Genomic DNA, 144179 nt, shown 5'->3' with positions numbered 1-144179 from the left:
ATATGATTTGTCTTTTGAGCAGCTTGCAAGACCATTTCCATGCAGTTAAAGTCAGCCGCAGTGGTTTGATCAGGTTTAGACAGATGATGGAATTCATTCCCTGAAGGACCTTGGAGAACCAGGGGAATATTTAAGGATGTTAGTCGTTTCATGATCAAATTGCAGAGGTGGGATTTGAACTCGCGTCTGCAATCAATGAGCCAAGTCTCTGGACACGGGTTCAGTGAGTGAAGCAACATCGCAGTAATCCACTCGCTCTGACCCACTCAGCATCTGAGGGGCTGTCAGGTGAGTGGGGTTAACGTTGATCGACTTGTATCTGTCGTGCTGCACAGCTATCGGTAATGGTTCACCCACACAGGGAAAAGCAGAACCTATCTTTCTACCTCATCCTTCATAGAAGACACACCATACAATAGCACAGCACAGCACAGGGAGGGGCCCTTTGGCCCACAACGTCCCTGCTGAATGTGATGCCGTTAAACCGATCTGCTCTACCTGCACGTGATCCATATCCCTCCACTCCCTGCATATCCACGCGCCTGTCTAAAAGCCTCGTAAACGCCACTATCGTATCTGCCTCCACCCCCACCCCTGGCAGCACGTTCCAGCCCCCAATATATGTAAAAAAACTTACTCCCTACGTCTCCATTAAGCCGTCCCGCCATCATAGTTAGTGTCATGCAGAATGGAAACAGGCCCCTCAGCCCAACTTGCCCACCAGGAAGGACATCCTTGCTATTGAGGGCGTGCAGCGTAGGTTTACTAGGTTAATTCCCGGAATGGCGGGACTGTCTTATGTTGAAAGACTGGAGTGACTAGGCTTGTATACACTGGAATTTAGAAGGATGAGAGGGGATCTTATCGAAACATATAAGATTATTAAGGGATTGGACACGTTAGAGGCAGGAAACATGTTCCCAATGTTGGGGGAGTCCAGAACAAGGGGCCACAGTTTAAGAATAAGGGGTAGGCCATTTAGAACGGAGATGAGGAAAAACTTTTTCACTCAGAGAGTTGTGAATCTGTGGAATTCTCTGCCTCAGAAGGCAGTGGAGGCCAATTCTCTGGATGCTTTCAAGCGAGAGCTAGATAGAGCTCTTAAGGATAGCGGAGTCAGGGGGTATGGGCAGAAGGCAGGAACGGGGTACTGATTGAGAATGATCAGCCATGATCCCATTGAATGGCGGTGCTGGCTTGAAGGGCCGAATGGCCTATTCATGCACCTATTGTCTATTGATGACCAACATGCCCCATCTACACTAGTCCCACCTGCCTGCGTTTGGCCCATATCCAGCTAAACCTGTCATGTCCATGTACCTGTCCAAATGTTTCATTAATGGTGTGTAGCACCTGCATCAACTACCTCCCCTGGCAGCTCGTCCCAAATGCCCAGCACCTGTGTGATGAAGATCCCATCTGACCTTAAACCTATGGTTCTTGATTCCCCAGTTCTGGCTGAGACTGTGCATTTACTCTGTATTTTCCTTTCATGTCTATGTCTATGTAATGGAAAGGAAAGTTGTTGCAGTTTACCAACATTAACTCAAAAATCACCTGGAAAATGATTTAACAGTATTTGGCATAGAATGATGAAAGGATATTGTAATGAATGGCTGGTGTCTACACCACACAAACCCTTGTGCAGGAAGGAACTGCAGATGCTGGTTTATATCAAAGATAGACACAAATTGCATGAGTAACTCAGCGGGACAGGCAGCCTCTCTGGAGAACATGGTGATGTTTTCGTCAGGATCCTTCTACAGACAATAGGTGTCGTTTCTTTTTCTCCACAGATGCTGCCTGACCCGCTGAGTTACTCCAGCACTCTGTGAAACGTCACCTATCCATGTTCTCCACAGATGCTGCCTGACCCGCTGAGTTACTCCAGCACTCTGTGAAACGTCACCTATCCATGTTCTCCACAGATGCTGCCTGACCCGCTGAGTTTCTCCAGCACTCTGTGAAACGTCACCTATCCATGTTCTCCACAGATGCTGCCTGACCCGCTGAGTTACTCCAGCATTTTGTGTGTGTCCTCCACACAAATTGCTGGTTTCATCCTCTCTCTAATTCTTCCACAACGGGTTTATTAGGTATCTTGAAACGATACTCTGAAAGAATCCAAGTGCAGAAATAACTTTGTGATGGTAAAAAGTCACCCTTGTGGTTTTTCACCCACTGTCCTTGTATGATTAATTTATCTAAACGATTAATTTTGCTGGGTAGTCTGTGCTGAAGGAGATGAATTATTCCACTCTCATCTATCATCATTTGTCTTGCACATGGATCAGTGATTGCAACCACCCATTCATCCTACACAGAGATGATGAAACAATGTTCAACCAAATGCAAGGCAACAGTGCATCGCTGGTGGCACCTGTTCACATCCTTGTCACTCACAAAGAACTCATTTCCCTCACAGGAATAATTTGTTCCAAAATGTGGAAAGAATTACAAAAATTGAAGAAATTATGCTGTGTCATTAGATTTTGATTCCACCATTTCGCAAAGACAGTAGTATGGCCTTCTGTAGTAAGGCAGGCAAACACAATTTATTTGAAGAGGGCTAGAATTACAAAAACAGGGATGTAATGCTGTGTGGCGGGCGGCACGGTGGCGCAGCAGTAGAGTTGCTGCCTTACAGCGAATGCAGCGCCGGAGACTCAAGTTCGATCCCGACTACGGGCGCCGTCTGTACGGAGTTTGTACGTTCTCCCCATGACCTGCGTGGGTTTTCTCTGAGATCTTCGGTTTCCTCCCACACTCCAAAGACGTACAGGTTTGTAGGTTAATTGACTGGGCAAATGTAAAAATTGTCCCTAGTGGGTGTAGGATAGTGTTAATGCGCGGGGATCGCTGGGCAGCGCGGACCCGGTGGGCCGAAGGGCCTGTTTCTGCGCTGTATCTCTAAATCTAAAATCGAAATCGAAATCTAAAATGCTGAGGCTATGGCGAGTCCGAAACTTGTTGGTTGTAGACGAAGTTTATTGCAGCCGCAATACACGAATACAGAGTTAAACAACAAGGTAAAGGACAACCAATACAAACTTACTGTCTTCCTTGAAGACTTCGCCGAACTGACTAAAACGGGCGCCAAACGCGCACCTGACATCGCTGGCCAATCAGCGATGTCGTTCCCTGGACCAATCCCCATGGTCGCGTTCCCACGTGACCTCGCTGGCCAATCCGAGGGTTCGACGACCTGGACCATTCTCTATGGTCGCTACATGACCCCCCCCAGAACCCGAGGTGCGGAACCTAGCTGGGAGCCGGATTTCGCGACCATAACGAGTACGGAGAGGGACAGCCTGAACCACAGGAGCCGGAGGTTCCGGACTTGGAGGAACAGCCGGAACGAGAGGTTCTGGAGGAACTACCGGCACGGGGGGTTCTGGAGGAACTGCCGAAACGGGGGGTCCTGGAGGAACTGTCGGAACGGGGGTTTCTGGACTGGGCGGAACTAACGGAGGTCAGCCTCTCCTAGGGGTTTGACCGACCAGGACTGGTTGATCCGGGTCCAAATGGGCAGGTTTGAGCCGGGACACCGAGACGAGTTCACTCTTGCCGCCCATGTCTAAGGTGAAAGTAGCCGTTCCCTTACGTAAAACCCGGAACGGCCCTTGATAGACCTTCTGCAACGGGGCGCGATGGGCATCTTTATGCAGAAAAACAAACTCACAGTCCTTCAGGGAAGACGGTTCATGTACCATGGGACACCCATGACGTGAAGTCGGCACTGGAGCCAGGGAGCCCACCCGTTCCCGGAGAGCTGCTAACGCTGATGGGACTGTAGGGAGCAGGGCTGAAGGGTCCGGAAACAGATCTCCGGGTACTCGAAGTGTCGAGCCATATACTAGCTCCGCGGACGACGCACCGAGATCTGGCTTAGGAGCAGTCCGGATGCCCAAAAGAACCCAAGGGAGTTGGTCTACCTAGTCCGGGCCTTCAAGCCTTGCACTGAGGGACGCCTTAAGTTGGCGGTGGAACCTTTCTACGAGTCCATTTGCCTGGGGGTGATATGCAGTTGTGGGTTGTAACTTGGACCCGTACAGTTCCGCCAGCGCGGCCCAGAGGGACGAAGTGAACTGTGGCCCTCTGTCAGTTGTAATAACTGCCGGGACCCCGAAACGAGCTACCCAATGAAGGGCCAAAGTCCTAGCACAAGACGCTGACGAGATATCAAACAATGGGAAAGCCTCTGGCCACCGGGTGAACCGATCCACCACCGTGAGGAGGTGGGTGTAGCCCCGGGAGGAAGGCAAAGGCCCGACCAAATCCACGTGGATGTGGAAAAAACGACAAGCCGGGACCTCGAAATCCTGTACGGGGGGCTGGACGTGGCGCTGGACTTTAGCGGTCTGACAGGGCACGCAGGAACGTGCCCACCCCGCTACCTGTTTCCGCAGGCCATGCCAGACAAACCTCGCTGCTACCAAGGCAGAGGTGGAGCGGATGGACGGGTGCGCCAGCCCATGAATGGCATCGAAAACCCGGCGCTGAAGGGAGGGCGGTACTACCGGCCTGGGACGAGGAAGAGAAACATCGCACCAGACTTTCGTGCCCTCCGACCCACAAGCCAACTTCAATCCCGAAGTGGTGGACCGGTATGCCGAAATGGTATCCGCTAGGAGCTGTGCCTCCGCGAGCTCCTGGGGATCCACTTCGCAGTCCACCGCCGAAATAGGGGGAAAAGCAGGTCTAGACAGGGCGTCAGCAACGGCATTGAGCTTACCCGCGATATGACGGACATCTGTGGTAAATTCGGAGATAGCAGTCAGGTGCCTCTGCTGGCGGGCCGACCATGGGTCAGACAATTTCAAAAAAGCAAATGTTAATGGCTTGTGGTCCGTAAATGCCACAAATGGGCGGCCCTCGAGGAAATACCTGAAATGACGGACAGCTAAATAGAGAGCCAGAAGCTCTCGGTCAAATGCGCTATATTTCAGCTCGGCCGAATTTAGTTGCCGGCTGAAAAACGCTAAAGGCTGCCAACGGCCACCGACCTGCTGCTCCAGAACCCCGCCCACCGCCACGTCAGAGGCGTCAACCGTCAGGACCGTGGGGGCGGAGGGGCTCGGATGGACCAACATGGTGGCGTCTGCCAAGGCTGCCTTAGCTGCCGTAAAAGCCGACTCTGCGGCCGGGGACCACAACAACTCTACCGGATTCCCTGCAAGGCATTGGAAAAGCGGGCGCAGGACTCGCGCCGCTGCCGGGACGAATCTATGGTAGAAATTAACCATGCCTACGAACTCCTGCAGCCCTTTTACTGTGGTGGGCCTGGGAAAAGCCCGGATAACTTCCACCTTCTCGGGCAAAGGGGCGGCGCCGGCAGGAGTAATTCTGTGCCCTAGAAAATCGAGGGCAGGCAGGCCGAATTGACATTTGGAGGGTTGGATAATGAGCCCGTGGTCTTGGAGCCGCTGGAACACGGTCCGCAAATGGGCCTGGTGTTCCTGCACTGAGGGGCTGGCTACCAGAATGTCGTCTAAATAAATAAACAAAAAGGGTAAACCCCTGCCCACGCGGTCCATCAGTCGCTGGAAAGCCTGTGCCGCGTTCTTTAAACCGAAAGGCATACGCAACCATTCAAACAACCCGAACGGAGTAATTGTTGCAGTTTTCTGTATGTCCTCCGGTCGCACCGGAATCTGATGGTATCCTCGCACCAAATCGATTTTGGAAAACACCACCGCTCCTTCCAGCCCAGATGAAAAGTCCTGTAGGTGCGGTATGGGGTAGCGATCAGCCGTGGTGACAGCATTGAGACGCCGATAATCGCCACATGGCCTCCACCCCCCAGATGCCTTGGAGACCATGTGTAACGGCGAGGCCCACGGGCTGTCAGACTGACGGACAATTCCCATTTCCTCCATTTTCCTGAACTCCGCCCTTGCCACCACCAGTTTGTCTGGCGGTAGTCTCCTGGCCCGAGCGAAAACGGGAGGGCCTTCGGTGCGGATGTGATGGACCACACCGTGCTTAGCCGAAGGTGCGTCAAAACGTTGGACGAGCAGCTCTGGGAACTCTGCCAGAATCGCAGCATACGAGTCGGGGGCCGCGACGATGGCCTGGACAGTAGGGCTGGGCGAGGAGGCGATTGTCGGAGCGACGTGCTCATCTTCGGCAGAGGGTCGGAGGTCGTTACCGCGGACATCAGGAACCAGTGAAAAAGCCCAGAGAAAATCTGCGCCCAGGATCGCTTGTTTGACGTCGGCTATGATGAATGGCCATTCGTACGTGCGGAGGCCTAACACAAGGGACATCTTCGTGTACCGAAAGTGCGAATTGGGCTGCCATTAACCGCGATGAGGGTGGGACCTGTCTTACCCGATCTGGTTTCGAGGTCGGTCGGCGGCACTATGCTGACGATGGCTCCCGTGTCTACCAAAAATTCTGTGTCCGTGAATCGATCATGGACATAGAGGCGCCGGTTCTGGCCAATCGTAACTGCCCCTATGTACGATCGGCCGAGGCATTTCCCGCGAAGGTACAAGGCAAACGACAGTTGCGGGATTCGTTACCCCATCGTAGGTGATAATAGCACCAGCCTCGCTTGTGCGGATCTTTTTGGCGGGCTTTCGGAGAATTGGCGGGAGACGTGGCGCCATCTTGCCGTCGCTGTGGCGTGGCCACCGATGTCGAGACTTTGTTGATTGAACCACTTGCCTTGTTTTTTGCCGCTATGAGCGCGTCCGCTTTCGCTGCATATGCTTCGGGGTCCTTAAAAGAACAATCCGTAAGCAGCAGTCGGACATCCTCGGGAAGTTTCTCGCGGAATGCCTGTTCAAACATCGGGCAATCCGTATGCTCACCGGCTAGCATCATCATTTCGGCCATGAGGACGGAAGGCAGTTGGTCTCCAAGATCCGGTAGGTGCAGAAGTTTTGCCGCACCACCATGCTTATTCAACCCGAAGGTTCGTAGTAATACCTTCTTCATGGCCTCGTATTTGTCTTCCGCAGGTGAATTTACGATGAACCGCATCACGCGCTTGGTTGTGTCCGGCGATAGCGCGCTGACGAGGTAGAAGTACTTCGTGGACTCGTCCGACACCTTCTTTATATGGAATTGAGCCTCGGCGTGGATAAACCAAGCTTGCGGTGCGTACGTCCAAAATAACGGAAGATGAACGCCTGCCGCGCTTGACTCCGGTGTGCCCTGCTCAGCCATCGTCAACGAGGCGTCGGGTTCCTGCTCAGTTGGTGATCATCCAGATCACGTCGGGGTCACCAATATGGCGAGTCCGAAACTTGTTGGTTGTAGACGAAGTTTATTGCAGCCGCAATACACGAATACAGAGTTAAACAACAAGGTAAAGGACAACCAATATAAACTTACTGTCTTCCTTGAAGACTTCGCCGAACTGACTAAAACGGGCGCCAAACGCGCACCTGACATCGCTGGCCAATCAGCAATGTCGTTCCCTGGACCAATCCCCATGGTCGCGTTCCCACGTGACCTCGCTGGCCAATCCGAGGGTTCGACGACCTGGACCATTCTCTATGGTCGCTACAAGGCTCTATAAGGCGCTGGTCAGGCCGCATTTGGAGTACTGTGAGCAATTTTAGGCACCCTACATTAGGAAGGATGTGCTGCCTCTGGAGAGGGTCCAAAGGAGGTTTACAAGCATGATCCCAGGGATGGGTGGGTTAACATATGATGAGTGTTTGTCGGCACTGGGCCTGTACTCGCTGGAGTTTAGTAGGATGTTTCCACTGGTGGGAGAGTCCAGGACCAAAGGTCATAGCCTCAGAATTAAAGGGCACTCTTTTAGAAAGGAGGTTAGGAGGAACTTCTTTAGTCAGAGGGTAGTTAATCTGGTGAACTCATTGCCACAGAGGGCTGTGGAGGTCAAGTCAGTGGATATTTTTAAGGCAGAGACAAGTTCTTGATTACAACAGGTGCCAATGGTTATGGGGAGAAGGCAGGAGAATGGGATTAGGAGGCAGAGATCAGCCATGATTGAATGGCAGAGTCGACTCGATGGGCCAAATGGCCTGATTCTACTCCTAGAACTTATGAACCATGATGCTAAATTAAATTAAACCCGTCCATTTGCACACGATCCATCTCCCTCACATCACACTGTCACACAAACCTACCTGCCTTCCATTGACTCCATCTACACCTCACACTGCCACAGCAGCAACATCAAGGACCGGCACAAATGGTAAACTGTCCCTCGTGTGTGGGATAGTGCTAGTGTACGGGAATCGCTGGTCAGCGTGGGCTCGGTGGGCCGAAGGGCCTATTTCCACGCTGTATCTCTAAAGTCTAAAGTCGAAAGTAAACAAAATCACTTTGCCTTTGATTATACAAAGAGTGTGCTTTAGAATAAGTTAAAGCCGAACTGAATTGATTTTAAGTCTGGTCATTGGCATTGTGTTTGTGAAGGTGTAAAATCACTTCATAAAATAATTGCTTTACTGAAGTCACGTGAATGTTATGCTTCGCATCAAAATCTGGTATTTGGTGAACTGGGACATGATAGTTTCTACGGGGAATGCTTGATGTTCTTGCTTACTGAAGTACAAGACTAATAGTCATTCAAAACACTTACTGCGATGCATGACAGACAAGACTATTGATTTTCCACTAGTGGGAGTGTCTAGGACTAGAGATGACAGCCTCAGAATTAAAGGACGTTCCTTTAAGAAGATGTGGAGGAATTTCTTCAGTCAGAGGGTGGTGAACCTGTGGAATTCATTGCCACAGAAGGCTGTGGAGGCCAAGTCAGTGGATATATTTAAGGCAGAGATAGATAGATTCTTGATTAGTGTGGGTGTCAGTGGGTTTGGCGAGAAGGCAGGAGATTGGGGTTAGGAGGGAGAGATAGATCAGCCATGATTGATTGGTGGAGTAGACTTGATGGGGTACTGATTGAGAATGATCAGCCATGATCACATTGAATGGCGGTGCTGGCTCGAAGGGCCAAATAGCCTCCTCCTGCACCTATTGTCTATTGTCTATAAATGGCCTAATTTTGCTACTATCATGACATGAATAGTTATACATCTTCCAAATTAAAATGAAGATGAAACAAGTGATCGTGGGTCATGTAGTCATAGGTCATATGGCACAGACACATGCCCTTCAGCCCAAAACATTCCTGCTGCCCCATCTGAGCTCCACCTGTTTGCCCCCAGTTGGCTCATATCCCTCTAAACCTTGCGTAGAAATTAGAGAATTGTGGACGCAGCCCAGACCATCACACAAACCAACCTCCCTTCTATTGACTCCCTCTACACCGAACAACCAAAACATTATGACCTGATGAGCCAAAACATTATGCCCACCTGCCTAATATGCTGTTGGTCCTCCGTGTGCAGCCCCATACGCAGCAGGGTGCGATGCACTGTGTATTGTGACTTATTCCTCCCGTGACCACCATTAACATTTTCTGTGACTTGTGCCACAGTCGACCTTCTGTCGGTTCGGACCAGACAGGATAGCCTTCGTTGCCCTCGCGCATCGATGAGCCTTGGGCGCCCAACACCTTGTCTGTCGCCGGTTTGTGGTTTGTCCCTCCTCGGACCACTGTTGGTCGGTACTCACCACTGCTGACCGGGAGCACCCCACAAGCCTTGCCGTTTCAGAGATGCTCTGACCCAGTCGTCTGGCCATAACAATTTGGCCCTTGTCAAAGTCGCTCAGGTCTTTACTCCTGCCCATTTCTCCTGCATCCAACACATCAACCGACTGTTCACTTGCTGCCTAATATATCCCGCCCCTTGACAGGTGCCATTGTAACAAGATAATCAATGTTATTCCCTTCACCTGTCCGTGGTCATAATGTTTTGGCTGATTGGTGTATACCTCACGCAGCCTCAGCAAGGCCACCAGTGTAATCAAGGACCAGTCCCACTCCCTCTTCTCCCCTCTCCCATCGGGCAAGAGGTACAGAAGTGTGAAAACGCACACCTCCAGTTCCAGGGACAGTTTCTTCCCGGCTGTTATCAGGCAACTGAACCATCCTACCACAACCAGAGAGCGGTCTAGTAACATTCAACTCCTCAGAGGCTGTGACCTTTGTTGTTTCAGCAAGACGGATAACCCAGAAACGTTCTGGAACCAAGGGTACCAGAAAATCAGTGGTGGACCTATATAGTGTCATAGAGTGACACAGGCCCTTCGGCCCACACTGGCCAACATGTCCCAGCTACACTAGTACCACCTGCCCACATCTGGCCCATGTCCCTCCAAACATGTCCTATCCATGTACCTGTCTAACTGTTTCTTAAACGTTGCGATTGTCCCAGCCTCAACTACCTCCTCTGGCAGCTCGTTCCATACACCTCTGTGTGAAAAAGGTACCTCTCAGGTTCCTATTAAATCTTTTCCCCTTCACCTTAAACCCATGACATTTGCAATAACAGTATTCTTCCAAAAGTACTTTGCACACAGAATTAACAGAGAATGATCAACATGCACAGAATATCAGGAGTGTGGGAACAGGGAGTGTTGTTGGGTATAAAGGAGATGAATGGTGCTCCACAGCGATCAGTAAAGGTGCCTCTTTTTAATGAGGGGCATAAAGTTACACATATTGTATAATTGAGGGAATAATTTGATAATTTGCCACTGACACCAAATTGGCAGGGAACACAGAACACTGAAGGCAAATGTGAGATAATACATGAAGCGATTTAAAAGGCAAACTTGTCTTAACTGCGTTAAATGGAAGATTACAATCTTGGCTTTGAACCATTTGAGTCGCTAATGGTGCCAGTAGATGAGTGTACTAAAGAATAACAGTACTCTTGATGTTAAATCCCATAAAAAAGTAATATATACCACGTCAGTGAATAGTCACAGAGTCACACAGCGTGGGGCAGTGGTAGAGCTGCAGCCTCACAGCGCCAGAGACCTGGGTTCCATCCTGACTACGGGTGTTATAGACAATAGGTGCAGGAGGAGGCCATTCGGCCCTTCGAGCCAGCACCACCGTTCAATGTGATCATGGCTGATCATTCTCAATCAGTACCCCGTTCCTGCCTTCTCCCCATACCCCCTGACTCCACTATCCTTAAGAGCTCTATCTAGCTCTCTCGTGAATGCATTCAGAGAACTGGCCTCCACTGCCTTCTGAGGCAGAGAATTCCACAGATTGTTGTCTGTACGGAGTTTGTACGTTCTCCCCGTGACCTGCGTGGGGTTTTCTCTGAGATCTTCGGTTTCCTCCCACACTCCAAAGACGTGCAGGTTTGTAGGTTAATTGGCTTGGTGTAAATGTAAGATTGTCCCTCGTGTGTGTAGGATAGTGTGGATGTGGGGGAATCGCCGGTTGGCCAGGAGTCGGTGGGCCGGGAGGGGGCTGTTTGAGCGCTGTATCACTACACTAAACCAAACAGCATGGAAACAATACAGTGGACCCAACTGATCCATCATCTGAATAACCTCCTTGGACCACAACCTCACAGTGAACATCCATGCGATCTTCCCAACTAATTACAGCAGATCCTTGCCTTATTTGCCAACATGTCCTCAACGTCGCATCAGAGGTCATACACGCACCGTGTGAACGGAGAAATGGGTTGATCAACTTTGATGGACATGAGGAACACACAATGTTTTGGGTAATACTCATAGAAGGCAGGCACAGGTTACTGATTGTGCATGATCAGCCATGATCACGGTGAATGGCGGTGCTGGCTCGAAGGGCTGAATGGCCTCCTCCTGCACCTATTGCCTTTTGTCTAATACTCGTAGAATCAGTCATTCAACAACGGAGGGGGACCTCATTGAAAATTACAGAATAGTGAGCGGCCTGGATAGAGTGGATGTTTCCACTGGTGGGAGAGTTTAGGACCAGAGGGCACAGCCTAAGAATTAAAAGATATACCTTTAGGAAGGAGATGAGGAGGGATTTCTTTAGTCTGATGATGGTGAATTTGTGGAATTCATTGCCACAGAAGGCTGTGGAGGCCAAGTCAATGGATATTTTTAAGGCAGAGATAGATAGATTCTTGATTAGTGCGGGTGTCAGGGGTTACTGGGGAGAAGGCAGGAGATTGGGGTTGAGAGGGACAGATTGAATAGCCATGATTGAATGGCGGAGTGGACTCGATAGGACAAATGGCCTAATTCAGCTCCAATGATTTATGAACACAAGATGTAGAAACAGGAACTGCAGATACTAGCTTATGGAAGGGCCGTTCAGAAGTTTGATAAGAGGGGAAGAAGCTGTCCCTGAGTCTGGTGGTGCGCGCTTTCAAGCTTCTGTACCTTCCGCCGGATGGGAGCGGGGAGAAGAAGGAATGACCGGGGTGGGACAAGTCTTTGATTATGTCGGCTGCTTTCCCGAGGCAGCGTGAAGTGTAGATGGAGTCGGTGGTGGGGAGTGTGGTGTGTGTGTGATGGGCTGGGCTACATCTACAATGGTGGGGAGTGTGGTGTGTGTGATGGGCTGGGCTACATCTACAATGGTGGGGAGTGTGGTGTGTGTGATGGACTGGGCTACAACGACAATGGTGGGGAGTGTGGTGTGTGTGATGGGCAGGGCTACATCTACAACTCTGTAATTTCTTGTGGTCTTGGGCAGAGCTGTTCCCAAACCAAGCTGTGATGCAACCTGACAGTGTGCTTTCTAAGGAGTATCAGTAACGTCTGTACGGGTCACTGGAGACATGCTGAATTCCCTCCTGAGGAAGTATGCCTTCTTGGCTGTCACAGTTTTGTTTAGCATTTATATCAAGAGGACTGGAATACAAAAACAGAGATGTAATGCTGAGGCTCTATAAGGCGCTGGTCAGGCCGCATTTGAAATACTGTGAGCAAATTTGGGCCCCATATCTGAGGAAGGATGTATTGGTTCTGGAGAGGGTCCAGAGGAGGTTTACAAGAACGATCCCAGGAATGAATGGGTTAACCTATGATGAGCGTTTGTCGGTACTGGGCCTGTACTCGCTGGAGTTTAGAAAGTTGAGGGGGGACCTCATTAAAACTTACAGAATAATGAAAGGCATGGAGTGGATGTGGAGAGGATGTTTCCACTAGTGGGAGAGTCTAGGACCAGAGGGCACAGCCTCAGAATTAAAGAACGCTCTTTTAAAAAGAGGTGAAGAGGAACTTCTTTAGTCAGAGGGTGGTTAATCTGTGGAACTCATTGCCACAGAGGGCTGTGGAGGCCAATTCAGTGGATATTTTTAAGGCAGAGATAGACAAATTCTTGATTAGAACGGGTGTCAGGGGTTATGGGGAGAAGGCAGGAAAATAGGATTAGGAGGCAGAGATCAGCCATGATTGAATGGCAGAGTAGCCTCGATGGGCTGAATGGCCTAATTCTGCTACTAGAACTTGTGAACTTGTTTACAAAAAAGACACAAAATGCTGGAGTAACTCAGCAGGTCAGGCAGCATCTGTGGAGAACATGGATAGGTGACGTTTCACAGAGTGCTGGAGTAACTCAGCGGGTCAGGCAGCATCTGTGGAGAACATGGATAGGTGACGCTTCAGGTTGAGACCCTTCTTTAGACCGATTCAGAAAAACAATCAGGTTTGCTGCAAATTGCAGAATTAACTCTTTGCATCCCAATTTGTCATTTGCTCAGAATGACAGATCAGTACGGAGTAAATGTTAAGCTTGCATAAGTTAATTAGTTTGCAGGCGAGTTTCTGGATTATCCATTAACGATGGAAAGCAGTGGAACTTGTGCAGTAGATTGATTACACTGTTAGCTGCTATACAATTATCATCTTGAAGAGAGATGCGATGAGACAGAATCTTTAGTCACAAAGAAAACTGAAAGATTAAGCAATGATCTGATGAATGCCTTCAAAATTATGAAGGGTTCTAATGAGATAGTGATGGATTTGTTCCACCGAGAGAGATGGTAATGAATAGGCAAGGACTATCATTCTCGTATGATGATTTTAAATTAAAACATGCCTTCTTACTGATTTCCCCAACAATAGAAAGAGACATCACCTTCAATAGAATATAGTATTTCCTAATTTTCTTTTTCAAAACCTTTCACCATTTAAAATGAATGCATTTTCTCTTTCACTTGCCACGGACTCTGACACAATCACTTTGCTCTCCTTGGAGCTATTTTTGACTTCCTAATAGTTACCTGATTTTAGTTGGATCCTTTCAGTTTCGTTCATTGTCACGTGTACCGAGGAACCGTGAAAAGCTTTTGTTCCGTGCTAACCAGTCAGCGGAAAGACCATACATGTTTACATTCGAACCATTTGTAGTGCAGTGTATTAAGCTCCTGCCCCTGTTACAGAGTGATACAGTGTGGAAACTGGCCCTTCGACCCAACTTGCCCAACATAGAAACATGGAAAATAGGTGCAGGAGGAGGCCATTTGGCCCTTCGAGCCAGCACCACCATTCATTGCGAACATGGCTGATCATCCACAATCAACACCAACTCCACAACCAACATGTTCCATCTACCCTAGTCCCACCTGCCAGCATTTGCCCCACATCCCACTAAACATATCCTATCCATGTACCTGTCTAACTGTTTCTCAAACAGTGCAAAAGTACCCGCCACAACTACATTGTACCTCCTCTGGCAGCTTATCCCATACACCCACCACCCTTTGCGTGAAAAAGATCCTGATAAAATCTTTCCCCCCTCACCTTAAAATCATGGCATCTATTTATCAATTCCCTTACTCTGGGCAAGAGACTCTGCATCTACCCAATCTATTCCCCTCATGATCTCATACGCCTATACAAGATGACCCATCATCCTCCTGCAATCCAAGGAATAGAGTCCCAGCCTCTCCCTATAGCTCAGACCCTCTAGTCCTGGCAACATGCTTGTAAAGGATAACATGCTGTTATCAGGCATCTGAACAGCCCTTCCATAAACTGGGCATGGCGTCAGTCATGACACTGGATCAGTAATGAACACACTGGCGCACACAGTGGTGTCAACTCACCTAATGGGCCTTATTTCTAGCAACAAACAAGAGAGTCGAGTCCCCTCCCCTCCCCCTCGGTTTATAAGGGGTGGGTGTGGAGGATCGGGTTAAATGCTGCAATGAACCTTAATTGAACATGGCTGTGGCTCATGGGCCTGTGGGTGGGCGGGAGCGGAGCGGATCTTAAAGGGGACGTCTCATCATACAGGTTACTGACTTCTTCCCTTCTGTTGTCAGGCTTCTGAATGGTTCTTCCATCGATAGCAGCGTTAAGGTGAGAGGGGCAAGGTTTAATGGCGAGGACGTGCAGGGCAAGTGTTTTACACAGAGAGGGGTTGGGGGGTGGACTATCCACGTAACTGGAGGAACTCAGAGTGCCTTAGCTTCAAAGAGCTGTACAGTACGGAAACAGGCCATTCGGCCCACCTTGTCCATGTGGTGGAAGTTGGCACACAGGGCTAGTGCCACTTGCTTGCATTTACTCCATATCCCTCTAAACCCTTCTGGTCCACCTAGATATAGTGAATGCAGCGAATGCAGCGCCGGAGACCCGGGTTCCATCCCGACTACGGATGCCGTCTGTACGGAGTTTGTACGTTCTCCCCGTGACCTGCGTGGGTTTTCTCCGAGATCTTCGGTTTCCTCCCACACTCCAAACACGTGCAGGTTTGTAGGTTAATTGGCTTGGTAAATGTCCCCAGTGGGTGTAGGATAGTGTTAGTGTGCGGGGATCGCTGGTCGGCGCGGACCCGATGGGCCGAAAAGGCCTGTTTCCGCGCTGTATCTCTAAACTAAACTACAAGGAGAGTTTGGACAGACTTGGGATTGTTTTTTGTGTAATCTCATAGGTGCCTTAAACCTATGTCCTCTGGTTCTCGATTCCCCTACACTGGGCAAGAGACTCTGTGCATCTATTCCTCTCATGATTTTGTACACCTCTATAAGATCACCCCTCACATCCATGTGCCTATCAAAAAGCCCCTTAAACACCACTCAGCACATCCCCGATTAGCCAGTGTACAGAAATAGTCCACTAGTCCCGCATGCAAGAGGCGCCATTTTTTGGCACCCATTTTCAGAGTCCAGTCTACGCAACCTCCGTTAGGTGGCGCCCGGGCCTCCGGGCCTACAATGTCCTGCCCTACAGTGTCCTGGCCTACAATGGCCTGGCCTACAATGTCCTGGCCTACAGTGTCCTGACCGAGAGTGTCCTGGCAAAGAGTGTCCTGGCCTACAGTGTCCGGGCCTACAGTGTCCGGGCCTACAGTGCCCGGGCCTACAGTGTCCGGGCCTAGTGTCCGGGCCTACAGTGTCCGGGCCTACAGTGTCCTGGCCTACAGTGTCCTGGCCTACGTTCTGGCCTACAATGGCCTGGCCTACGTTCTGGCCTACAATGTCCTGGCCTACAGTGTCCTGGCCTAGAGTGTCCTGGCCTAGAGTGTCCTGGCCCAGAGTGTCCTGGCCCAGAGTGTCCTGGCCCAGAGTGTCCTGGCCCAGAGTGTCCGGGCCCAGAGTGTCCGGGCCCACAGTGTCCGGGCCCACAGTGTCCTGGCCCACAGTGTCCTGGTCCACAGTGTCCGGGCCCAGTGTCCGGGCCTACAGCACCCCCGAGCCTAATACGGGACAAGGGTGGTCCCGTACGGGACAACCCAATTTAGCCCAATATCCGGGATGTCCCGGCTAATACAGGACAGTTGGCAACCCTAACTGTCCCCCAGTGCCTGTAACCTACTGCTTGCTAACAATAAAACATGAGTGGTTTTCTGCCTGTTCAGGGATTATTGGCACGTGGGTCTTGGTTCTTTCATGGCGGATACTCCTTGCTGGAGTAAGATGTCAGCCTGACCCAGTGCAGCTCTCAATCCTGTCTCCGATTCCACAGCTCAACAACCTCCGCGACTTGCCAATTAAATCTGGGCCACTGCTCCTGCTTCACACATCATTAAATCAACACTCTGCCACCTCGGGCAAGCAGGCACTTTAAGTTTAATGGAGCAACTCAGACAAGTGCAGAGGAGTCTTTACTACTGAAGCAGCCAATATACTCCCCATTAGAGCCATGGAGCCATCCAGCGTGGAAACAGGCCCTTCGGCCCAACCTGCCCATGCCGGCCAACATGTCCCACCTGCTTGCATCTGCCCCATATTCCTCTAAACCTGTCCTATCCCTGTACCTGTCCAAATGTCTTTCAAAAATGTACAGTACCTGCCTCAATTACCTCCTCTGGCGGATGGAGTTACTCTAGCTTTTTGTGTCCATCTTAAGTATCACATCTGGAGTATTGTGTGCAGTTTTGGTCTCCTAATTTGAGGAAGGACGTCCATGCTATTGAGGCAGTGCAGCGTAGGTTCATGAGGTTAATCCCCGGGATGGCGGGACTGACGTATGAGGAAAGATTGGAAAGACTGGGCTTGTATTCACTGGAGTTTAGAAGGATGAGAGGGGATCTTATAGAAACATATAAAATTATAAAAGGACTGGACAAGCTAAATGCAGGAAAAATGTTCCCAATGTTGGGGGAGTCCAGAACCAGGGGCCACACAGTTTAAGAATAAAGGGGAGGCCATTTAAAACTGAGGTGAGAAGAAACTTTTTCACCCAGAAAGTTGTGAATTTGTGGAATTCTCTGCCACAGAGGGCAGTGGAGGCCAATTCACTAGATGAATTTAAAAGAGTAAGATAGAGCTCTAGGGGCTAGTGGGATCAAGGGATATGGGGAGAAGGCAGGCACAGGTTACTGATTGTGGATGATCAGCCATGATCACAATGAATGGCGGTGCTGGCTCGAAGGGCTGAATGGCCTCCTCCTGCACCTATTTTCTATGTTTCTGTTTCTATATTTCTACCTGTCTCAATGACACCCTCTGGCAGATGGAGTTACTCCAGCTTTTTGTGTCCATCTTTAGTATAAAGACAGGTTCTGCTTTACCCTGTGTGTGTGAACCATTACCGATAGCTGTGCAGCACGACAGATACAAGTCGATCAACGTTAACCCCACTCACTGACAGCCCCTCAGATGCTGAGTGGGTCAGAGCGAGTGGATTAATGCGATGTTGCTTCACTCACTGAACCCGTGTCCAGAGACTTGGCTCATTGATTGCAGACGCGAGTTCAAATCCCACCTCTGCAATTTGAAAATAGATCTGGATTTAAATGAGAATATATTATCAGTGATCATGAAACGACCAACATCCTTAAATATTCCCCTGGTTCGCCAAGGTCCTTCAGGGAATGAATTCCATCATCTGTCTAAACCTGATCAAACCACAGCGGCTGACTTTAACTGCATCGGAAATGGTCTTGCAAGCTGCTCAACAGGGAATTAACGGAAGGGTCTAACTGAGGGTCGGAAGTTCATAATGATAGGAGCAAGTCCACTCCGCCATTCAATCATGGCTGATCTATCTCTCCCTCCTAACCCCATTCTCCTGCCCTCTCCCCATAACCCCTGACACCGGTACTAATCATATCTGTTAATCTCCACCTTAAAAATATCCTTTGACTTGGCCTCCACAGCCGTCTGTGGCAAGGAATTCCACAGTAACGACCCGAAACATCACCCATCCTTTTTTTCCGGAGATGCTGCCTGACCCGCTGAGTTAATCCAGCACTCTCTGTCTATCTTTGGTATAATCTGCAGTTCTTTATTCCTACATCTCGGCTAGCTACTGGCCAAGCTAGCTGCAAGCACATGGTGGGAACACATACACCAAAGACGCCCATTCTCAGGTTCAGAACGAGTTTGTACGTTCTCCCCGTGACCTGCGTGGGTTTTCTCCGAGATCTTCGGTTTCCTCCCACACTCCAAAGACGTGCAGGTATGTAGGTAGGTTAATTGGCTTGGTAAATGTAAGAAATATCCCTAGTGTGTGTGGGATAGTGTTAGTGTGCGGGGATCGCTGGGCGGCACGGACCCGGTGGGCCGAAGGGCCTGTTTCCATGCTGTATCTCTAAACTAAACTAAACTAAACTAAAACATTTCCAGAATGTCTTGGTGACAATCTAGGATTTTAAGGTGAGAGGGGCAAAGTGTAATGGAGATTTGCGGGGTGGGTCATTTTACACAGAGGGGGGTGGGGGCCTGGAACGTGCTGCCAGGGGTGGTGGTGGAGGCAGATACCATAGTGGATATGCAGGGAATGGAGGGATATGGATCACATGCACACAGATAAGGGATGGTCAGCACAGACATTGTGGGCTGAAGGGCCTGTTCCTGTACTGTACTTCATGTTCATAAGTGATATGAACAGAATTAGGCCATTCGGCCCATGAAGTCTACTCTGCCATTCAATCATGGCTGATCTATCACTCTCTCTCTCAACGCCATTCTCTTGCCTTCTCCCCGTAACACGTGACACCTGTACTAATCATGTCTGTCAATCTCCATCTTAAAATTACCCACCGACTTGCCCTCCACAGCCATCTGTGGCGATGATTTCCACAGATTCACCACCCTCTAACTAGAGAATTCCTCCTCAACTCCTTACCACAGAAACGTCCTTTAATTCTGAGGCTGTGACCTCTGGTCCTAAACTCTCCCACTAGTGGAAACATCCTCTCCACTCCAAAGACGTACAGGTATGTAGGTTAATTGGCTTGGTAAATGTAAAAATTGTCCCTAGTGGGTATAGGATAGTGTTAATGTGCGGGGATCGCTGGTCGGCGCGGACCCGGTGGGCCGAAAGGGCTGTATCTCTAAACTAAACTAAACTAAACATCCACTCTATCCAGGCCTTTTACTTTTCGGTAAGTTTCAATGAGGTCCCCCCTCATCCTTGTAAACTCCAGCGAGTGCAGGCCCAGTGCCGACAAACGCTCATCATATGTTAATATCATCATAGGTCAGTCTGAACAAAGGTCTCGGCCCGAAACGTCACCCATTCCTTCTCTACTGAGATGTTACCTGACCCACTGAGTTACTCCAGCATTGTGTGTCTGCCTTCGATTTGAACCAGCATCTGCAGTTATTTTCCTACACTCATCCCCGGGGTCATTCTTATAAACCTCCTCTGGACCAAAATCTTTCAATCTGTGAACTAAAAACTACATTTGGCATTGTGTCCATTGCTGTTTACAAACTGCACACAGTAGTGCCAGTGATGGGGAAATCCTCTGGTCAGCTGCCCTCTGCTGCCATCTGATGGCAGCACGCTACATTTCTGCAGCTGTGCACAAGAGAGTGATAAACAGTAGTTTAGAGATACAGCGCGGAAACAGGCCCTTCGGCCCACCGGCTCCATGCCGACCAGCGATCCCCGCACACTAGCACTATTCTACACCCACTAGGGATATTTGTTTTTACATTTACCAAGCCAATTAACCCACAAACCTGCACGTGTTTGGAGTGTGGGAGGAAACCGAATATCTCGGAGAAAACCCATGCAGGTCACGGGGAGAACGTACAAACTCCGTACAGACGGCGCCCGTAGTCGGGATCGAACCTAATATGGGACAAGGGCAGTCCCGTGCGGGACAATTTAGCCCAAAATACGGGATGTCCCGGGTCAGTTGGGCAAAGGGCCTGTTTACAAGCTGCATCTCCCTAAAAACAATTAGAGGTTGGACTTTGTCCATTGTAGCACAGGAGACTGATGGGGGATCTTATAGAGATGGATGAGATCATGAGGGGAATAGAAGAAAATGCTTTTACACTTCTCTGAATTAAACTGCATTTGGTATTTCTTGGCCCACTTGCTCAGCAGAGAACTCCAGCTGGAAATACACCCTGGCCTTTTGTCTTATTTACCAGCCGTGCAACTTCACTCGAGAGAAATAAGCGAGCAAACAGATTTTATTGATTGTGTAGCCTGACTTAATTTATAAACGGCTTTCCTACTTAATGTGATCCAGCTATCAATTTTACAGTCTGTGACTCAGGATGGTATTAAATAAGTTTGATATTTAATCACTAGCAGTCTCGGTAAGTACGCTTTATAACAGTCCTAGGTATATGTTTTATTTGCAGTGGTGCTGATTACGATGTCTTTAATTCACCACTCCATCTCCAATAGAGGTTGAAAGATTCATTCCTCGTCATTTAAACACTGCTTGTGTTAAGTCACTGAGACTGTGCTGATTATCATTTAAATCTGGGCTCTATATTTCATTGCAGCATTTAATGGAAGAGCCATGATAGATACCCCCTGACAGAAAGTAGACAAGCTTCACAATACTTCAATAATTCAATGAGGCTTTATCTGTTACACATGCAACTGTGCAGTGGAGTCCTTTTAGTTTAGTTTAGTTTAGTTTAGAGATACAGTGCACCGCCCAGCGATCCCCGCACACTAACACTATCCTACACAGACCATATTTTTCCTGCATCTACCCTGTCCAATCCTCTAAGAATTTTATATTTTTCTATAAGATTCCCTCTCATCCTAAATTCCAGCAAATACAAGTGAAGTCGATATACATCAGTCCCGCCATCCCGGGAATTAACCTAATGAACCTACGCTGCACTCCCTCAATAGCAATAATGTCCTTCTTCAAATTAGGAGACCAAAATTGCACACAATACTCCAGGTGCGGTCTCACCAGGGCCCTGTACAACTCCTTGTTCCTAAACTCAAATTCTCTCGCAATGAAGGCCAACATGCCATTAGCTTTCTTCACTGCCTGCTGTACCTGCATGCTTCCTTTCAGTGACTGATGCACTAGGACACCCAGGTCTCGTTGCACCTCCCCTTCTCCTAATCTGACACCATTCAGATAATAATCTGCCTTCCTGTTCTTGCCACAAAAGTGGATAACCTCACATTTATCCACATTATACTGCATCTGCCATGCATCTGCCCACTCACACAACCTGTCCAAGTCACCCTGCAGCCTCTTAGCATCCTCCTCGCAGCTCACACTGCCACCCAGCTTTGTGTCATCCGCAAACTTGGAGATGTTACATTTAATTCCCTTGTCTAAATCGTTAATATATATTGTAAATAACTGGAGTCCCAGCACCGAGCCTTGTGGCACCCCACTAGTCACTGCCTGCCATTCTGAAAAGGACCCGTTAATTCCTACTCTTTGCTTCCTGTCTGCCAACCAGTTCTCTATCCATGTCAATACCCGACCCCCAATACCATGTGCTCTAATTTTGTACACTAATCTCTTGTGTGGGACCCTGTCAGAGGCATTTTGAAAGTCCAGATACATCACATCCACTGGCCCTCCCTTATCCATTCTACTTGTTACATCCTCAAAAAATTCCAAAAGGCCCCTGACCCTTCCATACATCTGTGCCTTCCTCACCCCTGACTCTCAGTCTGAAGAAGGGTCTCATAGAAACATAGAAAATAGGTGCAGGAGTAGGCCATTCGGCCCTTCGATCCTGCACCGCCATTCAATATGATCATGGCTGATCATCCAGCTCAGTAACCTGTACCTGCCTTCTCTCCATACCCCCTTTAGCCACAAGGGCCACATCTAACTCCCTCTTAAATATAGCCAATGAACTGGCCTCAACTACCTTCTGTGGCAGAGAATTCCACAGACTCACCACTCTCTGTGTGAAGAAATGTTTTCTCATCTCGGTCCTAAAAGACTTCCCCCTTATCCTTAAGCTGTGACCCCTGGTTCTGGACTTCCCCAACATCGGGAACAATCTTCCCGCATCTAGCCTGTCCAACCCCTTAAGATTTTTATGTGTTTCTATAAGATCCCCCCTCAGTCTTCTAAATTCCAGCGAGTATAAGCCTAGTCTATCCAGTCTTTCTTCATATGAAAGTCCTGCCATCCCAGGGATCAATCTGGTGAACCTTCTCTGTACTCCCTCTAAGGCAAGAATGTCTTTCCTCAGATTAGGAGACCAAAACTGTACACAACTGTCTCGACCCTCTCGTCTGTCTCGAAACATCACCCATTCTTTCTCTCCAGAGATGCTGCCTGACCCGTTGAGTTACTCTGACATTTTGTGTCTATCTTTGGAGAACACTGAAGCAAGAAAGAAGGATAAAAGGAAAATAATCATCAGAAGATGTTCCATTTACAAAGCATTAATGTTGCAAAAGTAGTTCAAGGTCTGACAATGAAGAGAAGTAGAGGAACAGTAGCACTGGGCTAAAGTTACCGCACTGCTAAAAGGACACAGAGTGCTGGAGTAACTCAGCGGGTCAGGCAGCATCTCTGGAAAACATGGAAAGATGATGTTTCTAGTCGGGACCCTTCTGTGGCTGGATAGAGTGGAGAGGATGTTTCCACTAGTGGCAGAGTCTCTGAATAGGGGCCATATCTTCAGATTAAAAGGATGTATCTTTAGAAAGGTGATGAGGTGGAATTTCTTTAGTCAGAAGGTGGTGAATCTGTGGAATTCATTGCCATAGACGGCTGTGGAGGCCAAGTCAGTGGATATTATTAAGGTGGATATTGACCGATTCTTGATTAGTGCGGGTGTCAGGGGTTATGGGGAGAAGGCAGGAGAATGGGGTTGAGAGGGAGAGATAGACCAGCCATGATTGAATGGCGGAGTAGACCTGATGGGCCGAATGGCCTAATTCCGCTCCTAGAACGTATGAATGTGAACGTCAGACTGATCAAAGGAGGGTGAAAAGTTGGAGGGGAGAGGTAGGGGCAGGACTGGGGAGTTGTGATTTGTGTTCCCTTGTGCCCATGTCCCTGGGCTTTGTGATCTCACACGGCACTCTGGGGCTTTGTGGGTCTACATGGACATGATGGATCATCACTACCCCTCCACAAGCACGTGATGGATCATCACTAGCCCTCCACAAGCACCGCTACAGAAAATTAGCAGAGATGTGCCCTGCCACCCCTGACCCTGCAGCCACTTACAACTCAAACGCCCAGACTCATATGGGACTGGGATGAATAAGTTTGAATGAATGAATGAATGAATGAATGAATCAATAAGTTTATTGGCCAAGTATATGCACGTACAAGGAATGTGCCTTGGTGCTCCGTTCACAAATGACAACACAAACACACAGTTAACAATTAAGAATAAAGCATAACCACATCAAAACAATAAGGATACAACATTACGGTCTAAACATGTGGGTGAAATAAACCAGAGCACAACGAGACGACAGACTTTGGTTGTTGAGTAGAGCTGTCACTCGTGGAACAAAGCTGTGTTGATGTCTGGCTGTAGCTGCTTTGACAGTCCGGAGTCGCCTTCCAGAGGGAAGTGCTTCGAAGAGTCTGTGGCCAGGGTGAGAGGGGTCAGAGATGATCTTGCCCGCTCGCTTCCTGGCCCTTGCAGTGTACAGCTTGTCAATGGGGGGAAGGTTACAGTGTGTGGGGAAAGTTATCAACATACTAAAACTCTCGTTTGTTTGTTTGTTTGTTCCTGAACTACAGCCAGAGTGGTACACGATAACACAACAATTTTAGGCCCACCTTATATCACCGTTGTCCCTTTGGTGCTAATGGAAGAAATATCATTGAAATCGGTGTTATATTTTTAAAGTTATTCACAATTTTAAGTTTGAATCTATCTCCTAGGGAGAGAGGGGGGAGGGAGGGAGGGGGGATTGAGGGGGATGGAGTGGGGGGGATGGGGGAGGGAGAGGGGAAGGAGGGAGGGGATGGTGGAGTGGAGAGGATGGGGGGAGGGAGAGGGGATGGGGGGAGGAGAGGGTGCTGCACCTATGCAGGAGAGGTTTGTGCCCAAAGGGTCCACTTGGTCTAGTATCTGTATAACATCAGGAGAGGAATAGATCAGGTGAGTAGTAAGGGTTTCAATTTAGTTTAGTGTATTGTCACGTGTACCGAAAAGCTTTTGTTGCGTGCTAACCAGTCATCAGAAAGACAATACATGATTACAATCGGGCCGTCCACAGTGTACTGATACATTATAATGGAATAACGTTTAGTGCAAGGTAAAGTTAACAAAGTCCGATCAAGGATAGTCCGAGGGTCACCAATGAGGTAGATAGTAGTTCAGCACTGCTCTCTGGTTGTGGTAGGATGGTTCAGTTGCCTGATAACAGCTGGGAAGAAACTGTCACTGACAGTTCAGCTTTGGGCACCATGTTATAGGAAAGATGTTGTCAAGCTGGAAAGGGTACAGAGAAGATTTACGAGGATGTTGCCAAGACTCGAGCACCTGAACTATACAGAGAGGTAAGGTAGGCTAAGACTCTATTCCTTGGAGCACAGGAGGATGAGGGGTGATCTTATAGAGGTGTATTAAATCATGAGAGGAATAGATTGGGTAGATGTGGGGTCCCTTGCCCAGAGTAAGGGAATTAAGGACCAGAGGATATAGAATAGAATAGTTCCTTTATTGTCATTGTAACATGAGCCATGTACAACGAAATTGTAAAATGTCAGCCAGTCAGTGCACCATTCAAACATTTCTAAAAGCTAACGATACATACAAGGTAAAATATTTTAAAAAAGATAAACAACTAAAATAAATATCATGAAAATAGCACGCATAAACACCCAACCCTACATCCTTCTGTCGATTTCACAGTCTCTTATTATGTATCGCCCCTGCGTTCCTTGGCGGCTACATTTAGTGCCTTTATAGCAGTGGGGTAAAAACTATTTTTAAGTCTGTTTGTCCTTGTCCTTGTAGATCTGTACCGTCTGCCTGACGGTAACAGTTCAAACAGGGAGTGTCCGGGGTGGGAAATGTCCTTTATAATACTCTGGGATTTTTTGATGCAGCGGGAACTGTGTAAGTCCTCCAAGGTAAGTAGAGGGCAGCCGACAATCCTCTGGGCGTTGTCAATGGCCCTCTGGAGCGCTTTCCTCTGAGCCGCTGTGCAGCTGGTGTACCATACGCATACACAGTATGTTAGGATGCTCTCAATGTAGCACCGATAAAAGGACAACAGCAGTCTCTGAGTGATGTTATTCTTCCTGAGCACCCTCAGGAAGTGCAGTCTCTGCTGGACCTTTTTCAGCAGCGCAGAGGTGTTCACGCTCCACGTCAGGTCCTCCTCAATATGGATTCCCAGGAAGCGGAAATCCGCCACCCTCTCCACACAGTCCCCTCTGATAGTTAATGGTAACATGTCCGTTTTATTCTTTCTGAAGTCTATTATTATTTCCTTTGTCTTTAAGGTGTTGAGGAGCAGGTTATTTTCTCCACACCACACTGTCAGCTGCTCCACCTCATCCCGGTAGGCGTACTCGTCCCCCCCGGTGATGAGTCCCACCACCGTAGTGTCATCCGCAAATTTGACAATGGTGTTGCTGTGGTGGGCGGGGGTGCAGTCATGTGTATAGATGGTGTAGAGCAGGGGGCTCAGCACGCAGCCCTGTGGAGAGCCGGTACTGAGGCTGAGGGCCGTGGATGTGTGATGGCCCACTCTGACTCTCTGGCTGCGAGCTGACAGGAAGCTATTTATCCACATGCAGGTGGAGTGTGGAAGTCCCAAGTCCCCCAGTTTGTCCACCAGTTTATGGGGAAGGATGGTATTAAAGGCAGAGCTGTAGTCCACAAAGAGCATCCGCACGTAGCTCCCCGGCTGCTCCAGGTGGAACAGTGCAGCATGGAGGGCTGTGGCTATAGCGTCCTCTGTGGATCTATTCGCTCTGTACGCAAACTGGTGGGTGTCAAAGCTTCGGGGCAGGAGTGATGTGATATGACCCCGGACCAGTTTTTCAAAACACTTCATCACCACTGGTGTGAGTGCGACTGGCCGGTAGTCGTTGAGGCTGGAAATGTGGGGTTTTTTGGGCAAGGGGACTATGATTGCGGACTTCAGACAGGATGGAACAGTGGACTGGGCCAGAGACTGGTTGAAAATCCTCGTACAGACTCCAGCCAGCTGGTCAGCGCAGTCCTTCAGCACGCGTCCAGAGACGCCGTCGGGTCCAGTAGCCTTCCTTGGATTGATGGCCCGCAGCGTGCGCCTCACCTCATGCTCCTCTATCTTGAGGGTTAGGCTGCTGTGGACCATGTGGTGTGATATGGCTGTCTCGGGTGGCTCCACTTCAAAGCGAGCAAAGAAGAGGTTCAGCTCCTCTGCCAACGAGGCGTCACCTTCAGCAGCTCCAAGGTTGGTCTTATAGTTGGTTAGATACTGGATCCCCTGCCACACCTGCCTGCTGTTGTTACTGTCCAGGTGGTCCTCTATCTTCCTCCTGTAGTCTAATTTGGCCTCTCTGATGCCTCTCTTCAGGTTAGCTCGGGCCATGCTGTATAAAGCCCTATCGCCAGACCTAAAAGCAGTGTTCCTCTCTTTTAACAGCCGCTGGACCTCCCGGGTCATCCAGGGCTTCTGGTTGGGGTAGACCCGGATGCGTTTGTCCACTGTGACAGTGTCCATGCAGTTTTTAATGTAACATAGTACACTGTCTGTGAACACCTCCAGGTCCCGGTGTTCAAACACATCCCAGTTGGTCCTGTCGAAGCAGTCCTGCAGCTGCTGAGATGCACCATCAGGCCAAGTTGTGATGGTCTTTGTGATGGTAGGAGCGGTTTTCCTGAGGGGGGCATATGCAGGAATTAAAAACAGGGACATATGGTCCGACTGACCCAGGTGTGGTAGTTGTCTAGCCCTGTAGCCCAGCTTGATGTTGGAGTAGACCTTGTCCAGTGTATTAGCTCCTCTTGTAGCACATTTAACATGCTGATAGAATTTGGGGAGCATTTTCTTCAAGTCCGCGTGGTTAAAGTCCCCTGCTATGATGTGAACACCGTCAGGATATATGCTCTGTTGACTGCTAGTGCTACCATACAAATATCCGATAGCCGAGTTAGCATTAGCATCCGGTGGTATGTACACAGCAGTTATCATGACAACAGTAAACTCTCTAGGGAGATAAATGGGCCTGCATTTAACAGTCACATACTCCAGGTCCGGGGAGCAGTGACTGTCTACAGTCACTGTGTTTGTACACCAGGTGTTGTTCACGTACACACAGAGCCCTCCACCTCTGCTCTTACCAGAGTCTCTTGTCCTGTCATGACGCTGTGCTGTGTAGCCTGCTAGCTCGATAGCAGAGTCCGGAATGAAAGAATGAAGCCAGGTCTCCGTGATCAACAGGATACAGCTGTCCTTCACGGCGTTGTTAGCTGCAGTCTGCAGCCTAAGTTCATCCATCTTGTTAGCGAGGGATCTGGCGTTCGTTAGAAACAGGCTGGGAAGCGGTGGTTTCAGTGGCTGCCTCCGTAGCCTGACCAGAGCGCCGGCCCTGCCGCCTCGCTTTTGCCTTCTCTCTCTGCGCCGCCTTCGCCTCCTCCCCGCGGGGATGGTGATCCACGGAGAGTCGGGGCTCCTCGCTATGTCCGCCGGGATCTTGTATGAGCGGACAAACTCGGCGGTAACCCCCCATTCGCGACCGGCTCCAATCCTAAGAAGATCCTGCCGGCCGTAGACGTTGTTCGCCCGACAGTAAGTACACAGGGCACAAAACAACACGCACACATACACATACACATACACAAAAAAACACGAGCACTGACCGGGAGGACATCGAGCCGCTGCAACTGTGTGCGCCGCCATTTTAACATCAAGGTGATGGGGGGAAAAGATTTAATAAGAATGTGAGGTAACTTTTTCACACAGAGGGTGGTGGGTGTGTGGAATGAGCTGCCAGAGGAGGTAGTTGAGGCAGGTACTATCACAACATTTAAGAAAGAGTTGGACAGGTCCATGGTTAGGACAGGTTTAGAGGGATATGGGCTAAATGCGGGCAGGTGGGACTAGTGTAGCTGGGACATGTTGGTCGGTGTGGGCAAGTTGGGCCTGTTTCCAAGCTGTATCTCTATGACTCTATCTGGGCTTTCACCAACATTCTCTGGAGTTTAGGAATAGAATTAATAAATGTAGAAGCTGTTATTTTTGTTTTATGCAATCACTGCAGCACAATCATTACCGTTGGAACAATCTCGCTCAAATAACCATTTAAAACTGCAATGTATTTTCCTTTCCTGAATTAGTCCCAGTGAAACAATAGCTCACTGCAGGCAGTGAAATGAAGGCATTAAATTGAAACACATACAGTCCCACAAAATTGCTCTCAATTTTATTTCATGGGGCTTACATTAACATATTTAGACAGAACTCTGGAGAGGAAGGGTTTAGCGGGATATGAGCCAGATGTAGGCAAATGGGACTAGCCCAGTATGCCAACTTGGTCGACTCAATGAGCTAAAGAATAACTAATGGAGTTAAATGCAACTTTGAGGTAACTTTTTCACACAAAGGGTGGTGGGTGAATGGAAAGAGTTACCATAGGAGGTCGTTGAGGCAGGGACTATTGCAGCACTTAAAAAGCACTTGGACAGGTACATGGGAAGGAACAGTTTTAGACAGTCAGAACCTTTCTCCCAGGTGGAATGGCCAGCTAGAGGGCACAGCTATAAGGTGAGCCGCGGAGAGTTTAATGAGGATGTGTGGGGCAAGTGTTTTACACAGAGGGTGGTGGGGGCCTAAAAGATGCTGCTTGGGATGGTGGTGGAGGCAGATACGATAGTGGTGTTTATGAGCCTTTTGGATAGGCACATGGATGTGCAGGGAATGAAGGGTCGTGTACAGGCAGATGTACAGGCACCGACCAGCGATCCCCGCTTATTTACACCATCCTGCACACACGAGGAACAATTTACAATTATACCAAGACAAATAACCTACAAACCTTTACGTGTTTGGAGTGTGGGAGGAAACCGGAAAGCAAAGATCTCTGAGAAAACCCACGCTGATCACAGGGAGAAGGTATTATTTGTGCACAGGCCAGCACCCGTAGTCAGGATGGAACCCGGGTCCCTGGCGCCGTGAGGCAGCAACTCTACCGCTGCGCCACCGTGTCGCTCCGGTTTCCTCCCACACTCCAAAGACGTGTGGGTTTGTAGGTTAATTGGCCCTTTGTAAATTGGCCCTATTGTTTCGGGAGTGGATGAGAAAGTGGGATAACTGAACTAATGTGAACAGGTGATCGCTGGTCGGTGTGGACTCAGTGGGCCGAAGGGCCTGTTCCCATGCTGCACCTCTGAACTAATGACCCTGAACTAAACCCTCTGAAATAGTGGTGTTTCAAGACTTTTGGATAGCACATGGATATACAGGGTATGGAGTGTTGTGATATTGCCTGGGACTACTTTGTGTATCCCAAGGACTACTTTGTTTGCATGTGCAGGAATGCGTATATAAGAGGTTGGTGTGATTGGGTGGTCACTCTGGATCCAGAATAAACAGCCTGGAGTTGAGCTCCAGCATTGTAACCTTTTATACACGTGTACTTGTGGTCCGTCCAGAGTCACTAAAGGTACAACAGGTACCGGACCACGAAGTACAACATGGTGGCAGCGGTTTGGTGATTTGCCTAGAAAGGTAAAGAGAAACCCAAGCGGAAAAGGTTCACAAGTCATAAAAAAAAATTAAAAATTGGTGGAAATTATACTACGTAAATAATTAAACTAGTGCCCTAGGGGAAAGAAACAGAAATAAAGAGCAGTTTCCAGCTCGTACGGGACGCTGGATTGCCTCTCGACAGGGCCACCGTGTATGTGCACTTACCTGATCTGTAGTCAGCGAGCGCTGAGCTGCCGACGGGACGTTGCAAGCTGCTGAGGGAGGTGTGTGAAGGTCCACACCGACAACGACACCGTCACCGACAGGGACCGGTGAGACCCGACATTGTGGGGGAGTGCAGACACCGGTGAGACCCGACATCGCGGGGGAGTTCGGCGACCGGAGGGACCGACCACCCACGGAGGCGCGACGACCGGTAAGGTCGAGGCACTGCATCCTTACCCAGGCGCGGCGACCGGTGAGTCGGGAAGGCCCTGGGCCCGAGGCAGCGGCAGCACGCGTCGACTGAGCAGCAGCGGCCGGGAGCACCTGTGGGCGGGGCCAACGCGCACCGCAGCCGAGGCCCGATCGCACCGCGGTTACAGCAGCTGGGAGCTGCATCGTTGCGAGCCCATCGTTGCGGGCCCATCGTTGCGGGCCCATTGTTGCGAGCCCATCGTTGCGAGCCCATCGTTGCGGGCCCATCGTTGCGAGGCAGATCATCGCAGTGGAGCAGCGACCTTCACCCATCTAGAGCCTACGCTACGCTGATCTACACGGCCAGTCTGCTTCTTGAAGGGAAGATTTGGACATTGCTTTGTGTGCTTATCTGTGTGTAATACTGCAAGATTACTGTTTGCATTTGATACTATGGTATATGTATGTTTATTTCTGTGAATGCATATAGTGCTATAGATTTGCTGATAGCAAGGGTTGGGGTCCTGTGATACGGTTGCTTTGGTTTTGTTTATGATTGTTCAAGTTACCGTGTTTCCGCCATATAGTACAAATAATATGTCTCGGTTACCTGAAATGAACTGGCAAGTGCTGGACATCCCCACTGAGTTCTCCCTGTTCAAGGAAAGGTTGCAACTGTGCCTGGAAGACTTAGAAGTTGCATCGGAATCTAAGCAGGCCACGAAGATAAAAATCGCTTTGGGAGTGGAAGGACTTCGTCGTTTGAATGCGTCAGGTCTGAGTGTGGAGGATCGGAGCAAACCGGAGTGCATATGGGCATTTTTTGAGGACCAGCTGAGGACGAAGGTAAATTTCAGGGTCCACAGGTTGGAGTTGATGCGGTATCGCCAGAAGCCGGGGGAGTTGCTTGCTCAGTTTGTGACCCGGTGTCGCGAAAAAAGTCTCCAGTGTGACTTCACTGAGCAGGAGCTCACTGACAGAGTCATGGAGTTGGTAATCACGTCCACGCCCCATGAAGGTCTACAGCGAGAGCTTATACAGAAGCCTAAAGGTCACACCATTCCAGAGGTGCTTACGTTAGGCAGGCAGTATGAGGCCATTGCAGCGGGCAGACAGTGCATTGCAAATTTAGAGCCCGGGTCTAGCCATATTGATGCTGTCAAGACACGAGGGTCGACGAAACAGAAGTCGCAGGATGAGAGACAAAACCCTTGTGGCTACTGTGATTTGTTTCATAAGCCCAGGCAATGCCCGGCGTATCGCGACACATGCAAGAAGTGTGGCAAGAAAGGGCATTGGGCAAAATGCTGTAGGAATAAAGTGGATCCTGTGCGCCCATCTAAATGGTCCAGGGGCAAATACAAGCGAGTTGACGAGGTGCAGCAGCAGTCCCATGACGGTGATGCATCGTGCTGTGACAGTCAAGAGGAAGGATCGGATATGTATTTCCATAATATCACCATTTCAGGTATGGACAGGATGCCTCCAATGGGTGATGAGGCATTTGCGGTGTTGAACATCAAATGCCCGTTAATGAAGGGGCAACATCGACTGAAGGTGAAGATAGACACCGGGGCTGGAGGAAATACTCTTCCCCTTCGGATCATACGAGACATGTATCCCAATGACAAATACAAGCAGCACCTACGACCATGCAAAGTCCGTCTGACAGCATATAATGGGACGGAAATCATGTGTGTTGGAACTATATCCGTTTCGTGCCGATACCAAGGGTCGATGTGGTGTCCTCAGGAATTTTTCGTGGTAGACGTGGCAGGATCCGCTGTCATAGGCCTCCCAGGTATTAAGCAACTTCAGGTTGTCACGATACATGCTATGGGAACAGAGGAGCACCCATCAGATGCTCGGAAGGAGCAAGACAGTTTCAACTCGGTGGGGGACCTAATGAAGAGGTGGCCTAATCAGTTTGATCGGATTGGCAACTTCAAGGGGCCAGCCACCCTTCATCTCAAGGAGGAGGCCACACCACACATTGATGCGCCAAGGAAATGTAGTATCCATCTCAAAGACAAGTTGCGGGCTGAGTTGGACAAGATGGAAGATGATGGAGTCATCCGAAAGGTGACTCACCATACGGACTGGTGCAGTTCAATAACCACCTCCGTTAAGAAGGATGGGTCAATCAGGGTATGCCTAGACCCGAAGCGTTTGAATGCAAGTCTCAAACGTTGCCCGCACAAGATCCAGACACTTGAGGAGATCAATCCGGCTTTTGCCAATGGGAAATTGTTCTCCAAACTCGATGCTAAAGCGGGTTATTGGTCTGTCCGACTTGATGAGGCTAGCCAGGAACTTACCACGTTCCGCACGCCTTTTGGCAGGTATTGCTACAGGAGGTTGCCTTTCGGTTTGTCGGTGAGTCAGGATATATTCCAGCAGCGTATGGACACGATCATAGAACAGGTTCCTGGATGCGTCTGCATTGCGGATGATATTGTCATAGTGGGATCCACAGCGCAAGAACATGATTATAATCTACAGAAGCTGTTAGAGGCAGCGTCCCGGGAAGGACTAGCTTTCAACAGTGCTAAGTGCGTAGTGAAGGCTAACTCCATCAACTTCTTCGGGACAATGTATTCAGACACAGGCATTCGGCCAGATCTTGGTAAGGTGCAGGACATTCATAAGATGCCAACACCACAAGATAAGGAAGATTTACAACGGTTCCTGGGGATGATGAATTTTTTATCGCCCTACATCCCAAAGTATGCTAACATGGTCGCCATTTTGAGGGATTTGCTGAAGAAAGATGTTCCATTCTTGTGGCAAGAAGACCACCAAACGGCGTTCTGTAACCTGAAGAGCTGCATACAGGGGGAATCTGTCCTCCAGTACTATCGCCCTGATGCTCCTATCACCCTTGAGGTAGATGCGTCAATGAAAGGAGTGGGAGCATGCCTTTCGCAGGAAGGACGGCCTTGTTGCGTACGCTTCAAAGGCACTGTCTTCATGCCAGTCCAACTACTCCAATATTGAACGCGAGACCCTTGCATTGGTTTTTGGCATCACAAGGTTTCATACGTACCTATTTGGGCGGGATTTTAAGGTGCTGACTGATCACAAGCCTCTTGTCACTATCTGTGGCAAACCACTCACAAGTGCCCCACCCCGACTGCAGCGGTTGCTCATCAAGGTGCAAGGATACAACTTCACCATAGAGCACAGACCTGGGGCTGAGATGATCATTGCTGACACTCTCAGCAGGCTGCCCAATCCGGAGAAGACAGAGAGCATAGATCTCGATGTACATGTAGAGAGCATCTTCTTCGACAACATCGAGGACACGCTAGGTGTCGACTTGATACACTTCGGCAAACTCAAAAGGGTGGAGCTGCAGACAGAAACTTGTCGTGACCCTATACTGCATAGGGTTATGCAGTATGTCCATTCCGGATGGCCGGCGACCCTACAGGAGATACCTACCGACCTGCGGCCCTACTGGTCTTTTCGAGATGAGTTGGGCATGTCAAATGGGGCCATTTTCAAAGGACGGCAAGTAGTCATTCCTGAGTCGATGAGACAGGATGTATTGCAGCAACTTCATGTTGGCCACCAAGGCATTGAGAAGACGAGACTTCTAGCGAGACAAATGGTCTATTGGCCCAACATGAACCAACACATTGATGACCTTGTCCGAAGGTGTAGTCTGTGCCAGATGCACATGCCAGAGCAAATGAGGGAAACACTCATGCCACATAAGATATCAGTCACACCTTGGACCAAAATAGCAATGGACATGTTTGAAATTGACAGCGTTCAATATCTTGTCATGGTGGATTACCATTCCAAGTTTCCGGTGGTGAACCGACTGACTAGCACCACGAGTGCCATGGTTGCTAATATGGTGACTGCAATGTTTGGTCTGCTAGGAGCACCGACGGAGATCATCTCCGACAATGGTCCACAATTTGTGGGTGAAGCTTTCCAGTCCATGTGCAAGCAATGGGGAATCACCCATACAACGTCGTCGCCTAGGTACCCTCAGTCGAATGGGCTGGCTGAGCGCATGGTACGAACGGTGAAGTCTGTTATCAAGAAGTCCTTGGCAACGAGACAGAGTGTAGCAGCAGCTTTACTCAACTTGCGTACTACACCGATTGATTCCAAGTTACCGTCACCGGCGGAGATGATATTTGGAAGACAGATTCGGACGCCTCTCCCCACGAACCTTGACATGAACAAGGCATACGAAGGGCAGAGGACCTTTGAGCGACTTGAGGAGCGTAAGCAGAATATGAAGGCACAGTTTGACAGTTCGGTCAAGAGACATGACTTGTTGCCATTGCACGCTGGACAGAAGGTCCGGGTTCTGGATAAAGCGAATCAGGTCTGGGTTCCAGCAGAAGTGAGATCGGTCTGCGACGAACCCCAGTCAAGGTCTTACATTATTGAGACGCCGAATGGAAATCGGTTCAGGAGGAATCGAGTGCAGTTGAGAGATCTTCCACTGGAGAAGCCAGGGGTTGGTCCCCATTGTGTCCCCCCAGACAGCGATAGGGTTGAGACGCAATGTGAAGCGGAGGAACGACCAGCCCGTAATGATGATGGGGATTATGTGACACGCTCGGGACGTGCCAGTAAGAAACCTGCACGTTACTGTTGATATTTGTTAATGTTTTATGGTGTTTCAAAAAAACGTTTGTGTTTAGAGTTTGTTGTTACATATATATATATATATATATTTCTTTTATAAGACAAGGGGGATGTTGTGATATTGCCTGGGACTACTTTGTGTATCCCAAGGACTACTTTGTTTGCATGTGCAGGAATGCGTATATAAGAGGTTGGTGTGATTGGGTGGTCACTCTGGATCCAGATGACCACGGAATAAACAGCCTGGAGTTAAGCTCCAGCATTGTAACCTTTTATACACGTGTACTTGTGGTCCGTCCAGAGTCACTAAAGGTACAACAGGTACCGGACCACGAAGTACAACATGGAGGGATATGGATAATCGGCAGGCAAACATTAGCTGAACTTGGCATCATGTTGGGCACAGACGTTGTGGGCCGTAGGGCGTGTTCCTGTGCTGTACTGTTCTATGTTCTATAAACCACTCCTCAAACCAATCAGCTCATTGGGAAATTCATGGGTGGTCTTGTCAGCCGTAAAAAAGTTCCATAAATGACAATTAATAAACCATAATGGTATATCTATCAGGATGGATATGGATGCAATTAATCAATTAAAACATTTATATACATTGCCATTTTTCTCTGATTGATTGATTGATTGAAAGATAGGTCAGAAACAGGCCCTTCGGCCCACCGAGTCCATGCCGACCATTAATCACCCGTTCCATGTTATCCCACTTTCTCATCCACTCCCCCCTACACTTGGGGCAATTTACAAAGGGCCAATTAACCTACAAACGCACGTCTTTGTGGGATGTGGGAGGTAACTGGAAGCCCACGCAGTCACAGGGAGAAGGTACAAACTCCACACAAGGCAGCACCAGAGGTCTGGATGGAACCCGTGGCTCTGGCGCTGTGAGGCAGCAGCACTACCCACCGCACCACTGTGCCGCCCTGATGCATTGATAATCCCGCAATTCTCTGAATGCATTCAAGAGAGAGCTAGAAAGAGCTCTTAAGGATAGCGGAGTCAGGGGGTATGGGGAGAAGGCAGGAACGGGGTACTGAGAATGATCAGCCATGATCACATTGAATGGCGGTGCTGGCTCGAAGGGCCGAATGGCCTCCTCCGCACCTATTGTCTATTGTCTAACAGTGCCGTGATGGCAAATAGATTTCCTCCCAGCTCCTCTCTCCCGTGGGGTTGCATCTGTTTGGAAAGCAGAGATGTAATTGTTGCTTAGCATATGGTTCCCTCATTGGCTTTGTAAAACGGACAGATTAAAATAAATTAGATTAACTTGAAGCTCATTTAAGAAAGGTTCTGTACATTTAAAAATTGGCTGCCATGATATGTCTGAGCTGTAATTATTGTGTGTGTCAAAATGTCCGTAACTTAATCAAAATAATGTCGTTTTGACATTTTAATAATTGTGCATTCAATGTTAAATAGGAAATTTAATGTAATTGCAAAATGTCAAGTTTTTTTTTGGTCAGAATATTTAAGGTCTAATATGGATAGATTTCCATTATTCATTTCCAGTAATGAGGCAATTGGCTTTGTGTAAACCGAGCCTCAAAAGCTTTCAGTGGGTTATCGTTCTGGAACTGTTCGCGAGAGGATTCAGTGAGGTGTCAGTAGGGTTGCCAACTATCCCGTATTAGCTGGGACATCCCGTATTTTGGGCAAAATTGGTTTGTCCCGTACGGGACCGCCCTTGTCCCATATTAGGCCCGGGGGGCGCTGTAGGCCCAGACACTGTAGGCCCGGACGCTGCAGGCCCAGACATTGTAGGCCCGCACGCTGTAGGCCCGGACGCTGTAGGCCCGGACGCTGTAGGCCCGGACACAGTAGGCCCGGACGCTGTAGGCCCGGACGATGTACGTCCGGACACTGTAGGTCTGGACAGTATAGGTGCAGACAGTGGAGGCCCGGGCACCGCCTAACGGGGGTTGCATGGCAACCCACCTCCCGGCCCGGTTGGCCACCCTTGGTGGACTGGAGCACGTGGCCGCTGGCTGGGTGAGGTCACGTGTGGCGCGAAGCAGTGACAGGTTTGTAGGTTAATTGGCTTCGGTAAATAAATTGTAGACTGACCCAAGAGTGTAGGACAGTACCAGTGTATGGGGTGATCCCTGGACTGCGCCGACTCGATGGGCCTGTTTCCACACTGTATCTCTAACGTTAAAAGTCTAAAGCCTAACTTTTTTTCTCCTTCCGTCTGTGTTTGTAAACCTTTTCATCTCTGGCCTTTATCCACCCATCTGCCAATCAATCCCTGTCTCCCCTCACATGTATCCACCTATCACTCTCCGGGCTTTCTCCAGCACTCTGTGAAACGTCACCTATCCATGTTCTCCAGAGATGCTGCCTGACCCGCTGAGTTACTCCAGCACTCTGTGAAACGTCACCTATCCATGTTCTCCAGAGATGCTGCCTGACCCGCTGAGTTACTCCAGCACTCTGTGAAACGTCACCTATCCATGTTCTCCACAGATGCTGCCTGACCCGCTGAGTTACTCCAGCACTCTGTGAAACGTCACCTATCCATGTTCTCCACAGATGCTGCCTGACCCGCTGAGTTACTCCAGCACTCTGTGAAACGTCACCTATCCATGTTCTCCACAGATGCTGCCTGACCCGCTGAGTTACTCCAGCACTCTGTGAAACGTCACCTATCCATGTTCTCCACAGATGCTGCCTGACCCGCTGAGTTACTCCAGCACTCTGTGTCTTTCTTTTCTATCCAATTGGTATTTGTTTCCAACTGGAGCGAGAGTTCTCATTCTTTCCTAACCTAATGTCCCCAATACATATCCACATTAACTGGTGGGAAGATGAAATCATGGGAAGGATAGTTCACATTAACTTTTTTTACATTTCTATTTTATGCCAGGATCACAGCGAGAAGACTTCATTAATTTGATTTGCAAATAATCTTGAATGGAATTTCTGATATGGGTGAGGTGCCAGAAGATTGGAGTGTGGCTCATTTGTACGAACTGTTGACCAATTAATCTAATGTCTGTGGAAGGCAAATTACTGGCGAAGATTCTGAGGGATAAAGTGGCGCAGCGGTAGAGTTGCCGCCTTACAGCGAATACAGCACTGGAGACCCGGGTTCCATCCCAACTACGGGTGCTGTCTGTAAAAATTGTCCCTAGTGGGTATAGGATACTTCCAATATAGTCCCTGGTGGATTCTATAGAAGCGATGACCATAATATAAGATTTACATGCATTTGGATAGACAGGTTTGTAGTGTTGATTTTAGTTTTAGAGATATAAATGTGAGTTTATCCACTTTGGTGGTGAGAACAGGAAGGCAGATTATTATCTGAATGGTGTCAAGTTAGGAAAAGGGGACGTACAACGAGATCTGGGTGTCCTAGTGCATCAGTCACTGAAAGGAAGCATGCAGGTACAGCAGGCAGTGAAGAAAGCCAATGGAATGCTGGCCTTTATAACAAGAGGAGTTGAGTATAGGAGCAAAGAGGTCCTTCTGCAGTTGTACAGGGCCCTAGTGAGACCGCACCTGGAGTACTGTGTGCAGGTTTGGTCTCCAAAATTGAGGAAGGACATTCTTGCTATTGAGGGCGTGCAGCGTAGGTTTACTAGGTTAATTACCGGAATGGCGCGAGTGTCATATGTTGAAAGACTGGAGCGACTGGGCTTATATACACTGGAATTTAGGATGAGAGGGGATCTTATTGAAACATATAACATTATTAAGGGACTGGACACGTTAAAGGCAGGAAACATGTTCCCAATGTTGGGGGAGTCCAGAACCAGGGGCCACAGTTTAAGAATAAGGGGTAGGCCATTTAGAACCGAGATGAGGAAAAACCTTTTCAGTCAGAGAGTTGTAAATCTGTGGAATTCTCTGCCTCAGAAGGCAGTGGAGGCCAATTCTCTGGATGCCTTCAAGAGTTAGATAGAGCTCTTAATGATAGCGGAGTCAGGGGTATGGGGAGAAGGTAGGAACGGGGTACTGATTGTGGATGATCAGCCATGATCACATTGAATGGCGGTATTTATTTGACAAAATGCTGGAGTAACTCAGCAGGTCAGGCAGCATCTCAGGAGAGAATGAATGGGTGACTCATAGGGCCGAATGGCCTCCTCCTGCACCTATTGTCTATTGTCTTTTACACTGTGACAATAGTTCCTTCGCCTCACTCTGTCCCCTGTCCTCTGTCCCCTGTCCCCTGTCCTCTGTCACCTGTCCCCATGTGTCACCAGCAATCAACCCGTACTCTGGCACAATTCTACACACACTCGGGACAACTAACATTTATACCAAGCCAATTAGCCCAAAATGCTGGAGTAACTCAGCAGGTCAGGCAGCATCTCGGGAGAGAAGGAATGGGTGACGTTTCGGGCCGAGACCCTTCTTTAGCCTGAAGAAACGTCCCCCATTCCTTGTCTCCTGAGATGCTGCGTGACCTGCTGAGTTACTCCAGCATTTTGTGAATAAGAACGTGCAGAGTGTATGTGTGCATACAGTGCTTGAAGCTGCTGTCAGTGACCGCACCCCCCGGATACCGAGCAAGCAGAAAGTGGAAGTTGAATCGCAAAGTGATTGCATTGCAGACCAGCCGGAAACTAACGTGGCTCTGGGGAGGCAGGGAGAATTAAACTTTGGAAATAAAACATGTTGTGGTTTGACGGGATGGGGGCGGCGCTGGCTGGCTGGGAGGGAGGGAGGGAGGCTGGTGCAAATATAGCAGCACAGCAAGTAGGCGTCAGTGCAATGCACATTGCAGCTGGTGCAGCCACCGTAGACGGTGCAGGGTACAGCGGGTTGAGTGGTGCTGGTGCCATCATGAGCCCCCCGGACCATGTTGTTGTGCTGTTGCTGTTGCTGCTGTGCATTGATGGGGCGGCGGTGGCGGCGGCTGCACAGGTGCCGCTGGTGCTCAACACCTGGGCGTTTGCAGGCGCTGCCCGGCGAGGTGAGTGTTAGTGCTGTACACAGTGGTGCAACAGTGCCCGTGGTCGCTGGAGCCCGTGTGCCGGTGTGTAACATAGAAACATAGAAAATAGGTGCAGGAGTAGGCCATTCGGCCCTTCCAGCCTGCACCGCCATTCAATATGATCATGGCTGATCATCCAACTCAGTAGCCTGTACCTGCCTTCTCTCCATACCCCCTGATCCCTTTAGCCACAAGGGCCACATCTAACTCCCTCTTAAATATAGCCAATGAACTGGCCTCAACTACCTTCTGTGGCAGAGAATTCCACAGATTCACCACTCTCTGTGTGAAGAAATGTTTTCTCATCTCGGTCCTAAAAGACTTCCCCCTTATCCTTAAGCTGTGACCCCTGGTTCTGGACTTCCCCAACATCGGGAACAATCTTCCTGCATCTAGCCTCGCCAACCCCTTAAGAATTTTATATGTTTCTATAAGATCCCCCCTCAGTCTTCTAAATTCCAGCGAGTACAAGCCGAGTCTATCCAGTCTTTCCTCATACGAAAGTCCCGCCATCCCAGGGATCAATCTGGTGAACCTTCTCTGTACTCTCTCTAAGGCAAGAACGTCTTTCCTCAGGTTAGGAGACCAAAACATGCACAGCTCGTGTGTTAGTCGTGCACAGTGGTGCAACAGTGCCCGTGTACACAGTGTACATGTGTTGCTGCATGCACAGCACGTGTTAGTCGTGCACAGTGCCCGTGTCTTGGTGCGTGTGCAGTGGTGCATAGTGCTCCTGCATTGGTGCACACGCAGCCCTGCACGCAGGAAATGGTATTGGGTAGACTGATGGGACTGAAGGCTGATAAATCCCCAGGGCCTGATGGTCTGCATCCCAGGGTACTTAAGGAGGTGGCTCTAGAAATAGTGCAAGCATTGGAGATCATTTTTCAATGTTCTATAGATTCAGGATCAGTTCCTGTGGATTGGAGGATAGCAAATGTTATCCCACTTTTTAAGAAAGGAGGGAGAGAGAAAACGGGTAATTATAGACCAGTTAGTCTGACATCAGTGGTGGGGAAGATGCTGGAGTCAATTATAAAAGACGAAATTGCTGAGCATTTGGATAGCAGTAACAGGATCATTCCGAGTCAGCATGGATTTCATATCATGCTTGACAAATCTACGGGAATTTTTTGAGGATGTAACTAGGAAAATTGACAGGGGAGAGTCAGTGGATGTGGTGTACCTCGACTTTCAGAAAGCCTTCGACAAGGTCCCACATAGGAGATTAGTGGGCAAAATTAGAGCACATGGTATTGGGGGTAGGGTACTGACATGGATAGAAAATTGGTTGACAGACAGAAAGCAAAGAGTGGGGATAAATGGGTCCCTTTCGGAATAGCAGGCAGTGACCAGTGGGGTACCGCAAGGTTCGGTGCTGGGACCCCAGCTATTTACGATATACATTAATGACTTAGATGAAGGGATTAAAAGTACCATTAGCAAATTTGCAGATGATACTAAGCTGGGGGGTAGTGTGAATTGTGAGGAAGATGCAATAAGGCTGCAGGGTGACTTGGTCAGGTTGTGTGAGTGAGCGGATACATGGCAGATGCAGTTTAATGTAGATAAGTGTGAGGTTATTCACTTTGGAAGTAAGAATAGAAAGGCAGATTATTATCTGAATGGTGTCAAGTTAGGAAGAGGGGATGTTCAACGAGATCTGGGTGTCCTAGTGCATCAGTCACTGAAAGGAAGCATGCAGGTACAGCAGGCAGTGAAGAAAGCAAATGGAATGTTGGCCTTCATAACAAGAGGAGTTGAGTATAGGAGCAAAGAGGTCCTTCTACAGTTGTACCGGGCCCTGGTGAGACCGCACCTGGAGTACTGTGTGCAGTTTTGGTCTCCAAATTTGAGGAAGGATATTCTTGCTATTGAGGGCGTGCAGCGTAGGTTCACTAGGTTAATTCCCGGAATGGCGGGACTGTCGTATGTTGAAAGGCTGGAGCAATTAGGCTTGTATACACTGGAATTTAGAAGGATGAGGGGGGATCTTATTGAAACATATAAGATAATTAGGGGATTGGACACATTAGAGGCAGGAAACATGTTCCCAATGTTGGGGGAGTCCAGAACAAGAGGCCACAGTTTAAGAATAAGGGGTAGGCCATTTAGAATGGAGATGAGGAAGAACTTTTTCAGTCAGAGAGTGGTGAAGGTGTGGAATTCTCTGCCTCAGAAGGCAGTGGAGGCCAGTTCGTTGGATGCTTTCAAGAGAGAGCTGGATAGAGCTCTTAAGGATAGCGGAGTGAGGGGGTATGGGGAGAAGGCAGGAACGGGGTACTGATTGAGAGTGATCAGCCATGATCGCATTGAATGGCGGTGCTGGCTCAAAGGGCTGAATGGCCTCCTCCTGCACCTATTGTCTATTGTCTATTGTCTATTGTGCCTGTGTGCTGCTGTGTGCACAGTTCCTGTATGATGGTGCACGCACAGTGCCCCATTTGCTTGCACACCCATTGCACACTCCTGCACTGTTTACTGCAGAATCTCTTGCACTGTTTGCGATCCCCACTCACGCAGCTTTCTGAGGATGTTCAATGCGGGGAGTTCCGCTCCTGTACATCCCCACAATATGCAGGCAGCTGGTAGTTCATAAAATCATAAGTGATAGCAGCAGAATTAGGCCATTAGGCCCATCACGCCTACTCCGCCATTCAATCATGGCTGATCTATCTCTCCCTCCTAAACCCATTCTCCTGCCTTCTCCCCATAACCCCTGACACCTGTACAAATCAACAATCTATCTTCCTCTGTCTTAAAATTACCCACTGACTTGGCCTCCACAGCCTTCTGCGGCAAAGAATCCCACAGATTCACCACCCTGTAGGACTACATTGTAAGGGCGGGTTCTATATAAAGGCATTGCCTTCTTTGAAGAAGTTCTCTTCCTCTCTCCGAGTCTGAAGAAGATTCCTGACCCAAAACTTATCCGTGTTCTCCAGAGATGCTGCCCGACCCGCTGAGTTACTCCAGCACTCTGAAACGTCACCTATCCATGTTCTCCACAGATGCTGCCTGACCCGCTGAGTTACTCCAGCACTTTATGTACTTTTGTGGTAAACCAGCATCTGCAGTTCCTTGTTTTGGCTACAAGGGCATTTGCTGCCCTTCCTCCAATTAGCTTCCAGAAGGAAGTGGCATCTATTGAAATCAAAGTGCACACCCTCCATCTCCGCTCACACCTGATTTAGACTTTAGAAATACAGCACAGAAAGAGACCTGTTAGTCCCCTGAGTCTGTGCAGACCAGCGATCACCCCGTACACGAGCACTATCCTACACTACCAAAGCCAATTGACCCAGATACCTGCACGTCTTTGGAGTGTGGGAGGAAACCAGAGCACCCGGAGAAAACCCACGCAGGTCACGGGGAGAACGTACAAACTCCGTACAGACAGCGCCTGTAGTCAGGATGGAACCTGGGTCTGTGGCGCTGTGAGGCAGCAACTCTACCGCTGCACCACTGTCCAACCCTAGTGTTAGAGTGAGCAACCGTTATCAAACAATACATCTCGGAGATCATGGAGAAAGCCAGTTCATATCTTAGGTGTGGAATTTCATGATTTAGACTGCTTTAGGTTTAAGGATCCAGCTTTCTTTAGCCTCTTGTTCCTGATTCCCCTACTCTGCATTTGTTATGTGTAACATAGAAACATAGAAAATAAGTGCAGGAAGTCATTTGGCCCTTCGAGCCAGCACCGCCATTCATTGTGATCATGGCTGATCATCCACAATCAGTAACCCGTGCCTGCCTTCTCCCCATATCCCTTGATTCCACTAGCCCCTAGAGCTCTATCTAACTCTCTCTTAAATCCATCCAGTGAATTGTCCTCCACTGCCCTCTGTGGCAGAGAATCCCACAAATTCACAACTCTCTGGGTGAAAAAGATTTTTCTCACCTCAGTTCTAAATGGCCTCCCCTTTATTCTTAGACTGGGTGGCCCCTGGTTCTGGACTCCCCCAACATCGGGAACATTTTTCCATTGACTCCATCTACACCTCACGCTGCCTCGGCAAGGCCAGCAGCATCATCAAGGACCAGTCTCACCCCGGCCACTCCCTCTTCTCCCCTCTCCCATCGGGCAAGAGGTACAGAAGTGTGAAAACACACACCTCCAGATTCAGGGACAGTTTCTTCCCAGCTGTTATCAGGCAACTGAAACATCCCATCACCAACCATAGAGCAGTCCTCAGCTCCCATCAACCTCAATGGAAACCCTATTTTTCCCTCCTAACCCAATTCTCCTGCCGTCTCTTCATAACCCCTGATACTTGTACTGATCAAGAATCTGTCAATCTCAACCCTTAAAAATATCCATTGACTTGGCCTCCACATCCGTCTGTTGACATGGTTTTTAACTCGGGATTTGTTGAATTAACATTCAGCATATTGAAAGAATGATTGCTCCTTTTTGAGATAAATTTGGAACATGCCAGCATAAAAGATAGTGAAATGGTAGAATCAGAAACTACGGTGATGAATCTGAACAAAGAATACTGAAGGTATAAAGCGAGTTATCAGGCTTCTGAACAGTCCTTCCATAAGCCAGGGTACGGTCCGATCTTTATTTGGACTATATTGGACTTCAGTGTTATATCCTTGCAGTAAATGTTGTATCCTTTATCAGTGCACTATAGTCGGCCTGGTTGTAATCATGTATAGTCTTCTTAGAAACATAGAAAATAGGTGCAGGAGGAGGCCATTCGGCTCTTCGAGCCTGCACCGCCATTCATTGTGATCATGGCTGATCATCCAACTCAGTATCCCGTACCTGCCTTCTCTCCATACCCCCTGATCCCTTTAGCCACAAGGGCCACATCTAACTCCCTCTTAAATATAGCCAATGAACTGGCCTCAACTACCTTCTGTGGCAGAGAATTCCACAGATTCACCACTCTGTGTGAAAAAAATGTTCTCATCTCGGTCCTAAAAGACTTCCCCCTTATCCTTAAACTGTGACCCCTTGTTCTGGACTTCCCCAACATCGGGAACAATCTTCCCGCATCTAGTCTGTCCAACCCCTTAAGAATTTTGTAAGTTTCTATAAAATCCCCCCTCAATCTTCTAAATTCCAGCGAGTACAAGCCGAGTCTATCCAGTCTTTCTTCATATGAAAGTCCTGCCATCCCAGAAATCAATCTGGTGAACCTTCTCTGTACTCCCTCTATGGCAAGAATGTCTTTCCTCAGATTAGGAGACCAAAACTGTACGTAATACTCCAGGTGTGGTCTCACCAACTGCAGCAGACTGATCGCACGCACGCACAAGCTTTTCACTGTATCTCAGTGCACGTGGCAATAATAAATGAAGCTAACTACCCCATTGCGGACATTGGACTTTGTCTGTGGAACAATGATGAGAACTATATTCTGCACTCTGTATCTTCCCCTTGCTCTAATGGTCACTGGTACTTTTATTGTATTTATTATTCTATCGTTTAATTGTACTTTATGGTACTACCGATTGTACTTGAATTTGAACTGAGTGTATTTAGGTGTAGTATTACATAGAAACATATAAAACAGGTGCAGGATGAGGCCATTTGGCCCTTCGAGCCAGCACCGCCATTCATTGTGATCATGGCTGATCATCCACAATCAGTAACCCGTGCCTGCCTTCTCCCCATATCCCTTGATTCCACTAGCCCCTAGAGCTCTATCTAACTCTCTTTTAAATCCATCCAGTGAATTGGCCTCCACTGCCCTCTGTGGCAGAGAATTCCACAAATTCACAACTCTGGGTGAAAAAGTTTCTTCTCACCTTCGATTTAAACCAGCATCTGCAGTTTTTTTCCTACACATCTTGGCGCTCCACTGCGAATTCTCCTCAAGTAATGTCTACTTTGAAGAAGTTCTCCTCTCCGACGAGTTTGGCAACATGCTCTCTCACTGCTCCCTCTTCGTGATTCCTTCTGCCCTGAGTCTGAAGAAGGGTCTCAACCCGAGACGTCACCCATTCCTTCTCTCCTGAGGTGCTGCCTGACCCACTGAGTTACTCCAGCATTTTGTTTCTTCCTTCTTCTCACCTCAGTTTTAAATGGCCTCCCCTTTATTCTTAGACTGTGGCCCTTGGTTCTGGACTCCCCCAACATTGGGAACATTTTTCCTGCACCTAGCTAGTCCAGTCCTTTTACAATTGTATACGTCTCCATAAGATCCCCTCTCATCCTTCTAAACTCCAGTGAATACAAGCCCAGTCTTTCCAATCTTTCCTCATATGACAGTCCCGCCATCCCGGGGATTAATCTAGTGAACCTACACTGCACTGCCTCAATTACAAGGATTATCCAAACTAATTGGATAGCATGCAAAACAAATCTTTCATTATAGCTTGGTACACGTGACAATAATGAAGCTGAACCTGCTTTCTCCCTGTCTGTGTCTGTGTGTGTGTGTGTGGGGGGTCTAGCGTGGACCACCCTTGCATCGGGGGGCTCAGTGTTGGATGCGGTGGAGCAGGGATGCAGCTGGTGTGAGGTTGCACAGTGTGATGGCACCGTGGGGTACGGAGGAAGCCCAGACGAGCGCGGGGAGACAACACTGGATGCCATGATCATGAACGGGTAAGAAGCGAGCCTGACTACCGTTACATCTTGCCTAATCATTACACAAACTCTCTCACACTTCCTCTCTCACACATTGATGGGGTTACATTCAAATTATCTTGTAAACTCGTCACAAGCAGGCACAGTTTCTAGAGCCGCTGCCTCACAATGACAGAGACCCGGGTACGTTCTTGACCTCTAGTACAGTCTGTGTGGAGTTTGCACGTTCCCCTCTGTGACCGCGTGGGTCTTCTCTGGGTACTCCGATTTCCTCCCACATGCGGGTTTGTAGGTTAATCGGCCTCTGTAAAAGAACAAAAATACTCAATAGACAATAGGTGCAGGAGGAGGCCATTCGGCCCTTCGAGCCAGCACCGCCATTCAATGTGATCTAGCTCTTCTTAAACTGTTGTCCCTGGTTCTGGACTCCCCCAACATTGGGAACATGTTTCCTGCCTCCCTTAATAATCTTATATGTTTCGATAAGATCCCCTCTCATTCTTCTAAATTCCAGTGTATACTCCTAGTGTGTAGGGAGTGGATGAGAAAGTGGGATTAGATAGAACTAGTATGAATGGGTGATCGAAGGTCAGTGTGGACCCGGTGGGCCTAACGGCCTGTTTCCATGTTTTATCTCCAAAACTAATGCATTCAAGAGAGAGCTAGATAGAGCTCTTAAGGATAGCGGAGTCAGGGGGTATGGGGAGAAGGCAGGAACGGGGTACTGATTGAGAATGATCAGCCCTGATCACATTGAATGGCGGTGCTGGCTCGAAGGGCCGAATGGCCTCCTCCTGCACCTATTGTCTATTGTCTAAATATAATCTCAACAACTCGCCTTTGAATATTGATTTGCTTCTTGTTTTTGACATACTTCATACAACAGGGAGATCCAAACTCCAAATTCAGCATCACAAAAGTCTTGTACAGTTGTAACATAACGTTCCATCTTCTATACTCATTTCCCTGACTGATGAAGGCCAGTGTGCCAAAAGTCTTCTTTACCACCTTAACTACCTGTGATACCACTTTCAGGGAACTGTGTACCTGCACTCCTCGATCCCTCTGCTCTACAACACTCCCCAGAGCCCTGCCATTTACTGTGAAGATTTTGACCTGGTTTGACTTCCCAAAATGCAACACCTCACGTAAGCATAATCAGTCAGTATCAGGCAACTGAACCGTCTTACCACCAACAAGTGATATCAGTTGTCTCTGATATCAGCTGAGAAGAAACTGTCCCTAATTCTATCAACAGCTAATCTGAATCTAGTTCTTTCAACAACTAGAGAGCAGTCCTGTACCATCTACCTCGTTGGAGACCCTCGGACGATCTTTAATCGGACTTTACTTGAACTAAACATTATTCCCTTTATCATGTAACTGTGCACTGTGGACGGCTCGATTGTAATCATGTAGTCTTTCTGCTGACTGGTTAGCACACAAGAAAAGCTTTTCACTGTACCTCGGTACACGGAACAATAAACTAAACAAAACTAAATCTGTACTATCCGGGGGCTGGTGAATCTGCCTATATCACTGATATGAAGGAAAGAAAACTACAGATTCTGGATTAAATCGAAGGTAGACACAAAATGCTGGAGTAACTCAGCGGGTCAGGCAGCATCTCTGGAGAGAAGAAATGGGTGACATTTCGGGTCGAGACCTTTCTTCAGGCCCTTCTTTGAGACCCTTTGTCACCCATTCCTTCTCTCCAGAGATGCTGCTGACCCGCTGAGTTACTCCAGCATCTTGTGTCTACCTTCACTGTGACTTGATTTGTGTTGTATCTGCAGTGACACGATGGAGGTTGGGGGAGTTGGAGACCTGCGGAGGATTAAAGGTGCGATCAGCGTAGCGCGAGCGGTCATGGAGCACAGCACTCACACGCTGCTGGTGGGGCAGTCAGGTAATCTCACATCCTCATCCGCCGTACAACTCTCCCAGCTTCTGCCATGCATCAAAACTTTGGATGTTCTCAATGGTCCCTATTGTTGTCACGTGATAGGAGCAGAATTAGGATGTTTGGCCCATTAAGTCTACTCCGCCATTCAATCATGGCTGATCTATCTTTCCCACTCAACCCCATTCTCCTGCCTTCTCCCCATAACCCCAAACACCATATGGTACAGTGCAAAGCTTGTTCTGCATGCTATCTGGTCAGATCATGAACCATGGATAGGACAGTTTTCGATGGTAATGGACCAAACGATGGTAGGTGGGACTCGCGTAGCTGGGACGTGTTGGCCGGTGTGGGCAAGTTGGACCAAAGGACCGGAGCTCCCGCAGAAAGCCCAATGCAAGATATATGGGATGAAAGTTTACAACATATACACCAATGTTCATTAAATACTAGACATTCCTTAATACAATTTAAAATAATACATAGATTACATTATTCGAAGACGAAATTAAATAGGATTTTTCCTAGTATCTCTCCTATTTGTGATAAATGTCAATTTCAAGAAGCTAATTTAACTCATATTTTCGTAACTTGTATAAAAATGCAAAACTTCTGGTTGGAGATTTTTAAAATAGTTTCTAAAGTTATCAACAAGCAATTGGATATGGATCCAAAATTAATTATATTAGGATTATCAGAACATACTACAAACTTTACAACAAGTCAAGTACATTTTCTTGATTACAGTCTAATAACTGCGAAAAAAATAATACTTAAATTTTGGAAAAAACCAATAACCCCCACAATTAAAATGTGGACTACGGAAATGACAGAGACCCTGCATTTGGAAAAAATAAGATTTGCCTTAATTGACAAACCTGAGTTATTTTTTAAAATATGGTCTCCATTTATTGAATTTTTAGAAAAGTAAATGGGTTTGGCACAGGACTAAAATAAAAAATTTAAATTAAAAGTTGAAACTTGAGTTAAGGGTTGGATGTACAACTGTGGTTATTGTCTCCTGGATCTACCCCCTTTAATTTTTATAGTTATATCTTTTTTTTAATCCTCTTATTCTCTCTTCCCAATAGTTTATAGTTTTTTTTTCTTTTTTTTTTCCTTTCTTCTTTATTTTTTATTTTCTCTCTTTAATAATTTTAAAATTGAAGCTATGTAAGAACTCTGTAACAAATGTGTCTTTTATTTCTATTTGTACATATGCTTTTCAAAAATTTAAAAACAAACAAATAAATAAATAAATAAAAAAGAAAGCCCACGTGGTCACAGGGAGAATGTGCAAACTCCATACAGACAGCACCTGAGGGCAGGATTGAGCGCTGTAAGGCAGCAACACTACCTTAAAATTCATACTCGATCTGAAGTACATTAGATCCACTTCTGGAACAGTGCGCAGATAGTGGCCATCGTACAACTTCCAAGGTTCTGAAATGTCTCTGAAATTAAACCAGCATCTGCAGTTCACCGTATCCACAAGTCATTAGTGCTAAACGCACTTAGAAAAAAACAAGTCTGTGGTGGTACACGCACACAAAAACATGATTTATATATTATTAATTTTATTCCAGCTGTGATCCACATAGTTCCATTAAGATGACTATTCGTGAGCACTCTGATTCATCTCTCCCTCTATAATAAAAAGGGTCAAATCACCATTTTCTTTTTAATTTATTGGTGTAATATTTAATATGTATCCAGGTCCCTTTGTTTAGTTTAGAGTCCATGCCGACCAGCAATCCCCGTACACTAGCACTACCCCACACACGCACACTAGGGACTAGTTATAATCTTTACCAAAGCCAATTAACCTACAAACCTGCACGTCTTTGGAGTGTGGGAGGAAACCGGAGCACCCGGAGAAAACCCACGCGGTCACAGGGAGAACATGCAAGCTCCGCGCAGACAGCGTCCGTAGGTTGTTGAGGGCGTGCAGTGTAGGTTTACTAGGTTAATTCACGGGATGGCGGGACTGTCATATGTTGAAAGACTGGAGCAACTGGGCTTGTCTACACTGGAATTTAGAAGGATGAGAGGGGATCATATTGAAACATATAAGATTATTAAAAGATTGGACGCGTTAGAGGCAGGAAACATGTTCCCAATGTTTGGAGAGTCCAGAACCAGGGACCACAGTTTAAGAATATAGGTTAGGCCATTTAGAACAGAGATGAGGAAAAACTTTTTCATTCAGAGTTGTGAATCTGGAATTCTCTGCCTCAGAAGGCAGTGGAGGCCAATTCTCTGGATGTTTTCAAGAGAGAGTTAGATAGAGCTCTTAAAGTTAGCGGAGTCAATGGATATGGGGAGAAGACAGGAACGGGGTACTGATTGTGGATGATCAGCCTTGATCACAGTGAATGGCGATGCTGGTGCGAAGGGCCGAATGGCCTCCTCCTGCACCTATTGTCTATTGTAGTCAGGATCAACCCGGGTCTCTGGTGCTGTGAGGCAGCAACTCTACCGCTGCGCCACCATGCCGCACATATAATTCTGGGTTCTCATCATTTAAAAATATTCCATTTCATATTTCTTCTTGCGTTTGAGGCAGCTGAAGTTATGAAGCTGCTTCTGCTTCTGCTGTCTCTGTTTGTTGTCGTTCGCTTGACTGAGGTCAGTTGACAGGGTTCACCACGGGGAGGTCGACAATGTCAGCCCCCATTTCATATTTCTGTTTAATGAATAACCTCATTATTCTGCACATTGCATGCATGTCTTGTGTCCTTATCACTTACTCAATCCCTTGTCCACTTTAACAGTGCGTTTGACGATATTGTTCTTCCATCCAGCTGTTTTTAAAACACGGTTTTTCCCCTTAGCATCAATATTTGCTCAGAACATGGGATTCCCCAGTGAAGATTTGACGACCAACAGATCGCTGTCCTTGCATTCGGAATGGCTGCAGAACAAGTGCCAGCCCAATAGCTGGAAGGTGAGAGTCACACAGGTCCCAGTGCCTCCATGTGAAGATGGGTCTAAATTAAGGGGCTCTACTATTTTAGTTTGGAGATACAGCGCGGAAACAGGCCCTTACGGTCCACAGGGTACGCGCCGCCCAGCGATCCCCGCACATTAACACTATCCTACACCCACTAGGGACAATTTGTACATTTACCAAGCCAATTAACCTACAAACCTGTACATCTTTGGAGTGTGGGAGGAAACTGAAGATCTTGGAGAAAACCCACGCAGGTCACGGAGAGAACGTGCAAACTCCACACAGACAGCATCCATAGTCGGGATGGAATCTGGGTGTCTGGCGCTGTGAGGCTGCAACTCTGCCGCTGTGCCGCCCATTTCCGTTCAGTATAGTTTTGTTTATTGTCACATGTACCGAGGTACAGTGAAAAGCTTTTGTTGCGTGCTATCCAGTCAGCGGAAAGACAATACATGATTACAATCGAGCTGTCCATAGTGTACAGATACATGATAAGGGAATAACGTTTAGTGCAAGGTAAAGCCAGCAAAGTCCGATCAAGGATAGTCCGAGGGTCACCAATGAGGTAGATAGTAGTTCAGCACTGCTCTCTGGTTGTGGTAGGATGGTTCAGTTGCCTGATAACTGCTGTTGTTTAACTACTGGTTGAGAAATTGACTGATTTTTCACAGAATGTTTTCCCAAATCCTGAGACATCCTGTGGACCATATAAACCAATCAAAGTGCTTGGGCCAAAACAGCACCGAGTGTCGGCATACCGAGCTAACATACACAACCACGACACCATTGGTGAGTGCTTCTCTCAGTTTGAAAGCCACTTTATTATTTGGAGTGTCGGAGTCTGAGGGGTGACCTTATTGAGGTGTACAAGATCTAGAGGGGTTATGGAGAAGGTGAATGTTCAGTCTTTCCCCAGGGTAGAGGATTCCACACTGCCTTTATCTTGCACTCAAGGTTATTCCCTTATCACAGCGAATGACTCAATTATGGTTGTGTATTGTCTTTCCGCTGACTGGTTGGCACGCAACAAAAGCTTTTTACTGTACCTGCGACAATAGATTGAACTGAAACTGAGCTAAACTGAAATAAAGCTAGAGGGCACAGGTTAAATTGAGAGGGGAGAGATTTAAGAGGGGCAGGGGCAACATTTTCACTCAGAGGGCAATAAGCTGTATAGGGAGAAACTACAGATGTTAGTTCAAGGATCTCGACCCCAAACATCTCCTATTCCTTTTCTCCAGAGATGCTGCCCGACCCGCTGAGTTACCACAGCTTTATGCATCTGGAATAAGCTGCCAGAGGTAGTTATAGAAACGGGTACAAAGATGACTTTTAGAAGACATTTGGACAGATATATCGATAGGAAGAGTTCAGGAGGACATAGGCCAAATGCACGGGAATGCGACTCGTTCAGTTTAGTTTATTGTCACGTGTACCGAGGTACAGTATAAAGCTTCTGTTGCGTGCTAACCAGCCAGCGGAAAGACGATACATAATTACATTTGAGCCTTCCACAGTGTATAGATACATGATAAGGCAATGTTGATTTGTGCAAGGTAAAGCCAGTAAAGTCCGATCAAAGATAGTCCGAGGGTCATTGATGAGGTAAAGTAAGAAATGTAGGAGTAGAGATTTAAGGTGCCATCTAGGAACCCATTGTGCCAACTAAGGAGGTCAGTTTGCCAACTTGGTTGACATGGACAGGCTGGGCTGGAGGACCTGTTTCTGTGCTGCAGTTCGATGACTCTATATCTGTGTATTGTACATATTGAGAAGCAGTAACCCAGCATCTCCTGTATAATTTAATATATTTTCTGATTTTGAATCAGGTATAATTGCAATTGATAAGTTTGGGAAAATTGCAGCAGGAACATCTACCAATGGACAGATCCATAAAATCCCTGGGTATGTCTGATCTAAAGCTTCATAAAACAATATCTGTGTGTCTATATGTCTTTTCACTACCTCTCCTCACTTTGCCCCTGTTCCTCTCCATAACATAAGGATTTCCAAGGTGGCACAGTGGCACAGTGGCACGGTGGCACAGTGGCACACTGGTAGAGCTGCTGCCTCGCTGTGCCAGAGACCCGGCTTCCAACCTGACCCCGGATGCTACCTGTGTGCAGCTTGTACATTCTCCCTGTGACTGTGTGGGTTTCATAGAAACATAGAAAATAGGTGCAGGAGGAGGCCATTCGGCCCTTTGAGCCTGCACCGCCATTCAATATGATCATGGCTGATCATCCAACTCAGTATCCCGTACCTGCCTTCTCTCCATACCCCCTGATCCCTTTAGCCACAAGGGCCACATCTAACTCTCTCTTACATATAGCCAATGAACTGTCCTCAACTACCTTCTGTGGCAGAGAATTCCACAGATTCACCACTCTCTGTGTGAAAAAAAACGTTCTCATCTCGGTCCTAAAAGACTTCCCCCTTATCCTTCCCCCTACTCCCTAGCGTTTGAGGCTCATTGAGGAGGCGCTGTGAACTGTTTTGTATGTGCTGTTATGTTTGCGTGCTACTGTATGTTTCATTTTTTTCCTAATCAGATGTACAGCACTTTGGTCAACGTGGGTTGTTTTTAAATGTGCTATACAAATAAAATTGACTTGACTTGACTTAAACTGTGACCCCTTGTTCTGGACTTCCCCAACATCGGGAACAATCTTCCTGCATCTAGCCTGTCCAACCCCTTAAGAATTTTGTAAGTTGCTATAAGATCCCCCCTCAATCTTCTAAATTCCAGCGAGTACAAGCCGAGTCTATCCAGTCTTTCTTCATATGAAAGTCCTGCCATCCCAGGAATCAATCTGGTGAACCTTCTCTGTACTCCCTCTATGGCAAGAATGTCTTTCCTCAGATTAGGAGACCAAAACTGTTTCCTCCAGGTGCTCCAGTTTCCTCCCACATCCCAGAGTCTTTCACTTTATCACATCAATATTAGAAGACATGCGGGTTTGTAGGTTAATCGGCCCGCTGTAAATTAACCCTGGTGTGCAGGGAGTGGATGAGAAAGTGGGATAACATAGAACTAGTGTGAATGGGTGATTGATGGTGGGTGTGCACTCGGTGGGCCCAAAGGTCTGTTTCAACTTTGTATCTCTCAACTCAACTAAACTAAACGAGAATTTAACATTTGAGCTAAGATGATCTCCAGGTTACTCCTAGTATTGATATGATAAAGTTAAACTCAGGCATTATTTGTGATTAACTGCTAGTGTAGCAACATGCTGAATATCAGAGAGAGAGAGAGACAGACAGACACACACACACACACACACACACACACACACACACGAGGAACTTGGCTGGGTCAGGCAGCATCTGGGGAGGGAATGAACAGGTAACATTTCAGTTGGAGACCTTTCTGCAGACTGTTAAATATCATGCTTTATATGATGAGAGTAAAATGACTTGCAAGTTGACATTGAGTTATATGACTTGCAAGTTGACATTGAGTTTAGAGATGCAGCATGGAAACAGGCCATTCGGCCCACTGAGTTCATGCTGACTATTGATCACTCGTTCATAGTAGTTGTATGTTATCTCACTTTCTCATCCACTCGCTACACACTATGGGCAATTCACAGAGGCCAACTAACGTACAAACCTGCACACCTTTGGGATATGGGAAGAAACACAGATAGTACCTTCTCCCTGTGACCAGCGTGGGTTTTCTCCAAGATCTTTGGTTCACAGTATCCTCCCACACACCAAAGACGTAAAGGTTGATAGGTTAATTGGCTTGGTATAATTGTAATTGTAAATTGTCCCGTGTGTATGTCGGATGGTGTAAATGTGCGGGGATCGTTGGTTGAAGCAGACTCGGTGGGCCAAAGGGCCTGTTTCTGCGCTGTAACTCCAACTTAAACTGTATTAAATACCTGGAGGAAACTCATGCTGTCACAGGGAGAACTGCAGTCTCCACACAGACAGCACCTGAGGTCTAGATCGAATCTGGGTCTGTGGTGCTGTAGGCAGTGGCTCTACCCGCTGCAGGCAGTGGCTCTACCCGCTGTAGGCAGTGGCTCTACCCGCTGCAGGCAGTGGCTCTACCCGCTGTAGGCAGTGGCTCTACCCGCTGTAGGCAGTGGCTCTACCCGCTGTAGGCAGTGGCTCTACCCGCTGTAGGCAGTGGCTCTACCCGCTGCAGGCAGTGGCTCTACCCGCTGTAGACAGTGGCTCTACCCGCTGTAGGCAGTGGCTCTACCCGCTGTAGGCAGTGGCTCTACCCGCTGCAGGCAGTGGCTCTACCCGCTGCAGGCAGTGGCTCTACCCGCTGCAGGCAGTGGCTCTACCCGCTGCAGGCAGTGGCTCTACCCGCTGCAGGCAGTGGCTCTACCCGCTGGAGGCAGTGGCTCTACCCGCTGTAGACAGTGGCTCTACCCGCTGTAGATAGTGGCTCTACCCGCTGTAGACAGTGGCTCTACCCCATGTAGGCAGTGGCTCTACCTGCTGTAGACAGTGGCACTACCCGCTGTAGGCAGTGGCTCTACCCGCTGTAGACAGTGGCTCTACCCGCTGTAGACAGTGGCTCTACCCGCTGTAGGCAGTGGCACTACCCGCTGCGCCACTGTGCCGTCCCACGTTACATTTCTTATGTAACACACTTACTTCCATTATCATCCACGGGCTTAATACTACTGCTTGGTAGAAAATTGGTGTTAAATTGGCGGGACAAATGTATTATGGAATGAAAGTCGTCAGATCAATTTACTCTCTACAGTACCGCCCAGGCAGCAGAGGTGATAATTACTGCCATGTTGTAAATCTTATGCTGTTTAACATTCAGTGCTATAAGGTTATGGCTATTAATGCCAACCAATGCTCTTAAGTGTGTTGGAGAATGAACAAAATGGTACTCAAATCCTAAAATTAGCTTGAAAAGTACAAATTGCTCACTGTGCGACAATCAAACCTTCTGTAATAGTAGCTACCATTGGAATTAAAACTTTGTACATCGATAGCCAACTTGTTGAATTCCCACGTTGCCTTGACTGGGTAGGGGCGTCACAGTGGTGCGGCGGGTAGAGCTGCTGCCTCACAGCACCAGAGGCCCGGGTTCCATCCTGACTACGGGTGCTGTCTGTGTGAATTTTGTGCGTTCTCACAATTTATATTTTTACCAAGCCAATTTACAAACCTGTACACACGTCTTTGGAGTGTGGGAGGAAACTGGAGGGCCCAGCAAATACTCACACAGGTCACGGGGAGAACGTACAAAGTCCATACATACAGCACCCATAGTCGGGATCAAACCCGGGTCTCTGGTGCTTAGAGGCAGCACCTTTAACGCTGCACCACCGTGCTGCCCAATGATGTTCTACGTTCTTAATCCATATTTACAAATCAGATGGTAGCATGTTTATAGTAAAGACCATCATAGATGATGGCGTGGGCAGTGATGGGTGTGTGATGTGTCTCACAGCCGTGTAGGGGATTCCCCGATCGCTGGAGCGGGTGCCTACGCCGACAGCACAGCTGGAGCAGCAGCTGCTACTGGGAATGGAGACATCATGATGCGATTCCTCCCAAGGTACGTCAACTCTCACCGCACACAGCCTGAAACGGGCCCACCGAGTCCGCGATGACCATCGATAAGCTAGGGTACTGTCCGATTCACCTCTACCCCAATGTGGACATTGGACTCGGGAACTGTTCTACCCCAAAGAATGGTAGACGCAAAATGCTGGAGGAGCTCTATTCCATGGAGCGTAGGAGGATGAGGGGAGATCATATAGAGGTGTACAAAATCATGAGAGGAATAGATCGGGTAGATGCACAGAGTCATTTACCCAGAGTAGGGTAAACGAGGACCAGAGGACATAGGTTCAAGGTGAAGAGGAAAATATTTAATAGGAATCCGAGGGGTAACTTTTTCACACAGAGGGCGGTGGGTGTAGGGAACAAGCTGCCAGAGGAGGTAGACAATAGGTGCAGGAGGAGGCCATTCGGCCCTTCGAGCCAGCACCGCCATTCAATGTGATCATGGCGGTTGACAGACAGAAAGCAAAAAGTGGGGATAAATGGGTCCCTTTCAGAATGGCAGGCAGTAACTAGTGGGGTACCGCATGGCTCGGTGCTGGGACCGCAGCTATTTACAATATACATTAATGATTTGGATGAAGGGATTAAAAGTACCATTAGCAAATTTGCAGATGATACAAAGCTGGGTGGTAGTGTGAACTGTGAGGAAGATGCTATGAGGTTGCAGGGTGACTTGGACAGGTTGTGTGAGTGGGCGGATGCATGGCAGATGCAGTTTAATGTGGATAAGTGTGAGGTTATCCACATTGGTGGTAAGAATAGGAAGGCAGAGTATTATCTGAATGGTGTCAAGTTAGGAAAAGGGGACGTACAACGAGATCTGGGTGTCCTAGTGCATCAGTCACTGAAAGGAAGCATGCAGGTACAGCAGGCAGTGAAGAAAACCAATGGACTGTTGGCCTTCATAACAAGAGGAGTTGAGTATGGGAGCAAAGAGGTCCTTCTGCAATTGTACAGGGCCCTAGTGAGACCGCACCTGGAGTAGTGTGTGCAGTTTTGGTCTCCAAATTTGAGGAAGGATATTCTTGCTATTGAGGGCGTGCAGCGTAGATTTACTAGGTTAATTCCCGGAATGGCGGGACTGTTGTATGTTGAAAGACTGGATCGACTAGGCTTGTATACACTGGAATTTAGAAGGATGAGAGGAGATCTTATCGAAACGTATAAGATTATTAAGGGGTTGGACACGTTAGAGGCAGGAAACATGTTCCCAATGTTGGGGGAGTCCAGAACAAGGGGCCACAGTTTAAGAATAAGGGGTAGGCCATTTAGAACTGAGATGAGTAAAAACTTTTTCAGTCAGAGAGTTGTGAATCTGTGGAATTCTCTGCCTCAGAGGGCAGTGGGGGCCAATTCTCTGAATGAATTCAAGAGAGAGCTAGATAGAGCTCTTAAGGATAGCGGAGTCAGGGGGTATGGGGAGAAGGCAGGAACGGGGTACTGATTGTAAATGATCAGCCATGATCACATTGAATGGCGGTGCTGGCTCGAAGGGCCGAATGGCCTCCACATGCACCTATTGTCTATTAGGGTTCAGGCTAGGATTATGCCTCGTCATACAGATAAAGGCTGAGTAGTTTGCAGAAAGTTTATTTTCTAGCCTTGATAATATGTGCTGCAGTACATTTTCAATGTGGGTTTTGTTTGCCACCCTAGCTACCAGGCAGTGGAATACATGAGAATGGGGATAGATCCAATCACCGCCTGCCAGAGAGTTATTAGAAGAATCCAAAACTATTATCCAAACCTTTTTGGTGCCATCATCTGTGCCAACAAGACTGGGAGTTACGGTAAGTGTCGAGATCAATCTCATCTTGTCAGGGGTTACGGGGAGAAGGCAGGAGAATGGGGTTGAGAGGGAAAGATAGATCAGCCATGATTGAATGGCGGAGTAGACTTGATAGCCCGAATGGCCTAATTCTGCCTCTCTAAACTTATAAACATCTTCAGAGAAAAATTTAAGGACTAAAGGGAAATAAAACAAGATTGCCAAAATCTTTTGCAAAGAGGGGCAAAATTGGCTAAATGCGAGCAGGCGGGACAAGTGTAGCTGGGACATGTTGGCAGGCTGTTTCTGTGTTGTATGTCACTAACTCATTCTATGCAAAATAGTTGGTCACACACAAATAATTTAGATCAGAGCAGGAGACACAAGGATGCTGGGATCTTGGTCAAATGCTGGGATCTTGGTCAAAACACACATTGCTGGAGTAACTCAGCGGGTCAGGCAGTATCTGTGGAGAACATGGATAGGTGACGTTTCACAGAGTGCTGGAGAAACTCAGCGGGTCAGGCAGCATCTGTGGAGAACATGGATAGGCGATGTTTCAGAGTGCTGGAGTAACTCAGCGGGTTGGGCAGTATCTCTGGAGAACATGGATAGGTGATGTTTCACAGAGTGCTGGGTAAACTCAGCGGGTCAGGCAGCATCTGTGGAGAACATGGATAGGTGACGTTTCACAGAGTGCTGGAGTAACTCAGCGGGTCAGGCAGCATCTGTGGAGAACATGGATAGGTGAGGTTTCACAGAGTGCTGGAGAAACTCAGTGGGTCAGGCAGCATCTGTGGAGAACATGGATAGGCGATGTTTCAGAGTGCTGGAGTAACTCAGCGGGTCAGGCAGCATCTGTGGAGAACATGGATAGGCGATGTTTCAGAGTGCTGGAGTAACTCAGCGGGTTGGGCAGTATCTCTGGAGAACATGGATAGGGATGTTTCGGGTCAGGATCCTTGTTCAGATTGACCCGCTGAATTACTCTGGAAAAACATGATTTTTGTGCTTTTCGAGTGTTTTTGCTTCTAAATTCTTGATTCTAATTGTGGAAACAGTGCACACTAATTCACTACCTGCTGTTAGAAATTGCTAAACAGGATGACTCTAAACAACTTGGTATTAATTATGTTGATAATTAACAAGGAGTAAAGGTTTCTCGAGCACCTTTACTGACCTTTGCACCTCTAGCAGTGCCTCAAAGCAGACAGAGCTTTTGTGAAGCAATACTCTGCTAAATAACCAAATTCTTCGTACGATTAAATCTTATCTCTGACTGCAAAGCATTTCAGGACATAATTTGAGGTTGTGAAATATAATTACAAAAGGGCGTGCTTTGTTTTGCATTTGTGCTTTGAGGATGATGATTGAAGGCTGACATACAGCGTGCACTTTAGCAGCTGTGATAAAAGATTATCAGCCTGAATAATTCATGAAGGGGGAATGAGGGCAGAGATGATTGACGAGGATGTTGGCCAGGAATAAACCTTGCACAATGAACTGTCTCAGTTGCACGGTCTCGCCGATGTACAGGAGGCCACATCTGCAGCACCGGATGCAGTAAGTGAGGTTAGAGGAGCTACACGTGAACCTCTGACTCACCTGGAAGGTCCACTAGGGTCCCTGGGTGGAGGTGAGGACTAAGGCAGGGGGACAGGGATATGGGCCAAACGGGGGCAAACGAGACCAGTCTCAAGAAGGGTCCGATCCTTTCATTACAACATTTAAAAGACATTTGGACAGGTATATGGATAGGATAGGTTGAGAGGGATATGGGTCAAAGGCAGGCAGGTGGGACGTATAGACGGGGCTTGCCACACCGTGTGACTCTATCACCCGAAACTTTATCTACTCCAGAGATGCTGCCCGACCTGTTGAGCTACTCCAGCACTTTGTGTCTTCTCCAGAGACTAGTTTAGATGGGGAAGCACGGAAAGAGGCCCTTTAGCCAGAGGGTGGTGAATCTGTGGAATTCATTGCCACAGACGGCTGTGGAGGCCAAGTCAATGGGTATTTTTAAGGCAGAGATTGACAGAATCTTGATTAGTGCGGGTGTCAGGGGTTATGGGGAGAATGGGGTTGAGAGGGAGAGATAGATCAGCCATGATTGAATGGCGGAGTAGACTTGATGGGCCGAATGGCCTAATTCTGCGCCTGAAACATATGAGCGAACCACTGGAGACCCACACTGATTTTTATGTTGTACAAGATACATTCACATTGAAACACAATGCACGGGAGGAAAACCTGTTGGAAAGGAAGCAATCTGAATTTGCAGTGGTTGGACTAGATTAGTTTTATTTTGTATTATGCCCCTCCTGCTGGGAAATGGATAGGAGAGTTGAGAAACTTTTCACAATCCCTCACATCTGCTAATTAATGAACTGTGGCATCTCAGTGGGGTGGAGTATTTAGGATTCATATGTAAAATCATATATAGTTTGATAGCTCGCTTTCAAGGTGACATTTTGTAATGAAAACAAAGATTGGGCAGGCGAGGACTTTATTCGTTGGCGTGCGAGAGGATGAGGAGTGATCTCATAGAGGTGTATAAAATCATGAGAGGAATACATCAGGTAGATGCACAGAGTCTCTTGCCCAGAGTAAGGGAATCGAGAACCAGAGGACATGGATTTAAGGTGAGGGGGGGGAAAGATTAAATAGGGACATGCGCGCCAGAGACCCTGACGATGGGTACTGTCTGTACTGAGTTTGTATGTTCTCCCCAGAATCTCCCCGGGTTCTCTCTGAGAGCTCTGGTTTCCTCCCACACTCCCACAATAGATAGGATGGAAAGCAGTGACTGGATCGGTCAAAGTCAACATGCATTTATGAAGGGGAAATCCAGCTTGAATAATCTTCTGGAATTTTGTGAGGATGTAACAAGTAGAATGGATAAAGGAGAGCCAATGGATGTGGATATTTATTCACAAAATGCTGGAGTAATCCTGCAGGTCAGGCAGCATCTCAGGAGAGAAGGAATGGGTGATGTTTCGGGTCGAGACCCTTCTTCACCAATGGATGTGGTGTATCTGGACTTTCAAAAAGCCTTTGACAAGGTCCCACACAAGAGATAAAAAATTAGAGCACATGGTATTGGGGGTCGGGTATTGGCATGAATAGAAAACTGGTTGGCAGACAGGAAGCAAAGAGTAGGAATTGACTGGTCCTTTTCAGAATGGCAGTCAGTGAGTGACTAGTGGGGTGCCACAAGGCTTGGTGCTGGGATCCCAGTTATTTACAATATATATCAACGATTTACACGAAGGAATTAAATGTGACATCTCCAAGTTTGCAGATGACACAAAGCTGGGTGGCAGTGTGAGCTGCGAGGAGGATGCCATGAGGCTGCAGGGTGACTTAGGTTGGGTGAGTGGGCAGAAGCATGGCAGGTGCAGTATAATGTGGATAAATGTGAGATTATCCACCTTGGTGGCAAGAACAGGAAGGAAGATTATTAGCTGAATGGTGTCAGATTAGGAAAAGGGAAGGTGTAACGAAACCTTGGTGTGCTTGTACATCAGTCACTGGAAGTAAATAGGCAGTGAAAAAAGCTAATGGCATGTTGGCCTTCATACGAGAGGATTTGAGTTTAGGAGCAAGGAGGCCCTACTGCAGTTGTACAGCGCCCTGGTGAGACCGCACCTGAGGTATTGTGTGCAATTTTGGTCTCCTAATTTGAGGAAGGACATTCTTGCTATTGAGGCAGTGCAGCGTAGGGTCACAATTCCTGGGATGGCGGGACTGACATTTGATGATAGTATGAGTCGACTGGCCTTGTATTCACAGGAATTTATAAGGATGAGAGGGGATCTTATAGAAAAATAGAATTCTTAAAGAACTGGATAGGCTGTAGGCTATAGGCTCAGAAGGGAGGTGGCTATATGAAACAAGCTGGCAGGGGGGTAGTTGAGGCTGGGACTATAATATTTCAAAGACTTTTGAACAAGAACATGGATAGAAAAGGTTGAATGGGATATGGACACAAAATGCTGGAGTAACTCAGTGGGTCAGGCAGCATCTGTGGGGAACGTGGATAGGTGACGCTTCACAGAGTGTTGGAGTAAGTCAGCAGTCAGGCAGCATCTCTGGAGAACATGGAGAGGTGATATTTCACAGAGTGCTGGAGTAACTCAGCGGGTCAGGCAGCATCTCTGGAGAACATGGATAGGTGACGTTTCAGAGTGCTGGAGCAACTCAGCGGGTCAGACAGCATCTCTGGAGAACATGAAGAGGTGATATTTCACAGAGTGCTGGAGTAACTCAGCGGGTCAGGCAGCATCTTTGGAGAAAAGGAATAGGTGACATTTCAGGTCCCTCCTTCAGACCCTCCTTCATGGCCAAACACAGGCAGGTGGGACTAGTATAGATGGGGCATGTTTGTCGTCATGGGCAAGTTGGACCAAGGCCTGTTTCTGACTTGCTTAGATGGGGCCTCTTGGACAGGTAGATGGGGAGGGGGACGGTTTCAAGGAATATGGGCTCCACAGTGAGATTATCATATCGTATCATATCATATATATACAGCCGGAAACAGGCCCTTTCGGCCCACCAAGTCCGTGCCGCCCAGCGATCCCCGTACATTAACACTATCCTACACCCACTAGGGACAATTTTTTACATTTACCCAGCCAATTAACCTACATACCTGTAGGTTATAACTTGATTTATAACTTGATTTAGAATAAAATACACAGATTGCAGATGCTGAAAGGGAAGAGACAAGAGGAAATCGGCAGGTCAGGCAAGGGGGCTATTGTTGATTGGGCTGAAGGGATCAGTGGATGTAGGGAGAGACCAATGTGAATATAGGATGGGTCACCAGGCTTCAAATTAAAAGGTCTACTCTTGCTCCTGGTTTTAATGGTTTTATCACAGTCCACAGAATTGTTTTATGGCCACCATAAAACTAGCTCTAGCGGCTCTTTTAGACCTTTATCACAGCAAGATTTCTCAAACTGGTTGACCTGGATTGAAAGAAATAAAGGCTTCTCAGTAACATTGGCCAATGACCACCTGGCATGAACAGCAACTGAACGAAGATGGAAGCTAAAATTATATTGTCAAAGCAATTCACCATAAAGCACATAATTTAGTCAGTTTAGTTTATTGTCACATGTACAGTGAAAAGCTATTGTTGTTGCTATCCATCTGCACTTCAATGGACTGAATCTTTAACCTGGAAGCTTCCTTGATTTTCGTATTACAGCAGTTGAATTATAATCAGTGCTATTGACTGGGAAAAGGTGCAGAAGAGATTCACCAGAATGTTATCTGGGCATGCGGACTTGAGTTACAGGGAGAGGCTGGGTCATTTTTCTTTGATGTGTAGGAGGCTGAGGGTGACTTTATTGAGGTGTACAAGATCATGAGGGGCATGGATAAAGTGAACAGTCTTTTTCTTAAGGTAGAGGAGTCTAGAATCACAGTGAGTGGCAGAAAAGTTGCTGCCTCACAGCGCCAGAGACCCAGGTTTGATCCTGAGCAAAGGGGCTGCTTGTATGGAGTTTATATATTCTCCCTGTGACCGCATGGGTTTTCTCCAGAGATCTTCGGTTTTCTCCCATACCCAAAGACATACAGGTTTGTAGGTTAATTGGCTTGGTATAAATGTAAATTGTCCCTAGTGTGTGTAGGATAGTGTTACTGTGTGGGGATCGCTGGTCGGCGCGGACTCGGTGGGCCGAAAGGCCTATTTCCGCGCTATATCTCTAAAGCTAAAATGTTTTAAAAAGGAAACAAAAATCATTCCTACAAATGTTAAAACTATGTATTTATTAATTTACTCAAATTCAATTAGAAATATAAAATTATGAGAAGCATTGCAGGGTAGACAGTGAGAAACTTTTTTCCAGGGTGGAAATGTCAAGCCACACGGGCAGCACAGCGACACCGCGGTAGAGTTGCTGCCTCACAGCATCAGAGACCCAGGTTCCATCCTACCACAGGTGCTGTGTGTACGGAGTTTGTACGTTCTCCCTGTAACTACATGGGTTTTCTCTGGGTGCTCCGGTTTCCTCCCACACTCCAAAGGCGTGCAGGTTTGTAGATTAATTGGCTTTGGTAAAATTGTGAATTGTCTCTTGTGTGTAGGATAGTGTTAATGTGCGGGGTTCGCTGGTCGCTGGTCGGCGCGGACTCGTGGGTTAAAGGGCCTGTTTCCACGGTATCTCTAAAGTAAATCAAATACAAGATTACATAGCTGTAAGATGTGGACAGACAGTGGTGGGGGCCTAGAATGCACTGCCAGGGTGGTGGTGGTGTTGGTGGAGGCAGATACGATAGTAGCGTTTAAGAGGCTTTAAGAAAGGTACATGGATATGCAGAGAATAGATGGATCTGGGTGACATGCAGGCAGAGGAGATTAGTTTAACTTGGCATCATGTTTGATTTAGCAGGACATGGACATTATAGGCCGAAGGGTCTGTCCTTGTACTGTGCTCATGTTCATGTGATAGGAGCATAATTAGGCCATTCAGCCCATCAAGTCTACTCCACCATTCAGTCATGGCTAATTTAAATTTCCCTTTCAACCCCATTCTCCTGCCTTCTCCCCATCCTGACACCACTACTGATCAAGAATCTGTCAACCTCCACCTTAAAAATAGCTCTTAAGGATAGCGGAGTCAGGGGGTATGGGGAGAAGGCAGGAACGGGGTACTGATTGAGAATAATCAGCCATGATCACATTGAATGGAGGTGCTGGCTCGAAGGGCCGAATGGCCTCCTCCTGCACCTATTTATTGTCTATTGTCTATAAATACCCAATGACTTGGCCTTCACAGCCGTAGGTGGCAATGAATTCCACAGATTCACCACCATCTGGCTAAAGAAATTCCTCCTCATCTCCTTGCTAAAGATACGTCCTTTTATTAGAGGATGTGGCCTCTGGTCCTAGACTCTCCCACTAGTTGAAATATCTTTCTGTTCTATGTTCTGGACACGTCTTTCTCCAGACCATCAGAAACATTTGAGCTAAATACTGTTCAAAATACAAAGATACGTGAACTGTGTTACATTAATCCTGATTTCCTGAACTTCTTGTTCCACAGGTGCTGCTTGTAGCAAAGCCCCAGAACTAAGTCAATTTCATTTTATGGTTTACAATCCTCAAATGGGCTCAGATCAAACTGTGGACTGTATTTAATGGAGATGCAAGGAACTGCAGATGCTGGAATCTTGCCCAAAGTGCTGGAGGAACGCTGCGGGCCAGGCAGCGTCTGTGGAAGGAATGGACATGCCGTTTTGGGTCGGGACCTTTTTTCAGAGAGCATTTAATGCTTCTCAATTCCAAAATATTTTATGATTCAAATTGTTTGCACTAATTGCAGTTTTACTGTTTCATAATCGCCCTTTGATAAGTCTTCCAACAACTTACTATGTCGAAGGCCACTACTTAAGTAATTTTTAAGTAAATGTCAAAGTTTTGTTGCAATCTGCTGAGATGTTGTTACTGAACTGCAGAAATGTCTGATTTGCCCATTAAATGAGTAAAAATGAGTAAATGATTTCAAAGATGCCTGGGGGTACATATTTGTTTACCATGTGTGAATGTGTACTTGAAAAGCCCCTGGAAAATTATTTTTAAGTAAGCAGACAATTAATTCACAATAAAAAAAATAACTGCCTCACAAACCAAATTGTAGATTTTTCTTAACGGAATCGCGAGCCTGAAAACCGTGACCTCCAGGTTCAAGAACAGCTTCTTCCCAGCAACCATCGGACTCTTGAACATTACAAAATACTAACCTCAGCAACTATGATCTTCGATGGACTGTTTCCATGGTTGTAGAAAGACTTTGGTTTTGCACTATTATGCTTACCTTGTGTTAATGAATATTGACTATTATCGGTTAGTCAATGGAATCATACAGAACGGAAACAGGCCCTTCGGCCAAAACCTATCCATGTTCACGGAGATATGGAAATTTCACATAGTCCTATTTTTGTGTTTGATCCATTTGCCTCCAAACCTTTCTTATCCATGTACCTGTCCAAATGTCTTTTAAATGTTGTTATAGTACCTGCCTCAACTACCTCCTCCAGCAGCTCGTTCCATACACCCATCTCCCTCTGTGTTGAAAAAGTTGCCCTAGGTTCCTATTAAACATAGAAACATAGAAAATAGGTGCAGGAGGAGGCCATTTGGCCCTTCGAGCCAGCACCGCCATTCATTGAGATCATGGCTGATCTTCCACAATCAGTACCCCGTGCCTGCCTTCTCCCCATATCCCTCGATTCCGCTAGTCCCTAGAGCTCTATCTAACTCCTTTTTAAATTCATCAAGTGAATTAGACTCCACTGCCTTCTGTGGCAGTGAATTCCACAAATTCACAACTCTCTGGGTGAAAAAGTTTCTTCTCACCTCAGTTTTAAATGGCCTCCCCTTTATTCTTAGACTGTGGCCCCTGGTTCTGGACTCCCCCAACATTGGGAACATTTTTTCTGCATCTAGCTTGTCCAGTCCTTTTATAATTGTATATGTCTTCATAAGATCCCCTCTCATCCTTTTAAACTCCAGTGAATTAAATCTTCAGGAAACAAGAAACTGCAAATGTTGGTTTACAAGAAGACTGTCCATATTCTGCAGAGTTGCTGCCTGACCCATTGAGTTACTCCAGCGCTCTGTGTCTTTTTTTCCTGTTAAATCTTTCCCCTCTTCGGGGCGGCACAGTCGCGCAGCGGCAGAGTTGCCACCTTACAGCGCCAGTAACCCGGGTTCAATCCTGACTGCGGGTGCTGTTGGTACGGAGTTTGTACGTTCTCCTAGTAACCGCGTGAGTTTTCCCTTGATGCTCCGGTTTCTTCCCACACTCCAAAGACGTACAGGTTTGTAGGCTTCGGTAAAGATTGTAAATTGTCCCTAGACAGAAAGTAAAGAGTGGGGATAAATGGGTCCCTTTCAGAATGGCAGGCAGTGACTAGTGGGGTACCGCAAGGTTCGGTGTTGGGACCGCAGCTATTTACAATATACATCAATGACTTGGATGAAGGAACTAAAAGTACCATTAGCAAATTTGCAGATGATACAAAGCTGGGTGGCAGTGTGAACTGTGAGGAAGATGCTATGAGGTTGCAGGGTGACTTGGACAGGTTGTGTGAGTGGGCGGATGCATGGCACATGCAGTTTAATGTGGATAAGTGTGAGGTTATCCACTTTGGTGGTAAGAATAGGAAGGCAGAGTATTATCTGAATGGTGTCAAGTTAGGAAAAGGGAACGTACAACTGTATCTGGGTGTCCTAGTGCATCAGTCACTGAAAGGAAACATGCAGGTACAGCAAGCAGTGAAGAAAACCAATGGAATGTTGGCCTTCATGACAAGAGGAGTTGAGTATAGGAGCAAAGAGGTCCTTCTGCAGTTGTACAGGGCCCTAGTGAGACCGCACCTGGAGTACTGTGTGCAGTTTTGGTCTCCAAATTTGAGGAAGGATATTCTTGCTATTAAGGGCGTGCAGCGTAGGTTTACTAGGTTAATTCCCGGATGGCGGGACTGTCATATGTTGAAAGACTGGAGCGACTAGGCTTGTATACACTGGAATTTAGAAGGATGAGAGGGGATCTTATCGAAACATATAAGATTATTAAGGGGTTGGACCCTCTAACGTTAGAGGCAGGAAACATGTTCCCAATGTTGGGGGAGTCCAGAACCAGGGGCCACAGTTTAAGAATAAGTGGTAGGCCATTTAGAATGGAGATGAGGAAAAACTTTTTCACTCAGAGTTGTGAATCTGTGGAATTCTCTGCCTCAGAAGGCAGTGGAGGCCAATTCTCTGAATGCATTCAAGAGAGAGCTAGATAGAGCTCTTAAGGATAGCGGAGTCAGGGGGTATGGGGAGAAGGCTGGAACGGGGTACTGATTCAGAATGATCAGCCATGATCACATTGAATGGCGGTGCTGGCTCAAAGGGCCGAATGGCCTTCTCCTGCACCTATTGTCTATTGTGTAGGATAGTGCTCGTGTACGTACGGTATCAGCGCAGACTCGGTGGGCTGAAGGGCCTGGTTCCGCACTGTATCTCTAACCTAAACTAAACTCGTACTTTTAACCCATGCTCTCTGGTCCTTGATTCCCCTTCCCTGGGTAAAATACTGGGCATTCAAGAGTCAAGAGTGTTGGAAAGAAAACTGCAGATGCTGGTTTAAATGGAAGGTAGACACAAAATGCTGGAGTACCTCAGCGGGTCAGGCAGCATCTCTGGAGAACATGGATAGGTGATGTTTCGGGTCGAGTCCCTTCTTCAGTGAAGAAGGATGTCGATCTGAAACTTCACCCATTCCTTCTCTCCTGAGATACTGTCTGACCCGCTGAGTTACTCCAGCATTTTGTGTCCACCTCGGAACAATGAAATTCTTACTTGTAGCAAGCACCACACCCTATCTATTCCGTTTATTGTACATTCATTCATCCGTGCGCTTGGGCACTAACGAGCCTGCAAAGGGCAGCAAGTCAGAATGGGCGTTGAGTTGCCCGTGCACATGACAAGTGAACTCTTGACTTCCTCAGTGTGGAGATTGCAGGGGGAGGAGAGCTGGGAGCTGAGCATTGCCTGGAGGCTGAGCGTTGCTCGGGGCTCGGTGCACCGCTCCGAGTGTGTGTGTGGGGGGGGCTGCCATGTTGCGGGGTGTTGCAGCGGCGGCGCTGGCCCTGGCTCTGGCTCTGGGCGGCTGGTGTGTAGTGGCGGGGCCGCGGGGGGAGCGGCACCTCCCGCTGGTGCTGTGCACCTGGCCGTACCGGGCAGCCGCACAGCAAGGTGAGCGCAGCGCTCTCGCCACCCACTCCCCCTCTCCCCACGTTCCCTCTCTCCCCCTTTCCCTTCCCTGTCCTCCCTCTCTCCCTTTCCCTGTCCTCATTCACTTCTCCCTCCCTCCCCCGCTCTCTCTCCCTTCCCTGCGCCCCCTCTCCCCGTGCCTGCTTGATATTTTAGTCCCGTTCAGAGACACGGCATTGAAACGGGCACTCTGTGGATACAAGGAACTGCAGATGCTGGTCGACAAAAAAAGATTTAAAAAGTGCTGGAGTAACTCAGCGGGTCAGGCAGCATCTCTGGAGAACATGGATAGGTGACATTTCGGAGCAAGACCATTTTCCAGCACTTACTGTAAGCAGTTTTGGGTCCCATATCCAAGGACAGATATGCTGGCGTTAGAGAGGGTCCAGAGGAGGTTTACGGGAATGAGCCCAAGAATGAGTGGGTTAACATATTATGATGAGCATTTGATGACACTGGGCCTGTATTCACTGGAGTTTAGAAGGGTGGCGGGGGACCTGATTGATGGGTATTGGGTTATGGGGAGAAGGCAGGAGAATGGGATTGAGAGGGAAAGATAGATCAGCCACGATTCAAAGGTGGAATAGACGATGGGCCGAATGGCATAATTCTGCTCCGACAACATATGAACTGTATTTTTTTAATTAACCAGCATCTACAGTTACTTGTTTCTCCAAGTCTGTCCAACCTTTCCTTGTAGTAAATCCCCTCTACCCCCTTCATTAGAGACCATCGAACTATCTTTAATTGTACCCTTTATGGTTCATCTGTACACTGTGGACAGCTTGATTGGAATCATGTATAGTCTTTTCTATGGATAGCACACAATATTTTTTTTTTCACTACCTCACACAAGTAACGATAATAAACTAAACGTTTGGGGTGCCATGTTATAGGAAAGATGTTGTCAAGCTGGAAACGGTGCAGAGAAGATTTATGAGGATGTTGCCAGGACTTGAGGTCCTGAGCTATAGGGAGAGGTTGAGCATACTAGAACTCTTCCTTGGAATGCAGGAGGGTGAGGGGTGATCTTATAGAGGTGTACAAAATCATGAGAGGAATAGATCGGGTAGACGCACAGTCTCTTGCCCAGAGTACGGGAATCGAGAACCAGAGGACATGAGTTTAAGGTGAGGGGGGAAAGATTTAATAGGAATCTGAGGGATAACATTTTTACGCAAAGCGTGGTAGGTGTACGGTACGAGCTGCTAGAGGAGGTAGTTCAGGCAGGTATTATTGCAACTTTTAAGTAACATTTAGACAGGTACATGGATAGGACAGGTTTAGAGGGACATGGGCCAAATGCAGGCAGGTGGGACTAGTGTAGGTGGGAAATGTGGGCAAGTTGGGCCGAAAGGCCTACTTCCACGCTGTATGGCTCTGACGCAATAAAGCCTGCCTTTCTGGTGTAAAGGTTGGTGATGATTTGGATGATGTGATTACTGCCTGTTGGAGGGGGGTTGGATGTCACCTGTCTGTTTGTTGCCTCTAGCCTGGATGACAGTTAATTCTGAGGGGTCGGCACTGGATGCAGTGGAGAACGGGTGCAGTCTGTGTGAGAGGCAACAGTGCCGCGGCACAGTGGGCTTTGGAGGAAGCCCGGATGAGAGTGGAGAGACCACGTTGGATGCCATGATAATGAATGGGTAAAAAGCGTGCCGTACTCCCGCGCTGTGTGGGAAGCCACATTCACAAAACAAAGAGCTGGAGGAACTCAGCGGTCAGGCAGCATCTGTGGTGGGAATGAACAGACCACGTACCTCCAGCAAGATTGTTCAGAAGTTCTAGAAGCAGAATTAGGCCATTCAGCCCATCAAGTCTACTCCGCCATTCAATCATGGCTGATTTATCTCTACCTCTCAACCCCATTCTCCTGCCTTCTCCCCATAACCCCTGACACCCGTACTAATGAAGAATCTATCTCTGCCTTTAAAAAAATCCAATATCGGTCTCCATAGCTGTGTGTGGCAATGGATTCCACAGACTCTGACCTCTGAAATTCCACTTCATCTCCTTCCTAAAGAAATGTCCTTTTATTCAGAGGCTATGCTCATAGAAACATAGAAAATAGGTGCAGGAGTAGGCCATTCGGCCCTTCGAGCCTGCACCCCACCTCTGGTCTTAGACTCTCCCACTAGTGGAAACATCTTCTCCACATTCACTGTAGACAAAACATAAAATGTTGAAGGAACTCAGCAGAGCAGGCAGCTTCTGTGGAGGGATTGGTCAGCTAATGTACCATCAGCAAGATTGTTCATAAGTTCTCGGAGCAGAATTAGGCCATTCGATCCATCAAATCTAATCTGCCATTCAATCATGGCTGATCTATCTCTCCCTCTCAACCCCGTTCTCCTGTCTTCTCCCAATAACCCCTGACACCCGTACTAATCAAGAATCTGTCAATCTCCGATTGCAGCTTCTGCAGTTCCTTTTGTCTACATTTACTTCAAATGTGTTTTTCGAGTCATAGTCATACAGCAGAGAAACAGACCCTCACCCCACCTGGGGTGGCACGGTGGTAGAGTTGCTGCCTTACAGCGCCACAGACCCAGGTTCAATCCTGACTGGGTGCTGTCTATATAGAGTTTCTACGTTCTTCCTGTGACTGAAGGTTTCCTCCAGGTGTTCTGGTTTCCTCCCACACTCCAAGAACGTACAGATTTGTAGGTTAATTGGCTTCGGTAAAATTGTACATTGTACCTAGTGTGTAGGATAGTGCTGGTGTATGGGGTGATCGCTGGTTGGCGCGGAATCAGTGGGCCGAAGGGCCAGTGTCCGGACTTTCTCACCAAAGCAAACCAAACTGAACCAGATTCAGGGATAGTTTCTTCCCAGCTGTTATCAGGAAACCATCCTACCACAACTAGAGAGCAATCCTGAACTTCTATCTACTTCATTTGTGACCCTCGGACTATCTTTGATCAGACTTTTCGGCAGTATCTTGCAAATGTTGTTCATGTTATTCCCGTTATCCTGTATCTGTACACTGTGGATTTCTCGATTGTAATCATGTATTGTCTTTCCGCTGACTGGTTAGCACGCAACAAAAACTTTTCACTGTACCTCGGTACACGTGACAATAAACTAAACTCAAACTGAAATCCAACACAAACTAACTGATCAAGATCCTGCTACAATTTTTGACAACCATCTTCGCTTTCTCCAATAACACCCATCTTAGTGCCATCTGCAAACTTCATATATGTTGTATCTGCAGTGACACGATGGAGGTTGGGGGAGTTGGAGACCTGCGGAGGATTAAAAGTGCGATCAGCGTAGCGCGAGCGGTCATGGAGCACAGCACTCACACGCTGCTGGTGGGGCAGTCAGGTAACTACTGATCTCAGAGGTTCCTGTTGCCTTTGGCTGAAGTGGGACATGCATGCAGTGAAGTAACCACTCACTAATCTACATCTTCTTCTTGCGTATGGCATGCACAGCCTAAAGTTGTAGGTCAAGGGTAGACATCCAGGCCAGGGCAGCAGCAGGTGCTGGGTGGATGGCCTTGATGCCACTAGGGAAAAGCCTCAGTGGGCAGTCATTCACGAGGGATGTGTGGGACGGTCTGGTCTGGATATCCGCAGTGGCAAGCAGGGCTGTCTAATCTAATAGACTAATCTACTGAACCGTTGGTTGAGGGTTTAATAGTTGGAGAGGACTCGGTGCCCCAGCAGCCTTTCATAGAAACATAGGTGCAGGAGGAGGCCATTTGGCCCTTCGAGCCAGCACTGTCATTCATTGTGATCATGGCTGATCATCTACAATCAGTAATCTGTGCCTGCCTTCTCCCCATATCCCTTGATTCCACTAGCCCCAAAAGCTCTATCTAACTCTCTTTTAAATTCATCCAGTGAATTGGCCTCCACTGCACTGTGGCAGAAAATTCCACAAATTCACAACTCTGGGTGAAAAAGTTTCTTCTCATCTCAGTTTTAAATGGCCTCCCCTCTATTCTTAGACTGTGTCCCCTGGTTCTGGACTCCCCCAACATTGGGATTAGTCCCGCAAATCCTGGCAACATCCTCATAAATCTTCTCTGCACCCTTTCAAGCTTGACAACATCTTTCCTATAACATGGTGAACAAAACTGAACACAATACTCTAAATGTGGTCTCACCAATGTCTTATACAACTAACATGACCTCCCAACTCTGTATTCAATACTCTTGACTGATGGGCGCTAGCATGCAAAACAAACCTGTTCACTGAACATGATAATAATAAATCTTTCCCGTAGCAGAGCGATCAAAACTGAACACAATACTCCAAATGTGGCCTCACCAACGTTTTGCACAACTGTAATTTAACATCCCAACTTCCGTACTCAATATCCCGACTGATGAAGGCCGGTAAAGGCTAGCATGCAAAATAAAACTGTTCACTACACGTGACCTTAACTAACCTAAGCCTAAACATAAGGTCTCAATCTAAAATAAAAACACTATTTTTCCAACAGCTTCAATTTTTGCTCAAAATATGGGGTTCCTCAGCGAAGATTTGACAACGAATGTGTCTTTGTCCGAGCACTTAGAGTGGCTGAACCAGAAGTGCCAGCCCAACTTCAGGAAGGTGAGATAAGACACAAAATGCGGGAGTGACTTGGCAAGGCAGGCAGCATCTCTGGAGATATGGAATAGGTGGAATTTCGGGTTGAGACTCTTCTTCAGACTGAGAGTCAGGAGAGAAGGAGACATAGAGATATGGAAGGGTAAGGTATGAAAACGAGACATCAAAGGGGATGAGATTCAAGGCAAATGTAAAATGGATCATTGTTGGCTATGGGGAAGGTGATAACGAGGCATACAATCAGCAAATTTAATCAGGAGGACAGTAAAACTAGTTGGAGGACGAGGATAGGGAAGGGATGGAGATAGAGGGTAAGCAAGGGTTACTTGAAGTTAGAGAAGTCAATAGAGAAGTAGGAAGGTGAGTGTCCTTTCCCATTGAAAGAGAAGTTCTGCTGAATGTTTTAGATACTATCGAAGCTATGAAACCTGCAACCTGCCCCCTTGATCCTGCCCCCACTGCCCTTCTGAAGGATGTCATTGCAATAGCCGGTCCCAGCATCCTCTCTATTATCAACAGTTCTCTGGCCACTGGCACTGTTCCAACCAGTTTCAAGCACGCGGTGGTCCAGCCCCTTCTGAAAAAACCTAACCTAGACCCCACCTTGCCTAGCAACTACAGACCCATTTCCAAACTGCCATTCCTGTCAAAAGTCCTTGAAAAGGCAATTCTAAACCAATTAGTGCCCTACCTGCACCAAAACACCATCCTGGAAAGTTTCCAGTCAGGTTTCAGAGCCCACCATAGCACAGAGTCTGCCTTGTTGAAGGTACATAACGACCTGCTTCTCGCCATCGACACCGGCGACTGTGCAATCCTGCTCCTTCTCGACCTCAGCGCAGCGTTCGATACAGTGGACCACACCATCCTTATTGACCGTCTCCGGTACGCGGTTGGCATTGATGGCACTGCCCTGAGCTGGTTCGCTTCGTACCTCAAAGATAGGAGTTTCGCCATCAACATAGGCAGTTATTCCTCTGCTCCAGCTAGCCTCTCCTGCGGAGTTCCACAAGGCTCCATCCTAGGCCCCATTCTTTTCTCTCTATACATGCTCCCCCTTGGCCAAATCATTCAAAGGCACGGCATTTCTTTCCACTGCTATGCCGATGACACTCAGCTTTACCTCCCCCTGAAACCCAACAATCAGTCAAATTTAAACAGCCTCTCACACTGCCTTGAGGACATAAAATGTTGGATGGCACAGAACTTCCTCCAATTAAATGAGAGCAAGTCTGAGGTCATCCTATTCGGCCCCCCCCGACTCCATCAAATTGATAACAGGCAGTCTTGGAAGTCTATCCTGCCTAGTCAAACCGCATGTCAAAAACCTCGCTCGGCATGATATTTGACTCTGCATTAAAATTTGATAAGCAAGTCAACGCTGTGGTAAAAGCCAGCTTCTTCCAACTTCGAACCAAAGCTAAAATCAAACCTTTCCTCCAATTCGACGACACAGAAAAAATCATTCACGCTTTCATTTCCTCCCGCCTAGACTACTGCAACTCCCTATACACTGGGATCAGCCAATCTTCCCTGTCCCGCCTGCAACTGGTCCAAAACTCCGCAGTACCCGTAAAAGGGACCACATCACCCCGATTCTGGCCTCTCTCCACTGGCTCCCTGTACAGTACAGAATCAACTTCAAGCTCCTCCTATTCACGTATAAAGCCCTAAATGGACACTGCCCCTCCTACATCAAAAATCTTCTAACCCACCACTCTATCTCCAGGTCCCTCAGGTCGGCCGACTTGGGGCTACTCACTATCCCGCGGTCTAGGCTTAAGCTCAGGGGTGACCGCGCTTTTGCGGTTGCAGCTCCTTGACTGTGGAACAGCATCCCTCTCCCCATCAGAACTGCCCCCTCCATCGACTCCTTTAAGTCCAGGCTCAAAACCTATTTCTACTCCCTAGCGTTTGAGGCTCATTGAGGAGGCGCTGTGAACTGTTTGCGTGCTACTGTATGTTTCTTTTTTTTTTCCCATTGGAACCTAATCAGATGTACAGCACTTTGGTCAACGTGGGTTGTTTTTAAATGTGCTATACAAATCAAATTGACTTGACTTGACTTGACTTGAAGCATGAAATACGGTCTTAAGGGAACTAACCTGTGGTGTGAAATTCCTGGACTTTCACAGCATTTCTCCCCGCCTGCTGAAACCTCATGTGGACCCTACAAACCAGTGAAGGAGCTCGGAACACAAAACACAAGACACACTGCAGCGCGCAGCCAATTTCTCAGCCATGACACCATCGGTAAATGTTTCAACATAAATTATTACGCTTAAAAGAAATTTATATACTTCTTAAAATGTAAATAAAATTACAAGAGGCATAGATAGGGAAGACGGTTAGAATCTTTTTCCCAGGGTGCAAATATCAAATACTAGAGGGCATAGCTATAAGATGAGAGGGAAAGTTTAAAGGAGTTGTGTGGAGCAAGTTTTTTACCGTGAGAGTGGTGGGGGCTTAGAATGTACTGCCCGGGTAGGAGCTGGAGACAGATAAGTTAGTGGCATTTAAAAGACTTTGGAAAGGCACATGGAGACGCAGGGAATGGAGTGATGTGGATTATCAGCAGGCAGGTAAGTAATGGTTTTGGCATCATAACCATCATGGACATTGTGGGCCGAAGACCCTGTTCTTGTGCTGTACTCTTCTATGTTCTAAAACCCTTATTTCTGTATTCATTGGTATAGTTGAGGTTTATAATTGTCACATATACTGAAGTACAGTGAAAAGCTTTGTTTTGCAAGCAATCGAAATAGATCAGATAATATATACAGTACATATACAATCAAGTCAGATTCATGTACAAGAGGAAGAGCAAAGGGGTAGATACAAAGTGCAGAATATAGTTCGATTTATTCACAAAATGCTGGAGTAACTCAGCAGGTCAGGCAGCATCTCGGGAGAGAAGGAATGGGTGACATTTCGGGTCGAGACCCTTCTTCAGACTGATGTCGGGGGTGGGACAAAGGAAGGATATAGGTGGAGACAGGAAGATAGAGGGAGATCTGGGAAGGAGGAGGGGAAGGGAGGGACAGAGGAGCTATCTGAAGTTGGAGAAGTCGACGTTCATACCACCGGGCCGCAAACTGCCCAGGCGAAATATGAGGTGCTGCTCCTCCAATTTCCGGCGGGCCTCACTATGGCACTGGAGGAGGCCCATGACAGAGAGGTCAGACTGGGAATGGGAGGGGGAGTTAAAGTGCTGGGCCACCGGGAGATCAGTTGCGTTAATGCGGACCGAGCGCAGGTGTTCAGCAAAGCGATCGCCGAGCCTGCGCTTGGTTTCGCCGATATAGATAAGTTGACATCTAGAGCAGCGGATGCAATAGATGAGGTTGGAGGAGGTGCAGGTGAACCTCTGTCTCACCTGGAAAGAATGTTTGGGTCCTTTGATGGAGTTGAGGGGGGAGGTAAAGGGACAGGTGTTGCATCTCGTGCGGTTGCAAGGGAAAGTGCCCGGGGTTAGGGTGGTTTGGGTAGGAAGGGACGAGTGGACCAGAGAGTTGCGGAGGGAACGGTCTCTGCGGAACGCAGAGAGGGGAGGGGATGGGAAGATATGGCCAGTGGTGGGGTCCTGTTGTAGGTGACGGAAATGTTGGTGGATGATATGTTGGATCCGCTGGCTGGTGGGGTGGAAGGTGAGAACGAGGGGGATCCTGTCCTTGTTGCGAGTGGGGGGATGGGGAGCAAGAGCGGAGCTGCGGGATGTAGAAGAGACCCTAGTGAGAGCCTCATCTATAATGGAGGAGGGGAAGCCCCGTTTTCTGAAAAACGAGGACATCTCGGAAGCCCTAGTCTGAAACACCTCATCCCGGGCGCAGATGCGGCGTAGACGGAGGAATTGGGAGTAGGGGATAGACTTTTTGCAGGGGACCGGGTGGGAAGAAGTGTAGTCCAGATAGCTGTGCGAGTCGGTGGGCTTGTAATAAATGTCCGTCACTAGTTTTTCTCCTGTGATGGAGATGGTGAGGTCCAGAAACGGGAGGGAGATGTCAGAGATAGTCCAGGTATATTTAAGGGCAGGATGGAAATTGGAGGTGAAGTGTATAAAGTCAGTGAGTTCTGCATGGGTGCAAGAGGTAGCACCAATGCAGTCGTCGATGTAGCGGAGGTAGAGTTCGGGGATGGGGCCAGTGTACGTCTGGAACAGGGATTGTTCGACGTACCCGACAAAGAGGCAGGCGTAGCTAGGGCCCATGCGAGTGCCCATAGCTACGCCTCTGGTTTGGAGGAAGTGGGAGGAGTCAAAGGAGAAGTTGTTGAGGGTAAGAACCAGCTCTGCTAGGCGGAGGAGAGTGTTGGTCGATGGGGATTGGCTGGTTCTACGGTCGAGGAAGAAACGGAGGGCTTCGAGACCATCCTTGTGGGGGATGGAAGTGTAGAGTGACTGGACATCCATGGTGAAAATGAGGGAGTGGGGGCCTGGGAACCGGAAGTTATCCAGGAGATGGAGAGCGTGTGAGGTGTCTTGGACGTAGGTGGGGAGGGATTTGACCAGGGGGGATAGGATGGAGTCGAGGTAGGTAGAGATAAGTTCGGTGGGGCATGAGTAGGCAGAGACAATGGGTCTGCCGGGACAATTGTGTTTGTGGATTTTGGGTAGGAGCTGGGGAACCGTGCGGGGCTGGGGAACTATGAGATTGGAGGCACTGAGGGGAATATAGTTCTATGAACATAGGTCACGTCTGCAGTGGGGTAGAGGTGAATCGGACAGTACCTAGCTTATCGAAGGACCGTTCAGAAGTCTGATAACAGAGGGGAAGAAGCTGTTCCTGTCTCATGGTGCATACCTTCAAGCTTCTGTAAATTCTGCCAGATGGGAGCGGGGAGAAGAAGGAATGACCTGGTGGGACGAGTCTATGATTATGTTCACTGCTTTTCTGAGGCAGTGTGGTGTAGACAGAGTTGATATTGATGGGTCAGATCTGTTTGATGAACTAGCCTACATTAACGACTCTCCGTCATCAAAATCGTGACAATAGGTAGATAATAGGTTTGTTGTTCGTATGTGTAACAAGATACAGTGAAAAACGTGTTCGCATGCTGTCCAGTCAAATCAGATAATATGATACGTGACAGAAGATAGAACAGTACAGCACAGGAACAGGCCCTTCGGCCCACAATGTCTGTGCCGTACATGATGCCAGGGCCACCTTCTCACTGTATCTAGGTACATGTGCCAATAAACTAAACTGAAATTGAAACTCTTATCTGCCTGCACATAATCCCTATCCCCCCCATCTCCTGCATATACACATGCCTATCCAGAAGTCACTATCATATCTGCCTCCACCACCACATACCAGGCACCACCACCTTCTGTGGGGAAAAAGGGGCCCTGCATTTCAAGTTTAAACTTGGTCCCCCTCACTTTAAAGCTATGACCTCTATTATTTGATACATCAATCCTGGAAAAAATATTCAGACTGCATCCTATCTATGTCTCTCATGATTTTATATACTTCTACCATGTCTCTTCACAACCTCCGGCATTCCAGAGAAAACAATCCAAGTCTGTCCAACCTCTCCCTATAGCTAATACCCCAAAATCCAGGCATCATTCAGCGACTCTGTACTCTTCCTCAGCTTCTCTGTAATGGGGCGGTCAGAACTGCATGCAACACTCCAGATGTCCTATAAAGCTGCATCATGATTTACTGACTCTTATACTCAATGCCCCGACCTATGAAAGCAAGCACACCATATAGAAACATAGAAAATAGGTGCAGGAGGAGGCCATTTGGCCCTTTGAGCCAGCACAGCCATTCATTGTGATCATGGCTGATCATCCACAATCAGTAACCTGTGCCTGGCTTCTTTCTCCCCATATTCCTTGATTCCACTAGCCCCTGGAGCTCTATCTAACTCTCTTTTAAATTCATCCAGAGAATTGGCCTCCACTGCCTTCTGTGGCAGAGAATTCCTCAAATTCACAACTCTGGGTGAAAATGTTTTTTCTCATGCTTTCTTTACCACTCTACCTTGGCCTGCAATTACTGCAGGCATTTTTATATGTTGAAGATGTGACCCTAGTCTGAAGCCTTCTTGACTCAATATTATTCAATTCAAAATAAAAACACAAAGTGCTGGAGTAGCTGAGCAGGGCAGGCAGCATCTGTGGAGAACATGTTTCGGTGACATTTCACAGAGTGCTGCAGTAACTCAGCGGGTCAGGCAGCATCTGTGGAGAACATGGAGAGGTGACGTTTCGGGTTGGGGCTTTTCTTCAGACTAAGGTTGGGGTTGGCCTGGCCCAGCACGATGCTGTCGGCTCCTTCCACTGCCACTCCGTGCAGTTGCCGCAGGCGGCGCTCGATCGTCCGGCTGCTGTAGGGCCTCCCGCGACCGCCCGTGACCACCGCAAACCCACCATCCATGTACGGTATTTTTAGCGAGGAGGTACTTTGTATAATTCTAAAAATGAATGAGGGAGTTATATATGATTTTACATCAATCCAGATTTTGAATCTAGGTATGATTGTGATTCATCGTAATGGATCGATTGCTGCAGGAACCTCTACTAATGGACTGATCCACAAAATCCCAGGGTATGTCTGTGCTTCAAATGAACATTCTCTTTCTCTGCATAAACAACATACGAGAAATAGATTTAGCCGATGATTCAAATGCTATTTTTAGACTTTGTTGTTCTATCTTTGACCACCCCTGGCATAGATAGATTCAACATTCAGAATCTTTTCCCCTCCATGAAAATGTCAGAGGGGAGAGGTGCAGAGTTTCAGGCACTCAACACCTTTGTGTAAAATAAAACTTGCCCTGCACATATCCTTTAAACTTTGCCCCTCTCATCTTAAAGCTATGCCCTCTAACCTTTGGCATTTCCACCCTTAGGAAAGGTTCTGATTGTTCACCCTATCTACGCTTCTCATAATTTTATATAGTTAACCCTGTCGTAATAGATGATGGGAGGGGGGGGGGGGTTGGGAAATGGGGTCTGCTATTGCCAATCTGTTATAACTGAGTAAGGGATTTGCTTCAACCACCTAGTGATCATTACGTGAAACAACAAGTTTTCAAATACAAAGTTCTTTTTAACAGCTAAAAATAAGTTTTCGGCATTTGTCTTCACAGTGGAAGAAGCCAGCAACGTGCCAGAAATGCAAAAGTCAGGGGGCAGCAATTAGTGCAGTGGGAAGTTAGTGTTTGGGAATCAGAGGTCTGAAGGTGAAGTCACATGGACTAGATGTATTAAATCCCAGGGTTCTGAAAGAGGTGGCTTTAGAGACTGTGGAGGCATTGGTGGTGATCTTTCACGAATCACTAGAGTTGGGAGTGGCACCAAAGAACTGGAAAATTGTAACTGTTACTCCGCTGTTCAAGAAGAAAGCGAAGCAAAAGAGGGGAAAACTAAAGGCAGTTAGCCTGACTTCATTGGCTACTCTTCACGTTGTATGTCAATGATTTGGATGATGGAATTGATGGCTTTGTGGCCAAGTTTGCGCATGATACGAAAATATGTATCATACATGGATAGAAAGTTGGTTGACAGACAGAAAGCAAAGAGTGGGGATAAATGGGTCCCTTTCAGAATGACAGGCAGTGACTAGTGGGGTACCGCAAGGCTCGGTGTTGGGACCGCAGCTATTTACAATATACATCAATGACTTGGATGAAGGGATTAAAAGTACCATTAGCAATTTTGCCGATGATACAAAGCTAGGTGGCAGTGTGAACTGTGAGGAAGATGCTATGAGGTTGCAGGGTGACTTGGACAGGTCGTGTGAGTGGGCGGATGCATGGCAGATGCAGTTTAATGTAGATAAGTATGAGGTTATCCACTTTGGTGGTAAGAATAGGAAGGCAGATTATTATCTGAATGGTGTCAAGTTAGGAAAAGGGGACGTACAACGTGATCTGGGTGTCTTAGTGCATCAGTCACTGAAAGGAAGCATGCAGGTACAGCAGGCAGTGAAAGCCAATGGAATGTTGGCCTTCATAACAAGAGGAGTTGAGTATAGGAGCAAAGAGGTCCTTCTGCAGTTGTACAGGGCCCTAGTGAGACCGCACCTGGAGTACTGTGTGCAGTTTTGGTCTCCAAATTTGAGGAAGGATATTCTTGCTATTGAGGGCGTGCAGCGTAGGTTTACTAGGTTAATTCCCGGAATGGCGGGACTGTCATATGTTGAAAGACTGGAGCGACTAGGTTTGTATACACTGGAATTTAGAAGGATGAGAGGGGATCTTATCGAAACGTATAAGATTATTAAGGGGTTGGACACGTTAGAGGCAGGAAACATGTTCCCAATGTTGGGGGAGTCCAGAACCAGGGGCCACAGTTTAAGAATAAGGGGTAGGCCATTTAGAACAGAGATGAGGAAAAACTTTTTTAGTCAGAGTTGTGAATCTGTGGAATTCTCTGCCTCAGAGGGCAGTGGAGGCCAATTCTCTGAATACATTCAAGAGAGAGCTAGATAGAGCTCTTAAGGATAGCGGAGTCAGGGGGTATGGGGAGAAGGCAGGAACGGGGTACTGATTGAGAATGATCAGCCATGATCACATTGAATGGCGGTGCTGGCTCAAAGGGCCGAATGGCCTTCTCCTGCACCTATTTTCTATTGTCTATGTGGGGGAGGGGCAGATAGTGTAGAGGGAGCAGGGATTCTGTAGAAGGACCGTGGAGAGTAGGTAAAGAGGCGGCAGATGGAATACAGAGTAGCTAACTGCACGCATGCATTTTGGTAGTAGGGATAAAGGCGTAGGCTATTTTCTAAATGGGAGAGGATTCAGAAATCAGTGTTGCAAAGGGACTTGGAGTACTGGTGCAGAATTGCCAAAGGTCAATTTGCAATTTGAATGGGTATTAAGGAAGGTAAATCCTGCTCCTATGACTCATGCACTTTTGAAATGTAATTTTCTTACTGCAAGCTAGAAATACTAAAGGCTTTTTACTTTGTTTAATAGATGCTGCTTGATCTTAACATAGAACAGCACAGACATTGTTGGCTCAAGGGCTGGTCCCTGCACTGTTCTTTGATAGCCAAAAGATATCCAATTTGCACAAACAAGGAACTGCAGATGCTGATTTACAAAAAAGAGACACAAAGTTCTGCAGTAACTCAGCGGGTCAGACAGCATCTCTCGAGAACATGCATAGGTGGTCAGTCTGAAAATGCGTGCCGACCCAAAATGTCACCTGCCCATGTTCTCCAGAGATATCCAATATGTGCTTCCCTATAAGATCTATGAATATGGGAGACATTATCTGCCTGTTGACGGGAGGTGGTGGAGGGAAAATCGTACTTAATATTGAAAGCATTGCTGACCGTGGTTAATAGCTGTGCCATGAACACTTCCGTGCAGTTCGCCTAGGCCTACGCCATCTCCCAGTTGCCAAACACTTTAACTCACTTTACCATTCCCATATTGACCTTTCTGTCCTGGATCTCCTCTAGAAACATAGAAAATAGGTGCAGGAAGCCATTTGGCCCTTTCAGCCAGCACAGCCATTCATTGTGATCATGGCTGATCATCCACAATTAGTAACCCGTGCCTGCCTTCTCCCCATATCCCTTGATTCCACTAGCCCCTAGAGCTCTATCTAACTCTCTTTTAAATTCAACCAGTAAATTGGCCTCCACTGCCCTCTGTGGCAGAGAGTTCCACAAATTCACAGCTCTCTGGGTGAAAAAGTTTCTTCTCACCTGAGTTTTAAATGGCCTCCCCTTTATTCTTAGACTGTGGCCCCTGGTTCTGGACTCCCCCAACATTGGGAACATTTTTCCTGCATCTAGCTTGTCCAGTCCTTTTATAATTTTATACGTCTCTATAAGATCCCCTCTCATCCTTCTAAACACCCGAGAGGCCCAATGAAAATTGGAGGAACTGCACTTCATATTTCACTTGGGCAGTTTATAACCCAGTGGTTTGACCACCCTATCTACACGTGACTCCTCCTTCAAGGAACCACGCATCTGCACTCCTAGATCCCTCTGCTTTACAACACTCCCCAAAGCCCTACCATTCACTATGTAGGACCTGCCCATGTTAGACTTCCCAAAATGCAACACCTCACATTTCTCTATAACGCTTAGTTGCTCCAGTATTTTGTGTTTATCTCTACTGTTAGCAATGCTGTGTAATCCCAGAGAACAATAACCTGTGTATGTGGGCAGTGATGGGTGTGTGATGTGTCTCACAGCCGTGTTGGGGATTCCCCGATCGCTGGAGCGGGTGCCTACGCGGACAGCACAGCTGGAGCAGCAGCTGCTACTGGGAATGGAGACATCATGATGCGATTCCTCCCAAGGTACGTCAACTCTCACCAGATTTGCAGGTGGTGAAATACGTTTGGTTTATAAGTTGTGAGCCGATAATTGAGCTGAAATACTTAAAACTTTGAGCCAAGTGAAACTTCTTTTGAAAAGATGCCCTGTATTCATCACAGCAGCAGTCTTAGTTTAGTTTATAGAGACAATGTGGAAACAGGCCCATTGGCCCATCATGTCCGCGCCAACTCAATTGTCATAATCTTTGTAATACAGACTGGTGTTGGGGTTCACTTCCATTTGACAGTGATCGTTCACCCCCCCTCTTTTTGACTGATTGCAGATGCTGACTGCGTCATAGCAAAGCCTCTTATTTGATGTCTACCCCCATTTTGGGAAGCAGATTAGTTAATGAACGGTAGTCAAGAGCAGGAAGTCGTAAGAGAAGCAGAGATAACTAGCCATCTATAAGTAATAGATAGGAAAGGTTTAGAAGGGAGACACAAAATGCTGGAGTAACTCAGCGGGTCAGGCAGCATCTCTGGAGAGAAGGAATGGGTGACGTTTCGGGTCGAGACCCCTCTTCAGACTGAAGCATTTTGTGTCTACCTTCGATTTAAACCAGCATCTGCAGCTAGCTGAGATGTGGTATGAAGATAGGCACAAAATGCTGGAGTAACTCAGCGGATGTGACTTGAGAGTCAGGGGAGAGGGAATCTAGAGATATGGAAGATGCAATAACGACAGATCAAAGCAGACAATGTGGTTACTTGGTTGGCATGGACTAGTTGGGCTGAAAAGCTTGTTTCTGTGCTGTATGATTGTGACTAGTTCGTGGGTCGTGGGTTGGGTCGTGATCTTGTTCGGGAAAGGATGGGTATGTGGTAATAACTGGGAAGTCAAACAATTTAATTTTGATGTCACAATAGAATAAGAAAGTGTTGACTTCACTGGGAAGTAGAGTTTGAAAGACTGCGTAACTGGACTTGGGGAAAACAAAAACAATCAGTGGCATACTGTATATATTTTTATTGCATCATATTGTTTTAATTTTAATTGGATGTTCAACTTTGCTCCACAAATTAGCTACCAGGCAGTTGAATATATGAGAATGGGAATAGACCCAACTTTGGCATGCCAGAAAGCTATTAGAAGGATCCAAAAGTATTATCCAAACTTTTTTGGGGCTCTAATCTGTGCTAACAAGACTGGGCATTATGGTAAGTCTTTCCAACAAAGCCTACACATAGGGTAAATCTAAAATTGTCCAAGTAAGGAAAACACTATGTTAAAAACTGTGACTGACAGAAAAAAATTGTAAAAATTTGATTGGTATTTGATTTTATGTACATTTTATGGGAGCAACATTAAATGCTCAGTTTTGAAGCTTTTGCATTGAGGCAATATCTGTTCTGAAAAAATAAAACTGGTCTAGAAAAATAAATTCTGCAGCAAAGAAATTTGAAATCTTTCCATGCATTCAGATTGAAAGAGGCGATAGATAAAGAAGGCATATGGTATTCTTGCCTTCATAGGTCATGGCATTGAGTATGAGGGCCAGGAAGTCATGATGCAGCTCTACAGGACTTTGGTTGGGCCACATTTGGAGTATTGTGTGCAGTTCTGGTCACCCCATTACAGGAATGATGTGGACTCTACAGAAAGGGTGCAGAGGAAGTTTACCAGAATGATACCTGGATTAGGAAGTACTAGCTACAGGGGGAGTTTGGACAGACCTGGATTGTTTTCCCTGGAGCATTGGAGATTGAGGAGAAACCTGATAGAAGTATAAAAAAGGATCTTTTCCATAGAACTGTATGGCTCTATGACAACGTACAATAGATAGAGCAAAGAGGTAGAGTGCCGAATATAGTTCTCAGCATTGTAGTGCATCAGTTCCACCGATAGACCAATGTGAATTGAGCAATACGCTAGCTTATGGAAGGACTGTTCAGAAGCTTGATAAGAGGGGAACAAGCTGTTCTTGAGTCTGGTGGTGCACACTTTCAAGCTTCTATACCACGGACAAGAGCCGGGAGAAGAGGAATGAACAGTGTGGGATAAAGCTTTGTTGGCTGCTTTATGTTTTAACATAATAAAAGGGAAAATTAACACATCTGAAAATGCATGTGCATGCATACCTGATAGTTAGTCGACTTTGTTAAAAGGTCAACCACCTGAAACTGCTTCTCTCCCTCGCACTGATATTGGTTGATCTGCTAAGTTTACCAACACTTCATGCTTTACTTTTGGTATGGCATAAAACTGAGAATAATTCATTAAGAAATATGTAACAATCAAAACAGTGAATAATTTTCACATTAATTAAGCTGATGCACTACGTTACTCCCACTTGCACATTCCTGAAGTTCTTGTTCTCTCTTTCAGGGACTGCATGCAGTAAAGCTCCAAATTTTAATCAGTTTCATTTTATGATTTTCAATCCGTCAACAGCTTCAGAAAAGATAGTCGACTGCATTTAAAGTTGTTGCCATCCATCTGTCATTTTCTAAAGACCTCATCAGCTTGTGAAATTCAAACTATCTTATGAACCAAAGTGACAATTAAGAGTTATTCTGTTAATTTTCAGAGTTGTGCACTCTGTACAAGCAGGTTAAACTGCAGGTGCTCCTCGGCTTAAGATGTTTCGACTTGCGATAGTTCGACTTTGCGCTGGTGCAAACGGCAGCGACCCGTGGCGAGCCGCCACTCGCTTCCAGCCACGTGATCGTGTGTATTACAATGCATTTCCACTTACAATACTCTTGGTTTCCGATGGGTTTCTCGGAACGGAACCCCATCGGAAGCTGAGGAGCACCTGTATTAAGGTTTCAGAAACATTTAGGGGCTCGTTGCCAGTACAGCAGCCTCTTATACACTATATATTATTATAAATATATTATTATATGCATGAAGCAAAGTGGTCTCATGTTTATAGAGTCATACAACAGAGACAAAGGCCCTTCAGTCCAGCTCATCCAAGCTGAAGAAGATGTCTCAACTAAGTTAGTCCCATTTGACCACGATCAGTCAGCCATGATCACAATGAATGGCGATGCTGGCTCGAAGGGCCAAATGGCCTCCTCCCGCACCTGTTTTCATACATATTCATGTTTTTTGTTAATGTGTTGGTGTTCAATATAAGCAGGGAATGCTGGGTAATAAAAACGCACGTGATACTGGCAACTAATGTGTGAGGCTGGTTCTTCATTCTGCTGTCCGGAATATAACAAAATTGGTGACGAGGATGGGATTGTATAAGATTTGTTTCCCTTTTTTTTCATGTCGAGTTCCTCAAGCTCGTATAGCCTTTGTACAGCTAAGTTTTAGGTGAATTGCTACACCAGAACAGACAGGAAATCAGGGTTTTTGAGCAGACTTTCCTTGTCCTTTATAAAAATAAAAAAAGAGGGACAGGATAGCGTCGCCCACGGGCTACATCAGAAACCTTGGCACTTTCGACAAAAGTAGAGCCGTTCAGCTCCATTATGGAAAGAGCAAACATGTCCTTCACGGCAAACAACATAATGGAGATTAGCGGTGAAGGAGAGGTAGTGACTGCAACAAATAAGACCATTCGCAAACGCGTGAAAGCGATTCTGCTCACGGAGATCGGTCCTGAAGTGTACGGCACACTCGTGCACCCATAAAGGCAAAAGACGTCCATCACAGATTGCAGTGGCCGTTTACAGTCACAAAGCAGTGCCTATGGCCAAACCAAAACCAAAGTATGGCAGGGAGCTGAGTTCAGCCAGTTGTTATCGTTGCAACGGTAATCATTCATCCCAATTTTGTCAGTTCAAAACAGCCAAGTGGTATAACTGCCAGAAGAAAGGCCATATCACCTCAGCATGTCGGGCCAAGCTTAAAGCAGGAAGCAAACAACCAGCGGGAAACAAGCGACAACACCAGAAAGGAGTTCACAACTTGGAGATGAACCCAGTTGGAAATGAACTTGGGTTGCACACCATTTATGCAACCAACATCGATAAGCCTACAACCAGCCAAGGCAAGGATTTTCGAACTAAACTATTGATTAATGAACAGTTAATCAATATGTGTATTGACACGGCAGCAGATTGTTCGGCCATGAGCAAAGACCTGTACGAAACAAAGTTCCCACAGACACCATTGTCTGAGAGTAAGGTCAATCTGAGAACCTACTCAGACGAAGTTTTGGAGACATACGAACAAATGAACTGCAATGTTCAGCATAATGGTCAGTCAGTAACACTGCCCATCATAGTAGCCAGCTACAGCAATAAAGCAATCCTCTTTGGAAAGGGTTGGCTGAGTAGAATAAAGTTAGACTGGAAGAACATTTTCGGCATCGATTTGTCCAAATCACATCTTGAAAACGTCATAAGCAAACATACAGAAATAGTTGCCGACAGTTACACGGGAATAACGGGGTACGCTGCACACATTCGACTTTAGCAAGATGTAAAACCTGTGTATTGTCGACCAAGACCTGTACCATATGCACTAAAGCAACAAGTGGAGGAGGAACCCGACAGGTTGGTGCAGAATGGAGTACTCGTGAAGACAGACCAGAGCAACTGAACAACACACATTGTGCCCGTGCCCAAGGTCGACAAAACTGTTCGACTATGCGGTGACTACAAAGTCACAATCAACCAAGCCATTGACGACGAACAATATTCGTCACCAACCTCGCAAGATCTGTACACAGAACTTAGCCGAGCAAGAGTTTTTTCAGTCAGAGAGTGGTGAAGGTGTGGAATTCTCTGCCTCAGAAGGCAGTGGAGGCCAGTTCGTTGGATGCTTTCAAGAGAGAGCTGGATAAAATGGAGAGGGTACAGAGGAGATTTACTAGAATGTTGCCTGGGTTTCAGCACTTAGGCTACAGAGAGAGGTTGAACAGGTTGGGTCTTTATTATTTGGAGCGTAGAAGGTTGAGGGGGGACTTGATAGAGGTTTTTAAAATTTTGAGAGGGACGGACAGAGTTGACGTGGGTAGGCTTTTCCCTTTGAGAGTGGGGAAGATTCCAACAAGGGGACATAGCTTCAGAATTGAGGGACAAAAGTTTAGGGGTAACATGAGGGGGAACTTCTTTACTCAGAGGGTGGTGGCTGTATGGAATGGGCTTCCGGTGGAAGTGGTGGAGGCTGGCTCGATTTTATTATTTAAGAGTAAATTGGATAGGTATATGGATAGGAGGGGATTAGAGGGTTATGGTCTGAGTGCAGGTAGATGAGACTAGATCAAGGAGAATGGTCGGCGTGGACTGGTAGGGCCGGACAGGCCTGTTTCCATGCTGTAGTTGTTATATGTTATGGAACTGAAAATTGGATATTAAATGGACAACAAATCGAGTTCACAAGATTGACGAAAATGGTAATAATATCAGTACAGGGAAAATGTACATAAATATATGCAGGTATATATCTCATGACATTTAAAAACAATGTTTGTCACAAAGTTAATAACCATTGCAGAAGGGCATTAAAACAAATAGTTTCCCAATTTATTAATAGTTACTTGCGATAGACAAAGAAAAAACGATGAACAATAGATTTTGAAATACATAATGTAACAGTGATAGAAAAGGTTAAAATAATGGCTTTGAGGAGTTCTTGATATATTGAATAAAGAAATTTCGTAAAACTACACAAGTGCTATTTAAAAAAACATTTGGCGCAAATACATATAACCATATAACATATGGTCCAAATGCTTTGAACAGAGTCACTCATAGCAACTGTCAACTTTGAATGTAGGTTAAGGCTCTTGCAACTGGCTTTGTGATTTCCACTGACTCCATTTACCATCACCATCTTTTAGGTTGAATCTTGCATTCAGCAACTTAACAGAAAAACGTTTTACCAGGTATTTCACTCATCTGCACTTCAGTTTCACTTTTGCCTTCCAACCATCAGGCAGACTGTAACTGAAACTATATTGTTGTGTCAATGTCTACTGTGGGTTAAAGAAACAAGGAATTGCAGATGCAAAAAAAAAAGACAAAGTACGAAATAACTCAGGAAGGACACAAAGTGCTGGAGTAACTCAGCGGGTCAGGCAGCATCCCCGGAGAACATGGACAGGTGACGTTTCAGGTCGGTACCCTTCTTTAGACTCTGAAAAAGGGCCCTGACCCGAAATGTCACCTATCCATGTTCTTCAGAGCTGCTGCTTGACCTACTGAGTTACTCCAGCACTCTGTGTCTAATAGTATGGATTAGTTGTGGTTACCAAGCAAGGAGTCCCAATGTTGCAATTCAATCTGCAGGTTTGGGGGAAAACATGATCTTAATACAGGAAATGTTTTAATATATATATATATATAAATCCATCTAAAGCTATCACTGATGTACCACTGGTCCTGCAGTGCTCGCGTCAGTGAATCAATTCTTTAATTCTCTTTACCTCAGCATTTGTTTCAGCAGCCGGCAGGGATCTTAGATCCAGGTGCATTCTCTGCCCACTGAAAGAAATCACACTGTTTGCTCATTCCTCGCGAGCAAACGTAAAAGTTGCGTCCGTTATTGGGACCAAGTTTCAGCACGGTCCTCATGATACATCGTGTTCCATGATTGCAGATCGGAAAATGTAAATCAGCCCACTAGGGGAACAGATATGCATGTAAGGCACTAATAGCATAATATTCTCAAAAGTACATGAATGCTCTCAGAACATGTTTATGAGCCATTTATTTACTTACTCATCCATCAGTCTATTAGGAATGGGTCAAAGGGAAACCTTTTAAAAATAATTGCTCACCTTCTTTGTTGAACTTTTAATTTAGGATCTCAGAAAAAAAGTTATGAATGTGTGATATGGCCATCCAATCTAATTACAACATTAAGTGAACAAAAAATATGTATTTCTGCATAATTAAAATTATTAATCCCCTCATCTTATTAGAAGTCTTTTGATTTACAACCTATTATATACATGTGCAACTGAGCTGAACAAATCCAATTATAAATGGCTAAAATAGTTCTCCAAACAATATGCTGCAATCTAGTATTTAATCAAATTCATTAACAAACCAAAAAATAGCAATTACTGTAATTTCAAAGCTATTTTAAACTATTGAATCTATCAAAGTGCAGTTGATGTTTAAAGCAAATTGTGCAGAGAATCTGAAGTGTAAAATGGGCTGCGGGAAGTTTGAAATATTGTGGTTACACACTTTTAGATTTTTGGACGATGTTGAAGTGCCCTCTTCAGACCATTTGGTATAATGCTATTCACTAATCAAAGCTTGAGTTCTGCACAAAATTCTCTTTTAACCTGTTTTGTCCTTTAATATTTGCCTGACTAGATCTTAAATTAATAATGAAAAAATCATAACAATATTTGGGATTTCTTTGAGAATTTTGAGAAAATTGATGCCCAGCATTTGCCACCAACACTCCATCTTACTGCCACAATCTAATCCCAAACTGAGAATGGAGACACAAGGAACTGCAGATGCTGAAATCAGGAGCAAAACACAAGCAGTATCTGTGATGGGAACGAAGAGATGCCGTTCCTGGTCGGGACCTTCCTTCAAATCCCCCTCACTTGCAAAGGCTAAAGCAATGGGACCTGAAAACATCCAAGCAAAAAGCTTTGCTTTGCATGCGAATCCAATCAAACCAGAAGGAAGGATATTACAAGAAGTGGTGGACACTGCCACGGGTACTGACTTCCCCAGCAGTGAAGGGATCTGCAGGAGGTGCTGCTTCAAAGAGGCAGCATCACCAAATACTCATACCACCCTTGCCACACTCTCATTTGATGTTCATAAGTAATAGGAGTGGAAGTCGGCCATACAGCCAATCAAGTATACTCCGCCATTCAATCATGGCTGATCTATCTTTCCCTCTCAACCCCATTCTCCTGCCTTCTCCCCATAACCCATGATACCCTTACTAATCAAGTATTTGTCAATCTCGGTCTTAAAAATACACATGACTTAGCCTCCATAGTCATCTATGACAACAAATGCCACAGATTCACCACCCTCTGACTAAAGAAATTCCTCCTCATCTTCTCTCTAAAGGAACATCCTTTTATTCTGAGGCTGTGGCCTCTGGTCCTACACTCTCTCACTAGTGGAAACATCCTCTCCACATCCACTCTTTCCAGGCCTTTAACTATTCAGTAAGTTTCCATGAGGTCCTCCTCATCTCAACGAGTAGAGGCCCTGTGCCGTCAAACACTCACCCAATCATCCCTAGGATCATTCTCGTAAAGAATTTCACTCTTACCGTCAGGAAGGTGGAACAGGAGTCTAGAAACAGTGACCAACAGGTTCAAGAACAGCTTCTACCCAACAACCATCAACAGACAATGAAATTCACAACATTAACCTAAGAACTATTAACCTAAGTTTTTGGTTGCAATGCAGATTTTTTTTTGCACGTATTGGACTTATTAATGTATTGTTTATTATATATGTATATTGTGTTTACAGGCCTGTTATGCTGCTGCAAGTAATAATTTCATTGTCTGTTTTTGGAAGATATGACAATTAAACACTCTTGACTTCAATATTTCATCCCATCAACCTCCCTAAATGCTCATTTCCTCCATCACTGGCACAATTTGGATGAGAACATACAAGGCAAGATTAGCAAGTTTGCTGATGATACAAAAGTTAGTGGTTTTGCAGATAGTGAAGATGGTTGTGAACGATTGCAGCAGGATCTGGATCGATTGGCCAGGTGGGCGGAGGAATGGTTGATGGAATTTAATACAGAGAAGTGGGAGGTGTTGCATTTTGGGACGTCGAACAAGGGCAAGACCTACACAGTAAATGGTAGGCCTCTGGGTAGTGTTGTGGAGCAGACGGATCTAGGAGTACAGGTGCATGGTTCCTTGAAGGGCGAGTCACAGTTAGATCAGGTGGTCATAAAGGGTTTTGGCACTTTGGCCTTCATCAGTCAGAGTATTGAGTACAGAAGTTGGGAGGTCATGTTGCAATTGTATAAGACGTTGGTGAGACAGTTCTGGGCACCATGTTAAGGGAAAGATATTGTCAAGCTTGAAAGGGTTCAGAAAAGATTTACGAGGATGTTGCCAGGATTAGAGAGTGTGAACGAAAGGAAGAGGTTGAATAGAGTCCCTATTCCATGGAGCACAGGAAGATGAGGGGAGATCTTATAGAGGTGTTCAAAATCATGAGAAGTAGTGGGTTATGGGAACACCACCAGTAGATTATCTGCGTCACATACAATTAGAAACATAGAAAATAGGTGGAGTAGGCCATTCGGCCCTTCAAGCCAGCACTGCCATTCAATATGATCATGACTGATCACCCAAATTCACTACCCCGTTCCTGCTTTCTCCCTGTATCCCTTGATTCCGTTAGCCCTAAGAGCTAGATCTAACTCTCTCTTGAAAATATCCAGTGAATTGGCTTCCACTGCCTTCTGTGGCAGAGAATTCCACAGATTCACAACTCTCCGGGTGAAAAGGTTTTTCCTCATCTCAGTCCTAAATGGTCTACCCCTTATTCTTAAACTGTGACTCGTGGTTCTGGACTCCACACTGTATCACCTCTAGTCCCAGACTCTCCCACTAGTGGAAACATCCTCTCCACATCCACTCTATCCAAACCTTTCACTATTCGGTAAGTTTGAATGAGGTCCCCCCTCAATGATGGGCCGAATGGGCTAATTCTGCTCCCATAACTTATGAACCATCCTGAAGTTGGAAATATATTTCTGGTCCAAATAAATTGTTGCTGTGTCTACATCCTGGAACTTCATTGCCAACAGCACAGGACCGGCTGTATATATATGATATGATAGTACTTTCACCACAACAACTGCAACATTGCAAGACAGTGATGCATCAACACCTTGTCGAGGATTTAAGTACAGGCACTGAATCATGGCTTTATAGCCAACATACAGATCCTGAAAATGAATATGTTTAAAAATAAACAGGATTCTGCTAAGCAAAGAACATATCCATTGAACACTTCAAACCCCCCTGTGGTTGTCACTGTGGAAAGCATTCTGGCCTTCATCCAATTAATCAATGTGAAGTAAAATGTACACACAGGAACTGCAGATGCTAGAATCCTGCAAAGAACACAAAATGCTGGAGGAATTCAGTGGGTCAGGCAGTATCTCTGGAGGACATGGATAGGTGACGTTTTGAGAAGAACCTTACCCAAAACGTCACCTATCCATGTCCTACATAGATGCTGCCTGGATCGCTGAGTAACTCCAGCACTTGGTGTTCTAGTCAAAGGCAAGACTGGCAGTTGGAAACAAGAGGGGTTTTGACTCAGCACACACTACAAAAGCACAAGGATGCAGATGTGAATAGTGACAGCACATTTAACACCCACTGTTTCATAAGCAGTATATTGATGGCACTCAAGTTAATGAACTGCTGCATCACTTCAATGGTGTCAGGTCATTTGGATTCCTTGAGAAAAGACTAATACACTCACCTGAAAATAGTCGCACTGACGATCCCGTGGCAGGGAGCAAGTGTAAAATTGCCTCCCTTTATTGTCACCTTCTTTTCTGACTACTCTCAGTTCACAGGGACGACTGTGTTTTTTGCAATGTGGGGTTTCAGGCCTTGCAGCCAGGCCATTACCCTCATTCACATTATCAGAGACCCTGGAAACACAATAATATATTTTACATCAATTCACTTTTTAATCAAAACCACAGAATTAAGAATCTCTGGCCTTGTGCAATCACAATGCCTGCTGACAGCAGGACTGAAGGCAAGAAATATCACCAACCTGTCGCAAGAAACCTTTGGTTTACAAATCATTCTGAAGTGACAGAGACCTTCACATTTGCAGTGGTGGAAATGATAGTTAGACTGACAAATTAATTTGAAAACAACTTAATTTGAAAACAACATGGCAAGTACAGTCCCTTTGGAGCCTTAAATATGAATTAACTAAAGTAATAGAACAATTATGTCCTCAACAAATGTCATAGAATATAGAATAGTACAGCATCGGAACAGGCCCTTCCACCCACAATGTCCATGCTGAATATGATGCCAAGTTCCAGGCACCCATCATCCTATGCAAAAAGAACTTGCCCCACACATCTTCTTTAAACTTTGCCCTTCTCACAGTTATACCCTCTAGTCTCTGACATTTCTACCCTGGTAAAAAAGATCCAACTGTTTACCTTACCTATTATGTCCATACACATTAAGTTGTATAATAGAATATAACAGGTATATAATTGAGATGATATATAAAACTTAATAGACAATAGGTGCAGGAATAGGTCATTCGGCCCTTCGAGCCAGCATCATGTGATCACGGCTGATCATTCTCAATCAGTATCCCATTCCTGCCTTTTCCCCATACCCCCTGACTCCGCTATCCTTAAGAGCTCTATCTATCTCTCTCTTGAATGCATTCAGAGAATTGGCTTCTGAGGCAGTGACTTCCACAGATTTACAACTCTCTGACTGAAAAAGCTTTTCCTCATCTCCGTTCTAAATGGCCTACCCCTTATTCTTAAACTGTAGCCCTTGGTTCTGGACTCCCCCAACATTGGGAACACGGTTATAAAGTTCCCCAATCTATAGCGGGCAACCTCTTAAGTTTATGTTTATTATCAGCACATGTAGAGATGTATAATGAAAAGCGTTGTTTTGCATGCTATCCAATCAGATCAGCTAACACTATACATATACACCGATCAGCCAAAACATTATGACCACTGACAGGCAAAGTGAATAACATTGATTATCTTGTTACAATGGCACCTGTCAAGGGGTGGGATATATGAGGCAAGTGAACAGTCAGTTCTTGAAGTTGATGTGTTGGATGCAGGAGAAATGGGCAGGAGTAAAGACCTGAGCGACTTTGACAAGGGCCAAATTGTTACGGCCAGACGACTGGGTCAGAGCATCTCTGAAACGGCAAGGCTTGTGGGGCGCTGCTAAAGGATCTGCTGCTGATGTTTTGGTGCCAGATACCACAGGACACCTTCAGGGGTCTTGTAGAGCCCATGCCTTGGCGGGTCGGCGCTGTCGGCACACGGATATTAGGCAGGTGGTCATAATGTTTTGGCTGATCGGTGTATACAATCAAGCCTATCTCAAATATAATCGGTAGAGCAAAGGGAAAGAAGAGTTCAGAATATAGTTCTCTGCATTGCAGTGGACCAGTTCCAGAGACAAAGATTACAATCAAGCTGACCACAGAGACAGATAAAGGATACAACATTTATTGCAAAGATATAATATTAAAATCAAAGATTGGATTGTACCCTAGCTTATGGAAGGGCCGTTTAGAAGGTTAATAACTCGCCTCACCACCCCCCCCCCCCCCCCCCCCCCCACCATCAGTCTGGTCCCGACATGAAATGTCATCCATCCATGTTCTCCAGAGATGCTGTCTAACCCGCTGAGTTACTCTGGCACTTTGTGTCTATCTTTGAGCCGAACTCTCTGATTCTACTATATCCTTTACGCTGGCGTGTTCCAAATTTACCTTGAAAAGGAGCAATAATTCTTTCAATATTTATTCACCGGAATGTTCTGAAGTTTCTAAATGATAGGAACAGAATTAGGCCAATCGTCCCATCAAGTTTACTCTGCCATTCAATCATGGCTGATCCATCTCTCCCACCCAACCCCATTCTCCTGCCTTCTCCCCATAACTCCTGACACCCATACTAATCATCTATCTCTGCCTAAAACATATCCATTGACTTGGCCTCCACAGCTTTCTGAGGCAATTAATTCCACGGATTCACCACCCTCTGACTAAAGAAATTCCTCCTTATCACCTTTCTAAAGGTACGTCCTTTAATTCTGAGGCTATGACCTGATAAATGGTATTCTGAGGGATAAGTTATACATGCATTTGGATGGACAAGGGCTGATTAGAGATAGTCAGCATGGTTTTGTACATGGGAGTTTGAGTCTCACAAATCTGATTTGAGTTTTTGGAAGATGTGACCAAAAAGGTCGATGAGGGCAGAGCTGTAGATGTTGTGTACATGGATTTCAGCAAAGCATTTGACAAGGTTCCACATGGTAGGTTGCTCTGGAAGGTTAGATCTCATGGGATCCAAGGAGAGATAGCTGAATGGATAGCAAATTGGCTCCATGGAAGGAAGCAGAGGGTGATGGTGGAAGGTTGCTTCTCAGACTGGAGGCCTGTGACTAGTGGTGTGCCTCAGGGTTTGGTGCTGGGCCCGTTACTGTTCGTCATCTACATCAATGCTTTAATGAGAACATACAAGGCAAGATTACTAAGTTTGCTGAAGTTATAAAAGCGGGTAGCTTTGCAGATAGTGAAGATGGTTGTGAAATATTTCAGCAGTATCTTGATTGATTGGCCAGGTGGATTGAGGAATTGCTGATGTCATTTAATAGAGAAATGTGAGGTGTTGCATTTTAGGAAGTCTAACATGGACAGGACTTACACAGTGAATGGTAGGGCTCTGGGGAATGTTGTAGAGCAGAAGGATCGAGGAGTACAGGTGCATGGTTCCTTGAAGGTAGAGTCGCAGATAGATAAGGTGGTCAAAAAGGCTTTTGGCCTTCATCAGTCAGGGTATTGAGTATATAAAAGTTGGGTGGTTATGTTGCAGTTGTATAAGACGTTGGTGAGTCTACATTTAGAGTATTGTGTTCAGTTCTGTGCACAATGTTATAGGAAAGATGTTGTCAAGCAGATTAGTGGGCAAAATTAGAGCACATGGTATTGGAGGTAGGGTACTGACATGGATAGAAAATTGGTTGACAGACAGAAAGCAAAGAGTGGGGATAAATGGGTCCCTTTCAGAATGGCAGGCAGTAACTAGTGGAGTACCGCAAGTTAGGAACAGGGGACGTACAGGGGACGTACAACGAGATCTGGGTGTCCTAGTGCATCAGTCACTGAAAGGAAGCATGCAGGTACAGCAGGCAGTGAAGAAAGCCAATGGAATGTTGGCCTTCATAACAAGAGGAGTTGAGTATAGGAGCAAAGAGGTCCTTCTGCAGTTGTACAGGGCCCTAATGAGACCGCACCTGGAATACTGTGTGCAGTTTTGGTCTCCAAATTTGAGGAAGGATATTCTTGCTATTGAGGGCGTGCAGCGTAGGTTTACTAGGTTAATTCCCAGATGGCGGGACTTTCGTATGTTGAAAGACTGGAGCGACTAGGCTTGTGTACACTGGAATTTAGAAGGATGAGAGGAGATCTTATCGAAACGTATAAGATTATTAAGGGGTTGGACACGTTAGAGGCAGGAAACATGTTCCCAATGTTGGGGGAGTCCAGAACAAGGGGCCAGAGTTTAAGAATAAGGGGTAGGCCATTTAGAACTGAGATGAGGAAAAACTTTTTCAGTCAGAGAGTTGTGAATCTGTGGAATTCTCTGCCTCATAAGGCAGTGGAGGCCAATTCTCTGAATGCATTCGAGAGCTGGATAGAGCTCTTAAGGATAGCGGAATCAGGGGGTATGGGGAGAAGGCAGGAACGGGGTACTGATTGAGAATGATCAGCCATGATCACATTGAATGGCGGTGCTGGCTCGAAGGGCCGAATGGCCTCCTCCTGCACCTATTGTCTATAAGCTGGAAAGGGTGCGGAGAAGATTTACGAGGATGTTGCCAGGACTAGAGGGTGTGAGCTATGGGGGAGGTTGAGTAGGCTGGGACTCTATTCCTTGGAGCGAGGAGGATGAGGGTTGATCGTACAGGTTTATAAAAACATGAGAGAAATAGATCAGATAGATGCACAGAGTCTCTTCCCCGGAATAGGTGAATCGAGGACCAGAGGACATAGGTTTACGGTGAAGGGGAAAATATTTAATAGACATCTGAAGGGTAACATTTTCACACAAAGGGTGGTGGTTGTATGGAACAAGGACGTAGTTAGACAGGTACATGGATAGGACAGGTTTGGAGGGATATGGACCAAAAGCAAGCTGGTAGGGACTAGTGTAGCTTGGACATGTTGGCCAGTGTGGGCAAGTTAGGCCGAAGGCTCTGTTTCATAGAAACATAGAAAATGGGTGCAGTAGGCCATTCGGCACTTTGAGCCAGCGCCGCCATTTAATATGATCGTGGCTGATCATGCAAAATCAGTACCCCGTTCATGCTTTCTCTCCATATCCCTTGACTCCGTTAGCCCAAAGAGCTATATCTAAATCTCTCTTAAAACATCCAGTGAATTGGCCTCCACTGCTTTCTGTGGCAGAGAATTCCACAGATTCACAACTCTCTGGGTGAAGATGTTTTTCCTCATTTCAGTCCTAAACGTCCTACTCCTTATTCTTAAACTGTGACCCCAGGTTCTGGACTACACTGTATCACTCTATGACCTCTAGTCCTAGACTCTCCCACTAATGGAAACATCCTCTCCACATCCACTCTATCCGAGCCTTTCACTATTCAGTAAATTTCAACGAGGTCCACCCTCATTCTTCTAAACTGTGCAGATTTTACCATTATAGAAGAAATAATTGCTTGCTATTGATTTAAGTTATTAAGAGGGACGCAAAGATCAACTGAGCAGTTCGCTGATTAAGCATAGTAAATTAATTAAAATTCCACAAAACTAGCAGTGTGAAATGGAGAATGTAATGATGCACCAGGCACGATACTACCTGGAAATTGGCGAGAGCAGTTATGAAAGGATGGGCAGAATTTCCCTAGAGAAAATCCAAAATATATTAAGTGTCATTACATGTTTTCGAATCAGTTAACTTAACTACAATACTGCCAAGAGGTTTTCATGTACCTGAGGTTTAACTTTAAACAGTTAGATTTATCGGCACACCTGAAGTCAGAAACTGCAGAATTTGTGTTGAAATCAAAATAATTATGGTCCTTCTTCAATCTTTTGGGAGGCTGACAAAGTGAACTTTGGTCAGTATAACTAGATGATGTTGAATTGTCAGTCGCTTGATTGGCAAATTTATTAAAACTACTTTTTATCCGATGATTAGAGTTCAACGTATTTGCAGAGCAATTCTCAACCAAGGCTAGAAATGAAGGATTCCCATCTGGTGATAGCGTGTTCCCTTTCACTTGATTTCCTGCAGAGGAACAGGATGCAGGACTCTTCTGGGAGCTCCTTTGTGACGTCAAGACCAGTGTCGTCACACCAAATGCTGCTCTGCGATTGAGCTTCCATTCCACGAGGGGTTTACCAAAGTTGTTACATTGGTACTTTATGAGATTCGTATCAAAACCAAACTTCTGAGGTGATGCTGCCTCTAAAAATAAAAACAGTTAATATTACTCATCATAAATCGTTTGCAGAATCACTGAAAAGAGAAATATTGTTAAACGAGATATTCAAGTTTAACATCGTAGGAATATCAAGAGATTCCTACTTGATCTTAAACTTAAATTTTCTTATGGAAGTGGAAAGGTATTTTTAACTGATTTACCTACTAAGCCATTGAACAAAATGTATTGTTTCCCTAAGCTCACTAAACTTTCAGCTTTGTTTCGATTAGTGATACAGCATGGAAACAGGCTCTTCAGCCCACGCTGACCATCGATCACCCGTTCACACTAGTTCCGTTATCCCACTTTCCCATCTACTCCCTACACACTAGGGGCCAATTTAAAGAGGGCAAATTAACTTACAAACCTGCACGTCTCTGGGATGTCGGAGGAAACCACAGAGTCTGGAGAAAACCCATGCGGTCACAGGGAGAACATGCACACAGACAACACCCAAGGTCAGGATTGAGCCCGGATCTCTGGTACTGTGAGGCAGTGACACTAGGAGGCCCAAGCTGTTCAATAGAACATTTATGGTAGAATCCATTTGCAAGTGAAAAAATATTTATGTTCCGAACATTTTGTAGAGACATATGTTAAAATTGTCATACCTATAAATAAACTGTAATGAGTGCAAGAATGAAATTGTCACTGACAATTCACTCCCTATATAAATAGTGCAACATAAACACCCATATGAAAGCTGTAATTGAAAGTTTGCATGAAATTCTCACAATGTTGAACATTGCATTTGCTTTATTTATTTATTTTTGGTTTTAGAGATACAGCGCGGAAACAGGCCCTTCGGCCCACCGAGCGATCCCTGCACACTAACACTATCCTACACACACTAGGGACAATTTACATTTATACCAAGCCAATTAACCTACAAATTTGTACGTCTTTGGAGTGTGGGAAAAAAACGAAGATCTCGGAGGAAACCCACACGGTCACGGAGAGAACGTACAAACTCCATCACCTCTTTAAAGGACTCTCACAGGTTATCTAGTGTCTTACTTCCAAACATATCGGTGAATGAAAACTTTTCATCTCTCAGAAGTTAGCTCCTCTCTATATCTGACAATATCCATACATTGTTTTTTTCAAATTGAAGTTAATAACTTTAATGTAGGTTTAAAAATAGAAGAGAATAAAAAGCTACCACATTTATGGACTGAATAACCTGGAAATCATTGAACAGAAGTTGATGATCTGAGGAATCATCCTAGACATATAATTCAATGGCACCAAAAGAATGGAGAACTAGTTGCAATAGCAAGATGGTACAGGTGAAGTCTGAAATAAGAACAGAATATGCTGGAAGCACTCGCTGGGTCAGACATATTTGTGGGAGCTATAGTTAACTCTGTTCTTTTTTCCCACAGGTAACATAGCTTGAAAAAGCCATGGGACATTAAGACATTAAATGAAATGTACAAGTTAAATCAATATTAAATGACAAAAATAGGGTTGGCCCATAATAAACGTACTTACTGGCAGGCCTCTGTGTTAAACAGGCATCACATGATTTGGCTGCTGGTACATTGATTAGAGTACAAAGCTGACACGTCCATTCTTCCTCTTCTTGTTTGGCAACGGTATCAGTAGACTGACCTTGAGAGCCCTGTGCCCAAGTGGCCAGGCTATTCCATTGAGGGAAATTACTGTTTAGAAACAGAAATTGCTTAGGTTTAGGTTTATCACTGTCACGTGTAGCAAGGTACAGTGAAAGCTTAGCTTTGCATGTTTTCCAATCAGATGAGATAATACTACACATAAATACAATCAAGTCAAACTCAAGTACAATATATAGAGCAATGGGGAAGATACAGAGTGCAGAATATAGTTCTCAGCATTGTACCGCATCAGTTCCAGAGACAAAGTCCAATGTCCGCAATGGGGTAGAAGTGAATCGGACAGCATCCCAGCTTGATAACAGAGGGAAAGAAGCTATTCCCGAGTCTGGTGGTGCACACTTTCTTCTGCCTGACGAGAGCAGGGAGATGAAGGAATAACCAGGATAGGAAAGGTCTTTGATAACGTTGCTGCCTTCCCGACAGAGAGTGAAGAGTAGATTAAGTTAATGGTGGGGAGTCTGATCTGTGTGATGGACTTGCTACATCTACAACTCATTGCAATGTCTTGTGATCAATGAGTTGTTCCCAAACCAACCTGTGATAGTACCTGACAGAATGTTTTCTGTGGCACTCGGACTATTTTTGATCAAAATTTGCTGGTTTAACCTTGCGCTAAACGTTATTCCCTTATCATATATCTATACGCTGTAATGGTTCGATTGTAATCATGTCTTTCTGCTGACTGGTTATCAAGTAACAAAAGCTTTTTACTGTACCTCGGTACACGTGACAATAAGCTAAACTATAGTGTATCTGTAGATGTTTGTGAAAGTCATTGGCGACCTGCCAAGTTTCCTCACACTCCTCAGGCAGTAGAGGCTTTCGTGTGTCTTTTTGGCTGTTGCATCAGTGTGTCTGGTCCATGTTAAAAGCCTAAATAATGCCATAGATATTAAAGTTACATTTAGCTCTTAGGGCTAAGGGAATCAAGGGATATGGGGAAAAAGCCGTAACGGGCTACTGATTTTGGATGATCCGCCATGATCATATTGAATGGCGGTGCTGGCTCGAAACACCGAATGGCCTACTCCTGCACCTATTTTCTAAAACGAATCTGTTCAGAAAAGATAATACTATTCCCCTTCTGACCTTATAGGAAAAGTGTCAGAATTTAAGAATTTATTGCAATTACAGTATGCTTATTTTCATTGTATTCACAGACAATGCAATAGAGTTTAGAAATAAAGACCCACACATATAATGTTCATTGTAACCATAAGATGGAGCACAAATTTAAGAAAGTCTTCATAGATAGAATGCTTTCACAGGTTTAGATGAAAACTCATTATTCAAGAAAAGCTGGAATGAATGGTTAGAGGAAACTACAAGGACTTTCCATCCCATTGGGCAGCACGGTGGCGCAGCAGTAGAGTTGCTGCCTTATTGAGCTTGCTGCGCCAGAGACCAGGATCGATCCCAACAACGGGTGCTGTGTGTACAGAGTTTGTACGTTCTCCCTGTGACCACGTGGGTTTTCTCCGAGATCTTCGGTTTCCTTCCACATTCCAAAGATGTACAAGTTTGTCGATTAATTGGCTTGGTATAAGTGTAAATCGTCCCTTGTATGTGTAGGATAGCGTTAGTGTGCGGGGATCAATGGTCCGTGCGGACTTGGTGGGCGGAATTGCCTGTTTCCGCGCTGTATCGCTAAACTAAATTAAACTAAACTAAAAAATATCAGGCCTATCATGAGTATATTCTACTGTTATAGAAAGGTTATTGAACAGAAATACTTTTTACAACAAAGAAAAAATTGTTTTGTTTTGTTTTTTCTATTTTGCTTTTTCCTTAAACATCCCAATTCTCTTGGTATTCAATAAGAGAACAATGGTCAAAAAATGTATGACTAAGTTATGAAGAAAGAGTTTCAATTAAAAAACTGCACATACCTAAATTAATTGAAGACATACTTGCTCCAGTGGTCTTCAACAGCAAATCACAACGGTCCATGTCCCCACCAACCCTACTCCCCCCACACCCTCTCCACACCCCCCCAACCCCTCTCCCCCCAAATACTCCCCCACCCCTCCTCCCCCACTCCTCTCCCACCCCCACTCTCTCCCTCCCTTCCTCCAGGTATTAAAACAAAGGAGAGTACAAATTTCTTCTCTCAGATGTTAGAGAATTTCTGGCATACTCCGACCTGCAGGGCGCTGAAGGCTAGATCAATAATTGCCCTTGAGATGGAGATAAATAAATATTTGAAAGAGAAAAGAATTGAGTTATTGGGAACTGACACAAAAAAAAAGAATGAAGGTGACAATAGATCATCTATAATAATTAAATGGTGGGACAAGCATCATCCACAACATAAATCAAAAAAGCGCCTTTTGGACTTTAATTTTGAATCTCACATGAAAAATAATGTTGCGATCAATTTTAAGTCAACCCAAGTTAAAACAAAACGGAGACAAGGAACTGCAGATGCTGGAATCTTGAGCAAAACCAGAAGTAACTCAGTGGGTCAGGCAGCATCCGTGGAGAACATGGATAGGTGACGTTTCACAGAGTGCTGGAGTAACTCAGCGGGTCAGGCAGCATCCGTGGAGAACATGGATAGGTGACGTTTCACAGAGTGCTGGAGTAACTCAGCGGGTCAGGCAGCATCCATGGAGAACATGGATAGGTGATGTTTCACAGAGTGCTGGAGTAATTCAGCGGGTCAGGCAGCATCTGTGGAGATCATGGATAGGTAACGTTTCACAGAGTGCTGGAGTAACACAGCTGGGTCAGGCAGCATCTCTGGAGAGAAGGGATGGGTGACGTTTTGAGTCGAGATCCTTCTTCAGACTGATTCTATACTGCTATCATTGAGTCCGTCCTCACCTTCTCCATCATGGTCTGGTTTGGCTCAGCCACCAAGCACGACATCCAGAGGCTGCAACGGATCGTTCGATCAGCTGAGAAGGTTGTTGGCTGCAACCTTCCCCCCATTGATGAACTGTACACAGCAATGACCAGAAAGCGAGCGGGCAAGATCTTCTCTGACCCCTCTCACCCTGGCCACAAACTCTTCGAAGCACTTCCCTCTGGAAGGCGACTCCAGACTGTCAAAGCAGCCACAGCCAAACATAAAATCAGCTTTTTTCCGCGAGTGATAGTTCTACTCAATGACCAAAAGCTGTAGTCTCTTTTTTGCTCTGGTCTATTTTCACCCACATATTTAGACCGTAATGTTGTATCCTTATTGTTTTGATGTGGTCATTTGTGAGCGGAGCACCAAGGCACATTCCTTGTACATGCATACTTGGCCAATAAACTTATTCATTCATGCATTCATTCATTCATTCATATCAGGGAAGTGAGCAGGACAGATAGAATGTAGTCGGAGACAGTAAGACTGGTGGGAGAACTGGGGAGGGGTTGGGGATGGAGAGAGAAACAAAGGGCTATTTGTAGAGAAGTCAATGTTCATACTGCTGGGGTGTAAGCTACCCAAGCAAAATATGAGGTGGTCTTCCTCCAATTTGCGCTGGGCCTCACTCTGACCATGGAGGAGGCCCAGGACAGAAAGGTCAGATTGGGAATGGAAGGGGGAGTTAAAGTGCTGAGCAACCGGGAGATCAGGTAGGTTAAGACGGACTGAGCAGAGGTGTTCAGCGAAATGATCGCTGAGCCTGCGCTTGGTCTCGCCGATATACAGGAGTTGACAAAGGGAACAGCGGATACAGTAGATGAGGTTGGAGGAGGTGCAGGTGAACCTCTGCCTCACCTGAAAAGGCTGTCGGCGTCCTTGGATGGATTCGAGGGGGGAGGTAAAGGGACAGGTGTTGCATCTCCTGCGGTTGCAGGGGAAAGTACCTGGGGAGGGGGTAGTTTGGGTGAGAAGGGACGAGTTGACCAGGGAGTTGCGGAGGGAACGGTCTCTGCGGAAAGCAGAAAGGGGTGGAGATGGGAAGATGTGGCCAGCAGTGGGATCCCGTTGGAGGTGGCGAAAATGTTGGGAGGATGTTGGCGAAAATGCTGTATGCGACGGCTGATGGGGTGGAAGGTGAGGACAAGGGGGACTCTGTCCTTGTTAAAAATGGGGGGAGGGGGAGTAAGAGCAGAGTTGCAGTATATCAAGGAGACCCTGGTGAGAGCCTCATCTATAATGGAAGAGGGGAACGCCCGTTCCCCAAAGAATGAGGACATCTCCGATGACCTGGTATGGAAAACCTCATCCTGGGCGCAGCTGCGGCGTAGACGGAGGAATTGGGAGTAGGGGACAGAGTCTTTACAGGAAGCAGGATGGGAAGAGTGTCCATCTATTAACACTCTCCTCCACCTAGCAGAGCTGATCCTTACCCTTAACAACTTCTACTTCAACTCCTCCCACTTCCCCCAAATCCAAGGCGTAGCTATGGGCATTCGCATGGGCCCCAGGTATGCCTGCGTCTTTGTAGGGTACATCGAACAATCACTGGCCCTATCCCCGAACTCTATCTCCGCTACATTGATGACTACATTGGTGCTACCTCCTGCACCCATGCAGAACTCACTGACTTCATCAACTTCACCACTAATTTCCATCCTCTGCTGAAATTCACTTGGACCATCTCCGACATCTCCCTACCGTTTCTAGATCTCACAGTCTCAATCACAGGAGAAAGACCATTGACTGACATCTATTACGAACCCACTGACTCCCATAGCTATCTAGACTACACTTCTTCCCACCCTGCTTTCTGTCCCCTACTCCCAATTCCTCCATCTACGCCCAGGATGAGGTTTTCCATACCAGGTCATCGGAGATGTCCTCATTCTTTAGGGAACAGGGGTTCCCCTCTTCCATTATAGATGAGCTCTCACTAGGGTCTCCTCGATATCCCGCAGCTCCACTCTTGCTTCCCCTCCCTCCATTCTTAAGCATTAGCAAATTTGCAGATGATACTAAGCTGGGGGGTAGTGTGAATTGTGAGGAAGATGCAATAAGGCTGCAGGGTGACTTGGACAGGTTGTGTGAGTGGGCGGATACATGGCAGATGCAGTTTAATGTAGATAAGTGTAAGGTTATTCACTTTGGAAGTAAGAATAGAAAGGCAGATTATTATCTGAATGGTGTCAAGTAAGGAGGAGGGGGAGTTCAACGAGATCTGGGTGTCCTAGTGCATCAGTCAATGAAAGGAAGCATGCAGGTACAGCAGGCAGTGAAGAAAGCCAATGGAATGTTGGCCTTCGTAACAAGAGGAGTTGAGTATAGGAGCAAAGAGGTCCTTCTACAGTTGTACCGGGCCCTGGTGAGACCGCACCTGGAGTACTGTGTGCAGTTTTGGTCTCCAAATTTGAGGAAGGATATTCTTGCTATGGAGGGCGTGCAGCGTAGGTTCACTAGGTTAATTCCCGGAATGGCGGGACTGTCGTATGTTGAAAGGCTGGAGCGATTGGGCTTGTATACACTGGAATTTAGAAGGATGAGGGGGGATCTTATTGAAACATATAAGATAATTAGGGGATTGGACACATTAGAGGCAGGAAACATGTTCCCAATGTTGGGGGAGTCCAGAACAAGGGGCCACAGTTTAAGAATAAGGGGTAGGCCATTTAGAACGGAGATGAGGAAGAACTTTTTCAGTCAGAGAGTGGTGAAGGTGTGGAATTCTTTGCCTCAGAAGGCAGTGGAGGCCAGTTTGTTGGATGCTTTCAAGAGAGAGCTGGATAGAGCTCTTAAGGATAGCGGAGTGAGGGGGTATGGGGAGAAGGCAGGAACGGGGTACTGATTGAGAGTGATCAGCCATGATCGCATTGAATGGCGGTGCTGGCTCGAAGGGCTGAATGGCCTACTCCTGCACCTATTGTCTATTGTCTATTGTAAGAAGGCCAGAGTCCCCCTTCCCCAGGTACTCTCCCCGCAACCGCAGGAGATGCAACACCTGGCCCTTTACCTCCCCCCTCGACTCCATCCAAGGACCCCCACAATCTTTTCAGGTGAGGCAGAGGTTCACCTGCACCTCCTCCAACCTCATCTACTGTATCTGCTGTTCCAGGTGTCAACTCCTCTATATCGGCGAGACCAAGCCCAGGCTCGACGATCGTTTCGCTGAACACCTCCGCTCAGTCCGCCTTAACCTACCTGATCTCCCGGTTGCTCAGCACTTCAACTCCCCCTCCCATTCCCAATCTGATCTTTCTGTCCTGGGCCTCCTCCATTGTCCGAGTGAGGCCCAGTGCAAATTGTAGGAACAGCACCTCATATTTCGCTTGGGTAGCTTACACCCCAGAGGTATGAACATTGACTTCTCTAACTTCAAATAACCCTTGCTTTCCCTATCTCTCCATGCCCTTCCCAGTTCTCCCACCAGTCTTACTGACTCCGACGACATTCTATCTCTGTCCCGCCCACTCCCCTGACATCAGTCTGAAGAAAGGTCTTGACCCGAAACATCACCCATTCCTTCTCTCCAGAAATGCTGCCTGTCCCGCTGAATTACTCCAGCATTTTGTGTCTACCTTCGATTTAATCGAGCATCTGCAGTTCTTTCCTGCAAAGCTAGAAGTGCTGGAGTAACTCAGTGGGTCAAACAGCATCTGTCGAGGGAACAGATAGGCAACGTTAGGGTTGGGACCCTTCTTCAGACTGATTGCGGGGAGGGTGGAGGGGAGGAGAGAGCTGAAGTTGGAGGCACAGGACAAAACTTGGCAAGTGATAGGTGGATACAGGCGAGGGGGGTTTGATTGGTAGATGGGTGGAGTAAATGACAAAGGCTTGTACTGTAATATCATAATGCCTAGCTTCTGATCGGTTCAGCTCTCAGTCTGGTGAAGACTGTATTTTTCCAATATATACTGTTGAGAATACCTGATGTTGACCTGGCTGGGATTTTCCTTCTGGCAGTGCGAGCAGAAATATGTCATCCGATTATTCTCACCAAGGCGGCAGACCATTATTTTACCACAGCACTGTCTGCACGTAGAGCGCTTGTAAACTCTGAAATGTTTGTACAAGGCTGACCCAATCTTCCGACACTAAAAAACAGAAAATTAATTACATCATTACAGATAGGTTAGGCTGATTCAGAGAAACAATCTCCTGGCAATCTTTAAAATAAGAGCTCAAACTGTGCCAACAAGTCGTTTGTCCCATGCTGTTTGTTCTGAAGCCAAAGAGAAGATTTTGATATTTACAATATGGACAGGTAAGATTTTAGATATTAGGTCATTGTATAGATCAAACAAAATGCTAACAGTATTAATTAATGTTTTACTTTTACAAGCACATAACACAACCATTTCGCTGGTCATTGTGAAAGGATCTCCAAGGATCATCAGGTGCTTTATCATCCCGGCTTCCTGATTGTTGACAAGCTCTCTCTATTGTACCAAGACAATCGTCAATTAACAGAGCCACTCCTTCACCATTTCACATCTCCTGGCTGTCCTTTTCTAATTTGTACTATTTCATCCATTAATGGTTGAGTCGAGTTCACAGCAAACAATATATTTTTCAATTCTTCTGAGTTTGCCTGAAATTAAAAAGCTTGAGTTTTATTTCCTTCTTTCCTTTTCAAGTCTAAATCAGGTCAAATATTAATTGTGCTTCAGAACTCGAGAATGACCAAATATTTCAAAAATATAGGGTCTTTTAAGCAGAAACATAAGCAAATAAAAACAGTTGTTTTGACTTGAGTGGCACAGTGGCGCAGCAGTAGAGTTGTTGCCTTACAGCACAAGTGACCCAGGTTCGATCCTGACTAAGGGTGCTGTCTGTATATTGTTTGTACATGGTTCTCCCTGTGACAGCGTGGGTTTTCTCCAGGTGCTCCGGTTACCTCCCACATTCCAAAGACATGCAGGTTTGTAGGTTAGTTGGCTTTGCAAATTGACTCCAGTGTATAGGATAGAACCAGTGAATAGGAGATCGCTGGTCGGCAAGGACTCAGTGGGCTGAAGGTCCTGTTTCCACGCTGTATCTCCAAACTAAACTAGAAAAAAGACCACTAAACTCCCCAAATTCTGATATTTGTGAGTGATAGTGGTGTAGACTTAAGTGAACAACATAACTAATAATCCTTACTTGTATTTTATTCTTGAAAGCTAATTAAAGTCACTTTAAAAATATAAAGCACAGATGTACTTTAATATCACAACTTTTGTTAAAATAGATTTAATGCTATGCATAATTCAATAATGGTACATTTTGGTCTAAGTTATCTGTCAAATGTGCAGAAGGGTTTAGATGTGAACCATCCCACACATTCTACACCAAGTGCTTGAGTACAGAAATTCAATTACATCTTTTCAAATAATTAGAAAACATAATTCATTTTTTGAAAGATACATATTCTTACCTTATAAAACAAAATTGTGAAGTCTCGAGTCATTTTTACAAGGTGATGTATTTGTTCAGTGGATAATTGGCAAATCTGCAAGACAAGACAATTAACCTGATAAATGATTTACCTAATAAGGTATAGATATTTGATTATAAATTCCTAGAAATAACTAACTGGCATGATAATTAAAATAATTTTGAACCATGAAATAATTAACTTCAAAGCATGATTCATGGACATACAAAGCCCAGTAAAATAAAGTCACCTTGTGGTTGGATATCCCCACTACCTTGGGGTACACATACCCCAGTTTGCATTGACAGCGCCGAAGTAGAGATGGTTGAAAACTTCAAATTCCAAGAAGTAAATATCACCAACAACTTCTCCTGGACCACCCATATTGGAGAAATGATCAAGAAAGCACAGCAACACCTCTACTTCCATGGAAGGCATAGGAGGTTCGGCATGCCCCCAACAACTTCTACTGATGCGCCGTAGAAAGCATTTTATCGGGATGCATCACAGGTTGGTTTGGGAACAGCTCCATCCAAGACCACAAGAAATTGCAGCGAATTGTGGTCGCAGCCCAGACCATCACACAAACCAACCTACCTTCCATTGACTCCATTTATACCTCACGCAGCCTCGACAAGGCCAGCAGCATAATCAATGACCAGTCTCACCCCGGCCACTCCCACTTCTCCTCTCTCCCATCAGGCAAAAGGTATAGGTGTGAAAACACACACCTCCAGATTCAGGGTCAGTTTCTTCCCAGCTGTTATCAGGCAACTGAACCGTCCTACCACAACCAGAGAGCAGTGCTGAACTACTATCTACCTTATTGGAGACCCTCAGACTATCTTTGATCTGTCTTTACTGGCATTATCTTGCAATAAGTGTTATTCACGTTATTCCCTTATCATGTATCTAAACATAGCACAAAAAGTAAGGACATTTGTGTTTGGTAGATTATTTCTTTGTTGTAACAATGCTTCTTGGCAATAAATCTTATACCTTTGGAAAGCCTGTTTATTTCCCTTTTAAATGGTGCCACATTTGTAAGGAACATGCATTTGTGGGATGAGCAGCAGAGCTGAGTATGTGGGTTGCACCCATGAAAAATCTGCCAAATCTTCTCTGCCAATGCCAAACAGCTTATTCTGCCATTGACTCTTGTTCGGTGTTGTTTGGTGGATTGGATGATTGAAGTCTGAAGAAACAAGACATATTGGCAATTTAACAATTTATTCATTTAATAAACAGGAGCCTCAGTAGCGTGTGGAAGAACCATACACAGCCACAACAGCCTGGCACCTCCTCCTCATGCTGGTCACCAGCCTGGTCACACACTGTTATCATATCATATCATATATATATACAGCCGGAAACAGGCCTTTTCGGCCCACCAAGTCCGTGCCGCCCAGTGATCCCCGTACATTAACACTATCCTACACCCACTAGGGACAATTTTTACATTTTCCCAGCCAATTAACCTACATACCTGTACGTCTTTGGAGTGTGGGAGGAAACCGAAGATCTCGGAGAAAACCCACGCAGGTCACGGGGAGAACGTACAAACTCCTTACAGTGCAGCACCCGTAGTCAGGATCGAACCTGAGTCTCCGGCGCTGCATTCGCTGTAAAGCAGCAACTCTACCGCTGCGCTACCGTGTGGGATGGCATCCCATTCTTCAACCAGCATTTGTCGCAAGTCAGCCAACGTGGTTGTGTTGGTCACTCTGGCACGAACAGCACGCCCAAGCTGATCCCACAAGTGTTCAATGGGGTTGAGGTCAGGACTGCTGGCAGGCCATTCCATCCTCTCCACTCCCAAATTCTGGAGGTAGTCTCTGAGAAACCCTGCTCTGTGGGGGCGAGCATTGCCATCTTGGAGGATAGAGTTCGGTCCCAGACTGTGGAGATATGGGATTGCCACTGGTTGCAGAATCTCATCTCGATATCTCTCTGCATTGAGATTGCCTCCAATGATGACAAGTCTCGTTTTTCCAGTGAGGGAGATGCCGCCCCACACCATCACACTGCCTCCACCAAAAGATGTTACTCTATCGGTGCAGCAATCAGCATAGCGTTCTCCGCGTCTTCTCCACACTTTGACCCTATGATCCAACTGCCGTAGGCTGAATCTGGACTCATCGCTGAACATAACGTTCCTCCACATGTTCAGGTTCCAGTGCACGTGTTGCCGACACCAGCGTAAATGAGCCTGACGGTGAAGGGCAGTCATGGTAGGCCTCCTGGCAGCCCTATGAGCCCGGAGATCGGCTGCGTGGTCTGTTCCGAATTGTCTGGGCAGAGAGCCGTCGGTCATATCGTCCTGCAAACCTTGTCTGCAAATCTGTAGAAGACAGCCTACGGTTCCTAAGTGCTGACAGGGTGAGGAAACGGTCTTCTTCAGGTGTCGTCTTCTTGGGACGCCCACTTCGCGGCCTGTCTCTGACATCCCCCATTATATGGAACTTGGCCTTCACTTTGGAGATGGTACTAGGGCTCACTCCAAATAATGCCGCAACTTGGTTTTGCGGAACACCAGCTTGAAGTTGCCCTATCGCACTGGCCCTATCCAGATCAGTCAAACGTGGCATGCCGATTCTTGGAGCAGACACCTACTGACCACTGTAGCAGGGCCCATGCTCACAGATGCTGCCAATCAGGTGCCAATCAGGCACCTGATTGTCAGCACCTGGGGGTACCAGAAGCTCAAAACAAGAGTCAATAGCAACAGCAGAATAAGCTGTTTGGCAATGGCAGAGAAGATTTGGCAAATTTTTCATGGGCGCAACCCATATACTCAGCTCTGCTGCTCATCCCACAAATGCATGTTCCTTACAAATGTGGCACAATTTAAAAGGGAAATAAACAGGCTTTCCAACGGAATAAGATTTATTGCCAAGAAGCATTGTTACAACAAAGAAATAATCTACCAAACACAAATTTCCTTACTTTTTGTGCTATGTTTATATACTGTGAATGGCTCGAATGTAATTATGTAATGCTTTTCCGCTGACTGGCTATCATGCAGCAAAAGATTTTCACTGTACCTTGGTACTTACTTACTGCCCATTATGCCTCCTGGCATGTATGGCAACATCAAAGGTCCTCCACCTAATCCATATCCCTCCATATCCATGTGCCTATCTAAAAGTCTCAAACTCTACTATCGTATTTGCCTCAACCACCACCCATGGCAGCACGTTCCAGTCACCCACCACCCTGTGTTAAAAATTTGCCCTGAAAACTTTAAACTTTGCCCCTCACCTGAAAGCTATATTTGACCCGTTCATACTGGAGTAATCGTGGAAACAACAGACAGTGCCAAGATTTTGTGCTCTTGCATCATCTCAAAAGATTAAAGGGAAAACAAGCACTATGAATGCTGCAGCCATTTCATACTTCCTCCATGTGCATATTTTTTCTTAAAATTGCAAGAAATATAGAAATGACTAATCTTCTGCCAAAATATAAAATACCCCCCAACTAACTGCGGGCACAATAAATCGGCATTTGAAATATTTTGAAGCAGAGAATAATTCCTAAACTGACAGTGCTGGGGGCGTGAGAAGTGAACAAGCAAATTAAGAAATGGCCAGGGGTTATTGAAATTGTGCCAAACTACAAGGCATTGTGCATTACACAATGGTCAAATATCAGTGTTTGCTTCCTTTACGTTTATAAATTCTCCATTGTTTATTGCTTATTTTATCCCAACATAAATTGTATTGGATAACCATGAATTCAACATTGTTTGTGATTCTCTAGTTTAGGGCTGCTAGGCATTTATCCAGTCCTGTATTTCTCACTACAGATGGAAAATGTCTCAGAAAAGGTAAACCATTCCTACACATTGTGAGTACCGAGCCACAGCAAAAAAAGGAAGGTCATCAAAACGCTCCAAAGACACTCGACGGGGATGTTATGGAAGAGGGAAATAAACAGATCAATTATGGACTCCATCCAAGGACCCAGTCTTTCCAGGTGAGACAAAGGTTCACCTGCACCTCCTCCAACCTCATCTATTGCATCCGCTGCTCTAGATGTCAACTTATTTACATCGGCGAAACCAAGCGCAGGCTCGGCGACCGCTTCGCTGAACACCTGCGCTCGGTCCGCATTAACGAAACTGATCTCCCGGTGGCCGAGCACTTCAACTCCCCCTCCCATTCCCAGTCTGACCTTTCTGTCATGGGCCTCCTCCAGTGCCATAGTGAGGCCCACCGGAAATTGGAGGAACAGCACCTCATATTTCGCCTGGGCAGTTTGCAGCCCAGTGGTATGAACATCGACTTCTCCAACTTTAGATAGTTCCTCTGTCCCTCCCTTCCCCTCCTCCTTCCCAGATCTCCCTCTATCTTTCTGTCTCCACCTATATCCTTCCTTTGTCCCGCTCCCCTGACATCAGTCTGAAGAAGGGTCTCGACCCGAAACGTCACCCATTCCTTCTCTCCCGAGATGCTGCCTGACCTGCTGAGTTACTCCAGCATTTTGTGAATAAAACATGTTCCTAATGTTGGGGGAGATCAGAACCAGGGGCCACAGTTTAAGAATAAGGGGTAGGCCATTCAGAACGGAGATGAGGTAAAACATTTTCAGTCAGAGTTGTAAATCTGTGGAATTCTCTGCCTCAGAAGGCAGTGGAGGCCAATTCTCTGAATGCATTCAAGAGAGAGCTAGATAGAGCCTTTAAGGATAGTGGAGTCAGGGGGTATGGGGAGAAGGCAGGAACGGGGTACTGATTGAGAATGATCAGCCATGATCACATTGAATGGTGGTGCTGGCTCGAAGGGCCGAATGGTATACTCCACTCCAGCAGTTTGCAGAGCTGTGCCTGAAGTCTGCAGTGTACAGGGTGAACAGGAATGGAGCTAGCTAGCACTGTTCAAGATTCAAGATTCAAGATTCAAGATATCTTTATTTGTCATCCAAAAAACAAGTTTTTTGGACGAAATTTCGTCACCCACAGTCCAACAATAAGAGCAATAAAATAAGCAAATTACACAACCCCAACCAACACAAAACCCCCCAAAAAGAAACATCCATCACAGTGAGTCTCCTCCAGTCCCCTCCTCACTGTGATGGAAGGCCAGAATGTCTTTTCTCTTCCCCTGCCGTCTTCTCCTGCGGTCAGGCTGTTGTCGTTGCCATGTTCCAGGCTGCGCCGGACGGTGAAATGTCCGCAACGGGCCGACCCAAGCCCCGCTGCAAGTCGGGGCGGTCGTGGCTCCCGACATTGAAGCCCCCGCCGAGCAGAGAAAATTCCGTGGCCTATTTCAGGCCGCGCCGGACGGTGAAATATCCGCGGCGGGCCGACCCAAGCCCCGCGATCCGGGGCGGGCGAACACGCTGCCGCTGCCGGAGCTCCCGATGTCGGCATCCACGCGGCCCGAGCCTAAGGCGAGTCGCAGCCGCTCCCGCAGCCTCCGAGAACGGCCGGCTCCGCTGATGGTGAGTCTGGTCCGCGGGCTCTGCGAACCAGAGCCCTGGAGGCCGCCAGCTCCAGGAGTTGGGCCGATGGTAGGCCGCAGCAGGAACGGAGACACGGCCCAGAACACAAAGGTCGGGTCTCCGTTCGGAAGGGACACATATTTACAATGTTACAGTTCCCCCCCTCCCCCCCACATACACACATAGTACACAAACACAAAAACACCACATCACAACTACAATTAAGACAACAAAAACAACAAAAACACAAAGACAAATGGACTGCAGGTAAGCCGCAGCTGCTAGGGCAGCGCCGCCATCTCCCTGCGGAACCCCAGTGCTGCAGACCACCCTGTCCGAGACCATGTCCTTTGTCCTCACATACTGTGGTCGGTTGGTGAGGTATTCCAGAATCCAGGATGTATGGTGATCCACTCCTGTGCGCTCCAGCTTGCCCCCCAGAAGCCCCAGCTAGATGGTAGTGAATGCACTGGAGAAATCAAAGAACATGATTCTCACAGTGCTATCCGGCTTCTCCAGGTGTTAGAGAGCTCTGTTCCGTAGGTAGATGATGGCGTCCTCCACCCCGATGCGAGTCTGGTAGGCGAACTGCAGCGGATCCATTGATGGTCTCACCAGGGGGCGGAGATGGGTGAGGACCAGACGCTCCGGTGTCTTCATCAGGTGTGATGTCAGTGCCACCGGCCTGTAGCTGTTGAGTTCCTTCGGGTGCGGCGTCTTTGGCACCAGTACCACGCAGGATGTTTTCCACAGCTGTGGATCTCTCCCCAGTTTCAGGCTCAGATTGAAGACGTGCTCCACTACCCCACACAGCTGGTCTGCACAGGACTTGAGGAGCCTCGAGCTGATGCCGTCCGGACCAGCCGCATTATGATCATACAGCAAAGAAACAAGCTCTTCTGCCCAAGTTGCCCAGGTCTACCATGATGCCCCATCTACACTAGCCCCACCTGCCTGCCTTTGTCCAATATCCCCGTAAATCTAGCCATGTACCTGTCCAAACGTATTAAATCCGGTTTTTGTACCTGCCTCAACTATCTCTCTGGCAGCTCGTTCCATACACCCACCACCCTCTGTGTGGAAAAAGTTGCCCCTCCAGTTCCTATTAAATCTTTCCCCTCTCACCTTAAACCTATACCCTCTGGTACTTGATTCCACTTACTCTGGGTAAAAGACTCCACATTGACAGTGTCTATTCAGCGAGCTCTACCCAGCCGTGCAGGACAGGGCACGGCCACCAGCAGAGCAAGGAGAGATGTCGGCGAGCAACCCGACGAGCCGCGTTGCAGAAGGTCGTCTCCCGGCGAGCCAGTGCAGGCCCGGCTCGCTCGATCAAGGTAGGCTGCCGAGCCCGGCCCCTGCTCACACACCACGTGGATTGGGAATCAGAGAGGGAGTGTAAGGAAACGGCAATGGTGGCAGACGCTGGACAAGGGGCCTGGGGAGAGTAACCGGCCGGGTCTAACCTTCCACGCCCTCGAGGTTGGCCCCGGGGAGCAAAGGCTTGAAGAGGGCCAGGTGAGAAGAGAGACGACGGTTCGCCAAAATAGTGGAGACGGCTGCAACGGGCCTCTGTGACCAACTGCAGCTAGGACTGTAAAATTGCACCAAAATTGCACCTCTTGTATATGGACTCGGTGAGTTGCTCTGTGCATACTGCACTAACTGAGGCAATTGTGGTTATGTACGGGATAGTCTTGCGGATTTGTATGCAAAAATGTCCACAAGTTCTAGGAGTAGAATTAGGCCATTGGGCCCATCGAGTCCACTCCGCCATTCAATCATGGTTGATCACTGCCACCTAATCCCATCTTCCTGCCTTCTCCCCATAACCCTTGACATCCATTCTAATCAAGAACTTGTCTATCTCTGCCTTCAAAATATCCACTGACGGCCTCCACAGCCCTCTTTGGAAATGAGTTCCACAGATTAACTACCCTCTGACTAAAGAAGTTCCTCATCACCTTTTTAAAAGAGCGTTCTTTAATTCTGAGGCTATGACCTCTAGTCCTGGACTCTCCCACCAGTGGAAACATTCTTTCCACATCCACTCTATCTGTGCCTTTCATTATTCTGTAAGTTTCAATGAGGGTCCCCCCCTCAACCTTCTAAACTCCAGCGAGTACAGGCCCAGTGCCGTCAAACGCTCATCATTTGTTAACCTACTCATTCCTGGGATCGTTCTTGTAAACCTCCTCTGGACCCTCTCCAGAACCAGCACATCCTTCCTCAGATATGGAGTCCAAATTTGCTCAGTACTCCAAATGCAGCCTGACCAGCGCCTCAGCATTACATCTGTTTTTGTATTCCAGTTCTCTTGATATAAATGCTAGCATTGAATTTGCCTTCCTTACTACCAATTCGACTTGTAATTTAACTTTTTGGGAGTGCAGTATTGCAAGTCCCTTTGCATCTCTGATTTCTTAATTCTCTCTCCATTTAGAAAAGAATCTACGTCTTTATTATTATTACCAAAATGCATGACTCCGCACTTTGCTATATTGAATTTCATCTGCCACTTCTCTGCCCACTCTCCTAACCTGTCCAAGTCCTTCTGCAGAGTCCTTGCTTCCTCTAAATTGCCTGCCCCTCCACCTATCTTAGCATCATTTGCAAACAAGCCTTCAATCCCTACATCCAAATCATTAATATACAACATGAAGGGAAGCGGCCCCAGCACTGACCCTTGCAAAACTCCACTAGTCATTGGCAGCCAATCTGAAAAGTACTTTTATTGCAACTCTTTGCCTTCTACAATCCAGCCAGCCCACTATCCATGCTAGTGTCTTCCCTTCAATACCATGGACTCTCATCGTCCCTCGTAGCCTGACATGTAGCACCTTATTGAAGGCCTTCTGTAAATCTAGGTAAACAACATCTACAGCCTCCCCTCTGTCTGTCCTGCTACTAACTTCCTCAAAGAACTCCAGCAGATTTATCAGGCAAGATCTTCCCTTCACAAAACCTATTTTTTGATGAGCTTCCAAGTACTGCGTAACCTCATCCTTTATGATTGACTAAAATCTTACCAACCTCCAAAGTCAGGCTAACTGGCCTATAGTTTCCGCTTTTCCGCTCTTCTGCTTTGCTCCCTTCTTTTACAGCGAGGTGAATTTTGCAAATTTTCAATCTTCTGGAACCACTTCTAACTAGTGATTCGTGAAATATCACAACTAATGCCTCCACAATCTCTGAGGCCACCTTCTCCAAAACCCTTGGGTGCAGTCCATCAGTCCCAATGACTTATCCACCCTCAGATCTTTCAGTTTTCCAAGCACTTTCTCCTTAGTAATTGCTACTCCACTAACTTCTTCCAGTTTTTTTCATGACCCCATGAACACCAGGCGCATGTGGCAGGGAATCCAAACCATCACAGATTATAAGACTGCTTCACCACCCTGTGAAGACAACACAAACTTTCTCAATGAACTCAATAAATATTTTGGACGGTTTGAGGCACTCAACAACACACCTGCGAGGAAAGCTATTCCTCACCATGATGAACAGGCACTCAGTCTCGACACAGCAGATGTCCAGAGGACCCTAAGAAGAGTCAGCGCACGGATGGCGGCAGGCCCTGATAACATACCAGGCCAGGTGCTCAGGGAATGTGCTGATCAGCTGGCACATGTCCTCACTGACATCTTCAACACCTCGCTGAACCAGGCTGTTGTCCCATCGTGCTTTAAGACTGCTACCATCATACCAGTGCCAAAAAAATCCACAATCACATGTCTCAATAGACAATAGACAATAGGTGCAGGAGTAGGCCATTCAGCCCTTCGAGCCAGCACCGCCATTCAATGCGATCATGGCTGATCACTCTCAATCAGTACCCCGTTCCTGCCTTCTCCCCATACCCCCTCACTCCGCTATCCTTAAGAGCTCTATCCAGCTCTCTCTTGAAAGCATCCAACGAACTGGCCTCCACTGCCTTCTGAGGCAGAGAATTCCACACCTTCACCACCCTCTGACTGAAAAAGTTCTTCCTCATCTCCGTTCTAAATGGCCTACCCCTTATTCTTAAACTGTGGCCCCTTGTTCTGGACTCCCCCAACATTGGGAACATGTTATCTGCCTCTAATGTGTCCAATCCCCTAATTATCTTATATGTTTCAATAAGATCCCCCCTCATCCTTCTAAATTCCAGTGTATACAAGCCCAATCGCTCCAGCCTTTCAACATACGACAGTCCCGCCATTCCGGGAATTAACCTAGTGAACCTACGCTGCACACCCTCCATAGCAAGAATATCCTTCCTCAAATTTGGAGACCAAAACTGCACACAGTACTCCAGATGCGGTCTCACCAGCTGTAGAAGGACCTCTTTGCTCCTATACTCAACTCCTCTTGTTACGAAGGCCAACATTCCATTGGCTTTCTTCACTGCCTGCTGTACCTGCATGCTTCCTTTCATTGACTGATGCACTAGGACACCCAGATCTCGTTGAACTCCCCCTCCTCCTAACTTGACACCATTCAGATAATAATCTGCCTTTCTATTCTTACTTCCAAAGTGAATAACCTCACACTTATCTACATTAAACTGCATCTGCCATGTATCCGCCCACTCACACAACCTGTCCAAGTCACCCTGCAGCCTTATTGCATCTTCCTCACAATTCACACTACCCCCCAACTTAGTATCATCTGCAAATTTGCTAATGGTACTTTTAATCCCTTCGTCTAAGTCATTAATGTATATCGTAAATAGTTGGGGTCCCAGCACCGAACCTTGCGGTACCCCACTGGTCACTGCCTGCCATTCCGAAAGGGACCCATTTATCCCCACTCTTTGCTTTCTGTCTGTCAACCAATTTTCTATCCATGTCAGTACCCTACCCCCAATACCATGTGCCCTAATTTTGCCCACTAATCTCCTATGTGGGACCTTATCGAAGGCTTTCTGAAAGTCGAGGTACACTACATCCACTGACTCTCCCTTGTCAATTTTCCTAGTTACATCCTCAAAAAATTCCAGTAGATTTGTCAAGCATGATTTCCCCTTCGTAAATCCATGCTGACTCGGAATGATCCCGTTACTGCTATCCAAATGCTCAGCAATTTCGTCTTTTATAATTGACTCCAGCATCTTCCCCACCACTGATGTCAGACTAACTGGTCTATAATTACCCGTTTTCTCTCTCCCTCCTTTCTTAAAAAGTGGGATAACATTTGCTATCCTCCAATCCACAGGAACTGATCCTGAATCTATAGAACATTGAAAAATGATCTCCAATGCTTCCACTATTTCTAGAGCCACCTCCTTAAGTACTCTGGGATGCAGACCATCAGGCCCTGGGGATTTATCAGCCTTCAGTCCCATCAGTCGACCCAAAACCATTTCCTGCCTAATGTGGATTTCCTTCAGTTCCTCCATCACCCTAGGTTCTCCGGCCCCTAGAACATTTGGGAGATTGTGTGTATCTTCCTCAGTGAAGACAGATCCAAAGTAACGGTTTAACTCGTCTGCCATTTCTTTGTTCCCCATAATAAATTCCCCTGCTTCTGTCTTCAAGGGACCCACATTTGCCTTGACTATTTTTTTCCTCTTCACGTACCTAAAAAAACTTTTGCTATCCTCCTTTATATTATTGGCTAGTTTACCCTCGTACCTCATCTTTTCTCCCCGTATTGCCTTTTTAGTTAACTTTTGTTGCTCTTTAAAAGAGTCCCAATCCTCTGTCTTCCCACTCTTCTTTGCTATGTTATACTTCCTCTCCTTAATTTTTATGCTGTCCCTGACTTCCCTTGTCAGCCACAGGTGTCTCTTACTCCCCTTAGAGTCTTTCCACCTCTTTGGAATAAATTGATCCTGCAACCTCTGCATTATTCCCAGGAATACCTGCCATTGCTGTTCTACCGTCTTCCCTGCTAGGGCCTCCTTCCAGTCAATTTTGGCCAGCTCCTGCCTCATGCCTCTGTAATCCCCTTTGCTATACTGTAATACCGACACTTCCGATTTTCCCTTCTGCCTTTCCATTTGCAGAGTAAAACTTATCATGTTGTGATCACATGATTACCGCCCTGTAGCACTCACTCCCATAATGATGAAGTGCTTCGAGAGGCTGGTCACAGATCATATTATCTCCAGACTCCCCCCCACACTTGACCTGTTCCAGTTTGCTTACCGGCCAAACCGCTCCACAGAGGACGCCATATCCTCTGCACTCCACCTGAGCCTGGCACATCTGGAGAAGAACACATGTGCGAATGCTGTTCGTGGACTTCAGTTCAGCATTCAACACGATCATCCCTCAGCATTTGGTTAGCAAATTTTGTCCATTGGGCCTTAGCACCCCCTTGTGTAACTGGCTACTGGACTTCCTCACTGACAGACCCGTTTGTGCTGGTTGGAAACAACATCTCCAACATCATCTCTCTGAGCACCGGTTCCCCTCAGGGCTGTGTCCTGAGTCCACTGCTGTTTACCCTGATGACCCACGACTTTTGTGCCAGGTTCAGTACAAACCACATCATGAAGCACGTGGATGACACAACAGTGGTGGGCCTTATCCGGGACGACAATGAACTGGCCTACAGGGAGGAGGTGAAACAAACTGGTGGACTGGGTCAACACGAACAATCTGATCCTGAATGTCGACAAAACAAAGGAGATCATTGTTGACTTCAGGAGAAACCGGCGCAGTCACACACCACTCCATACCAGTGAGACCGCGGTGGAGTTAGTCAGTAGCACTAAGTTCCTGGGGGTGCAGATCAGAGACAGCCTGACCTGGTCCCTAAACACTGCATCTCTGGTCAAGAGAGCCCAGCAGCGGTTGCACTTTCTGCGCCAGATGAGAAGAGCCTCCCCCATCATATCCTCACCACTTTCTACAGAGGCACCATCGAGAGCATACTGACCAGCTGCATCTCTGTCTGGTTTGGGGACTGCAAAGCCTCAGACTGGGAGTCCGTGCAGAGTGGTGAGGACGGCTGAGAAAATCATCGGGACTTCACTTCCTTCCATCCAGGACATTGCATACAAACGCTGCTTGACAACATTATTAAAGACCCCACCCATCTCCATCATGGACTGTTCACCCTGCTGCCCTCTGGTAAAAGATACTGCAGCACACGGAGCAGAACAGCCAGGTTGTGCAATAGCTTCTTCCCCCGAGCCATCAGACTGTTAAATTCCCAATAATCCGGCGCCATTGTTTTTATGTGCGAGTTACTTAATTAGTTTTTAAAATCTATTTTTATTATTTGGTGTTACATTGCGAGCCAGATGCAACGGAATTTCGTTCAAATATGCACTCGTCTGGTGTATAGTTTTGAATGACAATAAAGTTATACTCATTCATTCAACTTCCATCCCCTGACTCTCTAGGATTGCAGGCACAGTGCTGGTGTCTTCCATTGTGAAGACTGATGCAAAAAGGTAATTCAATTCCTCAGCGATTTCTTGATTTCCCCATTATCACTTCTCTTGCATCATTCTCCAGCAGCCCAACATCCACTCTTGCCTCTTTTCTATTCTTCATATATCCATAGAAATTTTTGCTATCCTCTCTTATATTATTGGCTAGCTTACTCTTCTCTACAACAGGAGGGCTTCCTCTTCTCTGCAACAGGGCCTTCAAAGTGAACGGTAGAGCCCTGGGGAGGGTTGTAGAGCAAAGGGATTTAGGATTAAAAGTACATAGCTCCCTGAAAGTGGATATTCAGCATTTCATTGATAGTTCGACAATGAGGTTGTAAACTATTCCTTTAGGTGAATCCATTCCTAAGATGATGTTGGGGACTGCAATATTTTGGCCCACTGACAAGGACGGATGATCTAGAAGACAATAGTGTGGCTTTGGAGGGATATGGGCCAACCACGGCCAGGTGTGACTAGTGGTAGCTGGTACAGCTGGTACATGTTGGCTGGTGTGGGCAAGTTGGGCCAAAGGGCCTGTTTCCACGCTGTATCACTCTATGGCTCTATGAAGTTAAAATGGAACTTGCTGCACAAGGGTTTTACCTTTACAGCCGGATGGAGATAACTGTCAAACATTGCTTCGTTTTTGATGATATTTCCCACTCCCGGCAGCACGGACTGGTCCAACAGCACATCACACAACATGCGAGCACCATGCCGCTTCACCTCCTCCTCTGCTCGGGGATGACTGAACTTTGCCGAGCAGACATCCAGCTCCTCCATTAGTTTTACTTTCTCCTCACATTCAGAGGTACTCCTAGCAGGTAATACAAAATACCTCAATGTTAAGGTGCCTTTATTGCACACCCAACTACTTAGCACTTTTTCCATAAAGTTTATCTGACCCTCTCAAAACAAATCTAATTAAACCAGTCAAGTTAGTAGAGCAAAAAAAACAAAGTGCTGAAGGAACTCAGCTTTTGGAGGAGATCACGTCAGAAATGAAAAAATTAAAAAGGTGGTTTGACATAAACAAATGATCATTAAATTTGTACAAAACAAAGATTTATGTTGCTTGGAAATTGCGAAATAAACACTCAGGTACAAGTGAGGATAGATGGTGTTGATATAGAAAGGGTATACGAAAATAAATTTCTAAGTATTAAACCACAAAATCTGCTGGAAACCTAATTTAAAACATGTGCGAGCAAAACTGGCAAGGAGCATTGCAGTCCTGGGAAGAGCAAGGCACATTCTGAATCACAAAGTGCTGTACATTGTTTATTGTTCACTTGTATTGCCATATCTAAATTACTGTGTGGTGGTATGGGGTAACACTTACAAAAGCACCTTACATCCATTATGCACACTGCAACAAAGGGCCAGGATAGTTAATAATGTAGGATTTCACGAACCCACCAACTCTGTTTTTAAAGTCAAATGCCTTGAAGTTTATGGATCTAGTAGAATTTAACTGCACAGATAATGTATAAAGCAAGAAATAATTTACTACTAGGTAATATACAAAAAATGTTCTTTGACAGGGAGGGGGGTTATAATTTGAGAGGAAAGTTTAATTTAGACAATAGACAATAGACAATAGGTGCAGGAGTAGGCCATTCAGCCCTTCGAGCCAGCACCGCCATTCAATGCGATCATGGCTGATCACTCTCAATCAGTACCCCGTTCCTGCCTTCTCCCCATACCCCCTCACTCCGCTATCCTTAAGAGCTCTATCCAGCTCTCTCTTGAAAGAAACTTTGTGTTCGTACAACTATGAAGAGTATGTGTATTTCAATCTGTGGGGTGGAACTGTGGAATGATTTGGATGTGGAACTCAAGCAAAGCACAAACATTACTCGGTTCAAGAAGATATACAAAAAAAATATTTTCCAGCGGTATAAGAATGAGGAAGGGCTGTGATGACGGTTAAGTTTTAGTTTATTGACACAGTGTGATATTCGTGTAGTACATAGAATTTGGATAATTGTTTATAAACTGCATTTATGAATGTTTGCATGTTTGTATGTATATATATATACGTGTATGTGGCATATGTATGTATAAATGTATGCATGTATATGTTTGTGTAAGGGTATATGTATATATATGTATGTGGATGAGATAAAGTTTGTGAATTAATTGATGAGTAGCGGAGAAGGGGTAGGAATAAATAAGTGTATACTTCCTCCTACTCCTTTTCGAACATATAGATTTAAATTGTGTTGTTTATGAGAATTTATTCATTGAGTTGTGTATAGGTTTATCGTTCATTTCATTTTGTTATTTGGCTTTGTTTTTATCTTTTTGTGGTTTACATGTTCGAAATAAAATCTAAACAAACAAACAAACTCAGTGGGTCATGCAGCATCAGTGGAGGGACAGACAGCACTTTGGGTTGTGCCCCTTCTTTTGATTGAATGGTGACACAGTGGTGCCTCACAGGCTTCCCAAAGACGTGCGGGTTTGTAGATTAATTGGCCTCAGTAAATTGCCCCTAGAGCGTAGGGAATGGATGTGATCGTGGGCGGCACGGTGGTGCAGCGGTAGAGTTGCTGCCTTACAGCGAATGCAGCGCGGGAGACTCAGGTTCGATCCTCACTACGGGCGCCGTCTGTACGGAGTTTGTATGTTCTCCCCGTGACCTGCGTGGGTTTTTTCCGAGATCTTCGGTTTCCTCCGACACTCCAAAGACGTACAGGTATGTAGGTTAATTGGCTGGGCAAATGTAAAAATTGTCCCTAAGGTGTAGGATAGTGTTAATGTGCGGGGATCGCTGGGAGGCGCAGACCCGGTGGGCCAAAGGGCCTGTTTCCGTTCTGTATCTCTAAATCTAAAAAATCTAAACCTAGAACTAGTGTGAACTAGTTGGCATGGACTCGGCGGCCTGCTTCCATTGCGGTGTCTTTCAATCAATCAAATTCAGACATTGGTCTGAAGAATCGCAACCCAAAACATCGCCTGTCCATTTATTCACAAAATGCTGGAGTAATTCAGCAGGTCGGGCAGCATCTCGGGAGAGAAGGAATGGGTGACTTTTCGGGTCGAGACCCTTCTTCAGACTGATGTCAGGGGGACGGGACAAAGGAAGGATATAGGTGGAGACAGGAAGATAGAGGGAGATCTGGGAAGGAGGAGGGGAAGGGAGGGACAGAGGAGCTATCTAAAGTCGGAGAAGTCGACGTTCATACCACCGGGCTGCAAACTGCCCAGGCGAAATATGAGGTGCTGTTCCTCCAATTTCCGGTGGGCCTCACTATGGCACTGGAGGAGGCCCATGACAGAAAGGTCAGACTGGGAATGGGAGGGGGAGTTAAAGTGCTCTGCCACCGGGATATCAGTTTTGTTAATGGGGACCGAGCGCAGGTGTTCAGCGAAGCGATCGCCGAGCCTGCGCTTGGTTTCGCCGATGTAAATAAGTTGACATCTAGAGCAGCGGATGCAATAGATGAGGTTGGAGGAGGTGCAGGTGAACCTTTGTCTCACCTGGAAAGACTGTTTGGGTCCTTGGATGGAGTTGAGGGGGGAGGTAAAGGGACAGGTGTTGCATCTCGTGCGGTTGCAGGGGAAAGTGCCCGGAGTTGGGGTGGTTTGGGTAGGAAGGGACGAGTGGACCAGGGAGTTACGGAGGGAACGGTCTCTGCGGAACGCAGAGAGGGGAGGGGATGGGAAGATATGGCCAGTGGTGGGGTCCCGTTGTAGGTGACGGAAATGTTGGTGGATGATATGTTGGATCCGCTGGCTGGTGGGGTGGAAGGTGAGAACGAGGGGGATTCTGTCCTTGTTGCGAGTGGGGGGAGGGGGAGCAAGAGCGGAGCTGCGGGATGTAGAACAGACCCTAGTGAGAGCCTCATCTATAATGGAGGAGGGGAAGCCCCGTTTTCTGAAGAATGAGGACATCTCGGAAGCCCTAATGTGAAACACCTCATCCCGGGCGCAGATGCGGCGTAGACGGAGGAATTGGGAGTAGGGGATAGACTTTTTGCAGGGGACTGGGTGGGAAGAAGTGTAGTCCAGATAGGTGTGCGAGTCAGTGGGTTTATAGTAAATGTCCGTCACTAGTCTGTCTCCTGTGATGGAGATGGTGAGGTCCAGAAATGGGAGGGAGATGTCAGAGATAGTCCAGGTATATTTAAGGGCAGGATGGAAATTGGAGGTGAAGTGTATGAAGTCAGTGAGTTCTGCATGGGTGCAAGAGGTAGCACCAATGCAGTTGTCGATGTAGCGGAGGTAGAGTTCGGGGATGGGGCCAGTGTACGTCTGGAACAGGGATTGTTCGACGTACCCGACAAAGAGGCAGGCGTAGCTAGGGCCCATGCGAGTGCCCATGGCTACGCCTCTGGTTTGGAGGAAGTGGGAGGAGTCAAAGGAGAAGTTGTTGAGGGTAAGAACCAGCTCTGCTAGGCGGAGGAGAGTGTTGGTCGATGGGGATTAGCTGGTTCTACGGTCGAGGAAGAAACGGAGGGCTTCGAGACCATCCTTGTGGGGGATGGAAGTGTAGAGTGACTGGACATCCATGGTGAAGATGAGGGAGTGGGGGCCTGGGAACCGGAAGTTATCAAGGAGATGGAGAGCGTGTGAGGTGTCTTGGACGTAGGTGGGGAGGGATTAAACCAGGGGGGGATAGGATGGAGTCGAGGTAGGTAGAGATAAGTTCGGTGGGGCATGAGCAGGCAGAGACAATGGGTCTGCCGGGACAGTTATGTTTGTGGATTTTGGGTAGGAGGTACAATCGGGCCGTGCGGGGCTGGGGAACTATGAGATTGGAGGCACTGGGGGGTAGATCGCCGGAGATGATGAGGTCAGTGATGGTGCTGCTGATAAAGGTCTGGTGTTTATCGGTGGGGTCATGGTCCAGGGATAGGTAGGAAGAGGTTTATTCACAAAATGCTGGAGTAACTCAGCAGGTCAGGCAGCATCTCGGGAGAGAAGGAATGGGTGACGTTTCGGGTCGAGACCCTTCTTCAGACTGATGTCGGGGGTGGGACAAAGGAAGGATATAGGTGGAGACAGGAAGATAGAGGGAGATCTGGGAAGGAGGAGGGGAAGGGAGGGACAGAGGAGCTATCTGAAGTTGGAGAAGTCGACGTTCATACCACCGGGCCGCAAACTGCCCAGGCGAAATATGAGGTGCTGCTCCTCCAATTTCCGGCGGGCCTCACTATGGCACTGGAGGAGGCCCATGACAGAGAGATCAGACTGGGAATGGGAGGGGGAGTTAAAGTGCTGGGCCACCGGGAGATCAGTTGCGTTAATGCGGACCGAGCGCAGGTGTTCAGCGAAGCCATCGCCGAGCCTGCGCTTGGTTTCGCCGATATAGATAAGTTGACATCTAGAGCAGCGGATGCAATAGATGAGGTTGGAGGAGGAGCAGGTGAACCTCTGTCTCACCTGGAAAGAATGTTTGGGTCCTTTGATGGAGTTGAGGGGGGAGGTAAAGGGACAGGTGTTGCATCTCGTGCGGTTGCAAGGGAAAGTGCCCGGGGTTAGGGTGGTTTGGGTAGGAAGAGGTGTCTGATAGTTGTGCCTGTCCATTTCCTCCACAGATTCCCTCTGTCCCGATAAATTAATGTTACTTTATTAATAATTTATCCAGTGTAAAGCTACAAAAACAAGTGAAAAAGTAAAAAAAATCGTAGTTTTGAGCTAACTACATTAATAAACAAAGACAACAGAATAGAATTTCAATTTTCAAAACCATATTGTAACATGAAATCTTCCAATGATTAATAATCTTGTGGAATTAGTGACAATATCCAGGCCAAATTCCATGCAGTATTGAGTGAGTACCACATTGTTGGAGTTGTCTTTCAAATTTAGATGTTAAAATAGACACAACTTTCTTGGAACATTTTCAAAAAAGAATCCTCCACGATTTGGGTTTTAAAATTCACGTTATGTACACAGATTAATATAATTGTGTTTTTTGTTTAGAAATTCTTAGTTTAATTTATTTTAAAGATATAGCATGAAAACAAGCCCTGAGACCACACTAATTATCAATCAGTTTTACGTAATAGTTTTTACATCATTTGCAAATAATGAACTCACATTTATCAGGGATCAGTGTAAAATAAATTTTAATGAACAAAATTGAAAGCATAAAAATAAAGCCGAACATGAACTAATTATTTACCTGATATCGAATGTTGATTCGAAGAAACATATCAAATCATTGGTTAGCTGAATTTGCAAATTTCCTGCCGCTCCACTGCTGCGCTTTCTTTCAGATGAATTAATTTGCATCGAACCATTCATTCCAAAATGTATCCTGCAAAGATATATCATTAGGACTTCACAACAAGAATACACCAAATATTCTTGCATAAAATAATTTCTGACTGCTTGCTCAGCAACCTTTTTAGCAACTAGCGCTCTCTTCAATGTAAAATGTCTCTCTTTCAAATGAAAATTAAATGGATAAGTATCAAGTCAAGAATGGTTAATTGTCAAATGTAGCAAAATGGAACAATGAAATTCTTACCTGCAGCAGCACAACAGGCTTGTTAACACAGTGCTCAATAGATAACTTAAAAAACCAAAAAAGTTTGATAAACAAAAACCCAATATAGTGCTAAACAACACAGAGCCTGAAGTCCTAATGCAACCAAGACTGTTTGTAGTTCATTCACAAAATGCTGGAGTAACTCAGCAGGTCAGGCAGCATCTCGGGAGAGAAGGAATGGGTGACGTTTCGGGTCGAGACCCTTCTTCAGACTGATGTCGGGGGTGGGACAAAGGAAGGATATAGGTGGAGACAGGAAGATAGAGGGAGATCTGGGAAGGAGGAGGGGAAGGGAGGGACAGAGGAGCTATCTGAAGTTGGAGAAGTCGACGTTCATACCACCGGGCCGCAAACTGCCCAGGCGTAATATGAGGTGCTGCTCCTCCAATTTCCGGCGGGCCTCACTATGGCACTGGAGGAGGCCCATGACAGAGAGGTCAGACTGGGAATGGGAGGGGGAGTTAAAGTGCTGGGCCACCGGGAGATCAGTTGCGTTGATGCGGACCGAGCGCAGGTGTTCAGCGAAGCGATCGCCGAGCCTGCGCTTGGTTTCGCCGATATAAATAAGTTGACATCTAGAGCAGCGGATGCAATAGATGAGGTTGGAGGAGGTGCAGGTGAACCTCTGTCTCACCTGGAAAGACTGTTTGGGTCCTTTGATGGAGTTGAGGGGGGAGGTAAAGGGACAGGTGTTGCATCTCGTGCGGTTGCAAGGGAAAGTGCCCGGGGTTAGGGTGGTTTGGGTAGGAAGGGACGAGTGGACCAGGGAGTTGCGGAGGGAACGGTCTCTGCGGAACGCAGAGAGGGGAGGGGATGGGAAGATATGGCCAGTGGTGGGGTCCTGTTGTAGGTGACGGAAATGTTGGTGGATGATATGTTGGATCCGCTGGCTGGTGGGGTGAGAACGAGGGGGATCCTGTTCTTGTTGCGAGTGGGGGGAGGGGGAGCAAGAGCGGAGCTGCGGGATGTAGAAGAGACCCTAGTGAGAGCCTCATCTATAATGGAGGAGGGGAAGCCCCGTTTTCTGAAAAACGAGGACATCTCGGAAGCCCTAGTCTGAAACACCTCATCCCGGGCGCAGATGCGGCGTAGACGGAGGAATTGGGAGTAGGGGATAGACGTTTTGCAGGGGACCGGGTGGGAAGAAGTGTAGTCCAGATAGCTGTGCGAGTCGGTGGGCTTGTAGTAAATGTCCGTCACTAGTTTTTCTCCTGTGATGGAGATGGTGAGGTCCAGAAACGGGAGGGAGATGTCAGAGATAGTCCAGGCATATTTAAGGGCAGGATGGAAATTGGAGGTGAAGTGTATGAAGTCAGTGAGTTCTGCATGGGTGCAAGAGGTAGCACCAATGCAGTCGTCGATGTAGCGGAGGTAGAGTTCGGGGATGGGGCCAGTGTACGTCTGGAACAGGGATTGTTCGACGTACCCGACAAAGAGGCAGGCGTAGCTAGGGCCCATGCGAGTGCCCATAGCTACGCCTCTGGTTTGGAGGAAGTGGGAGGAGTCAAAGGAGAAGTTGTTGAGGGTAAGAATGAGGGTAAGACTATTTGTAGTTCAGTTGGAGTACGTAGTGTTCAATAGATTAAGAATTAGATTTACAAATCTCTTCCTCTTTCCTCCTTCCCACAAAGTTCAACCGTTAAAAAGTGCCTGTAACTGAGCAAATATTAATGTTGGATCTACAGTAAGCAAATTAAAGATCAAATGCACAATGAATGTAAAAGCGCATTTCATCTATGATGCACAGAAACTGAAAGTTGGCGTGGAGGTACAGCAGGCAGTGAAGAAAGCTAATAGAATGTTGGCCTTCATAACAAGAGGATTTCAGTATAGGAGTAAAGAGGTTCTTCTGCAGTTGTATAGGGCCCTGGTAAGACCACATCTGGAGTATTGTGTACAGTTTTGGTCTCCTAATTTGAGGAAGGACATCCTTGTAATTGAGGCAGTGCAGCGTAGGTTCACGAGATTGATCCCTGGGATGGCGGGACTGACATATGAGGAAAGATTGAAAAGACTAGGCTTGTATTCACTGGAGTTTAGAAGGATGAGAGGGGATCTTATAGAAACATATAAAATTGTAAAAGAACTGGACAAGCTAGATGCAGGAAAAATGTTCCCAATGTTGGGCGAGTCCAGATCCAGGGGCCACAGTCTAAGAATAAAGGGGAGGCCATTTAAAACTGAGGTGAGAAAAAACTTTTTCACCCAGAGAATTGTGAATTTGTGGAATTCTCTGCCACAAAAGGCAGTGGAGACCTATTCACTGGACGAATTTAAAAGAGAGTTAGAGAGCTCGAGGGGCTAGTGGAATCACAGGATATGAGGAGTAGGCATGCACGGGTTACTGATTGTGGATGATCAGCCATGATCACAATGAATGGCGGTGCTGGCTCGAAAATCCGAAAAGTTGATTGAAAATCCCAATGGTTCAGCATTTATCGCTTCAGCTTTTGTTCCCCACACTTCCTTTTAATTCATTAGGGCCCATTCTTTGTGCTCCCGATAAACTCAACTTGTTCACTAGAAAAATGATTGTGCTGCAACGAAATATTGAAAAAGATGAAACAAGATGCTTTGGTGCAATCGTCTGAGCAATAGCCAATAGGCCAGCAAATCTGTCAATCAATCTGGTGCGAAAGATAGACAAATTTACTTTCCATTTCTATATTTCCACATTTTATCTGGGACATCTCTTAATTTAGGAGATGAAAAGGAACAACATCCTAGAGCATGGCCATTAGTGGTGAGACGTTCTTTTCAGGAAGCTCAGTACAGGTCAACTGTATAATTAGCCAAAACAAAGCTGGATCTAAACCTGTCCAATATTGTTGTTTCAGGAATGCAACATAATTATGTGTGATCAAAAGCTCACATTTGTTTTCTATTTGTTTCAAGAAAATTACAATAGATACGGTACCTTAATGCAGTTTGTCCAAAATACATGAAAAGTTCCTTTCCTAATGTCTTCACACCTGTGTATACTTTGCCTTCCAGCAGCTGGATTGCATCCTGACAGGCACCAGACTGCCCATTTGGCCGAGTAATCTGAAGGAAAGGATGAAGACAGTGCAACTGATGATGGAAGGGTCTTGATATGAAACCATTTCTCTTGCTGAAAATGCTACCCACTGAAGTATTAATTACTTGTTATAAAATGAAAACATTCTTGGTCACTCGATCCAGCACCACCCCCTCTTTGACCTGTGACCATTGCTCCACACCATCCACCCCTCCATCTCACCTCACCCCCACACCACCACTCACCATCCACACCCTACCCACCTCTCACCATCTCCCCTAACCATCCAGCTCTCACTCCCCGCCTCGCCCATCACCCTCATCATCCACCCCTTACCTCCAAACCCTCACCTCCAAACCCTCACCTCGTCCCTCCTCTTCCTCACGGCGCGGGGTGCGGCTCGGCTGCGGGGCCTAACATCGCCCGCTGCGGCTCAGCCGCTGGACTTTACATCACCCGGTGCGGCTTGGCCGCTGGACTTTACATCCCGGTGCGGCTTGGCCGCTGGACTTTACATCCCGGTGCGGCTTGGCCGCTGGACTTAACAGTGCCCGGTGCAGCTCGGCTGCGGGGCTTAACATCGCCCGGTGCAGCTCGGCTGCGGGGCTTAACATCGCCCGGTGCAGCTCGGCTGCGGGACTTTTCACCGCTGGTGCGGCTCGGCTGCGGGACTTAACATCGCCCGGTGCGGCTCGGCCGCGGGGCTTAACATCGCCCGGTGCAGCTCGGCTGCGGGGCTTTTCATCGCTGGTGCGGCTCGGCTGCGGACTTGACATCGCCCGATGCGGCTCGACCACGGGATTTAGCTGCGCAAGGCTTGGTCGCGGGCCTTTCATCGCCCGGTTCGGCCGCGAGACGTTTCAGCGCCCGGTGCGGGGACTGTGCGGGTCGGTCGGGGACGAGCTGTCTGTCCGTGGGCGTGGGGAAGAGAGTGGAAGTTTTGTTGCCTCCATCACAGTGAGGGGGTGTTTGGAGTCACTGTGATGGACGTTTGTGTTGGGGTTATGTGTCTTGTGTTCTTTTTTTTTTCTATGACTGCTATGTAGTTTCGTTCGGTACTTCGGTACCGAACGACAAATAAAGCTCTGTTATACCTGTTATACCCTCACCCGACCCTTCACCTCACCCCCACCAACGCCCATCCCCACCTCCTCCTCAATCCTCCCGTACACCTCACCCGCTGCCCTTCACCAGCCACCCCTCATGTCCACCCTACCCCAGCAATCCACTCCTCACCATCTCACCTCACGCACACCTCTCGCCCAGACTTCCATCCCTCGCTCCTTCATCACGCCCCACCCCATACTGCTCCTCTCAACCTAACCCCACCTACCACCCACTGCCCCTCACCATCCACCCATCACCTCACCCCCCTACTCTACTCCTCACCCCCTCCCCACCCACCTCACCCTTCCTCTCACCCTACCCCCCTTCACCACCAACCCCACTCCATATTTCACCCCGCACCCCCACCATTAACCACTCACTTCAACCCCACCGCACACTCCTCCCCTCAACCTCACAATAGACAATAGGTGCAGGAGGAGGCCATTCGGCCCTTCGAGCCAGCACCACCATTCAATGTGATCAAGGCTGATAATCCACAATCAGTACCCTGTTCCTGCCTTCTCCCCATACCCCCTGACTCCGCTATCCTTCAGAGCTCTATCTAGGATGAGGGGGGATCTTATTGAAACATATAAGATAATTAGGGGATTGGACACATTAGAGGCAGATAACATGTTCCCAATGTTGGGGGAGTCCAGAACAAGGGGCCACAGTTTGAGAATAAGGGGTAGGCCATTTAGAACGGAGATGAGGAAGAACTTTTTCAGTCAGAGGGTGGTGAAGGTGTGGAATTCTCTGCCTCAGAAGGCAGTGGAGGCCAGTTCGTTGGATGCTTTCAAGAGAGAGCTGGATAGAGCTCTTAAGGATAGCGGAGTGAGGGGGTATGGGGAGAAGGCAGGAACGGGGTACTGATTGAGAGTGATCAGCCATGATCGCATTGAATGGCGGTGCTGGCTCGAAGGGCTGAATGGCCTCCTCCTGCACCTATTGTCTATTGTCTATTGTCTAGCTCTCTCTTGAATGCATTCAGAGAATTGGCCTCCACTGCCTTCTGAGGCAGAGAATTCCACAGATTTACAACTCTCTGACTGAAAAAGTTTTTCCTCATCTTCGTTCTAAATGGCCCACCCCTTATTCTTAAACTGTGGCCTCTGGTTCTGGACTCCCCCAACATTGGGAACATGTTTCCTGCCTCTAACGTGTCCAACCCCTTAATAATCTTATATGTTTCAATAAGATCCCCTCTCATCCTTCCACACCCACTCCCTCACCCCAACCCTCACACACCCCCTCACCCTCTCCCATCCATCCATCCCCCTCACCTCACACCCATCCCCTCACATCCATCCCCCTCACCTCACACCCATCCCCTCACCTCACACCCATCCCCCTCACCTCACACCCATCCCCTCACACCCATCCCCTCACATCCATCCCCCTCACCTCACACCCATCCCCTCACCTCACACCCATCCCCCTCACCTCACACCCATCCCCTCACACCCATCCCCTCACATCCACCCCTCACACCCCCCCAGCCCACCCCCACCCTCAAACACCCCCTCACCCTCTCCCCATCCATCACCATCTCAACATCACACACACTGCCCCTCAACTCCACCGCACACTCCTCCCCTCAACCTCACCCCACCTCACCAACACCCCCTCACCTCACACCCACCCCCTCACCTCACACCCACCCCCTCAAACCCCCCCAGCCCACTCCTCACCCCAACCCTCACACACCCCCTCACCCTCTCCCCATCTTCCACCCCCTCACCTCACACCCACCCTCAAACACCCCCTCACCCTCTCCCCATCCATCACCTTCTCCCCATCACCCACTGACTGTCCCTCACCCCCACCCATTCCCCCCACCCAACCCCATCCCATCCCACCCATTTCCCCCCGCCCGCGGGGCCTCACCGCTCGCACCCGCTGCCCGGCCGTGACGCGGCCGCGGAGCCGCTGCCCGTTGAGCGCGCAGCCCGGCCCCTCAACCATGGCGGCCGCTGGCGGCAAAACCCAACGGACGGACAACCGCGCGGCGCGGGCTATGGGTGGGGGCGGGGTCAGTGGCAGTGGGCGGGGTCAGTGGCAATGGGCGGGGTCAGTGGCAGTGGGCGGGGTCAGTGGCAGAGGGCGGGGTCAGTGGCAGTCGGCGGGGTCAGTGGCAGTGGGCGGGGTCAGTGGCAGTGGGCGGGGTCAGTGGCAGTGGGCGGGGTCAGTGGCAGTGGGCGGGGTCAGTGGCAGTGGGCGGGGTCAGTGGCAGTGGGCGGGGCAGTGGCAGTGGGCGGGGTCAGTGGCGGTGGGTGGGGTCGGTGGCGGTGGGCGGGGTCGGTGGCGGTGGGCGGGGGTGGTGGCGGTGGGCGGGGGTGGTGGCGGTGGGCGGGGTCAGTGGCAGTGGGCGGGGCAGTGGCAGTGGGCGGGGTCAGTGGCGGTGGGTGGGGTCGGTGGGCGGGGGTGGTGGCGGTGGGCGGGGTCCGTGGCGGTGGGCGGGGTCCGTGGCGGTGGGCGGGGTCCGTGGCGGTGGGCGGGGTCCGTGGCGGTGGGCGGGGTCAGTGGCAGTGAGCGCGGTCTGAGGAGCCCCGAGACCGGACTAACCGCCAGAGAGGGCGGGGCCTTTGATGGAGGAGTGAGCGTGAGGGGGGAGTGAGCGTGAGGGGGGAGTGAGCGTGAGGGGGGAGTGAGCGTGAGGAGGAGTGCGAGGAGGGGAGAGTGAGGGGAGAGTGTGAGGGGGGGAGTGTGAGGAGGGTGGTGTGAGGGAGGGAGTGTGAGGAGGGAGTGTGAGGGGAGAGTGTGAGGGAGGGAGTGTGAGGGAGGGAGTGTGAGGAGGGAGTGTGAGGAGGGAAGAGTGTGAGGGGAGAGTGAGGGGGGGAGTGTGAGGGAGGGAGTGTGAGGAGGGAGTGTGAGGGGAGAGTGTGAGGGAGGGAGTGTGAGGAGGGAGTGTGAGGGGAGAGTGTGAGGGAGGGAGTGTGAGGGAGGGAGTGTGAGGAGGGAGTGTGAGGGGAGAGTGTGAGGGAGGGAGTGTGAGGAGGGAGTGTGAGGGGGGGAGTGTGAGGGGGGAGTGTGAGGAGGGAAGAGTGTGAGGGGAGAGTGAGGGGGGGAGTGTGAGGGAGGGAGTGTGAGGAGGGAGTGTGAGGGGAGAGTGTGAGGGAGGGAGTGTGAGGGAGGGAGTGTGAGGAGGGAGTGTGAGGGGGGGAGTGTGAGGGGGGAGTGTGAGGAGGGTGGTGTGAGGAGGAGGAGGGGAGAGTGAGGGGAGAGTGGGGAGAGTGTGAGGGGGGGGAGTTTGAGGAGAAGGTGGTGTGAGGAGGAGGAGTGCGAGGAGGGAAGAGTGTGAGGGGAGAGTGAGGGGGGGAGTGTGAGGGAGGGAGTGTGAGGGGAGGAGGGTGAGGGGGGAGTGAGGGGAGGAGGGTGAGGGATGGACGGTGAGGGGGAGGAGTGAGGGAGGGAGGTTGAGGGGGGGTTGTGAGGGGGGTGTGAGAGGGGGTTGTGAGGGGGGGTGTGAGAGGGGGTTGTGAGGGGGGGAGTGTGAGGAGGGAGGGGTGAGGGGGGAGTGTGAGGAGACAGGGGTGAGGGGGGAGTGTGAGGAGGGAGGGGTGAGGGGGGAGTGTGAGGAGTGAGGGGGGAGTGTGAGGAGGGTGGTGTGGGGGGAGTGAGGAGGGAGGGGTGAGGGGGGAGTGTGAGGAGGGTGTGTGAGGGGGAGGGGGGGTGTGAGGGGGAGTGTGAGGGGGAGTGTGAGGGGGAGGGGTGAGGGGGAGTGTGAGGAGGGTGTGTGAGGGGGAGGGGGAGAGTGAGTGGTTGTGAGGGGGGAGTGAGGAGTGGACGGTGAGGGGGGCGTGTGAGGGGGGAGTCTGGGGGGGTGTGAGGGAGGGGGAGTATGAGGGGGGAGTGTGAGTGGGAGGAGGGTGAGGGAGCGAGTGTGAGGGGGAGAGGACTGAGGGGGAGGAATGTGAGGGGACTGAGGGGGGAGGGGATTTGAGAGGGGGAGGGAATTGTGAGGGGGGAGTGGGGACTGGACTGTTGCCCGGACTTTGATTCGCCGGTTCGAGTCCCGGCCGCAGCAAAGCGGAGGAGGAGGAGTGACATCGGTGAAGAGACGTGTGCATGGCTGCCCACTTCATCGCTGAGGCTGGTGGGGTTTAACTCCTCAATGTACATCATTGTCATGGAGTCACGGACCTAAGAATCAGGTAGTTATAATGTGAGGAGGGCATTAGTAATTGCAGGTGCTAGTTTCCCAAAAGGCACAGAGTGCTGGAGTAACTCAGCAGGTCAGGCAGCATCTGTGGAGAACATGGATATGTGACGTTTCACAGAGTGCTGGAGTAACTCAGCGGGTCAGGCAACATCTCTGGAGAACATGGATAGGTAACGTTTCACAGAGTGCTGGAGTAACTCAGCGGGTCAGGCAGCATCTCTGGAGAACATGGATAGGTGAATGAGGCAGATACTATAAGAACATTTAAAAGACACTTGAATAGGATAAATTCTATCACATCTTCCACCACGTTTCTGGTGATAGAGTGGGCAGATTGGCTAGTATATGTTAGACTTATCCTACCTGGAATCAAGGCATATGGGGAAGAAGCAGGAGAGGAGGACTGATTGTGGATGATCAGCCATGATCATAATGAATGGCAGTGCTGGCTCAAAGGGCCGAATGGTTTATTTCTAAAACCTATCTTCTATGTTTCTCTGACATAACTGGGCAATATTCTCTTTGGTATAAACCAGCATCTGAAGTTCTTTGTTTCTACATGATAGTGTGTACTTGAGCTATCCCACTCCCATAAGATAAAGCTGCCTACATAAAGTGACACACAGCATGGAAACAGGCCCTTCAGCCCAACTTGCCCACACTGGCCAACATGTCCCAGCTACACTAGTCCCACCTGCCTGCTTTTGGTCCATATCCCTCCAAACCGGTCCGATCCATGTACCTGTCCAAGTGCTTCCTAAACGTTGTGAAGTGCTTCCCAGCCTGCCCAGCCTCTGCCTATAGCTCACACCCTCTGTTCCTGGCAACATGGTCGTAAATCCTCTCTACGCCCTTTCTAACTTGACAACATCTTTCCTGTAGCATGGTGCCCAAAACTGAACACAATATTCTAAATCACCAACATCTTATATAACTTCAACATGGCCGCCTAACCTGTACTCAATGCTCTGACTGATGAAGGCCACCGTGCCAAAAGCCTTTTTGACCACCCTATCTACCTGCGATGCCACTGAGATATCCAGCTGAGTTACTCCAGCATTTTGTGTCTCTCTTCGGTGTAAACCAGCATCTGCAGTTCCTTTCTACATCACGCTGCTTTCAATGAATTATGTACCTGTAAAATGGGACACGCTTAGATGGAGCATCTTGGATGGCATGGACGCGTTAGTCTGAAGGTCCTGTTCTGTGCTGTATGACTGTCTGAATGCAAAGAGGATAAAGTACAAAATGATGAAAGTTTTCACTGACTTACAGAGGTGGATTCTTACTAAAAAGACTGCATTTTGACTGCAGAGGGAGCTGTTGGCATATTTTTCCACAGTATCTACCATCCTTGCATTTGGGAATGAAGAGTGTTTAATTGCCGTATTTATTGGCAACAAAACAATGAAATTCTTCCTTGCTGCAGCTTTACAGGCCCATAAACACTAGAACACGCGGATAAATTCACGACAATTAGTCATCTGTTAAAATATTAATGGAACGACACATCATTAGGATAGATTAACTCGCAGTGGCTTTGATACTATCCCATATCCATCACAGATGAATTAATTATGATTAATCTTACCAATGTGTATAGGTCTAGCTAAACCTGATGGAAGTATATACGATTATGAGATTCATAGATAGTCAAAACCTTCAATTCAAGATGGGAAATTTAAATACTAGAGGCTATAGCTTTAAGATGCAAGGGGAAACATTCCCGTAAATTCATGTAAATGTCCCTGGTGTGGGACGAATAAAGGAATATATATATATATATATAGGAGATGTGCAAGAGCCAGGTAGACACAAAATGCTGGAGTAACTCAGCGGGTCAGGCAGCATCTCTGGAAAGAAGGAATGGATGACAGGGGAGGGACAAAGATGGAATGTAGTCGGAGACAGTAAGACTGGTGGGAGAACTGGGAATGATGGGATGGAGAGAGAGGGAAAGCAAGGGCTGTCTGAAGTTAGAGAAGTCAATGTTCATACTGCTGGGGTGTAAACTACCCAAGCGAAATATGAGGTGCCATTCCTCCCATTTGTGCTGGGCGTCACTCTGACAATGGAGGGGGCCCAAGACAGAAAGGTCAGATTGGGAATGGGAGGGGGAGTTGAAGTGCTGAGCCACCGGGAGATCAGGTAGGCTGAGATGGACTGAGCGGAGGTGTCCTAGGGTAGAGTCGAGAGGGGAGGTAAAGGGACAGGTCTTGCATCTCCTGCGGTTGCAGGGGAAAGTACCTGGGGAGGGGGTGGTTTGGGTGGGAAGGGACGAGTTAACCAGGGAGTTTCGGAGGGAACGGTCTCTGCGGAAAGCAGAAAGGGGTGGAGATGGGAAGATGTGGCCAGTGGTGAGATCCCGTTGGAGGTGGCGAAAATGCTGTATGCGACAGCTGATGGGGCGGAAGGTGAGGACAAGGGGGACTCTGTCCTTGTTATGAATGGGGGGAGGGGGAGCAAGAGCGGAGCTGCGGGATATTGAGGAGACCCTAGTGAGAACTCATCTATAATGGAAGAGGGAACCCCTGTTTCCTAAAGAATTAGGACATCTCCAATGCCCTGGTATGGAAAACCTCATCCTGGGTGCAGATGCGGCATTGACGGAGGAATTGAGAGTAGAGAATAGAGTCTTTACAGGAAGCAGGGTGGGCAGAAGTACAGTCAAGATAGCTATGGGAGTCAGTAGGTTTGTAATAGATGTCGGTCAATAGTCTTTCCTATGATGGAGACGATGATATCTAGAAATGGTAGGGAGATGTCGGAGATGGTCCAAGTGAATTTGAGTGCAGGATGGAAATTAGTGGTGAAATGTATGAAGTCAGTGAGTTCTGCACGGGTACAAGAGGTAGCACCAATGTAGTCGTCAATGTAGCGGAGGTAGAGTTCGGGAATAGGGCCAGTGTATGCCTGGAACAGGGATTGTTCGACGTACCCTACAAAGAGGCAGGCATAGCTAGGGCCCATGCGAGTGCCTATCGCTACAGCTCGGATTTGGAGGAAGTGGGAGGAGTAAAAGGAGAAGTTGGTGAGGGTAAGGACCAGCTCTGCTAGGAGGAGGAGGGTGTTGGAAGATGGAAATTGGCTGGTTCTGCGGTCGAGAAAGAAACTGAGGGCTTTAAGACCCTCCTGGTGGGGGGGGTGGAGGTATGGAGTGACTGGACATCCATAGTTAAGATGACGGAGTGGGGGCCTGGAAAACAGAAGTTATTGAGGAATTGAGGAAAAGGAAAGCATGTGAGGTGTCTTAGACATAGGTAGGGAGAGATTGGACCAGGGGGGATAGGATGGAGTCGAGGTAGGTGGAAATTAATTCCGTGGGACATGAACAAGCAGAAACAATGGGTCTGCCAGGACAGTTCTGTTTGTGGATTTTGGGGAGAAGAAAAAATTGTGCTGTGTGGGGCTGGGGAAATGATAAGGTTGGAGGCTCTAGAGGGCAGAGATCAGGAAGAGCTATCTCAGATGTGAATAAAAAGAACTTGACAATTTAAAATATGTAAGGTAAATGTAAAACTGTAGTGGAGGGTGAGCTATTATTCAACTATACTCTTGTGGAAAATATTATTCTAGGAAGGAACACAGAAAAAAAGTGAATATTAGTTCTATTGCAACATCCAGCTATGGAGTGTGTGCTCTCAAATCAAGGTGTGTTCTCCAATCTCTTCAACCCACTGAAGCATTTCCAGCTACTAAATGCCAAGCACTCAACACCCTCTGTATTAAACAAAATTGCCCCACTTATCTCGTTTAAAACAATACAATACAATATATCTTTATTGTCATTGTACAGGGGTACAACGAGATTGGGAATGCGCTTCCCATACGATGCAATAATTTAATTAATTTAAACAATAACAACCCACGAAACAAATTGTAACAGTTTTAAGACAGAATAAAGTGCAAGTAGATCTGTGCCGGATCACTGTGCGTTTTGACCATCCGGCTCAGCAGGACCGGTTCATAGCAGCTATGGCCCTGGGGATGAAGCTGTTCCTGAGTCTGGAACTTTTCCCTTTCACCTTAAAACTGTGCCCTCCAGTGTTTAATATTTCCATCCTGGGGGAAAAGGTTCTGTCTATTTGCTGCTCCTCTAGAAGGATGAAGCTCCATCTCTGTAAAGCGTCTTTGAGTATATGAAAAGCGCTATATAAATAAAATGTATTATTATTATTATTATTACATTCAAGATGTGCATCCAAGATGGAACAACCTGCTTGATTAGCACCTCAACCACCAATTCACTTTAGTTTAGTTTTGAGATACAGTGTGGAAATAGGCCCTTCGGCTCACCGAGCCTGTGCCGAAAAAAGATCACCCATACACTAGTTCTTTGTTACCCGAGTTTCGCATCCTACACACTAGGGACAATTTACAGAAGCCATTTTAACTTACAAACCTGCATGTCTTTGGAGTCTGGAAGGAAACCGGAGTAGCCTGAGAAAACCTAAGTGGCCACAGGGAGAGCATGCAAACTGTACAGACAGTACCCGTAGTTAGGATCGAACCCAGGTGTCTGGCATTGTAAGGCCGCAACTCTACTGCTGTGCCACTGTGCTGCCCCATTGGGTACCAATTGGTACAACATTTATCACCTACACCAGTTTGCTAGGCTTCTTTAACTGCAGCTCCCCAACCTGTGAACCTTACCACTTTGGTGGTGGAATGGACAACAATAACAGGACTGGGGACCACCACCACTTCTCCAATTGCATCACACTCCCACATGGAAATGTATTATTGTTCTTACATGTGTACTCAAACACCACGATGGGAGTCCCTTCACCGGAGCATTACAGCAGCTCAAGAAGATGACTGGCCATCATCTTTCCATGTTTTTTAATGTTCACTTGGTCTTGGTGGATTTTTATTAATCTCTGATTAATAATTTTGGAACAAATCATAGTTATTCTTGTGCTTTGAGGGATTTCACTTTAAATTTCTGTGTAAAAATTCAAGAGCGATTCAGGCATAGAACCAAGAACAGTACAGCACAGGAACAGGCCCTTCAGCTAGGGTTGCCAACTTCCTCACTCCCAAATACGGGACAAGATGACGTCACCGCCCCGCGCCCCACATGACCTCACAAAGCCAGCGGCCTCATGCTCCCGCTCCACCAATGGCGGCCACCCGGGCTGGGAGGAGCACGTGGCCGCTGGCTGGGTGAGGTCACGTGGGGCGGGGGGCGGTGACGTCACCCTTTGTCCCTTATTTGGGAGTAAGGAAGTTGGCAACCCTACTAATACGGGACAAGGGCGGTCCCGTACAGGACAAACTAATTTCAGCCCAAAATACGAGATGTCCTGGCTAATACGGGACAGTTGGCAACCCGACTAATACGGGACAAGGGCGGTCCCGTACAGGACAAACTAATTTCAGCCCAAAATATGAGATGTCCCGGCTAATACAGAACAGTTGGCACCCCGATCTTCAGCCCACCATGTCCATGCTGACGAACATGATGCCAAGTTAAACTAATCCTCTCTGCCTGCGCATGATCTATATCCCTTTAATTTCCTGCATATCCATGTTCCAATCTAAAATGTTTTATAATGCCACTATCATATCTGCCTCCACCACCACCCCTGCTGTGCATTCCAGTCACCCTTCACCCTCCATGTAAAATAAATTTGCCCTGTACATCTATCTATATACTAAAACTCTCGTTTGTTTGTTTGTTCCTGAACTACAGCCAAAACGGTACACGATAATCTCCTTTAAACTTTGCCTCTCTCACTTTAAAGCTATGCCTTCTAGACTTTGGTATTTCCACACTGGGACAATAGGTTATGAATGTCTATCTTCTGCCTCTCATAATTTTATACACTTCTACTAGGTCTCCCCTCAGCCCCTGACGTTCCAGAGAAAAGTTTGACCAATCTCTCCTGAAAGCTAATACTCTCTAATCTAAGCAGCATTCTGAAGTATATTATTCTGGCAGTAAGCATCCAGAGAAGTTAATCTCATCTAAGTTCATTTATAGTACAGCTGGCGTAGTTTCCATCAGTACTTGACGGATTGTGAAAGGGCAAAAAGAGATAATAACAAGGTTCACGCATTTCACATTCTCAATCTCCACTTCACCAGAACAGCACACTCCTA

General features: G+C 47.1%; 3 protein-coding genes across 6 annotated transcripts; 2 read left to right on the top strand and 1 right to left on the bottom strand.

Annotated features, from left to right (window-relative positions):
- Positions 1 to 39860: 39860 nt before the first annotated feature.
- LOC144592483 (N(4)-(beta-N-acetylglucosaminyl)-L-asparaginase-like) lies at positions 39861 to 66427 on the top strand. Its single transcript, XM_078397082.1, has 9 exons — positions 39861 to 40060; positions 46493 to 46646; positions 48425 to 48537; positions 51366 to 51478; positions 52156 to 52273; positions 53314 to 53389; positions 56916 to 57023; positions 58691 to 58824; positions 65858 to 66427. The coding sequence occupies exons 1-9, from the start codon at positions 39931 to 39933 to the stop codon at positions 65950 to 65952; spliced, it is 1041 nt and encodes a 346-aa protein (XP_078253208.1). The 5' UTR covers positions 39861 to 39930; the 3' UTR covers positions 65953 to 66427.
- Positions 66428 to 69336: 2909 nt separating this feature from the next.
- LOC144592182 (N(4)-(beta-N-acetylglucosaminyl)-L-asparaginase-like) lies at positions 69337 to 132827 on the top strand. Of its 4 annotated transcripts, none has more exons than XR_013547101.1 (9): positions 69337 to 69558; positions 71069 to 71222; positions 72794 to 72906; positions 74033 to 74145; positions 76278 to 76395; positions 80624 to 80699; positions 84311 to 84418; positions 114276 to 114445; positions 132781 to 132827. XR_013547101.1 is itself a non-coding variant. In XM_078396652.1 (9 exons), exons 1-9 carry the CDS (start codon positions 69420 to 69422, stop codon positions 86858 to 86860), a joined length of 1050 nt encoding a protein of 349 aa, XP_078252778.1. In that variant the 5' UTR covers positions 69337 to 69419; the 3' UTR covers positions 86861 to 87556. The 4 variants fall into 4 exon arrangements, 3 of the variants coding, with proteins under 3 accessions (XP_078252778.1, XP_078252779.1, XP_078252780.1); XM_078396652.1 differs by lacking the exons at positions 114276 to 114445; positions 132781 to 132827 and adding exons at positions 85464 to 85597; positions 86766 to 87556; XM_078396653.1 differs by lacking the exons at positions 76278 to 76395; positions 114276 to 114445; positions 132781 to 132827 and adding exons at positions 85464 to 85597; positions 86766 to 87556 and having other exon boundaries at positions 80611 to 80699.
- On the bottom strand, positions 90529 to 135924 carry neil3 (nei-like DNA glycosylase 3). The gene is made up of 10 exons (XM_078396655.1): positions 135800 to 135924; positions 132704 to 132831; positions 129418 to 129552; positions 123885 to 124098; positions 110468 to 110542; positions 108979 to 109145; positions 102058 to 102227; positions 100070 to 100547; positions 94799 to 94973; positions 90529 to 90964 (listed from the first exon to the last, which is right to left on the bottom strand). The coding sequence occupies exons 1-10, from the start codon at positions 135875 to 135877 to the stop codon at positions 90782 to 90784; spliced, it is 1803 nt and encodes a 600-aa protein (XP_078252781.1). The 5' UTR covers positions 135878 to 135924; the 3' UTR covers positions 90529 to 90781.
- Positions 135925 to 144179: the final 8255 nt, after the last annotated feature.

Source organism: Rhinoraja longicauda, chromosome 3, assembly GCF_053455715.1.
Source record: "Rhinoraja longicauda isolate Sanriku21f chromosome 3, sRhiLon1.1, whole genome shotgun sequence".
NCBI classification, from domain to species: Eukaryota; Metazoa; Chordata; class Chondrichthyes; order Rajiformes; family Arhynchobatidae; genus Rhinoraja; species Rhinoraja longicauda.
Note: the sequence above shows the minus strand (reverse complement) of the source record. Positions and strands in the feature narration are given on the sequence as shown.

Excerpts from the sequence above, each read along its gene's own strand:
- LOC144592483 (XM_078397082.1), top strand. The coding sequence starts at position 39,931 with ATGAGCCCCCCGGACCATGTTGTTGTGCTGTTGCTGTTGCTGCTGTGC. Across the intron at positions 40,061-46,492 it reads TGCAGGCGCTGCCCGGCGAG|CGTGGACCACCCTTGCATCG; the intron begins GTGAGTGTTAGT and ends TGGGGGGTCTAG. Across the intron at positions 57,024-58,690 it reads ATGATGCGATTCCTCCCAAG|CTACCAGGCAGTGGAATACA; the intron begins GTACGTCAACTC and ends TTGCCACCCTAG.
- LOC144592182 (XM_078396652.1), top strand. The coding sequence starts at position 69,420 with ATGTTGCGGGGTGTTGCAGCGGCGGCGCTGGCCCTGGCTCTGGCTCTG. Across the intron at positions 69,559-71,068 it reads CCGGGCAGCCGCACAGCAAG|CCTGGATGACAGTTAATTCT; the intron begins GTGAGCGCAGCG and ends TGTTGCCTCTAG. Across the intron at positions 72,907-74,032 it reads GCTGCTGGTGGGGCAGTCAG|CTTCAATTTTTGCTCAAAAT; the intron begins GTAACTACTGAT and ends TTTTTCCAACAG.
- neil3 (XM_078396655.1), bottom strand. The coding sequence starts at position 135,877 with ATGGTTGAGGGGCCGGGCTGCGCGCTCAACGGGCAGCGGCTCCGCGGC. Across the intron at positions 102,228-108,978 it reads CCCAGCCAGGTCAACATCAG|TAATTTCCCTCAATGGAATA; the intron begins GTATTCTCAACA and ends GTTTCTAAACAG. Across the intron at positions 100,548-102,057 it reads TTTAACACAGAGGCCTGCCA|AGGCAGCATCACCTCAGAAG; the intron begins GTAAGTACGTTT and ends TTTTATTTTTAG.